The sequence below is a fragment of the Miscanthus floridulus genome, chromosome 12 (assembly GCF_019320115.1).
Source record: "Miscanthus floridulus cultivar M001 chromosome 12, ASM1932011v1, whole genome shotgun sequence".
NCBI classification, from domain to species: Eukaryota; Viridiplantae; Streptophyta; class Magnoliopsida; order Poales; family Poaceae; genus Miscanthus; species Miscanthus floridulus.
In genome coordinates this window covers 70,148,434-70,289,448 of record NC_089591.1, presented here as the reverse complement: position 1 = coordinate 70,289,448, position 141,015 = coordinate 70,148,434, and the positions used below count along the sequence as shown (strand labels likewise).

The 141,015-nt window shown below is 44.9% G+C and overlaps 10 protein-coding genes and 5 pseudogenes across 17 annotated transcripts; 8 read left to right on the top strand and 7 right to left on the bottom strand.

Annotated features, from left to right (window-relative positions):
* Positions 1-4,692: 4,692 nt before the first annotated feature.
* LOC136497317 (dual specificity protein kinase YAK1 homolog) lies at positions 4,693-12,962 on the top strand. The gene is made up of 18 exons (XM_066493110.1): positions 4,693-5,368; positions 6,185-6,384; positions 6,470-6,623; positions 6,698-6,807; positions 6,888-6,957; positions 7,038-7,120; positions 7,218-7,299; positions 7,405-7,445; positions 7,880-8,002; positions 8,212-8,356; positions 8,458-8,557; positions 8,921-9,009; positions 9,233-9,307; positions 9,699-9,773; positions 11,019-11,761; positions 11,843-12,001; positions 12,125-12,369; positions 12,530-12,962. The coding sequence occupies exons 1-18, from the start codon at positions 5,186-5,188 to the stop codon at positions 12,607-12,609; spliced, it is 2,757 nt and encodes a 918-aa protein (XP_066349207.1). The 5' UTR covers positions 4,693-5,185; the 3' UTR covers positions 12,610-12,962.
* Positions 12,963-16,436: 3,474 nt separating this feature from the next.
* LOC136497320 (APO protein 4, mitochondrial-like) lies at positions 16,437-18,849 on the bottom strand. Of its 3 annotated transcripts, XR_010769276.1 has the most exons (4): positions 18,694-18,846; positions 18,186-18,534; positions 16,817-17,773; positions 16,437-16,710 (listed from the first exon to the last, which is right to left on the bottom strand). XR_010769276.1 is itself a non-coding variant. In XM_066493112.1 (3 exons), the coding sequence occupies exons 2-3, from the start codon at positions 18,434-18,436 to the stop codon at positions 17,047-17,049; spliced, it is 978 nt and encodes a 325-aa protein (XP_066349209.1). In that variant the 5' UTR covers positions 18,437-18,457; positions 18,694-18,849; the 3' UTR covers positions 16,437-17,046. The 3 variants fall into 3 exon arrangements, 2 of the variants coding, with proteins under 2 accessions (XP_066349209.1, XP_066349208.1); XM_066493112.1 differs by having other exon boundaries at positions 16,437-17,773; positions 18,186-18,457; positions 18,694-18,849; XM_066493111.1 differs by having other exon boundaries at positions 16,437-17,773.
* Positions 18,850-18,868: 19 nt separating this feature from the next.
* Positions 18,869-21,671, top strand: LOC136497318 (alkylated DNA repair protein ALKBH8 homolog; annotated as a pseudogene).
* An 821-nt stretch (positions 21,672-22,492) lies between these two features.
* LOC136498358 (pentatricopeptide repeat-containing protein At3g22150, chloroplastic-like) lies at positions 22,493-25,345 on the bottom strand (annotated as a pseudogene).
* Positions 25,346-47,231: 21,886 nt separating this feature from the next.
* On the top strand, positions 47,232-50,494 carry LOC136497759 (maltose excess protein 1-like, chloroplastic; annotated as a pseudogene).
* Positions 50,495-51,574: 1,080 nt separating this feature from the next.
* LOC136497313 (uncharacterized) lies at positions 51,575-58,095 on the top strand (annotated as a pseudogene).
* Positions 58,096-58,820: 725 nt separating this feature from the next.
* On the bottom strand, positions 58,821-61,596 carry LOC136497311 (thylakoid lumenal 29 kDa protein, chloroplastic-like). Its single transcript, XM_066493106.1, has 11 exons — positions 61,381-61,596; positions 61,175-61,291; positions 60,862-60,946; positions 60,732-60,766; positions 60,573-60,638; positions 60,454-60,493; positions 60,162-60,287; positions 59,937-60,043; positions 59,583-59,720; positions 59,329-59,463; positions 58,821-59,233 (listed from the first exon to the last, which is right to left on the bottom strand). The coding sequence occupies exons 1-11, from the start codon at positions 61,474-61,476 to the stop codon at positions 59,123-59,125; spliced, it is 1,056 nt and encodes a 351-aa protein (XP_066349203.1). The 5' UTR covers positions 61,477-61,596; the 3' UTR covers positions 58,821-59,122.
* A 247-nt stretch (positions 61,597-61,843) lies between these two features.
* LOC136497312 (multiple organellar RNA editing factor 2, chloroplastic-like) lies at positions 61,844-64,419 on the bottom strand. The gene is made up of 4 exons (XM_066493107.1): positions 64,001-64,419; positions 63,805-63,902; positions 63,163-63,228; positions 61,844-62,224 (listed from the first exon to the last, which is right to left on the bottom strand). Exons 1-4 carry the CDS (start codon positions 64,330-64,332, stop codon positions 62,073-62,075), a joined length of 648 nt encoding a protein of 215 aa, XP_066349204.1. The 5' UTR covers positions 64,333-64,419; the 3' UTR covers positions 61,844-62,072.
* A 259-nt stretch (positions 64,420-64,678) lies between these two features.
* On the top strand, positions 64,679-65,101 carry LOC136496084 (uncharacterized). Its single transcript, XM_066491803.1, has one exon. It carries the CDS (start codon positions 64,679-64,681, stop codon positions 65,099-65,101), a length of 423 nt encoding a protein of 140 aa, XP_066347900.1.
* Positions 65,102-66,951: 1,850 nt separating this feature from the next.
* On the bottom strand, positions 66,952-67,842 carry LOC136496082 (V-type proton ATPase subunit G1-like). Its single transcript, XM_066491802.1, has 3 exons — positions 67,727-67,842; positions 67,159-67,259; positions 66,952-67,056 (listed from the first exon to the last, which is right to left on the bottom strand). The coding sequence occupies exons 1-3, from the start codon at positions 67,812-67,814 to the stop codon at positions 66,952-66,954; spliced, it is 294 nt and encodes a 97-aa protein (XP_066347899.1). The 5' UTR covers positions 67,815-67,842.
* Positions 67,843-74,938: 7,096 nt separating this feature from the next.
* On the top strand, positions 74,939-76,307 carry LOC136497294 (protein ALP1-like). The gene is made up of 2 exons (XM_066493092.1): positions 74,939-75,180; positions 75,266-76,307. Exons 1-2 carry the CDS (start codon positions 74,939-74,941, stop codon positions 76,305-76,307), a joined length of 1,284 nt encoding a protein of 427 aa, XP_066349189.1.
* Positions 76,308-76,451: 144 nt separating this feature from the next.
* Positions 76,452-77,640, bottom strand: LOC136496081 (glutathione S-transferase T3-like; annotated as a pseudogene).
* Positions 77,641-84,959: 7,319 nt separating this feature from the next.
* On the bottom strand, positions 84,960-90,855 carry LOC136497290 (uncharacterized). 5 transcript variants are annotated; one of them, XM_066493086.1, is made up of 8 exons: positions 90,608-90,855; positions 88,216-88,265; positions 88,017-88,099; positions 87,654-87,731; positions 87,456-87,561; positions 87,211-87,299; positions 86,703-86,780; positions 84,960-86,589 (listed from the first exon to the last, which is right to left on the bottom strand). In XM_066493086.1, the coding sequence occupies exons 2-8, from the start codon at positions 88,259-88,261 to the stop codon at positions 85,120-85,122; spliced, it is 1,950 nt and encodes a 649-aa protein (XP_066349183.1). In that variant the 5' UTR covers positions 88,262-88,265; positions 90,608-90,855; the 3' UTR covers positions 84,960-85,119. The 5 variants fall into 5 exon arrangements, with proteins under 5 accessions (XP_066349183.1, XP_066349185.1, XP_066349184.1 ...); XM_066493088.1 differs by having other exon boundaries at positions 87,211-87,296; XM_066493087.1 differs by having other exon boundaries at positions 88,216-88,262.
* LOC136497304 (uncharacterized) lies at positions 88,358-92,028 on the top strand. 2 transcript variants are annotated; one of them, XM_066493101.1, is made up of 4 exons: positions 88,364-89,078; positions 89,205-89,316; positions 89,406-89,478; positions 91,574-92,028. In XM_066493101.1, exons 1-4 carry the CDS (start codon positions 89,021-89,023, stop codon positions 91,844-91,846), a joined length of 516 nt encoding a protein of 171 aa, XP_066349198.1. In that variant the 5' UTR covers positions 88,364-89,020; the 3' UTR covers positions 91,847-92,028. The 2 variants fall into 2 exon arrangements, with proteins under 2 accessions (XP_066349197.1, XP_066349198.1); XM_066493100.1 differs by having other exon boundaries at positions 88,358-89,316.
* Positions 92,029-107,461: 15,433 nt separating this feature from the next.
* On the top strand, positions 107,462-108,826 carry LOC136497305 (uncharacterized). The gene is made up of 4 exons (XM_066493102.1): positions 107,462-107,617; positions 107,725-107,860; positions 107,963-108,035; positions 108,300-108,826. Exons 1-4 carry the CDS (start codon positions 107,473-107,475, stop codon positions 108,567-108,569), a joined length of 624 nt encoding a protein of 207 aa, XP_066349199.1. The 5' UTR covers positions 107,462-107,472; the 3' UTR covers positions 108,570-108,826.
* The last annotated feature ends 32,189 nt before the right edge of the window (positions 108,827-141,015 follow it).

The window sequence follows — 141,015 nt, the reverse complement described above, 5'->3', positions numbered from 1 at the left end:
AAGTATAAGTAGTTTAGTAAATGCAAAAAGTTTAAGTTCATGGGAGAGCCCCTGCGTAAATGTTCTTGTGTATTCAATGACTACAATCAGTTTCATTTTTTGTGATGGAGTCACTCTATTCGAGGAAGCTTGTCCCTTTCGTTCCTTAGTTTTACCTTAGCATTATTTTGTTTTTTATTCTTTCTTTTTCGTACTTGCCCATTCATCCCATAGGCTACAACCTTAAGAGCCCAGGCGTGGCCCACGAGGCTCAGTTGCTCATAACCGTAGGTAGAGGTGGGGTATGTTCAATTGGAATATTTTAAAGCAAAGCTACATAAGGCAATGAACAACCTTTTTGTTTGGGTAGGAAGGAGTTTCACCATATGATAGTAAATAAAAAAGAGAGGTAGTAGTGCATCCTCATGGAGCCCCTGAGCAACCTGGGCCGAAAACTATTCGGGTCAGGGCATTTTTATAGGAGCAAACGTTTAAGTAAACAATGGTAAGACTAAATTTTAAGAGAAGAAACGACATAGCTGTTCCAAGCATTGGTAGGAATGTCGTCGTTGTCATCCTTCAATTAGTAGGCGTCCAGTCAAATCACCTCAACCTTCAGTCGTCTGGATCCTTGTCCGCTATGCCCCTTTCTTGGCTGCTGCTTCTTCGCCTTTTTCTTCCTTCGGCCCGTCGGCCTATCGTAGAAGACGCTTGAGGAACTCATAGTCCTTGTAGAGGTGTTTGACGGGGTAGGCATGGTTGGTGCACGGGCTCTCCATGAGCTCGTGGAAGTGACCCAGAATGTCCTGCTAGGGCTGCTTGCCCATATGATCAGCCGTGGCGACCAACGTGGAGTTGGCCGGTCGGCAGCGATCTTTTCTGTTCTTTTTCCCCTTCTGCGTGGAGGGGCCCTCGTCCTGATCCTGGTGCTTGGCCTTGCCTTTGCCTCGGCCTCCGTTGGAGCGCAGTGGGAGTGGTGCTTGCTGGAGGCGTTGGACAAAGGTCCATGGTCTCGGTCCATCTGGGCTAGGACTCCGGTCGCTGCTGCGAGCGTCTTGGTTCGGCCCGAGCCGCTCATGTATAGGTGGTCAGTGAGGAGCGGTCGTCAAGTCAAGACGAGGCAGAGATGTGGCCTCCTATGTCGTGCTTGGTGGCTATAGCGATGAGCGCATGGAGCGATTCATCTGGTGCGTCCCTACTTCCCTGGTAGGGAGAGAGGCCGTGAGTCGATGTCGCGATGCGGATCTCTCCGCCTGTTGAACGGCGGTGGTCTCCACTAGTGCCCAGAGGTTCCGGTGGATCACCTGTTCCTAGGGGTCGTTCGTCTTGAGAAGGCCGCATAGAAGCATTGCCGCAACGCCGATGTTCTGATTGGCCCGAGTGAACTATAGGAGATCATTCCCCCTGTCCATGGCGTTGCGCTGGACCCAACGGGCACGAACCTGGACGCCGCTCGCCGGTCTATGCGCATGGGGCACAGTGTGGTGCGCCAAGCGCACTGGCACAGTCGGTGGCTGGTTCAGCCGCTGTTGTTGTAGCTCCTCACCGTGCTCCCGTGTGAGCGCGAGGGTCTCCGCATGAGGGTCTGGAGGGGTATGAGTCTGTAAGGACTCCGCTACCACCGGTGGCTTTCCTAGAGTGTCCGCCATAGCGCACTCCCAGGACGGACGGTGGCTAGGCGCCACGTCGTCGATGCTGGAGCTGTCACTCTCAATGTTGTCATCCATGAGGTTGAGGAAACAGGTGAGAGCATAGCTCGCCATCCCCATGAATTCAGACGTGAGAGGGGGCGGCGCCGGCATCCTTCAGAGCCCCTAGGCATACGCGTCCGCAGGAGACACGAGGCCATAGGGGAACTGGTCGTATGACGGTCATGGTGGGAACAACGGGGTCCCTCTGGATAATCGGCGGAAGATAGAGAATAGCAAGTAAATAACAACATGTACATTACTCACAGTGGGGTTTGAGCAGAGAGTTTGCTCGGAATGAAGTGCAGATGCCTCATCGTTGAATTCGTCGTGCGTCCTAGAGCCGATGGAGGGTGCCCCTCCGACGGGCGTTGGAACAAGTGCCTCCTCGCGGAGGTGTAGTATGCTGAGTCGGTCGGTGACGAAGTCCAAGCTTCCGAGGAGGAAGGCCTAGGATGGCTCGAAGACGGGTGGAACCCACATCCCAACAGGTGGAAGTGTAGGAAACTCTAGTGAGCCGAAGCGAATCATATCGCCTGAGCCTGCCATGGCGTAGGTGGCAAAAAAGTGAGCCATCCGATGACCAAAAAGTGTTGAACGTATAGTGTCTTCCCCACGGACATCACCAACTGTCGGTGCAGAAAGTGACCAACACGTAAATATTTGTAGTTTTGCCGTACGTTGTGATCAGAGGTGGTTTAGCACTCAATGATACAGGGTTTATACTAGTCCAGGCAACGTGCCCTACGTCTAGTTTAAGTCGGTCAGTGACTTTATTCCTGAGCTCAGGTACTCGAAGTTTACAGTGGGGTTACAAATGAGAAGAAGAAAGATTGGGGGTACAAGAGGTCTGGTCGAACTTTGGCCAGAGGGACCGAAAGTAATGGGAGCCCCGCTATGAGCTAAGTGTTAGAGCGTGTGCTCATGGTTTGAACCTGATGGTTCTGCTGTTATGTGCTAGTGAACTTGACTGATCTAATGAATCTGGAATCACTTAATAAATCTGAATGTTGGGAGAAAGCGCATCCCCTTTTATAGATGAAGGAGATGATCTTACAAGGGAGAGGGAGAGAGTACATATGCTTCTAGGCCTTGTTGCCTATGTCGGCGGGTACGGAATGATGGTAGGCGGCCACAGCACTGTTGGATGTCAGATGCACGTAAGAGGTTGCGTCGTTTTATTCAGGTATGGCAGATGTCGGGACCTGCTATATTGTTGATGCCTAGAGGCATGTGGGGAGTTTTACCATGTTCACCCGATATGGTAAATGCCGGCGCCCACAACACTGTCGATGCCCAGAGGCATGTGGGGGGGCCTTACCGTATGGGAGTTAACGGCGCCCACTATACTGTAGGGGAAAATGTCGGCGCCTACAATATTGCTTAGGTTCTGTCGTGCCAGGGAGGTCACAGAGCACTGTTCCTGCAGGTGTACAGGGTACGGTCCCCGATATTGCGGTTTTGACTTGTGCGCATTGCCTTACTTTCTCCGTTCGTTTCCTAGTTCTTACCGAGCGGGCGTCTCCGGTCGGTTGGTTCCAGTCGGCTCTAATCGCGTCAGTCGGAGAAGAACGGTATGCAGGGTCTGGTGCACCCCCGGTCGGAGACGCGGATCGGAGTCGAAAGTAGTGCCTTGGCCATGCCTTTCGGTCGGAAAGGTCGTCCGGAGGTGGGCTAGAGACCGAAGCGAGTGCTCCGGTCGGAGAGGCGGGCCGAAGTCGGAAAGCGGGCGCCGTTCCTCGTCGGCTAGGCCTCCCGGTCGGAGATTCGATCGCCCCTCTGGTCTGTCATTTAGGTACATGGGCCGGCCCATGAGTTGTGCGTTTGTCTGTTTGGGCCGAGCCTTTGTTGGAGGCGGGTTCGCGAGGGACTCCGGGTCTATGAACCCGCTTAGACCAAAGATTGATGCTTGCCATGGCAAATTATATATACGGTAATATTGTGAAAAATTCTACTGAAATGGCAAACTGATGAATTGTTCCATCCGTCATCAGAGAAAGAGAGCCATAGAACATGCACGAAGAGAAATACAGTAGTAGTATATATATATATATATAGGGCCGGACGACGACGAGCACGAGGACAAGCTTTTGAGAGACAAACGCTCTCCTCGGCTCCATTATGGGCACGTTCTAGAGTGTAGCGAGCACGAGTAACGACCAGGGTACACAGACTGACAAGAAATGCGTGCTTGCTATTCACATGTGCAACACTGCACCATCAAAAGCAAGGGCGCGTTTAGTTCGGCCACCGAATCGGCGCCGCCGAATTTGCTGCACCAGTAGCGTTTTGTTTTTATTTGGTAATAATTGTTCAATCGTTGATTAATTAGGTTCAAAACATTCGTCTCGTAAAGTACAACCAAACTGTGCAATTAGTTTTTTATTTCATCAACATATAGTACTCCATGCATATACCGTAAATTTAATGTGATGAAAAATTTTCTTTTTACGTAGTGCCAAATTCTGGAATTTAGGGCAACTAAACGTGGCCCGAGGAGAAAATAGCACAACCGCAGCAGCTTTGTCGCATGCACTACTCGGCTCGAGCACATACTGTGTCCCAGGTAGCATGTGCTGAGAGCCTGCAACAGATAGATAGACACCACCAAGAGCGCTTCTCCTACACACGTTTGCCGCCGGTGCACCTCACCTGGACGTCTTCAGGGAAGACCGCAGGTGCTCGAGGTGTACACGTCAATGGCACGCGGGCTCCACGCAACTCTACGTGGCACGCGGGCACTACCCCACCCTCCGTCCCGTGAGCTCCACGTCCCTGACACGGGGGGCCACTCATCCCGCCGTTTCCCAGCTCGCACATTGCCAACCGTTGGATTGTCCACCAGCTCGATCTCTCCCCTCTCCAGGCCGCCGGTCGCGATTCGTTTGGGCCCACTCGCAGAGATGGACACATCGGCACGGCACATGGGTTACAGGTGAGAGAAAACGGCGCGGTCAGCAGCAGGAGTAAAATAAGGCAATTTCTAGGTATTTAGGCGCAGGCTCGTATTATCTCCTCGATAATTATTTAATATAATCGGACTCGCAGCTAATTAAATCTGGAAGTATATCTTCCCCACAAGGAAAGAAGAGAAGAAAATAGAGGCGGAGAGAGACGAGGAAGGAAGAAATCGAAGAAATCGAGGAGGGGATTGGATTGGACTGCGACTGTGGTTTGATTCCCCCCATCCCCACCTCGCCGCGGTCCTCCTCCAGAGTCCTGACCCAATCCCAAATCCCTAATCCTGGAAAGGGATCCCAAATCCGGCGTCCAGTCCAGTCCAGCCTGTAGTTGATATCCCCCGCCGGCTTGGCCGTCCGTCCTTGCCCCAATTCCGATTGACCGGAGAGGAGTTGGATCAGGGAGCATTGGAATGGCCGCCGCCGCATAGGATGGAGCTGGATTCCTCCGGCCGCTGCTCGGCTGCTCCCGTGGATGCTGTGATCGTCGCGATTGGAGGTGGAGGCGAAGGCTCTCTTCAGTAAGAGCTCGAAGAGCTGCGGTGTAGCTGGTTGGGTATGGAGGAGAGTGGCAGCACCAGCGGAAGGCGGGAGGACGCGGCGCCGACGTGGAGGCCGAGCGAGGCCTCGGCGTTCAGCCGTTTTGCGGCGGCCGCTGCTTCGCCGGAGGCGTCCCCGTCGGCCTCCGCCAATGGGGCTGCTGCCCGCGTCAGCAGCCTTCATGGGGTCAAGCGGAAACCGGTATGGCTTGCTCTCAACCCCTTGCTCTGTTGCTTCCGCACCATCAAATTCATCGGAAGTATGAGGAAGTAGCTCTGTTGCTCCCACATCATCAAATTCGTTGGAATTATGAGGAAGTAGCATGCTAGTGTAGCTAAATTCCCTTTTCTTTGTATACTGGTGATCAACTGAAACCCGTAGACTGATAATTTGACTGTCGCGTCAAGTTGTTGCTTGATTGGTTGCTTGTGCATAGGTTCTATTCAACCTTTTTCTGGTCTAACTGGTTTATAAGAGTGGGACGATTTCTGGTTCGTCGATGGACTCGCGTGTTATTGTGGTTTCAAGTAAAATTGTTGCACTGCGTACAATTGCAGGGAGGTTTCAAATTGAGAATGAAAGAATTTTAACGCTTTAACATTGACTAGTGTATCTGGTAAGAATGTTCTAGGATGTAGTACTCACCTCTAGTTGTTTTAGCATATTCCCTTGCTAATGTGTTGTTAACGAGTGTTTGGCTAGCTCTTTTCAGACTTGATGAGCATCTGAGCAAGACCGAACCAGTATCATTAAGCACTTGTGTGTGATATATTGTTATGTGTTTCTTCCTTGTGTGTATGTGTATATTGATGTTCTGTTCTCTTGTATAAACCCTTCTTTCATGTGATATTATCTAAAAGCTTATCATACAACACTTGCTTGTGACATATTGTTATGGGTTTCTTCCTTGTGTGTATGTGTAATGTTCTGTTCTCATGTAGAAATGCTTCTTTCATGTGATGTTATCTTTTGTTACTTTTGATGCTCTGGTGTTCGCTGACTCTTTTTACAATGCAGTTTGTTGCACGATTAACAGCAGGCATCATTCAGACATATCTGCAATGTGATCCTGAGTTTAAGTACTCAGAGGTTCTAAATCCAAAACGCTTCCTCACCAGTCCCTCTACCCCAGCCCACAATGATGGACTTGACAATGCAAATTGGGACCTCATATTGTACGTCAACTTGGAGTTGGTTAATAAGATGTCAAACAGAAGGTTATTCTTCTTTCACTTGGTGTTCGCTGTGCCATATTTGCTTGTTTCATGATATTGAACTGTACCTTGTTATTATTGTACTTAGGTTTATTGTCAAGGAAATGCTTGGGCAGGGAACTTTTGGTCAAGTAGTTAAGTGCTGGGACACAGAAACTAACGACTATGTTGCTGTGAAGGTGATAAAAAACCAGCCTGCATTTTACCATCAAGCTATCATGGAGGTTTCACTATTAAGAACGGTATGATAGTTCATTAGAAACTTAACTTCATTTTGCTCAATAGGTGCGACTAACCATTCTGGATGTACTTGCAGTTAAATCAAAATTTTGATCCTGATGATCAGCATAACATTGTCCGAATGCTTGATTATCTGTCATTTCAGAATCATTTGTGTATAGCTTTTGAGATGCTGGGTCAAAACCTGTAAGCTGATTTCTTAAAATCTTTTTGCCTAGCAGCTTCATCCCGTGTTTTTATTTTCACACTGCAAGCTCCCATTTCAGGTACGAACTGCTCAAAAGGAACCACTTAAGAGGTCTTAAACTGAAATATGTTCAAGCCTTCTCAAAACAGGTGACATATCTGTTAGTGTATCATATGAATGCCAATTATCTACTGCTATGTTACCAAATTGTGTTTGTTTATGTTTTTAGATATTGGATGCCATGGTTGTGATGAGAGAAGCTGGAATAATTCATTGTGATCTGAAGCCAGAAAATATCCTGTTAGCTCCCAGGTGAGTTACCCTTTTGATCGTTGGAATTTTCCATTATAGTTTTTGGGATACTGCTTTAAAGAACATTGTAGCTTGACGGCGTAAGATGAATTTACAGTGTCGCAACAGCTGCAGCAGTGAAAGTTATTGATTTTGGATCAGCATGCCTGGAGGGTAAAACGGTTTACTCATACATCCAGGTTTTCTTTTTTTTTGAACTATGTAGATCAATTTTTTTTATTTCTTATCTAAGTAATGTTGGTTAACTGAAATAAGGTATTGATTCTTCCCTTATATTTTGCTAGAGCCGCTATTACAGGTCTCCAGAGGTTCTCCTTGGCTATCCGTATCCTGTATAGCTATTGGAAGTGTTTTTCATTTCACTCACTACTCCGGTCACAAAAACATGTCATTTAGGACAAGGTTTGGTGAAACCTTAAGAGTTACAAGCATCAACGGCAACTTCTAAATCTTTTAGTTTGGAGACATGTCATATGTGTAGATTTGTATTGGAAAAAGATTACAAGATCTCATAGTTTTGGAGGATTTTAAGAACACATTCTAGAAGATACTAGTGATGAAGAATATGAATAGAAGATGTATACAAAGTCATTTTGTCAATTATTTGTGATTGGAGGTAGTAAAAGCTGTTGGCATTTTTTTTATGGAACACTGTTTTCTTACTAATGTATATTTTTCAATAAAGTGCTGCCATTCTGCTGTTCTGGCATTTTCTTAGGTGAAGTTCAAGTGGCTTTCTTGAACCTTAACATTTAACAGATATACTACTGCTATCGACATGTGGTCGTTCGGCTGCATAGTTGCTGAACTGTTTCTAGGCTTGCCATTGTTTCCTGGAGCATCAGAATATGATGTGCTTCAGCGGATGATGAAAATTCTCGGGCAAGTTTTTTTTACCTCTAAACTATTCATTTTGCATGCAGCGGATGATGAAGTTTTTTTTACCTCTAAACTATTCATTTTGCATGCAATCATGCTCATGTTAATGGCTGCATGCTAATGCTTTATTGAGTCTCATGTAGTCAATCTTATATTTTTATTGTCTCCTTTACTCAGCTAAGAATTTAACACACCTGGGCATATGTTTGCAGGGGCCAACCACCAGATGAACTGCTAAGGGAAGCTAAAAACACTATAAGGTTTTTTAAACATGCTGGAAGTATATATCCTGGCAAGGAGGCACCTACTGGTCTTTCTAGTGCATACAGAATTTTAAGTGAAGAAGAGGTTGAAGTGGTAAGTTTCTTGTGATTTCACCCAAAATGACTCTGGATCCTTTGGTTTATACTCTGTCACTGTGCACTGCCTTACTATTTGTGCTAATAACACTATAACAGAGAGATTCCAAGAGGCCAAAGATGGGAAAGTGGTACTTCCCACACCTGAAGCTTGACAAACTCATATGTACCTATCCTTGGAACAATTCCGAACTGACAGGTTTGTTTAATGTCTCTTTTCAGTTTCTAAACTCATATGTATAGTATGCTTATTCTTTGTTAGTCAGGTCAATCTATTTTTATTGCTTTGCCATTTTCATGTTTGTTTTGTTATTTATTAAACATGATGTTGGTATTTTCTTAAGTTGTGTAGTTCCTCGTGTTAAAAGCATCATCTTTTGTGTTCACATCATGTTAATTTGTACAGTATAGACTACCGTTGGAACTTAGAACTACATTATTGAATTTATTATTTGTAAATTTGACATTTTTTAGCTGGTTTCCTGAATAGGCGAGTGAGAGTTCTTACAATAAAGCTTGGCAAGTTTGATATTATGTTCTCAGGTCTTGCATTTTGATTCAGAGACAGAAAAAACAGATCGTTTGGGATTAGTTGATTTCTTGAAGGGACTCCTTGAATTTGATCCAAATAAGCGATGGTCACCATTGCAGGTATGGCTGCTGCGATTGGCACAATTTCATTTCCTAACTGTTATCTACATTCTCACGTTAGGGGATTAGGGCATATCTAGATGTTTTCTCCTATTGACCTATTGGCGTTATAATTTTTTTTATCGATTTTGCATGCACTACACGTTCACGAGAAGTTGATATTCAGAATAACTTTTTTATGTCATCTAGAATTAAATTGATTGTTTTCTGAAACCTATTTCAGGCTCTATATCATCCATTCATAACAGGCGAATCGTTCACCGGTCCATATGAGCCTGTACCTGAGACTGCAAGAATTGTGAGTATGGTCTTATTTTCATATTTTATTTTGTATACGAAAAGAAATACGCTTCTCTTTGGGGGTTAATGTATATATCTAACTTGATAATAGTAGGACTTACAGATGTTGCTTTTTGAAACTATTTTGTGATGATGAATTGCGGTGTATTCCCACATGATTTGATGTTTCCTATTAATCATGTTCCTACACTATGTCACTATTCAAGAATATATTGAATATGTCGTATTTTGTCTATATAATTTGTGCACATGAATATTTGCCTGCATGATGGGCACATCTATACACTCTCTGATGTACCTTTAAAAATATCTTTTTTTGCTCATGTTCATTCAGACATTGATCCCATTCTTCTCTCCCTAACTTGTCCCATCTTTCATTTGTATTTTAGCCTGTTGCTCGTGCTGCAGCAATTGATCACAATCCTGGTGGGGGCCACTGGCTACATTCAGGTCTTTCCCCGCAGGTGATAGATGTCCTCTCATTTCCTGTTTCTGAGTTGAGTTTTATTAGAAATAATAACAAGAGTTAAATGCACCACAGGCCCCTGAACTTGTAAGCGTGTGTCACATAGGTCCTTGAACTTGGAAAATGCATTTCTGGCCCCCTAAACTTGTTAAGTGGTACACATAGGCCCCTGAACTTTGAAAATACATTTCTGGCCCCCTAAACTTGTCAAGTGGTACACCACAGGCCCCTAAACAGTAACTTTTGCTATTTTTCCAAAACTTTTTTAGAAATCCATTTGCAACGCTCCGTATACACAGTCATATATATATATACGGTACAGAGCAGCAGGGCATCCATCAGGCGATATGATGCAGCAGGGTGAGGCCGGCCGGGTCGGCGGAGCTGCTGCTGCTGCTGCGTTGGCATGAGTGGTCGGTCACTGGTACGTACAATGCATGCATGCATGTGCGGATGTGTGTGCGGTGTATTACGTGCTATGACGACATATATGTAGGTGTGCGCATGGCGACTTATATGGACATGCATGCATGTGCGTGGCTGACCTGACCCGGTCACCCGGCCGGCCGGCCTCAGCCTGGGTCGCATGCGCCATGCCATGCGCGCACTGCAGCAGCACCGGTTCTCTTCTTCCTCACGCCAACAACACCAGCAGTACCGGCCAGACGCCGGCAGCAGCAGCGGCACAGCCGCGCAGGTCTGTCTGTCTCTCTCTCTCTCTCTCTCCCTGTGTCTCTCCATCCATGGAGGGAGGCAGCAGCAGGCAGGGGCAGTCAGGCACAAGAGAGCGAGCGAGTCAGGCGCCGCTGTACCAAGGCATGCACGCCAAGCATGCAGTTACACGTTCAATGCCAAACCTACTGGCTACTGCATTCCTGTCTCACCCTGCTGCATCATATCGCCTGATGGATGTCCTGCTGCTCTGTACCGTATATATATATATGACTATGTATACGGAGCGTTGCAAATGGATTTCTAAAAAAGTTTTGGAAAAATAGCAAAAGTTACTGTTTAGGGGCCTGTGGTGTACCACTTGACAAGATTAGGGGGCCATAAATGCATTTTCAAAGTTCAGGGGCCTATGTGTACCACTTAACAAGTTTAGGGGGCCAGAAATGCATTTTCCAAGTTCAGGGACCTATGTGACACACGCTTACAAGTTCAGGGGCCTGTGGTGCATTTAACTCTAATAACAATATGGAATCTTTCTTAAACCATCATGCCCTATACTTGAAACTTGTAGGTTGGAAGTGTGAACAGATACCTACCTGTGAATAATGCCTACCCTCCAAAGGTTCCTTTTTCTTATGGGAGTAGTTATGGAAGCTATGGTAGCCATGGTAGCTATACCGGTAATCCTGGTTTTGGTAACAGCTACGGAAGCACTGGTGACGTTAATGCTATCAATATGTATTACTCACCCTTAGGTTCTTCTGGATTAGCGCAAATTGGCTCTAGTCCAGATGTTAGATTAAGGATGCGTTTCCCGCATGATAGAGGAATTCGATTGAGTCCTGGTAGTCTTGGGCCTATGTCTCTTGGAGCCAGTCCATCGCAGTTTACGCCACCAAACTACCAGATGCAAATCCCAGCTAATTCTACTGGGAAGCATGGTTCCGGTTCTCCTGCGAGTGGAGGCATTCATGGTTCTCCATTAGGAAAAGCTGCAGCAGTGGGCCCATACAACATGAGGAGGAATTTGCCAATGCCGCCACATGATTATGTATCTCAGCATGGACAAGGGCGTTTTGGAGATGGTGTCAGTTTCAGTCATTCTGATGCCTATGCTCGAGGACATACAGGCCACTCTCATAATGCAGCAGGACCTAGTTCTTGTCATTCTGGTTGGAGACCACAAATAGGTTCAAGGAGTGGTATTTCCTTGGAGGCCTCGTCTAGTCATGTGCCTTCACAGGCTCCGTCACAATCATTTGACTTTTCAGCTTCATCAGAACTTGATCCTGCTAATTGGGACCCTAATTATAGGTATGGAATACTCAAATTGATTCTTGTAAACTTGTATAAAAGGTAATATTAATCTAATCTATACCATGTTCCATTTTGTAGTGATGAGTCACTATTGCAAGAAGACAACTCACTGTCAGCTGATCTAAGTAGCAATCTCCACTTTAGAGATGCAGGTGGCCAAGGGAGCGGATCTATCAGATCAGCAAATTTCCAAGGCCATGTCTTTGCTACATCTAACCCTGTACCAACAAACCAAAGGTATTGCCACCTAACTAATTTATACTACTCATTTTCCTTAACCAGTCAGAATATTTTGAACTTCCCTGGTTATTTGCCTTTCTTTGTAAGACTGCTGATTTGTTCTACTATTTTTGGTTACAGAGCAGATCAATTATTTCATGTGTCCTCTCAAGGAGTGAGTGCCCATTCTAGTGTTCCCATCAACTACGGTGGTTACAACCCTCCAAACTATCCTCAGCAAAATCTCCGTCCCCGTCATGGACAGCCTATTCTTCATCAGCGATATAACCAGGCAACTTCCAGTCCAATGCGGCCAATGGGAAGCCATCACAGTGGGCAGCCTGCATGGCCTAGTAGTTTTGGCATCGGCAACGGAGTGCCCTGGGGTAATCTATCCACTCCTTTATCTTAAAGAAATGTTCGGTTTGAGAGGGAATGAGGGGAATTGGCAGAAAACTGAACTCATGTTCCATGCGAACCCCTCCCAATCCCTGCACAACTGAACAAAGGTGTAAAGAATATTAACCGTAACACCCAAATCTGCAGGAGGAACAGGAGGGCACTCATTTACGACAAGTGGGCTACCTTCATCTCTTCCAAGAAAGGATTATGGGAGCATCTTTTAGTGTGGAGTTGTGGACCGGAGGAATGTCATTGATTCATTGCAGGCGTAAATTATTTGTATTAGCGAAATTGGAGTGCGATGATTCTGGTTGATTGTTTTCGATGTTGTTACCCCATCCCTCCACTTGGTCCTTTGTGATCAAGACACTGGATATATACAATATATGATCGATGACAATAGCATTCCTTTGTAACTTTTTTTAGCAATCAGAAGTTTGGGTCTTCCCCTGATTGCTGACGGCACTGAGGTTGCACTGAATATCAACCCGTCGCCTGTGTAATATGAAGCGTTCTGTACGTAGGCTCAGTGTGCTACAGATTAATCCGTGAGTAAACAGGCCCGCACATTAGCAGCCCTTGGAAAGCAGGAATTGTACAGGAATGTCAGAAGAATCAATTAATTTTTACAGGAAATAGGAAACTTTCCCGATTGTTTTAGTTCATCCATTTACACAAAACACAAAAATAGGAAAATTTCCCGATTGGGCTATGCAGTGCATGGAGAAGTCTTATGGAGCCTATGTAACTATTGCTTAATTTGATTTACCTCTTCGAACTAGAAAACTCAAAACCGGATGTTTTGGTTCCTGCAATTACTGAAACCAGTTGTTTGTTTGCTTCTTGGATGGTTTGTGAAGTGATTTAGTTTGACGTGGTACCTTGTCAGCCACAAGAAGATAAATTGGACTACATCGATAGTTTAGTCAGGAGATAAATATAGTTTGTCAAAATAGTTATAAAACAAATTTCAAAAAATTATTCAAATAGTTTCTTAAAGTTTTATGGACATAAAAATCTAGAAATCTGATTTATTTGAAAAAATATCTTAGTTCAGAAAAATATGAAACTAGTTTGAGTTTTGGCTTGTTTACGCTAGACATAATATATATATCTAAGTGCATAGCAGAAACTATGTATCTAAAAAGGCCAAAACATATTATAATTTAGAATAAAGGGAGTAGTAGATACTATATTAATAACCTAGACTATATATGAGGTAAAATAATTTCAGTAACAATACAAGTGTCATATAACGATCATATTTAATATGAATACATGTGACAACTCTATACCAGAAGATGGATATGGCTATAGGTCCTACCACCTGAATATCATCACGTCGAAAAGAAGCGTCCATTTCTTGTTTACAAGCATGCAAAAAATTTATCTTTGGTTAGACTTGAATTATTAGGAAAAAATATTAATACACAAGAATGTGTGAAAATAAGTTAATAGGATCTTGCAAACTACTCTCTTTATTTTAAATTGTGAGTTGTTCTGTCTTTTTTTTAGGTTAGAGTTGAACGCACTTACGTGCACTGAGAGATTTCCGGCAGCAGGGTGGAGTACCACGCAAACATGAACCGTACAGGCGTACACATACACGGCCTGTTCGCTTGTTGGTTTCAACCAGCCCAAACCAACCAGCCAACAGTGTTTTTCTCTCACAATAAACCAGCACCAGCCAGCCCAAACCAGCCTAGAAACCAACCAGCGAACCGGCCGACAGTTGACGGCTTGCGCCAAAGCTGAGACGACGGCTAAGGAGTGTTCGGTTCCTCCTCCTAAACTTTAGTCGTTGTCTCATTGGATGTTGGACACATACATGGAGTATTAAATATAGACTAATTATAAAACTAATTGTATAGTTTACGACTAATTTACGAGACAAATCTTTTAAGCCTAATTAGTTCATGATTTGACAACGTGGTGCTATAGTAAATATGTGCTAATGACGGATTAATTAGGCTTAATAAATTCGTCTCGTGGAGTACTGACGGATTCTGTTATTTATTTTTTTATTAGTATCCAAACACCCCATGCGACACCCTCACATAATATCTCCTAAATTTTAGTCACCGGATCCAAACACCCTCTAAAACAAGCAATCTTTGTAGCACAGGAGACTGGGAGGCAGGTGCACAGTTCGCAGTGGGCAAACCTACGGGATATGCTAGGTGGGGCATGGAGCTCACTTGGCACTGAAATAGCATGTGTTCCATAATAAATATTTGATACTTAGAATAATTTGAAGCTGATAACCTAGTGGTTTGTCCATTGGCTCTTAACTTAACTAGGAGGTTGTTGGTTCGTGCTCTTTGATTTTTGTTTTTCTAAGTTGTACACTAATTTTTATTTTCTAATTAGTGTTTTATTTTACTGTTTTCTAGTCATGCATTGTAATATTGAGCTGTCGTACTTTAATTTTTATTCTTTTATTTTGTATATCTCCCTACAAAAGTACAAATTAACTGCCGTATTGCACTGCGATGTGAGAGATTTTGGGGTAAACAACAATTCTGTCACCACTCTTTGGAATTCTAGTTTTGTGTATTGAAAGATCTCGAGGAAGCAACAGTTATGTCGGAAAGCAAAAGTTGAGGATGGTAATAATCTTACGTTACAAGTCAGAATCACTGTAGAATCCTGTCAACTTCTCCATTTTCTTTTGTGACAGACAGCACAATTTACTTGTTTTTGTAGCTGGCTGTCTGCCCATTTTCTTTTGTGACAGACAGCACAATTTACTGAATTTCGTAGTTGGCTGTCTGCCCATTTTGTAGAGTCACGATTTGTTAAATGGAGAACTGTTTGTAAGGTAAGATGAGGGTAGGAATATTTTGCACAGATTTTGAGTCAGAAACTGCACGGAAAAAAGGGAAAAAAACGATTTGTTAAATGGAGAACTGTTTGTAAGGTAAGATAAGAGTAGGAATATTTTGATTCAGAAGCTGCACGGCAAAAGAGAAAAAAGCCTGTCAGACAACCTATGGGCCAAGATAAGAAAAAAAGCGAACGATCCTCTACGGCCTTAGATCAGACCATCACAGTGTAAATCCCAGCCGTTAATAACGGCTCTGGCCCACAGGTCATTTGCTCATCAACCAAGCTGAAGTGCTTGCCTCCTTATCAGTCAACATTGCCATTACTGTGAGAGCCCTGGATTAGCATTATAAGCTGGCTGATAGTTGTCTGTGATTCCGAGGTGGTATTATGTTCGTTAAAGCGTTTTGTCTGGGTTCAGCTAATCAGCTAACAGAGGCACAGAGCTAATTAAGCTTAGCATTCGGTCTTGGGCCGCGGCCCACATGGATGTTCCAAGGCGCTGCCGGCCAGCTGCTGCAAGCCACGTCTGGTTAAGCATTTGCATAAATACTTTTAGCAATCATCCATATGGGGTGCTGCAAATTTGCCAACTTAAGCTATAGATTGTAAAGGTGCCCATGGTTGCAGTAGTGGCCAAATTATATAGTACACTTTCATTTCTAGGATAATTTTAAATAACTAATAATCAAAATAGTTCTAATAAAAGCAACCTCGCTCACTAAGGTTGTTTATTGTTTTTTTCTCTCATCCATTCAAGTACAAACAAGGAAATACTTCTGCACACCTCACTATCAGAAGATCAAACAAAGTAATATAACAATATGTGATTGCAATATAATGTTGCAGACAAGTAGTTGTCATAGGAAAAATAAGAGAGAAAGTTCATTTTACAGTCCTCAACTACGAAACCTTAACTTTTCAGCTCTCAGCTATAAAATCGTTTACGTTCAATCTTAGCACCAATTTAGAGTGGTTTAATCCGGTGACACGATTCAAATTACAAAAAAGCTTCACTTCGGGAGCTCCCTTTACTCTGCAGTTGTTGATGCTGGGCTCGACCAGGATTGGTCCAGAGCACAAACACATTTTGAAAATAGATTAGAACCATTCAACTTTGGACAACAGATGTCAACCAATGTGAGTCAATCATCAGAATCCAGCACAGCAAAAAAGAACACAAGTAAAAGTCTGTGTACAAAGTTACTGCTTTAAGAAAGAATGCTTGAGCCTTTTGATAGCAGGGTATACATACAATACAGAATATTGTCAATCTCTCTTATATGTTTACATGGTTTGCACATAACAAAATCGCCCGTAAATCCAAGCGCGGGGAAAAACTTGGGTACGACATTGAGGTGCACTAGTATCAAAGGACTTGACAAAATGAAGTCACGTAAAACAATGGCAACATTGCTATTACTGTAGCTCAGCTGAGTCACTGAAGAGCAGATAGTAGGCTACTCCTAAAGCTCTACCTCCATTCTAGAGAAATGGGTCTGAACAAATGAAGAGCAATGAAGTAAGCTGTTCGAATATTTTACAATGCAAAATTTTCCCTAAGGTATGAGGGCCTTCAAAATAATAGATGTGTCTGCTACTGACCTTCTGAAAATCTTTTCTTTTCAGTCTCACCTTCTGGATTCTGATAACATTAATAATCTTCAAAATTGCGTATCTCCTCAGCTAGCCATTAAGGTTAATTGATGGTTTCTTCCAGAACAGTCTTTTGTACAGTAGAAATTTCAGTCGCAAGCAAAATTATTTTGGTGTCTGATCTATACAGTTCCTGTATCTAACCAGGCAGTCAACTTTATGAATTATGATATATGGTCTCATCGAACAGGTGGTGCTAAGCCGTGCGTCTTCATCATGCAATGGTATTTCGGGGGTACTATTGCACCCACTTGCATGCAGAGCTCAATGACAGCAGGCGCATGGCCATAATAATCCCTCCCGCCGTCCACAAGGACCGGTGGGTCATGAGGCCGCCGATGCCATACAATCTTCTGAGGAACTAGGTCATCCACTCCGGCCTTGTTCCATTTGTGCATCCCTTTCCAGCCCTCAAACTTGAATACTCCACACATTCTGGCCTTGTGCCCTGATTGCCCAATATGCACTTCAGAGCAATGCTTACAAACTTTGGATGGGTACACCAAGAGGAGTTTCGTGACACCTAATCTCAGGTTTTCCCATGCACCCAGTGTTCTCTGACCAATATATCTGAGTTCATCTGGCAAGATCGGAGCAGATTGTTTATTGTTGGTTTTGAGTGTAGTAGATATTTGTTCACTTTTGTATAGAATCTCATCAGGTATGTCTGCACCTGCATGATGGCACAGCTCAAGTACAGCTGGGACGCGAGTGTAGTCGAACCGCTGGTCATGCTTTATCTCATCCTCATACATGTTTTTTTGGTGGAAAGCCTGAACAGGGACAAGGATGTCATTCAAGTTGCCCGGTTCCCATTCATGTGGTCGGTCCTTGATCATACGCTTGAAACCATAGCATGTTTTCATCTGATGACCTGTGGCTCCAATGTGAACTTCAGGACAAAACCTTCAGTCCAAATCAATACAGAAGGTGTTGAACAGACTCATAAAATGCAGAAATATTCAGGGCAAGAATCAACAAACTGTAATCAGGCATAAATATCACAGAGAACAGTTAACTTGGCATTGCAAGAATTGGGTCATATTGATAAAAACCTAAAATGGTGAAGAGACGCAAGAAAAACACTAGCCTATGCATTCATAGTATTCCTACTTCTCCATTTCTTCAATCCTTTTGATACTTGCCTAATTCATGATGCTATATTTTTTTTAAAGCACTTCCAACAAATCATCAATAAAGTGTACTATATGTAGGACTGGGTTTATTATTGTTTTTTCAGTTAAGACAAGAAAAGACTAATTTCTTTATTTTTTGAAACTATTTTTTTCAAAACGAATAATTTCTTTATTTTCCTTACTTGCATGACTGAACAGGAACAACCTTGAGCAGTCTGGAGACGCCCTCATTGACAACCTCCCTAGCCCTGACCACCTCCTCCGCGACCGGGATCATCCGCTTGATTGGGTATTCCTTTGACCGCTTCTTAATCCTCTTCAGAATCATTGGCCGCAGCTGCTTCCAATCCACCCTCGACGTGGAGTAGTGCCTCTGGTTCAGAGCAGTGCCACACAATTTCACAATCCACACTGCTGTGCCCAGAGACGCCATTGTAGCACATATACAACAAGCCTACAAGTTCACAATTTGAATAAGCGGCTAAAACAACTTCGCCCCAGAGACGCCATTGCAGCACATAGACAGCAAGCCTACAAGTTCACAAATAAGTGAAACAAACACCGAAGAGCGTTGGCGTGAGATCAGGGGCGGATCCAGTAAAGGGGCATGTCAAATAGCTAAATAGCTTAGGTTAGGGTTTCGGTGCTCAGCTTCGCACAGCATGAAGGGAAGAAAAGGGGTCGGAGTACCTGGTGGCTGCTCGTCGCCGGCGAAGAGACCAACGAAAGCCTCAGCACCTGGCTTAGGGCGGCGGCGGCGGCCCACCAGTCGTCGGAGAGCGAGACGGGGGCGAGAGAGACAGACAGAAGGTCAGAACGCACGCGGAGGAATGCAGCGGAAGGGGTTGTTGGGCGGCGGAACGAGATGCGGCCCGGCCGGCCCAGTCGGGGTTGTTGGGCGCAGCGAGAGCGCACCCGCACGTCGCTCTTCAGTCTTCACCTCCGACCAGACGGCCGAGGCTCAGTTATTGGGTTGGGCCTCGATGAAACGAAACGGTCGGTACGCCTCGACCACGAAGCACGAGCCCAAGCAGCAGGGGCCAGCTCGCTTCACCTTCACCCCTCTCGGCGGCGGCCGGGATCGGCCGCACTAGCCCCGACGGCGCTACGCCGCTACGGCTATCGAAGTGCAGTTCGTCACGCGTTTCTCCGGTTCAGTGGTTCGGCTCCGCGCCGCAAGTTCCTAGAGATGGCGGCGAAGTCTGGATACACACGCCCGCTCCCGCTCGCCGGGGACACCGCTCCTCCGCCTCCCAGCGCCGTCCTCTATGTGGCCAACTGCGGGCCCGCGGTGGGAGTGACCGACGCCGACGTCCGCTCGGCGTTTGGCGCCTTCGGGGAGGTCGCAGGGGTCCAGGCCGCCGACGACAGCGGCGCCCGCACCATCGTCCGGTTCCACGAGCCCGGCGCCGCGGAGGCCGCCATGGCCGCGCTCCACGGGCGCCCCTGCGACCTGCTTGCGGGTCGCGTGCTGCACATACGGTATTCGGTGTCCGTGAAGCCAAAGGCTCGCCCTGGGGGCTCTGTACCGGTGGCTCTCGCGGCATCGGAGCTCGGAATCCCCGGGATTTACATGGTTCAGGAGTTCGTGACTGCCGCTGAGGAACAGGTTAGCCAATTGTGAGTCATCTCCGTTTGACCCTTTGTTCTCCAAGTTTGAGGGTATGCTAAATAGCCCTGCTTCCCTGTGCTGAGTGGTACTATATCTTTTGCTTCCTTTTCAGGAGCTACTTTCAGCTGTGGATAGCAAGACGTGGAAAAGACTGACGAAGAGACGAGTTCAGCATTATGGTTATGAGTTTCTGTACGAAGTAAGTTTGATCTTGTAAGTATCTCAGGATGATGCAATGTTCCAGTATCTTGCTTTCTCCTTACATCAATAATTGAATGGGACTACTGCCTGATTTTTTTTATTTCATTAAGAGAGCATGGCCTTTCTATATTTGTGCTGCCAAGAAACAAAAAGGGTTATACTCAAAAGTGTTAGATGCATCGGCTTCATCTTGTGACCCTTCATACTGTCTATCCCATTTTCACCAGTCTTGAACCTAATCAAGTCCTGAAGTATCACCGTGTAATAAAATGCAGTTTCATTTCACTTTTCTGCTGCACATAGAAAGTAAAGGTTTCTGTAGCATGAACAAACTTAAAGCTTGTAATTTCTACTGCACAATTTCCTTTAATCATCATATCTTTAGCTTGAGACTACCTTAGCTTTATGTTGAAAAAGATTCTTTGCTATCCACAGACAAGGAATGTTGATTCAAAGCAGTTCTTGGGTGAATTACCTACGTTTGTTTCAACCGTCCTTGAGAAGATTGCTTCTTTTCCCAGTGTGAAGGACTGTACCACCAGATTAGTTGATCAATTGACAGTAAGTGTGTATATGGCTATTGTTCTTTCTATTGTTTCCTTTGCTGAAGGTGATACCTATAATTCTTATCTTGTCTTGGTCCATTATGCAGTCTAGATTTGAGCCCTTAGCAGTGATAACAACATTAGCTTTTGAAATAAAAACAATGCATTAAATTGTTCATGTGTTTTACAGGTAAATGAATATCCTTGTGGTGTAGGTTTGTCTCCACATATAGACACACACTCAGCATTTGAGGAAATGATTTTTGGCCTTTCTTTGGCTGGACCTTGCATCATGGAGTTCAGGAAATATACTAAGGCAGTTGGTGTACTCCAAGTGTGGTCAATGGAGTTGATGAAGATAGCAGTCAAGAGCCAGAATGCATAAGGAAAGCCATTTTCCTACCTCCTCGGTCAATGTTATTGATGTCAGGAGAAGGTCGTTATGCCTGGCATCACTATATACCACATCATAAAGTATGTATTCTTCAACTCTATGCATCGCTTTGCACAGTGCACAAATTCAACCCGTAAATAACATGCTAATGTTTGTGCCCTGTTTTATTTTAGATCGATGCCGTGGGTGGTCAAGTCATCAAAAGGAATTCAAGGCGGGTTTCTTTCACTTTCCGAAAGGTCAGTTTTATTTTATTTGTTTCATGGTGCGCTGGATTGAAGAGCGGGCCTGGTACAAGCGGTAGAGTCTTACCGCCTGTGACCGGAAGGTCCCGGGTTCGAGTCGCGGTCTCCTCGCATTGCACAAGCGAGGGTAAGGCTTGCCACTAACACCTTTCCCCAGACCCCGCACAGAGCGGGAGCTCTCTGCACTGGGTACGCCCTTTTAGTTTTGGGTTTGCCACTAGTCTTATAGCTTTACTCGTAAGAGCCACAATACTCCTTGTGTTTTACTTATTTGACATTTCCTTCATTTTGGCCGTTAACTACAGGTGAGGATGGGTCCTTGTGACTGCGAATACAAGCAATTTTGCGATTCTCATAGCAAGAGATGTTAAGCTGGAAAGGCTAACATGTTCAAAACTACTTGCTGCTACAACCATTGGCAAGTCTTATAACAAACAGTATTTTGTCTCACACAATCAAAATGGTCAGGAGCTCACCGACCAAACTCATATCAAGCAATAGACGTGTGTGCAAATGAATAGATAGAGAATTGTAGGGAATTGTCAGCTGTAACTTTTGAACCTTGTATCCGTCTCATTTCGAGATTGAATTGCTTGAATGAGCCTGTAGTTTGTCATTGTTTTTCCTGATATCTCGAAACAACAAAGTTTAAATTATATCCATATGATGAAAAAGTGACACCATTGTTTTTTGCTACTGTTGAACTTTGTGGAATTGGCCTTCATACCAGGTCACTTTTCTAGATAACCTGGTTTCATCATTTGGTTACTCAGTTTAATGACCTCAAGAATTTATTGGCCTTGAGCCTTACAAGAAAAATGTCTCCTTCAGGTTTCATATATGCACATAACGAGAACACGTCGAGCACAAAGCAAAAAAAAAAAAAAAAAAAAAAAAAAAAAAACTGATGATTTTCGTCTTCATTTGAGTAATTACATGAATGCTTTCAGTGCGAGCCTGTTCGCTTGCTCGTAAACGATCGTAAATTTCCAGCCGGGAATAATGTTTTTCTCTCACATCAAACCAGCCAGCAGTGAATAATCCACGATACGATACGGCCTCCCGAACAGGCTGCAAAATTGCTGTACACTTCACCAATCACCATGCATGTCATGTGTCTTGGACTGCGACTAAAAACTGTAGGACGCTACATTTACCGAGCAACAATGCCTTTGCTGGTCATGACATGAGTATTGAGTATCTTGTAAACACTCACTGGCCACTGTTCACTGCGGCTTGCAACACGCTGCATTCAACTAATCCATATCCTTCCTGCGTGACTGCATCTAGGTCCAGGACATCATGGTCTCAACCTGCAGGGCTATTTCACCGTTCACAAGTAGTGCGGCAGTTCATCCATATCCTTTCTGCATGACTGCATCTAGGTCCAGGACATCATGGTCTCAACCTGCAGGGCTATTTCACCGTTCACAGGTAGTGCGGCAGTTCAGTTTGTGGGTTTATATGTGTAAGCCCTTGTTTAGTTGACCCCAAAATCCAAAAAGTTGCTACAGTACCTGTCACATCAAATGTTTGTGGCCCGTGCATGGAGCATTAAATGTAGACGAAAAGAAAAACTAATTGCACAGTTTGGTGGGAAATTGCGAGACGAACGTTTTAAGCCTAATTAGTCAATGTTTGGACACTATTTGCCAAATAAAAACGAAGGTGCTACAGTAGCCCCAAAATACAAATTTCGCGAACTAAACAAGGGGTAAATGTTCCTAAGTGCCCCAATTTTGTCAAAGTGTTAATGCTGCAATTAACCAAAAAGCTAATATGTCATAGCCTGAGCTGATCAGGTCACAGAACATGACCAAACACCAGATCAGCAAGCTTTCCACTGCTGCAGTACTGATACATGTCAGATGATTTCATCTCTACTGTAATCAACCCCATGCAGCAATGAGTGTTCATGGTCATTTTTAGGGGAGCTTTGTAATGCTGCATCCTGGACTTTAATCCAACTAGAACCTGCCATCTTCTGCAACCCTCTCAACCACGTCTCCTTCCTCAAGCTATCAGCACTACTCCAGTTGCCCTCAGCAGCAAAAATATGTGACAACAAAACGTTGTAACCAGCATGACCATACTTCTTCTCAATGCAGAGCAATCTCTCTGTCACCAAATTCACCAATTCCTGCTTGTCCTGTGCTTTGCAGGACGCGAGCAGTGATCCCCAGATAGAAATGAAGTTACCCTCCTCCCCCAGCTCCTGCACAAATTCATAAGCTCCCACCACTCTGCCGGCTTTAGCTAACATGTCCACAATGCAGCAACGGTGCTGAGGAGTAACTGCAACCCCAAAAGTTTCCATTGACCTGTACAGAGCAAGCCCTTCATCGACCAGCCCAGAGTAATTACATGCTGAAATTGCTGCCAAGAAGGTCACACCATCAGGTTTTAGCCCCTTCTCTTGCATTGAGTAGAAAAGGGTCAATGCTCTTTCGCCAAAACCATGCTGACCAAGACCAGAAATCATTGTTGTACAGGAGACAGTGCTCTTTTCAGTCATAACAGCAAAGACATGTTCTGCAGTAGAAATCTCGCCACACTTGGAGTACATGTCAACAAGAGCTGTACCTACGAAGACATTGGTGTCCAAACAACGGCGCAAAGCAAAACAATGGATCTGCTTCCCTGCACATAAACCTCCTCCTAGAAGATCACATGCAGGGAGCACCGAGGCAAGTGTCACTGAAGTAGGTTCAAGACTTGCCTCAAGCATTGCCCGGAATGCCAAGATTGGTTTTTCAGGCTGCCCACTCTGTGTGTACCCTGCTATCATGGCATTCCAGGTGACTTCATCTCTTTTGACATTACCATGGTCGTCAAATACTCTCTGAGCTATTTCTATGCGACCGGACTTGGCATACATGTCAATCAGATAGCTCTCCAAGCCCTCATCCTCAATGCCATGCCTTACGAGATAACCGTGGGCTTGTTAACCAATCTGAAGGTATTGGACGCAGCAGAGAGAACTGCAGTCAGTGTCACTGAATCAGCTGCAAACCCTGATTTTTGCATCTGATAAACGAGCAACAGGCCTTCCAAATCAAAATTGTTCTGCACAAAAGCAGTGACCATGGTGTTCCAAGAAACAATACCCTTCTGTGGTAAGTGGTCAAAGAGCTCAAAGGCAGTTTGGACATTGCCACATCTCGAGTACGTTACAACAAGTGCATTACCAAGTATCACTGGCAAAGTGGCGTGCATTCCTTTGATCAAGTAGCCATGCAGCTGCTGACCCAACCTGCCATCCTGGGACTGTGATGCAGCCGTGAGTGCTGACAAGAAGGTCACGACATCCATTGGAACATCTTTAGACCCCATTAACCGGATAACGAGATCCATAGCTTCAGCAAATTTCCCATTCTGCACATACCCAGTGATCAACGTGTTCCAAACCTCGGTGTTCTTCTTGGCAGTGTACTCAAACACCCTCCAAGCTGACTGCACATCCCCGAGTTCAGAGAACATCGCGATGGCCGAGCTGACAACAAAGAGATCATTGACATATTCCATCCCATGCTTCACAAGGAGGCCGTAGAGCACCAACGACCAGCTGGGATCTTCCTTGGCCGCCGCAGGGAAGACATTGACGAAGCTGACTGGCGTGGGCTTGATACCATCCTCCAGCATACGCGCGAACAGCTCCAGAGATTCCTGGGGACGTCCGGTCTTGACGTACCAACCGAACAGTGTGTTCCAGGAAACCGCGTTCCGCTTGGGCATCGCGTCGAACAGCCTGCGAACGACGTCGACGCCGCCGCCGCCTCGGTACCGCAAGCAGGAGGCGTAGAGGTTGAGGAGCGAGTTGCGGAGCACCGCGGTGTCGGGCAGCGAGCGAGCGCGGCGGAGGAGGTGCGCGTGGACGGATTTCCCGAGGCGGAGTCGGCGGGTGCGGGCACAGGCAGTGAGCGCGCAGGAGTAGGTGTAGTGGTCGGAGCGTGGCGCGGGGCGGGCGGCGTGGTTGAGGAGCGCGTAGAGCCACAGCGCGTGTTCCGGGAGGGCGCCGGCCACGTAGGCGACGAGGAGCGCGTTGTAGAGCAGCGGCGGCGGCGGGCGCGGGAGCGCGTCGAGGAGCAGCCGCCGCGCGCCGTCCAGGCGGCCCTATTTGCACAGCCGCCTCACCTGCGACGACGTCGGGTGGCGCTGCGCCTTCACCCCGCCCCCGCCGCCGCTGGTGCTGGTGGCGGAGGCATTAGTAGGAGACAGAGGGAGCGAGACGGCGCAGCGGGGAGCAGGAGACATCAGACGGTGGCGCTGGCGCGTTGCGGTGACTCCTCTGTCCTCTCCCTCTCGCAGTGGCATGGCAGCTTGGAGCTTCCGCATATCGCCTCATCGCTTCGTGCCGGGCCCGGGCTGTCACGAATAGGAGAGCACCTGGATTGCAAGTCATTTCCGTTTTCTTTTCTTTTTGAGCTGGGGAGTGGGGACATTTCGAAATGTTCGACTGCGGAACGGATTAGCTGGTGCTCCGATTCAGCTATATATATGCATTGTTTTATATATTATTCTCTTTGGGCATGTAGGGATGAAAACGGACGGGAAGGAAGAATCCCTCCCATTTCCATTTTCATATTTTCTGACAAAAACAGCATGCGGAAACAGACAAATATGGACGGAGAGCTAAAAAAATAAATTAGGTTCACACGACTTAATATGATCAAGTATGCATGTTTTAAGTCACACAATACTGAACATATATGAAGATTGATATAGTATTCACTTTCATGTCATGTGTAAAATGCATATTTGGTGATTAGATGTGTATTAACATAAAACAAGAACATGTAATTTTTACACATATGTTAAAAACGGGATAAATACCGGTCCATCCCGCATTAAAACGAGATCCCGCTAAAACGGACGGAAAACACCCTCTCCCATTTCCACAAATATGAAAACGTGATACCGTAAATACGGAAACAAACGGGACAAAAGTATAAAACGGGACGGGACAAGATTTTTGCCGTCTGTTTTCATCCTTACTCGCGGGGTCATAGGGAGACAATATATAAGGCAAGGAGAAGGAGGAGAAGAAAAGTCCTTAGGTGCAGAACGGAGAGGGAGCAATTGAACATGTCAAAGAGGTCGTGCAGAGAGTCGCATGGAGACGAACGTGAGAGCTTAGGGGGAGAACACGGCGTCGGAATAAAAGCCGCTTGACTGAATTTGGCATCTTGAGGCAGCGGTGGCAACAGGCTCAGCAGCAGCATCTCTACCTCATGTTGGACGACTAGTAGAGAGGGTATAGCATGCACAGGGTCAACAAGAGCGACTTTTATTCCGACAACACCGAATATTTGAGTGTCGCGATGAGGCCTTGTTTGTTTTGTCGCGACGGCCACCTGCACGGACAATGGCTCCGGCCGCGCCGCCTTCGCCTGCGACGTCAAGGACATGGCCGGCCGCACCGCGCCCGCCACGGGTGCCCCGGATGCGTCCTCCTTCACCTGCTCTCCCAAGGACGCAGCCATCAGCTACGCCTCCCCGGTCGATGCCATGGCCGCCCCAACGCCACTCACGCTCACCACCGCGCGCGGTGCCAGCCGGTTCCTGGCACCCTTGCCTGAGGAGGATCTTTTTCGGAGCGAGCCACAGGAGAGTCCCACGTCCTTCGACGCTGCAAGGGACATGGCGGTCAGTTCGCGGCAAAAAATCGCTAAGACAAAAGGATGAAAAAACATTGACTCACCTTGATGCCATCACACGAGGATGTTTTGGGGCCGGTTTGCCCGACCCCGGCCGCTCCTCGTCGGCACGTTGCCGCTTTGAGCCCTCCCTCGGTTCGGAGGGCTCGGATGACTCAAAACGGCCGCCTCTTGCCGACTCCGGAGGCACCGCCGAGGGCTCGGACGGAGCAGGGCGACCTATTTCCACTAGCTTTGGGGCCACCGTCAAAGGCCCAGATAAGGCGAGGTGGCTTGATTCGACCGGTTCTGAGGCCGCCGTCAAAGGTCCGGACAAGGCGGGGCGTTTTGATTCCGTCGGCTCCAGGGGCGCGTCCTCCCCCTCCTGCCCCATGGCATGCCGCAGGAAGGGCCCCTCCTACGGCGAAGGTGGGTCCTCATCCCCAGTGGCTAGATCATCGCACGGGATGGGCGACATGGAGCCGTCATCCTCCTCCTCCTCATCTTCTTCTTCCTCCTCTTCTTCTGACGAACCTTGACGCTGCTTCCCTCGCTGCAGCATTGCCCGCTGCTTCGACTGTTGTTTCTTCTCCTCATCGACCTTATTCTTCTTTCTTTGTTCGTCCGCGGCATGGTTCGTCGCCCTCACAGCCGCGTGCTCTAGCAGCAGCACGATAGAGTCCCGAAAGACTAACCCCACTGGTAGCTTGATGAAGCCCGTGTCCAACCGTATCACGGGATGCCCTGGGATCGGGAACACAATGTCAGCCTCCCCTATGGCCTCCTTGATGCACTATGCGACCTCGCTATCGTGGAGCAGCCCTTAGGTGAGCATTGTCCTGATGAGCTATGCATCGAGCATCATCCCGTACAGTGGGAGGACGCGCGCCATCAGGGGCACCACCCTCCTCACGTGATACCCCCCGATGACGCTGGCCCCACAGAGGCCGTGGGTCTTTAGGAACATGATAGCCTCGAGGAGGTCGTGCATCCTCTTCTTCTCCTTGATGGGTGGCCCCCATGGCCATGACGGCGGTACTTCTTCGACCAGGCGCCCAGAGAAGACCGGTAAGGGAGTGGTGGGGTCATCCTTCAGGTAGAACCAATGCGAGTGCCACCCCTTGTTGGATCTAGAGAGCTAGCAGGGCATATACTCGATTGCCCGCTGCCTTCGAAGGTGGATGCCCGCGCATCCCATCGGCACCGGGGTCTCCTAGACTCTCTCCTTCTTCTTGATCAAGGAGATGGAGAAGAAATATCTCCATAGCTTGAAGTGGGGCTCGATCCCTAGGTACCCCAAGGCTGCGATGTGTTGGATCCCATTGGAGTTCAAGTGTTGTAGCTCGATCTGATAGTGGTGCAGCAGCCCCTGAAAGAATGGGTGGGGAGGAACCATGAGTCCATGCTCGTGGAAGGGCACGAAGGAGACAATGTAGCCATCGGGCGGCACCAACGCATCCTCACAGTCAGGCACAAGCCACTCCACCGCATTGGTCCTCTCATGGAGAAGACCATGCTTGACGAGGCCCTCCATGTGCGCATGGGTAACATCGAAGCGGTACCACGAATCCATGGAGGATGGAGACAGCTGTGGAGAAGCAAAGGAGGTGGTGGAGAAGTGGAAGCTACAGATCTAGGGCTCCAGCGATAGATTGACAAGCATGGCAGATCAGAACGGCGGCGCGAAGAAACAAAGAAGGTACGGTTGTGGTTTTGGTGCGCAGAAACATGAAGGGGGAGGCCGCTATTTATAGGATAGAGCGGGGCGAGGAGGCGAACCATCCACTTAGATTCACGTGCTCGCTGCGCCGCATCATGTCACCTCTCTCTAAAGATCGCGTGCACGCTATCTCTAGCCGTGCCCTCAAAGGACACGCCAGATGATGGTTCGCCCGGTCGATGGGTCAAGAACCGTAGCAGGTAAGGAGGGATACAGAGCTAAAAATGCTCCTATGGCCCATTCAAGACCATGAGTTTGAAGGCTGCCCGCTGATGGGTTCATAATCGCTCTGGGACACCCTTAGAGCGAGAGGTAGAATGGGATGGGCCCACTAGTGGCCAGTTGAAAGCTTTAGTTTGATTTTGGTTAATTGATAAAACCCTAAGTGCTAACCTAGTTTATCAAAGTGATTATAAGATAGGTAGCAATACTCCAAGTGATGAAGCAATGGTGAAGATCATGATGATGGTGATGGCATAGTGATGATCAGATGCTTGAACTTGGAAAAGAAGAAAGAGAAAAACAAAAGACTCAAGGCAAAGGTATAAATAGTAGAAGCCATTTTGTTTTAGTGATCAAGATATTTAGTGAGTGTGATCACATTTAGGATCGATAGTCATACTATTAAGAGGGGTGAAACTCGTATCGAAATACAATTATCAAAGTACCACTAGATGCTCTAACTCATTGTATATGCATTTAGGATCTAGTGGAGTGCTAACACCCTTAAAAATGTTTGTGAAAATATGCTAACACATATACACAAGGTGATACACTTGGTGGTTGACACATTTGAGCAAGGGTTAGGAACTTCACCGGTGCCCTATACAGAAAAGATGGAGGTCACTGTAAGTGACCGGACGCTGGGTCACTTAGTGACCGGACGCTGAAGGGTTGCGCCTGGTCCTGCTGATGTGACAGCGCACAGGGGACACACCAAGTGACTGGACACTGGGTGAGTCCGATCGAGCATGACCAGAGATTTCTCGCTTCTGGATGCTTACTAGAAATGATCGGACGCTGAGGTCCAGCGTTCGATCACTAATTCACAGCAGCGCGTCCGGTCATCACTTGACCATTGGGATTTGGCGCTCAGTATTTGAAGAGAGGGGACACGTGGCGTGCATCGCACGACTAGACGCTGGGGTCCAGCATCTGGTCGATTTGACCGGAGCATCTGATCACCCCGTGTTGTGCCCAGTGAAGAGGTACAACGACTCTATTTTGTGGGGGCTTCTATTTAAGCCCCATGGCCGGCTCAAGCTCACTCTCTTGGCCATTTTGCATTGACATAGCAACCTTGTGAGCTTAGCAAAAGCCATCCCACTTATCTCCATCATTGATCCATCATCATTGGGAGATTGGGAGAGAATCTAAGTGTATTGCTTGAGTGATTGCATCTAGAGGCACTTGGTATTTGTGTTTCGCTACGGGATTCACTTGTTTCTCTTGGTGGTTGCCACCACATAGATGGCTTGGAGCAGCAGAGGAGGATTGGCATGAGTTGGTGATTGTTCGTGGCCATCTCCGGTGATTGTGAGGGGATTTGTATCTTCCCCAGCGAAGTGCCGAAAGGTAACTCTAGCGGATTGCTTATGCCATTGAGTTACCTCATATGTGGATAGGTTCTTGCGGTGTCCAATTGTGTGGACGGGGTTCGTGCAACACCTCTTAGCCACTGAACCACCAAGTGTTGGTCGACACAACAGGGACGTAGCGTGTGGCAAGCACGTGAACCTCGGGAAAAAATTAGTTATTTCTTGCCCTTTGGTATTCTCCCAATGATTGATAAAGTATTCATCTTGTGATTGGTTCACTCCTCTACGCAGCGGTATAATCACCTCACTTACTCATTTACATTTCCACAAACTAGTTATAATAAGCTCTTTAGTGTAGCTAGAATTGAGAGCTTACTTTATGGATTAAGCTTATCTAGTAGAGCTCTTTAGTGTAGCAATTGTGAGAGCTCTTAGTGAGTAGTGACCTTGTAAATTGTGTACCTAGTGATCATAACAACTAGAATTGTTGGATAGGTGGCTTGCAACCCATGTAGAGCTAGAGCAAGTTTACATTTCGCTATTTGTTATACTAATCAAATTGCTCTAGTCAGTTTGTAAATTTTTAAATAGGCTATTCACCCCCCCTCTCTAGTCATATTAGGACCTTTCACCAGTACCCGGGCTCACGAGGGTCGTGGGCATCCCAGCCTATGTTCAAGTCTTGGTTGGTTCCCAGTCCATGGTTTTTTCTCGAAAAAAGGCAATGAGCCCTCGGGACCAGTTGAAAGGTCCTAATATGGCTAGAGGGGGGGTGAATAGCCTATTTAAAATTCTACAAATCAACTAGAGCAATTTGATTAGTAAGACAAATAGCGTAATGCAAACTTGCTCTAGCTCTACGAGGGTTGCAAGCCACCTATCCAACAATTCTAGTTGCAATGATTGCTAGACACACAACTTGCTATGATACTACCCACTAAGAGCTCCACTAAGCAAACTTAAAAAGCAAAGCAAGCTTTCAAATCTAATTACACTAAAGAGCTTGCTACAACTAGTTTGCAAGAATATAAATGAGTGAGTAGGATGGTTATACCGCCGTGTAGAGGGTTGAGCCAATCATAAGATGAAGATTAAGCCAATCACCAGGAGAATGCAAATGACAAGAGACAACCAATTTTTCTCCCAAGGTTCACATGCTTGCCAACACGCTAGTCCCCGTTGTGTTGACCAACACTTGATGGTTCGGCGGCTAAGAGGTGTTTCACAAACCTCGTCCACACGATTGGACACCGCAAGAACCGACCCACAAGTGAGGTAACTCAATGACACGAACAATTTACTAGAGTTACCTTTTGGCACTCCGCTAGGAAAGGTACAACTCCCCTTAGAATCACCGGAGATGGCCACGAACAATCACCAACTCGTGCCAATCCTCCACTGCTACTCCAACCATCTAGGTGGTGGCAACCACCAAGAGAAACAAGTGAAATCCGCAGCGCAACATGAATGCCAAGTGCCTCTAGATGCAATCACTCAAGCAATGCACTTGGATTCTCTCCCAATCTCACAATAATGATGGATCAATGATGGAGATGAGTGGGAGTGCTTTGGCTAAGCTCACAAGGTTGCTATGTCAATGAAAATGTGCAAGAGAGTGAGCTAGAACCAGCCATGGGGCTTAAATAGAAGCCCCCATGAAATAGAGTCGTTGTACCTCTTCACTGGGTACTGATCGGGGTGACCGAATGTAGGATTTAGCGTCTAGTCGCTCGATGTAAGCCATGTGTTATTTTGAGTTAAACCTGAGCCGTCAGATCACAACGGCTATTAACTGACCGGACGCAGTAGCTTCAACTAACTGGATGCTGGACCCTCAGTGTATGGTCGTTTATAGTAAGGTACCGACCCTGACCGGACGCGTCCGGTCGAACGTGATCGGACACAGCCCTAGCATCCGATCACTCTCCAGCGACACTGCTTCGTCCGATAATAGGACCAGACACTACCACCAGCGTCCGGTCACCTTCAGAGCCAACGTCCAATCGATTGACCGATGCTGCACGCTGACTGCCACTACTGACCGGACGCTGAGCCTCAGCATCCGATCACTGCGTGACCAGAGTTCGGTCCACTCTGTGGGACCTTTCTCATCTTGGTTTCATCTCTAACTTCTTCACCCTTGCTTAAATGTGCCAAGCACCAAGTGTATCACCTTGTGCACATGTGTTAGTATATTTTTCACAAACATTTTCAAGGGTGCTAGTTCTCCACTAGATCCTAAATGCATATGCAATGAGTTAGAGCATCTAGTGGCACTTTGATAACCGCATTCCGATATGAGTTTCTCCCCTCTTAATAGTACGGCTATCAATCCTAAATGTGATCACACTCACTAAGTGTCTTGATCACCAAAATAAAATAGCTCCTATGGTTTATATCTTTGCCTTGAGCCTTTTGTTTTTCTCTTTCTTCTTTTCCAAGTTCAAGCATTTGATCATCACCAATGTCATGATCTTCGTCATTGCTTCATCACTTAGAGTAGTGCTACCTATCTCATGATCATCTTGATAAACTAGGTTAGCACTTAGGGTTTCATCAATTAACCAAAACCAAACTAGAGCTTTCAATCTCCCCTTTTTTGGTAATTGATGACAACCCTTATACAAAGATATGAATTAAAGTTCATTTGAATCCATGTTGCTTGTCCAAGCATATTTACCATGTGTAAAGGAATATGGATAAGTTTCATGAATTCCATATGGTAGCAATTGCTCCCCCTATATATATGCCAAGAGTTTAGATTATAGCTTGCACATATGCTTAGATAGGAAATATATGAGTCAATTTCTACCAAATGATGCTTAGTTATAAGAGATGGACTTTTGAAGCGTGATACCAATCGGAGTGCACCAATATACCATCCTTAGCACCATTAGTAACTGGATATACACATAAAAACTAGAATACCCCATGAGATCAACATTACATGCAAGGGTCTAGTTTCCATAAAATGAACATAAGTCTAGTTACTTTAGCCTATGCATGCTAGTTTTTCATTTCATCATTCAACCCTATAACTAGCATACACCACACAAGCATGGATATTGAAATTAAGAACTTGTACCATGCAAGCAAATATATGAAATGTTCATTCAAATGCATCATAGAAGTTTATGAGCTTGCTCCCCCTATTTGTGTGATCAAAATTTTAATTAATCCATTTCCTTTATCATATCTCTCCCCTTATGTCAAATACTCACTTCCCTATCACTCATATCTTTGTTTTCCTTTATCATATCTCTCCCCTTATGTCAAATACTCACTCCCCTATCACTTATATCTTTGTTTCTCTCCCCCTTTGTCAATAATTAGCACAAAAGGTGAGCTCAAATTATAGATAGGTTGGGGTAAAATCATGTGAAATGAGGATCATTTTCCTAATTTGGTTCAATCTAGATTACTTGCAAAAGATATTTAACTTGGTTTGATCCAAGGACAAGCTTCTTCACATCTCCAAGTAAGGGTTATCTTATACCATGTTGAGTTAAACACTTATAGCTCATTTTCTAAATCAAACACTAGGTTTGTAAGCCCACAAACATGTCATATGCTACCACTAGATCATTTCAAACATACAAGCAATAGTGGTACCATACAAGCATCAAATTCATTTGATTTTCATGAATGAGCCTTGGACATGATAGGAATGACTAGATGCACTAAACAAGTCCTTAGCAATGGATGAATAACATGTTAATCAACTTTACCTTGCTTGGCTCGAAGGAGAGGCATGTCATATAGTGAGGGAGTATCAACACATATTGGAGAAGTCAAGTATGTTCAATTCATTCCTTAGCTTGCAAAACCTCTTCTCATCAAGTGGCTTGGTGAATATGTCGGCAAGTTGATCTTCGGTGCCCACACTCTCTATGCAAATGTCCCTTTTTGTTGGTGATCTCTTATGAAGTGATGATGGACATCTATATGCTTTGTTCTTGAGTGTTGAATCAGGTTGTTGGTGAGCTTTACGGCACTTTTATTATCACATAGCAATGGCACTTGCTTGAATTTGATCCCAAAGTCACTTAAGGTAGCCTTCATCCAAAGTAATTGAGCACAACAACTACCGGTCGAAATATACTCCGCTTCGGTGGTTGAAAGTGCTATACTATTTTGCTTCTTTGATGACCAAGATATAAGTGATCTTCCCAATAGTTGACATGTGCCCGATGTTCTCTTTCTCTCAACTTTGCATCCCGTATAATCAGAGTCCGAATATCCAATCAACTCAAATCTTGCTCCTTTGGGATACCATAATCCAACATTTTGTGTATGCTTCAAGTACATCAATATTCTTTTTATTTCTTTCAAGTGACTTTCTCTTGGTGAGGCTTGAAATCTAGCACACATGCTACACTAAACATCACATCCGGTCTTGATGCGGTCACATAGAGTAGGCTTCCAATCATAGACCGATACATCTTTTGATCCACTATGTTGCCACTGGCATCACTATCTAAGCTTCCACTTGTCCCTATTGGTGTACTAATAGCTTTACTCCCCTTCATTTCAAACTTCTTGAGCATGTCCTTGATATACTTGCCTTGACTCATAAATGTGGCATTCTTTATTTGCTTGATTTGAAGACCAAGGAAGTAACTAAGCTCTTCAATCATAGACATCTCAAACTCACTTGCCATCATCTTGCCAAACTCCTCACAAAATTCTTGATTTGTTGATCCAAAGATGATATCATCAACATAGATTTGTATTACAAACAAGTCCTTTCCAAGCTTCTTGGTGAAGAGAGTGGTGTTAACCTTTCTTATCTTGAATCCCTTAGAGAGTAGGAAATCCCTCAATCTCTCATACCATGCTCTAGGTGCTTGTTTTAATCCATACAAACCCTTTCTCAACTTGTAAACATGGTTGGGTTTCTTTTCATCTTCAAAACTAGGAGGTTGCTCAACATACACAAGCTCATTAATGTACCCATTGAGAAATGCACTTTTCACATCCATTTGGTATAACTTGATGTTGTGGGCACAAGCATAAGCTAACAAGATCCTAATTGCTTCTAATCTTGCAACCGGGGCATATGTTTCTCTAAAGTTCAAGACCTTCAACTTGAGTGTAACCTTGAGCCACTAATCTTGCTGTGTTCCTTATCACTATCCCATCTTAATCTTGCTTGTTCCAAAAGACCCACTTGGTTCCAATCACATTATGACCCTTAGGCCTCTCAACTAACTCCCATACTTGATTTCTTGTGAAGTTGTTTAGCTCTTCATGCATAGCATTGACCCAATCAACATCATTTAAAGCTTCATCTATCTTCTTAGGCTCAATGGATAACACAAATGAGAAATGCTTATAAAATGAAGCCAATCTTGATCTTGTTTGCACACCTCTTGAAATGATAGTGTCCAATAGATGATCTCTTACAATATTGGTTGGTTGAAGCACTTGTACTTGATTGCTAGCATTGGATTGATCAATTGGTTGAGATGATGAACTAGCCATTTGTTGATCTTGCATATTGCCATTATTAGTGCTTGCTTGGATTTGATCATAAGAACCACTAGCTTGCACATTTGAGTTAGAGAGCACTTGATTCTTGTCATCTTCAACACCAATCACCTCTCTAGGCCTTAACTCACCAATGTCCATATTCTTCATTGCATTGACCAATTGAGTGCCTCTTATATCATCTAGATTCTCATCTTCCTCTTAGGAACCATTTGTTTCATCAAATTCTACATCATGAACCTCCTCAAGAGTACCACTAGTCAAATTACAAACTCTATAAGCCTTGCTAGTAGTGGAGTAACCAAGCAAGAAGCCTTCATCACATTTCTTTTCAAACTTGCTTAATCTAGTGCCTTTGTTCAATATGTAGCATTTACAACCAAAGACCCAAAAGTATGCTATGTTGGGCTTTTTTCTATTCAATAGCTCATAAGGTGTCTTTTCTATCATGGGGTAACAATAGAGTCGATTGCTATAGTAGCAAGCCGTATTGATTGCTTTGGCCCAAAATGAATGACTCATATTGTACTCACTCAACATTGATCTTGCTATATCAATCAAGGTTCTATTCTTTCTTTCAACTAGCCCTATTTGATTGAGGAGTATACTTGGCCGAAGAATTGATGTCTAATTCCAAATTCATTCACATAACTCATCAATTCTAGTGTTCTTGAACTCACTTCCATTGTCACTTCTAACTTTCTTGATTGTTGTTTCAAACTCATTGTGAATACCCTTTGACAAAAGATTTGAATGTTGCAAATACATCACTCTGTCACCAAGAAAGAAAACCCATGTATATCTAGTGACATCATCCACAATCATAAATCCATATTTATTTCCACCAATGCTAGTGTATGTGGTTGGTCCAAACAAGTCCATGTGCATCAACTCAAATACCTTGGATGTGCTCATCATGCTCTTCTTAGGATGTGTGTTACCAACTTGCTTTCCAGCTTGACATGCACTACATAGCTTATCCTTGTCAAATGTGACATCTTTCAAGCCTCTAACTAAGTCATGCTTAATCAATTTGTTTAATTATTTCATTCCAACATGACCAAGCCTTCTATAGTCATAACCAACCCATGCTAGACTTAGTGATCAAACATGTTGACAATTGAGCTTTCTCTAGCATTGAAATCAACCAAGTATAGATTCTCATATCTAAATCCTTTAAATATTAAGTTAGAGCCATCTACACTTATAATCTCTACATCATCCATACCAAATATGCACTTGAAACCAAGATCATATAATTGAGCTACCGGCAATAGGTTGAAGTTCAAGCTCTCTACTAATAGCACATTGAAAATGCTTAAGTCATTAGATATTGCAATTTTACCAAGCCCTTTGACCTTGCCTTTGCCATTGTCACCAAATGTGATACTATCAATCCCATTGCTCTTATTTTTATTGATTGAATTGAACATTCTTGGATCACTGGTCATATGTTGTGTGCACCCACTATCAAGCACCCAATGCCTTCCTCTAGCTTTATAATTGATCTATAAAAGAAAATCAATTCTTTTTAGGTACCTAAACTTGCTTGGGTCCTTGTAGGTTAGTTACCAAGGTCTTTGGTACCCAAATGACCTTCTTTTTTGGGCCCACAATTGGTGTACCAATGAACTTAGCCTTCACACCATTGGCACCCTTATAAAGTATGTAACAAGAATCAAATTTGATTGAGGATACATTAGGTAGCTTGTTCTTGTTAGTCTTGTAATTTTGCTCTATGTGCCCAACTTGCTTGCATCTATTGCAAAACTGACTATTGCCCTTCACAAAGCTAGCTTTGGGAGTGACAAAGGCTGTCTTGCATTTCTTAGGGTATAGCCTAATCCCTCTTTGTTGAGAGAAAATCTTTGGCTACCCAAGCACTTTAGCAAGTGGGCTTCTCCACCATAGGATTGCCTAAGGCACGAGTGAGCTCATTTACCTCCTTCTTGAGGTTCTTATTTTCCACCATAAGTGAGGCATCACAAGTGAGACCATTACTCAAAGGTGAAGTGGAAGTAGTAGTGCTACAAGAAGTGTTAGTGGAAGCAACTAAGATGGACTCATAAAAAGATTCATCAATAAGATCACATGTTAGTCCCACATCACATGTTATGATCACTTGCTCCTTCTTGGCTTCCTCCATTTTGACTTGCTCAATAAGAGAGGAGTGAGCCTTTTCAAACTTAGAGTGAGCTTTGCCAAGCTTCTCATAGGCTTACATTAGCCTCTCATGACATTGAGCTCATCAAGGGATTACTCAAGAAATTTGACTTTCTTGTTCAATTTCTTGCACTCCTTTCTTTTCATCTCAAAGTAAGTATGCACTTGCTCACACATGTCCATGAGCTCCTCCTTAGAATACTCCTCCTCCTCCTCCTCATCATCATCACTCCTACAAGCATCACTTTCACATTTATCATCATCACTCACATTATATTTTACCTTGGTAGGTTTTGCCATGAGGCATGTCGATGGAGTGTCGAAGATGGAGGGCTTGTTGTTGATGGCGATGCTTGCTAGTGCTCTCTTGATAGATTTCTTGTCATCATCACTAGAGCTATCACTATTCGAAGAGCCATCACTATCCCATGTGACTACATAGCCTCTGCTCTTCTTCTTCTTTTGGAAGGTCATTCTCTTCTCCTTCTTCTCCTTCTTTTCTTTCTTATCCTCCTTGTGCTTCTTCTTCTCATCCTCATCATTGTCACTATTATATGGATAATTTGCTACTACATAATTGGGGCTCTTGCAATTGTAGCATCTTTTCACATACTCTTTCTTCTTAGTGTGATCTCTTCTCTTTCTTGCACCATAGCCCTTCTTCTTCATGATTTTTCCCATCTTGCGCACAAAGAGAGCCATAGCTTCATCATCAATATCACTAAGATCATCATCATCACTTGATTCTTTCTTGGACTTGCCCTTGTTCTTTGATGATGATGAGCTAGCCTTGAATGCTATACTTTTCTTCTTCTTGTCTTCTTCTTCCTTCTTGTCATCCTTGTCACCCCCCTCCCTTTCCACACGGTATGTCTCTTGTGTCATGACATTACCTGGTACTTGGTTGGGGGTAATGTCATTCAATCCTCCTCTTATTATGAGCAATCTCAACATCTCAAATCTTGGAGGTAAGCACATCAAGAATCGATGAGAGACATCATCATCCTTGATCTTCTCTTCCAATACCTTCAAGTCGTTGACAATGTCTTATAATCGATGGAATATCTTTGGAATGCTTTTATCATCCTTCATCTTGAAACTTATCAACTTGTCCTTGAGGATGTACAACTTGGCACTCTTCATCGCCGGTGTGCCCTCATATGTTTCCTCTAATCTCCTCCACACCTCATTTGCTCTTTCATAATCTTTGATTTGCTCAAATACTTTGGAATCAATAGCATTGTATATGGTGTTGAGAGCCATTGTGTTACATTGCTTGTTGATCTTGTCTTGGTTGGTGGGATCATCGGGATTGATGATAGCATAGTCATTCTCGGTCACTTCCCATACTTGATCATTTATTGAACCAAGATATATTCTCATCTTTCTCTTCTAATATCCATAGGATATGCCATCAAAGAATGGTGGTTTGCCCCCCACATGGTTGAACACAACTTGAGCCATAATTTGACACTGAGGTTGTTAAGCCTTCAATCAAATGGTGACCACGGCTCTAATACCGCTTGAAAGGTCCTAATATGGCTAGAGGGGGGGGGTGAATAGCCTATTTAAAATTCTACAAATCAACTAGAGCAATTTGATTAGTAAGACAAATAGCGTAATACAAACTTGCTCTAGCTTTATGAGAGTTGCAAGCCACCTATCCAACAATTCTAGTTGCAATGATTGCTAGACACAACTTGCTATAATACTACTCACTAAGAGCACCACTAAGCAAACTTAAAAAGCAAAGCAAGCTCTCAAATCTAATTACACTAAAGAGCTTACTACAACTAGTTTGCAAGAATATAAATGAGTGAGTAGGATGGTTATACCGCCGTATAGAGGGATGAGCCAATCACAAGATGAAGATTAAGCCAATCACCAGGAGAATGCAAATGACAAGAGACAACCAATTTTTCTCTCAAGGTACAACTCCCCTTACTAGAGTTATCTTTTGGTACTCCGCCGGGAAAGGTACAACTCCCCTTATAATCACTAGAGATGGCCACGAATAAATCACCAACTCATGCCAATCCTCCACCACTGCTCCAACCGTCTAGGTGGTGGCAACCACCAAGAGAAATAAACGAAATCCATAGCGCAACACGAATGCCAAGTGCCTCTAGATGCAATCACTCAAGCAATGCACTTGAATTCTCTCCCAATCTCACAATGATGATGGATCAATGATGGAGATGAGTGGGAGTGCTTTGGCTAAGCTCACAAGGTTGCTATGTTAATGAAAATGTGCAAGATAGTGAGCTAGAACCGGTCATGAGGCTTAAATAGAAGCCCCCACAAAATAGAGCTGTTGTACCCCTTCACTGGGTACTGATTGGGGTGACCAGATGCTCTGGTCTAGTTGACCGGACGCTAGATCCAGCATTCGGTCGCCCGATGTAAGCCATGTGTCATTCTGAGTTAAACCTGAGCCGCCAGATCACAACGGCTATTAACTGACTAGACATAGCAGCTTTAACTGATCAGATGCTGGACCCTCAGTGTCTGGTCATTTACAGTAAGGTACCGACCCCGACCGGACACGTCCGGTCGAACATGATCGGACGCAGCCCTAGCGTCCGATCACTCTCCAGCGACACTACTTCGTTCGACAACAGGACCGGACACTACCACCAGCGTCTGGTCACCTTCAGAGCTAGCATTCGGTCGACTGACTGACACTACACGTTGACTGCCACTACCGGTTGAAAGGTCCTAATATGGCTAGAGGGGGGGTGAATAGCCTATTTAAAATTCTACAAATCAACTAGAGCAATTTGATTAGTAAGACAAATAGCATAATGCAAACTTGCTCTAGCTCTACGAGGGTTGCAAGCCACCTATCCAATAATTCTAGTTGCAATGATTGCTAGACACACAACTTGCTATGATACTACCCACTAAGAGCTCCACTAAGCAAGCTTTCAAATCTAATTACACTAAAGAGCTTGCTACAACTAGTTTGCAAGAATATAAATGAGTGAGTAGGATGGTTATACCGCCATGTAGAGGGATGAGCCAATCACAAGATGAAGATTAAGCCAATCACCAGGAGAATGCAAATGACAAGAGACAACCGATTTTTCTCCCAAGGTTCACATGCTTGCCAACACGCTAGTCCCCGTTGTGTCGACCAACACTTGGTGGTTCGGCGGCTAAGAGGTGTTTCACAAACCTCGTCCACATGATTGCACACCGCAAGAACCGACCCACAAGTGAGGTAACTCAATGACACGAACAATTTACTAGAGTTACCTTTTGGCACTCCGCCGGGAAAAGTACAACTCCCCTTATAATCATCGGAGATAGCCACGAACAATCACCAACTCGTGCCAATCCTCCACCGCTGCTCCAACCGTCTAGGTGGTGGCAACCACCAAGAGAAATAAGCGAAATCCACAGCGCAACACGAATGCCAAGTGCCTCTAGATGCAATCACTCAAGCAATGCACTTGAATTCTCTTCCAATCTCACAATGATAATGGATCAATGATGGAGATGAGTGGGAGTGCTTTGGCTAAGCTCACAAGGTTGCTATGTTAATGAAAATGTGCAAGATAGTGAGCTAGAACCGGCCATGGGGCTTAAATAGAAGCCCCCATTAAATAGAGTTGTTGTACCCCTTCACTGGGTATTGATTGAGGTGACCAAATGCTCCGATCTAGTTGACCGGACGCTGGATCCAGCGTCCGGTCGCTCGATGTGAGCCATGTGTCATTCTGAGTTAAACCTGAGCTGCCAGATCACAACGGCTATTAACTGACCAGACACAGCAGCTTTAACTAACCGGATGCTGGACCCTCAGTGTCTGGTCGTTTATAGTAAGGTACTGACCCCGACTGGACACGTCTGGTCGAACGTGATCGGACACAGCCCTAGCGTCCGATCACTCTCCAACGACACTACTTCGTCCGATAATAGGACCGGACACTACCACCAGCGTCCGGTCACCTTCAGAGCTAGCATTCGGTCGACTGACCGACACTGCACGCTGACTGCCACTACTGACCGGACGCTGAGCCTCAGTGTCCGATCCACTCTGTGGGACCTTTCCCATCTTGGTTTCACCTCTAACTTCTTCACCCTTGCTCAAATGTGCCAACCACCAAGTGTATCACCTTGTGCACATGTGTTAGCATATTTTTCATAAACATTTTCAAGGGTGTTAGTTCTCCACTAGATCCTAAATGCATATGCAATGAGTTAGAGCATCTAGTGGCACTTTGATAACTGTATTCCAATACGAGTTTTACCCCTCTTAATAGTACGACTATCAATCCTAAATATGATCACACTCACTAAGTGTCTTGATCACCAAAATAAAATAGCTCCTATGGTTTATATCTTTGCCTTGAGCCTTTTGTTTTTCTCTTTCTTCTTTTCCAAGTTCAAGCATTTGATCATCACCAATGTCATGATCTTCGTCATTGCTTCATCACTTGGAGTAGTGCTACCTATCTCATAATCATCTTGATAAACTAGGTTAGCACTTAGGGTTTCATCAATTAACCAAAACCAAACTAGAGCTTTTACCGGTTGAATGAACCCAAAAACTATATGGATTGACCACTGAGAATCTAGAGTCGGTCACCAGCTGACCCATGTCAGGCCCCCATAAACAGGAAGCCGGGGCCCCACTCGGACTAGCCTGTTAACAGCTCACCGCAGCACTATGTTTCATCCATCGAGGAAAAACGTGGCACGGCTTGGCCCCTTTGTTTTATCAAAAAAATGCTTGAGGGATGGCGATCACAAAGATGAACCGACCCTCGACCGGACCCTTGCTACGCGCGGGGGCTCGAGGGAAGTTGGACTCACAAGAAGACTGAACACACGATTATAGTACGGCGGTGGACCGATCGGATCCTACGAGACCGGAATCAAGAAAAATCTTTTCGACCTCCCGAATCCTATGATTAGATACCCCCAAGAAGACCGATCATAACAAAAGGGAATCGCTATCCTACTAGGACACGCCACAGGCTAAAAAAGAAGGCAAATGCCCTCAGAGTCCTCCTATCAGGAAAAGCCTCCAAAGGAGTATTCTACTCCTCCGTAGGCTCGTGGTCTACTGTCGGGTATTGTTATTAGGGATATCCAAAGCAAGGAGGTTAGCACCCACACTGACTCCCCCAGATGGCTTAAGACATATTAAAAGGTCTCACCTGATCCTAAGGCCATGGGCTCCGTCTCGTCCGACCCTAAGGCCACAAGCTCCATCTCGCCCGACCCCAAGGTCGCAGGCTTTGTCTCGCCCGACCTTAAGGCTGTGGGTATGCCTTGTCTGACCCCTTGGGTGCGGGCTCCGTCTCGCCTGACCCCAAGGTTGTGCATTCTGTCTCGCCCAACCTTAAGACTATGGGTCTGCCTTGTCCACCCCTTGGGTGTGGGCTCCATCTCGCCCGACCCTAAGGTCATGGGCTCCGTCTTGCCCAACCTTAAGGCCGTAGGCTCTGTATCATCCGACAGGGACCCATACCGCCACCAACCACTCTAGGACCAAGCATATGGCCTAGGTCAAAACTCTGATGCTAGGGAAGAGGCTGGCACACCTCGATGTAACCCATGGCTGTCACGGGCCATGCCCGGTGATTCACATCAAGAATAGTGTCGGGTGTGCCGGTACTATTCTGCCTAATCCTCGTACGGACGCTGACAGGCGTGTTAGTTCACCACGACATTCGCCGAGATGGAGTGGAACGCCGTGACTGGTAGGTGACGCCTGCGCATGGCACTAGTGACGAACAGGACCGCGACATAGAGCCGCCCCCTGTTTACGTCTATAGGATCAGTATGACCCATATGAAGGAGAAGATGGACCTGGCAACCTTGGAAGCCTTCTTTTCTCTCTTGTTCTTTTCCTTTTTCTCCTCTATAATCCACGCTTTGCCTTCACCTATAAAAGGGGAAGCAGGGCACCCCAATAAGGGGAGGGACAATCGACATGAGACAACTAAACACAAGAGCACGACACAAACACATGACTGAGCGGCAAGCGACCTCTCGGCACCCGATTCACTCCTTCCACCAGAGACTTGTGATCATTTCCCTCACTCGCCTATTTGTAACCTCTATTGTAAATCAAGTGCTGGTAACATGAGCAGTAGCGAACTAGACGTAGGGACGTTCTGCCCAAACTAGTATAAATCCTTGTGTCCTCCAAACACACCATCTGAGCCAGACACGCAAATATAAAATTACTCATTGGTGGTCCGAAAATGCATACATGGAAGAGAAGAAGGCCTTGCAGTACATGGTAGTCTCCAAGTCTAGAGTGTCTATAACTACACACATGTGGACCTCCGAGAATAAAAAAAGAGGTTACATGGCTGTTACAGCCTATTTCATTGATGACTCTTGGGCACTTAGGAATATTATCATGAGGTAATCAGAAACCCATTACTATTGCTAATGCATTGTCATTTGTGTTATTAATTTCTGATTGCATTTCTGTTATTAATTTCTGATTGCATTTTCTCATGTATATAGGTTCATATATGTGCCTGCCCCACACACTGCTGAGGTTATTTTTGAGGTGTTATATGAAGCTTTGGTTGAATGGAACCTTGATGAGAAGATCACGACTATGACTCTGGACAACTTGTAAGTGCATCTAGCCCTTTAGTGGGTTTTGGTAAATTGAATGACAATACAATTAAAGGTCTAATAAGTTTGCTAAGTGTTGAACAGGAAATTGAGTCTATTGTATATACTTATGGGTTGTGTATTAACAAGTATATACAAGGTTCAACTAGTAGGCAAACTTGATGATATGCCACATTGTGTTAAAGTGAATGCCAAACTATGTATTGTTGTATTGGAAGTTTTTGAAAGCAATCTAAATTAAGCAAAAGACAACAATGTAAATGGAATCAATGAAATGACTTCTATGTTATGGGATATCATAGCATCATGTGAAAGCAAACATACTTGGTAAATGATAATGCATAGTGGATATAAGTCGGTGTCTATATTGGTTTGCTTATATGGATGAATATATGAAAGATCAATTGGAATGTCAAGCCAAAATAAGAAGGGAATAAGGAATCATGAATTAGCTTAACTATATTGATGTTGATCCATGTATGTCTCTATGTGAGACAAACTAAAGCTTGATTGATCTCAATATTCATATCTAGAAAATATTCAAGCAAGGATCAAAATATTGAAGAAATGTTTTTCAATGGATGCTTAATATAATATGACTTAAGTATGGCTTGATAGGGTGAAGATAGCAAGGAAAGGGCTTCGAGGTACTAAGCGAAGGTGAAGGGCAAGCGACAGCTTGGCGACCGAGGTACCATGGCTAAGGTGAAGAAGAGAGTACTTGTATTGAGTCGAGGTACTAATCATGCTATGAGAAGTTATATTGTGTTGAGGATCAAATCATTAGTGTAAGTAACTTAAAGCCATGAAGGTGAACTCATATGTATGGAAATGGTTCAAGTCATATAATCAAGGTATAATGAGGATGAGGAAAACATATTTGATAATAAAAGTTTTCAATTGCCAAATGAAGTGGCAACCAGCTCAAAGGCATTTACATTCTTTTATGCTTTGAATTTGAGTTTAGGAAAAACCATACTATAAAGAGGGATTCTAGTACAGTTGGTCAACTGTGCAACCAGATGCTCAAAACTACAGATCTATATTCTCTTACCCAGCCAAAGAAGCCAGCCAAAAATCTCTAGATTCTATCTATTTTGGCTAGGGCGACAGTGCCGCCCATAAACGACCGTTGGGACCCAAGAGGTATAAATACCATTTGGGCCAGTCCATAATGGTGATCCTCATGATCCTTCTTCTCCTACGATTTAGTTTGAAACTAAATAGACCAAAGCTCACCTCTCTCTCCTCCATTATTGCTCTTTCATCCCTTAAGCAATCCTTGATTTTCACCATCAAAACTTGAGAAAAAAGGTAGCAAAACTCGATTGGAGAGCAGATCTACTGATTCCCAAAGTCTAAGAGCATTTGGTTCACGTTTGACCGGTGGTTCTAGGGTTTGTTACTCTTGGAGCTTGCTCCTAGCCGGCTAGGCATCGCCCTTATGCTTACCAACTCGTGTGGTAGCCTTGGGAGGTTTGTAACTTTATCCTGCAGCTAAGAAATCACCCCTCACTTTAAGAGTTTATTCTCTTGATTTGAGAACGAGGGCAAGGCAAGCCTTGGTGACGAGCCAATCCTTTTGTAGATGCCTCAACAACGTGGACTTAGGCAAGCCTTGGTGGTGAGCTGAATCATAGGATAAATTTTGTGTCTCGCGTGCTTCACTTTGTATTCTTACTGGTTTAGCTCTTTGCTAGCTGATTATTAGGGTTTGGTAGCTTGATCCTCTCTTGTGTGAGATTTCTGTGGTATCTAGTCTTCGAACTAGATTTTGTCTTTCTATTGTAGGATTGAGCAACTGAGAGGGTCAGGTTACTATCTGTGAAATCTCAACGCTGTCTGCTTTATTTTTGAAGAGCGACAGTGCTGCCCTATAAGGCCGGCAGTGCCGCCCTCTGTTCTAACAAAGTTTTAAGTTAAATTTTTACAGGCCTATTCACCCCCCTCTAGGCCTCCTAGACGACATCAAGGTCCTTTCACAACTGCAGCACAAATGATGCTCTAATTCCTAAACTTGTGAGGTAGATTGGCAAAGGTAAATTATTGTTAGAGGGTAAACTTTTGCATATGCGTTGTTGTGCCCATATTCAAAACTTGATTGTGAAGGATGGATTAGATGTGATACAACCTGCAATTGTAAAGATCCATGATAGTGTAGCCTTTTGGGCAGCCACACCTAAAAGAGTAGAAAAATTTGAAGAAATTACTTAGTATGTAAATGTTTTGACTGGTAACAAGTTAGCCCTAGATTGCAAAACTAGATGAAATTCTACATACAAGATGTTTAATGTTGCTTTACCTTATGAGCCAGCTTTTAACCGAGCAGCACGTGTAGAGAAGTTATATGTTTGTGCCCCTGGCACTGTGTAATTAATTTTATTTTTTATTTATATTTAATGCTTTATGCATACGTTCAAAGATTCAATGTGATGAGAAATCTTGAAAAATTCTGTAAAACGAGGTGGAAACGGTACGTAAGTAGGGACGGGTCAGCCGATGGGTAGGCGTGACGCATGCGGGTGACAGATCTGGATGAATTTAAGACCCGACACAGGTGACGGGTGCCGGTGACGGAGTGTTCTAAGGGCCAGTTTAGTTCCAAAATTTTTAGTAAGATAAGCACTGTAGTATTTTCGTTGTTATTTGGTAAATAATGTTCAATTATAGTCTAATTAGGTTTAAAAGATTCATCTCATGGATTTCGTCTAAACTAATTAGTTTTATTTTTTATTTATATTCAATACTCATGCATGCGTCTAAAGATTCGATAAATTTTACAAAATTTTTGAACTAAACTGGCCTAACACTGCGGGGGCGGGTGTTCGTTGTTATTTGGTAAATAGTGTTCAATTATAGTCTAATTAAGTTTAAAAGATTCATCTTATGAATTTCGTCTAAACTAATTCATTTTATTTTTTATTTATATTCAATACTCATGGATGCGTCTAAAGATTCAATAAATTTTGCAAAATTTTTGAACTAAACTGGCCTAACACTGCGGGGGCGGGTGTGTTCTTCTGCGCCCCCCCCCCCCCCCCCCCCCCCCCCCCCCCCCCCCCCCAGCCACCGGCCATGTCGTCGCCGTCGATGCCCAGCCTCCGCCCCGGCGTACCCGCCGCGCTCTCGCCGGAGGCTCCCCCAACGCGGCCGCGCCCCGCGCCCTCCTCCTCCTAAAACCCCTCGGGTCCAAGGCGCCCGCGTCGTACCACCAGCGGAGCCGGCATGGCCCGCCCCCAGCCGCCGCGACCACCACCTCCAAGCCTGTTCTCAAGGTACCTTCGGTCTCTATTCTCTCCCGGCATTGGCGGCGGGATGTCGCGTGATTGATTGATCGATCGATTGCCTTGCCTCGGACTGCTTGGCTTTGGTTGCCGCGCAGGACCCGAAGAAGTACCAGGAGTGGGACTCCGTGACGGCCAAGTTCGCCGGCGCGGCCAACATCCCCTTCCTCCTGCTCCAGCTCCCGCAGATCGTCCTCAACACCCGCAACCTCCTCGCCGGCAAGAAGACCGCGCTCTTCGCCGTGCCGTGGCTCGTACGGCCCCCAATTCGCGTCTCAGATTCCACCTCCTCTGTGTCTGCTGTGACGCTCGTTTTGACGGATTTGATCGCACGCTTCAGGGAATGCTCACTGGGCTGCTGGGCAACCTCTCGCTCCTCTCCTATTTCGCCAAGAAGAGGGAGACGGAGGCGGTAATCGTGCAGACTCTTGGCGTCATCTCCACCTATGCGGTCCTCGTGCAGCTCGCCATGGCGGAATCCATGCCGGTGCCGCAGTTCGTGGCCACTTCAGTTGTTGTGGCCGCAGGGCTCATCCTGAACTTCCTCAATTACGTTGGCTGGCTCCCTGGAACCCTCTGGCTGCTGTGGGAGGATTTCATCACAGTAGGCGGCCTTGCCGTGCTCCCTCAGGTGAAAATGACTGTTTTTCCTTTGCCATCTTACAAATTCAGCTCCTTCTGTTGTTTTGTACAGTGCTGATCAGCTGATGTCATTTGATTCTTTCTCTTCTGACTATCTGTGTTCGGTCATTTGAAATGCAGGTCATGTGGTCAACATTTGTTCCCTTCATCCCCAATAGCGTACTGCCTGGCATAATCTGTGGTTCTTTGGCTGTTGCAGCTGTTGCGATGGTACGACGCATTATATTATCTTGCATTAAGCAATTTCTGTTTATGAACTGTGATATCATCTGAATGCCTCAAGTAAAACTGGAAAGCTAAAAAATGTATTGTCTTTATGACTCAAAGGTGACTGAAGCAACCTTTTATCATTTGCTTGTACCAAATTAGTTGACCATGCTTGATGTCAGGTTCTAAAGCAGCCTACGTATTAGGAGAGATATTGTTCTAAGTAATCGTGTGAGCAATAATGAAGTCCGGTTATGTAATAGGATGCTATTCTTATTTTAAGTGCTTGGGGGGTTTAAGTTCATGTTTAGTTGGATTTAATTATACATAGTGTTTTTCTTTATGAACTCTCATTTAATTATGCATAGGATGTAATTTCAGTCTGTTTGTTTGATTTGCGCACATTATAAATAGCTTTGGTTGCTGGTAAGAGAACTTGTTTAATAAGACATGCAAGAGATTATCAATATGAGAACACAAAACATGGAAAGTCTACTTTATCTTTTCCATTTGTGCTGATATATTTCTATTTTAGGGCATACTTACCAACTTATCAGTCGAGCACTAAAAGTAGGTTGTATTCACATCGAATGGTTCCTTCATTTAATGCCCTCATTCCTAGCTTATGGTAGCTTTTGATTACTTTTTCCTTTTTGGTTTCAGGCAAGGATGGGCAAGCTTTCTGATGCAGGGGTTAAATTTGTTGGGTCATTATCTGGTTGGACAGCCACGCTTCTCTTCATGTGTATGCCAGTGGCACAGATGGTATTCAAGCTTTTCACACTTGTACCAGTGCAAACTTATGATCACATAATGCTGATGCACTAAAATTCAATTTGTTTGTTGGGTTCTGCAGTGGACGAATTACCTTAACCCAAGCAACATCAAAGGGTTGTCAGCTTTCAGCATGTTGCTTGCAATGCTTGGAAATGGACTTATGCTTCCTCGTGCTGTATTCATCCGTGATTTTATGTGGTATTGGATTTTTTATTCCATTTTGCCTGATTCCTTTTTGTGATTCAAGACCAACTGTTTGAGAAATCATGATGGGAAGTATCTAACTCCTACTGGAAATGCCTATTGTAGATGGGATGAGATCATAGGAAAATATCACTTCCCTAGGCATTTCCGTGCATGAAGCTTTACAGGAAACCTCCTTCTAAATCATGTTCACTAACTAATCATGAAAGGGCATGACAAACAGAATAAGATGCCCATTATTTCATAAACTGATGCTGATTGAATACCTTACTTTCATGGAAGTTTGAATTTATTTTTGTTGCATAATAAAAGATGTATTTATTCATACTCAATAATATAGTCAAACCAATGCCATTTTTATCTGCTGTATTACAATTCCTGTCATCCCTTAATCATAGTTATTTTCATGAATCTAGGTTCACTGGTTCTGCTTGGGCATGTGTCCTACAGGGTTGGGGTAACCTGACATGCATGTACTGGTAATGTATTTCTCATAGCTGTGATATCCCTTACTTTTGTATTTATCCTGTATGCTCATACAAGTCAGTTAACCCTTTATTTTTTTTTGTTCCAGCTTTAATAGCATCAGCCGAGAATTTTACTTTGCAACATCAGCTGGTCTGCTTCTATGGCTAGGTCTTCTCTCATTGCAATATCTAGTTTGTTTCTTTCCGAATATAAATGTCTTTAGCAACATTTCATTTTGGCAATTTTGTGAAGAGCACAAGCATTTCAGAGTTGCAGCATTTTTGTGAAGAGCACAGCGTTTCAGAACTAATACAGAACTGAATTTTTTTGTTGCGCTGCAAGTGTGCTAGATTGTCTTTCTGACTGTACATGCCACTTTTTTGTTGCTTGCTAGGATTTACTCTATGGGAGAGATACCATTGCCTATGGCAACAGCTTGCCCTTGACTTCTTTGAAGGAGCTATTTTTTTGGGAAGTGAGGCCATGTTTAGTTCCAAAAATTTTTCCTAAAAAGTGTTACAGTAGCCATCACATCGAATCTTGCGATACGTGCATGGAGCATTAAATGTAGACGAAAAAAAACTAATTACACAGTTTGGTTGGAAATCACGAAACGAACGTTTTGAGCCTAATTAGTCCATGATTGAACACTAATTACCAAATAAAAACGAAAATACCACCATAGCCAAATTCTCAAATTTCGTCGAACTAAACGAGGCCTGATGAGCCGTCGGCAACTTTGTTTCTCTTGCACTTGAAGCAGCTAACTGTTCCTGGGTAGGAAGCTTTCCTGCAATAATTCATGGTGACTGTCAAGAACGGTGTTTCAGTTGCTCTCATTTGGTCTGAAGAACGGTGCTTCAGTCTTGGCATTTTGAGGTGAAAACGTGGAACTTACTGGTCAGCTGAAGGCTATAAACATTGCCATGACCTTGGAGTGGAAGCTCCAACTTCCCCAGCCTGTAGAAAGCGCCATGTGCCTCTCAACAGAAGCCACCGCGTGATGACCAGCTTCATCAGGCAGGGTGGGTACGGTAGCAAGCTAGCCCTAGTCTGATGTAAGAACAAATTTATATTGTCCGTTTTTTTGAAACCGATCAAATTTCAGCCCTTGGTGTCGTGCAAAGTTGTACCCATTGTCCTTGGATGATCTTCCAACAACTGCTGATTTATACAGTTGATTGGTTGATTTGTTAGGAGAGAAAAATACTACCATGGCTAATAAGCTGGCTTATTAGAGCAGCCGAACAGAGCCCTGTGCATTAGTGCACTGGACTGCTTGTTTTGACAGGGAAGTCCATTCCAACAGCTGCTCTTGGGGCGTGATTGGTAGCTCTGATTGAGTCGTCCAAAGCGTCATCTGACACCATGTCATGCACTCTCTGTGTTTGGTTCTATGTGTCGAACGAAATCGATGTACCAGACCGTGCATTTGAGTCCCCTGGTGCAGGCTCGCAACGTACGTAAAAATCGGGCTTCCCATGCGAGTCGGGATGGTATGGTGCGACGCATGGCCCAGGACCCATGTGTCGTATATTCAAAACTCACATCCATACATGCAACCAAACAAGATGTCATCTCATACTGAGTCAACAACAAAAACAACCAAACAAGACTGATTTGAGCATGTATCTCACCATCCTGCACCTGCTCTCCATCCACACCGAAGAAAAAAAAAATCACGTCCTTGGTGAAGCAAGTCGGTAGGCTGCACAGGGCCCGGTACGGTCCAGTCCAGCTAAAAGCCCACTTGCATTAATGGACAACGTAAATTTTCCATTTTTTCTCCCTAAAAAAGAGAAGAAAAGAAATCGAAATGGATGCAGGCGCAGGGAGACAGCTAGTGTGAACGCGGCAGGCCCCGTTCTCTGAGACCGAGCAGTGTGAATGGGCAGAAAAGTAATGGCAGGCAGCGGCGAGAAGCAAGAAGAAAAGCGAGGCGAGCAAGCAAATCGAGGCAAGAAAGCGGGGTAGCCTGCAGCCTGCAGTCCCCTGCCGCTGCCTCGCCGCGGTTTACAGCCTGTCGTTAAGGGATTGCTACCGTTGGGCAAGTCGCGCTGAGGAGACGAGGGCAGGAGGGGCGGCGAGATGATGGAGGCGGGCGGCGCGGGAGCGGGAGGAAGGGATGAGAGGGTGCCGCAGTGGGGCGCGCAGGAGACGCGGGAGCTGATCGTGGCGCGCGGGGAGATGGAGAGGGAGACCGTCGCGGCGCGCCGCAGCGCCAAGACGATGTGGGAGGCCGTCGCCGCGCGGCTCCGGGAGCGGGGCTACCGACGAACCGCCGAGCAGTGCAAGTGCAAGTGGAAGAACCTAGTCAACCGCTACAAGGTAACACAACCCTTATTCCCGGTTTCTCCAGATAACTTTCTAGCCTATTCTCCGTAACTCTAGATTGACCGGTCTGTTCTGGACCACCAGGCATCGATGCTCTGCTGTACCGTACTATTGTTGATGGCAAAATGATATGCATTGCTGGCCTGTGACTTCATCTTAGGTTAGCGTCCCCAAATTGCTCCTCTATCTAGATATCTCCATTTTGGGTTGTTAGGAGTATGTCCACAACCCCCATGTTCACATTTGCTGCATTATTTGTGCAACCATTTCCATAAGTAAAGGATATTGAAGAATCTTTGTGTTGAATGAAATGATGTTCAAGGCAATGTTGTTCGCATATTCCTTCTAATTTGAATGAATGTACAAGCCCCTGCCTTTTGTTACAAAAAGAAGGGATTATTCAATCGTGAAACTCTGCTGCCTTCCGTTGTTGCTGATTAGAAATTGTTCATTTCTTCCAATTCAAGGTTGAGTGTCTTTCCTCTATATGTTCATGATAGCTATAGACAACTGATTTTGCAGACTTTATCCTTGCATTGTACATTTGTGCTACACATGATGGAACGTGATGCTTTCAATTACACATTTTGAAGTAGATGGATACCTAGTAATACTAAGATCTATAGATAATATATTTTTTTATCTTGTACTAATTAATTTACAGCACAGGGGATTTCTAAAACTTTCTTAGTACAATTGTTGTTTCTGTTTTCAAGTTTTCTTCACAAAATTCGCATAGATGCAAGGCTTGATTTTGTTACTATATTTTGTATATTTTTGGCATGAAAAAGAAGGTGTATTCCACTTCGTTTTGTTCTGAAATAAAAACATGGCACAAATGTTTTTAAGAAGCTAGGATAACTAAACAGATATCTAGGACAGTGAATTATTACTAGTAGTGATATAAAGGGGAATCCATATATCATTATCTTTGTTGACTATGAGTCTATGATGCATGAAAAGTCAATGTGGAATCTCAAGGGTATCATCCAGAATTGGTGGTTCAGTTAAAGTTTAAGATTTTCACTTTTTGAGAGCATGGAGTCATTGTGAACACTAAAGAAGGCTTTCTTCACATTTGTTAATTTGTCTGAGAAATTGCACTTGAACTGGCTCAGAATGTGACATTTTAACGATCCAAACAATTAAAGAAAAATTATAGCTGGCAAAAAGGAGGGGTGTTAAAATTATGATACTACCTGTTAGGTGCGTGAGAGCATGAATGCGCTGATTAGGTTTATTGAGAGAAAAATGCGCAAAACCTGTGCATTATTGGTGATGTTCCTGCAGACCACAGTAGTCATGTGTTATTGGTCTTCTGCTGCAATATTTATAAAGACTTTGTATTTTGTCTCAACGAGGATGTCAGGAAATAGACAATTATATTTTTTTCATCAGGAGGGGATGAAAAATTGGAAGTTCCATGTTAGGTTTAGATTGACTCTGCTGTTGGGTTGGTTGGGCGGTGGGTCCAATTTCAAGCTTTGTATTAGAAGTTTTTCTTTTATGCTTAAGAAAACCCAGTTCCTACTTACAGGGACTGGCTGATTGTTTATTGTTTGTACACATAGTTGGTCCATCTTTGTCTTGTGGTCTGTCCACCTTCTTGTTTGCTTTGTGATTTCAATGATTAGTTAGTACCTCCATTCTTTAGTTTATTATAGGCACGAGCTCATAATTTTATGCATCCTTTCATTTCATCAGGGGAAAGAAACTTCTGATCCAGAAAATGGTAGGCACTGTCCCTTCTTTGAAGAGCTGCATGCCGTCTTCACAGAGCGTGCTAGAAATATGCAGCGGCAACTCCTTGAGTCTGAATCTGGAACTTCTGTCAAAAGAAAACTGAAGCGACCTGGTGGTGACCGGTCATCTGGGGAGTCTGATGACGAGGATGATGGTGGTGAAGAAAGTGATGATGAGAAGCCGATGCACAGCAGAAAGAGGAAAGCTGACGACAAGAAACAGCAATATCAAAGAATGCCTGAGAAGTCAAGAGCAGGAATTTCAAGCATCCATGAACTGCTGCAGGACTTCCTGGTGCAGCAACAGCACATTGATGTCCGGTGGCGGGAGATGATGGAGAGACGCGCCCAGGAGCGGGTTGTTTTCGAACAACAATGGCGGCAGACAATGCACAAGCTGGAGCAGGAGAGGTTGTTGCTGGAACACTCGTGGATGAAACGGGAGGAGCAAAGAAGGATAAGAGAAGAAGCACGAGCTGAGAAAAGGGATGCGCTCCTGACCACTCTGTTGAACAAACTCCTACAGGAAGATCTATAGCAGGATAATCTTGAGGCTCTGTTCGGCAGGACTTATTGCTGTTGCGGCTGATATGTAGGGCTGATTTGTTGTGAGAGAAAAACACTATTCCATGGCTGAAAAAGTAGGGCTGATTCTGGCTTATAAGCTCAAGCGAACAGAGACGTCAGGGTATAGCTGCAGTAGTGGACATTGTTTTCTCACTTTGTTTAATCAATTCTTTGTAGCTCCTACATATGTTGACATGTGACTGTTCAAAGAAAAATGTTTCTTGCAGCATTTCTATTAGGTTCCTAGGGCTCCTTTTCCAGTTATTTGGCGGAGTAAAGCTAATTTTATGTTTAATTGTGGTTGTAACTTGTAAGTATCATACTGTCAGGTAGGTCTACAGGTCAATGCTAATATGCTTGAGAGATAATTGGGCTCTCTGTCAGCAATGGACAGAAGTTCATGTAATCTGCTTGTTCAAAAATAAGTTCATGTGGCCTCAAAGAAAAAAAAGTTCATGTAATATATTTGCTCAAAGATAAATCTGCTTGTTCAAAATAAATCCATGTGGCCTCAAAGAAAAAAGTTCATGTAATATATTCACATGTTTTAGCAAAAATGCTTTCAGCTGGCAACCGGCCTTGTGTGAGAACAAGCGAACAACCCATCGGCCGCAGAAGGGCACTGCCCGGACGGCGACTCCGAGAGGGAACGTTCCGGGGGAACCGGGCAGCGCCGCAGCGGCAATGGAGGGCCAGCCGCTCCATCTCCTCCTCGCCCAGCCCCACCACCCTCGCCTCCCTAGCCTCATCCCCAACCACCCTACCCACTACCTGCCCACCTCCCGCCTCCGACTCCGCGTACACCCTCGCAAGCCGAAGCAGCTCGCCGCAGTGCCTTCGAGGCGTCCATCGGGCAGCCAAGCCGACGCGCCAGGCCGTAGCGGCTGGGAGCGGGTGCCGAACGCGGTGGCAGCGCTGGTGTTCCAGCTGGCCGTGTGCTCGCTCCTTTTTCTCTTCCCCAACCGTGCCCGAGTCCTCGCGCTCCCGCCCCCTCCGGGGGCCGCTGCGGTGGTTGAGGCGACGCAGGAGGAGGAGGACAAGGAGTGGGAGGCTGCGCTGCAGAAGTGGAAGACTAAGACCTACGCGCTCTCGGTGCCCCTCCGGGTCGTCGCGCTCCGCGGTTCCTTCCCTCCGTCTTGGATTAAGGTCTGGTCGCCTTCATCCACATAAACAAAGCATCCCCATTTGTCAGATTAGTAGTTAAACCATAACATAACATGATTGCATAAATTTGTGTGAGCATGGAAGCATGAATGAATGGTGTATGGCCAGGGGCTCTGACCCCGGAATTTTCTTGAAAGAAAAATGAATGGTGGATGGTGTGAAATTTAGTGAGATGTTCTTTTTGTGTCTGTAGGATTTCGTTGAAGCTCAAGGGAAGAGGATCAAATTCAATGCCGAGCTCCGTGCTAATCTTGATGGGATCTTCTCTGAGATGTCACAATGTATGGACAAGGGTCAAGTTCAGCCGAAATCCGCAATGGCAGCTGATGTGGTTTCCCTTGGGGACTCTTGGCTTGGCTATGCCATTCGTAAGGGATTGCTAGAGCCTGTCAAGAATGCAGAAGAACAGGATTGGTTTCGTAGCCTGAGTGACAGATGGAAGGTGAGAAGTGAAACCTTTACTTTTCCTTGACAATGGTTATCACTTTTGTATACTTCGGCACAAGTTTGTGATCTTGCATTGCCTTGGTAAATAATTTACTTGTTGAATTTGATTAGATTGTATAAACTTGTAAGAAACGCAACCTATTATGAGACCTGTTTGAGTTTTTATTCTCTACTGGATGCTCGCATATTATTAATCTTCAATGATCCATCAATTCTGCTTGTAAGTCATTTTAGAATTGTTCTCAAGAATTAGAATCTTCTATCATTGCCTGCATAGCCTTACGCTCTTCAACTCTTTCGTGCAGTAGGCATAGCTAAATGGAGTTAGCTGTCGAGTTAGTGTGTGCAAACATTTGGAGGTAGCTAGGAGTAGGACCACACAAAGACATAGGAATAGGGAGAGGTTGGAAAAGATGGCTTATTTCTTGATGCGAATTGGGTTTCTTTTGCAAGGGGCACAGCATAGAAGAAACAAAAAATAGCAAAGTGTCTAGAGGTTGTTGAATTGCTTTTATTTAGAAAGAGAATGCAAAAGAAACATTTTCATGGAGATGGGGGGAAGTAATAAAGTAGTCTATCGCTCATTATTTGCTTCAGTCATGCACTTTTTCTAGTCTTGGGTTTTGTCAGTCAGCAGTCGCCAGCCACTACACAATATCTCTGATCTCATAAGATATTTTTTGTAGCATAACATTTATAACTTGGCTGTGAAAATGTTCCTCTGTGTACTTTGCATTTTCATTATAGTCTATCAGGTTCATTTGTGCAGGAATCAGAATGGAGAAGCAGATCCTAATGGTACAATATGGGGAGTTCCGTACAGATGGGGCACCATGGTCATTGCTTACAAGAAAAACAAGTTCAAAAGACATAATCTGAAGCCAATACAGGTGAACATTTTCATTGAGAAATATGCAATATTAGCCTAAACTTACGAGGGTATGTTTATAGGGCTTCCCTTTTCCTAGGTGAAATGAAAATGTGAAGCATAGTACTGACTACTAAGACATACTTTTTGCTTGTACTTATTGATGCTGACTATCTTTGCTGTGATAAACCTGATAGGTGTTAAGCATATTGATTTTTTTATTTGTAGGATTGGGAGGATTTGTGGAGGCCCGAGCTTGCTGGGAGGATTTCAATGGTCGATTCTCCTAGAGAGGTGATTGGTGCAGTTCTGAAGCATCTGGGATCATCATATAACACAGTTGATATGGAAATAGATGTCAATGGTGGTAGAGAAGCAGTCCTAAATAGCTTTACACAACTACAGAAGCAGGTTTGCACCAGATACGGCACATCATTTTTGCCTCTTTCTTGATATATATGGGCCATCCTAAATTCTGCTATGATTTATTGCGCTGGATTTGATATTGGCTGTCTTTGGTAGGTCCAACTATTCGACAGCATGAACTATCTGAAATCATTTAGTGTTGGAGATGTATGGGTTGCAGTGGGTTGGAGCAGCGATGTGATACCTGCTGCAAAGCGAATGTCTAATGTCACGGTGATTGTACCCAAGTCAGGCAGCAGCCTATGGGCTGATCTATGGGTATGTTATGGTTTTCTCATGTGTACTGCATCGTAGTTTCAAACTATCTTATTGATTGTTATGGTTTTATACATTGCAGGCAATACCATGCGCGACAAGATTTCAGACTGACCAAATCGGTAGCCGAACCAGAGGCCCATCTCCACTCATCCACCAGTGGTTCGACTTCTGCCTGCAGAGTGCTAGGAGCCTACCCTTCCGCCAAGACGTCATCCCCGGAGCATCTCCACTGTACCTCGAGAACCCTGTGCCAGAGGTCCCTCAAGATAAGAACAAGAGGAAGCCGAAGCTGGACACGAACCTTGTCCGGGGAGTGCCTCCGCCCGAGATCCTGGAGAGATGCGAGTTTTTGGAACCCCTGTCAGGTAAGGCGCTGGAGGATTACCAGTGGCTGATGTCTAGGATGCAGAGACCTCGGCTTGGTTTGTTTGGGAACCTGTTGCAAAAGATGTCAGCTGTACTAGACTTCAAAAGAAGATTTTAGAGCCACTGTACTGTACTTGACCAAGGGTTTTTGCTTCGTCGTGCAACTAAAGCCCTGTTTGGTTCTTTAGCTTCTCTAAAATTCCTGTCACATCGAATGTTTGGACACATGGAGTATTAAATATAGACTAATTACGAAACTAATTGCACAACTTGCTGACTAATTTGCGAGACGAATCTTTTAAGCCTAATTAGTTTCATGATTTGACAACGTAGGTGATACTAGTAAACATGTGCTAATGATAGATTAATTAGGCTTAAAAATGTTTCGCAAATTAGCCTCTTATATATAATTGGTTTATAATTATCAATTAATTTATTATACTTAATTTAGGTAAAAACCTAAACCCTATTGGTTCCGTGTGTTTCGTAAATTAGCCTCTATTTATGTAATTGGTTTTATAATTAATCTATATTTAATGCTCCTTATTAGTATCTGACTAAAGAACCAACCAACCACTCTCTAATTGTTCCGTATGTTTGACGATCATGTGGTTCTCATTCGCGACAGTGGTGCGAGACTGCGAGTGTTTGAGGCAGAAATGGCCGTGAGGACCTCAGGGCTCAGGCTGCCCCGCCGCTCCACGGCGACGCTCTGAGGCCGGTAAAGGCGCTTGTTTGTGATGGGCATCATGGCAACGATCGATCAGGAGGTCGTGCGGACCATGCATTTTACACGGTGTACATCATCCTAGACAGCCGGGCCAACGTGAAAATGCCGAGCCGGGAGCGGCAGGCGGAAGGGCGCCTGACGCCTGCTGTGTGCTGTGCTGCTTCTGATCAGAAACATGAGTTCAGTCATATCACTTTCACTTTGTTTCAATTGATTCTTCAATCATCTCACGTACGTGAAGGGATTTACACAACACCGCACTTCTCACAAGCGTTTGGCTCACACAAAACAAAATCGGAGAACCAATTTAACCATGTACAGGGACCATCCTAATTGCCGTGGGAAGAATCTCTGACAGCTTATGAGCAGCCAATACATGAACGTCAGTGCCGAATAAAATCACTCTTTAGCAGCCAGAGCCTACCATATCATGAGCTCCTGAATCCTGGATATGATTGATGCAGGTGCCCGGCAAGCATCTCTTACAGTTTCAATTTGCCCAGGTCAATCTTTTGCTTAGGGTATGTGTAGGCTTCATAGTTTATGTTCTGGCCAATGGAGCTCAGCTTTGTGAGTGTGGTTATCAGGTCAACCTGTCATAAAGAACAAATAAGCACAAGTTAGAATAAATACTGGAAGATATACCGAGCAATGCCAGCACATACGGATCAATGAATCTTAATCTTACTTCATAGTCAGTCCGGGAGACAGTCTCGCGGCTCCGCTGGTACTTCTCCACCCATGGACGGCAATCCGGATCAACTATCAGTCGTTCCTCGGTAGCAGCCTGGTCAGGTCCAAGGAATGCTGACATAACAGCAAGCTGCAAAAGGAGCCATCTTCTGTTAAACGTGAGACTGGTTCATGGTTTTTGCTCTCTCTCATGGCAATAATGAGTTAAGACAGATTATTTCAGCAATCTAATAAGGATGTGGTAGTGACCTGGCGAGGACCCAACCCAACAGCGACGAACCTATCCTTCATCTCCTGCACAGAAGCTTTGCTCCACTCAGGCACTCTTCCCTCTGGATCTGCTTCCTGTGCATCTGCTCTCCCGAATGTTCTATCGAACAGACCCCACTGTGATGGCAAATAGTCAAAACAAACAAACAAACAAACAACAACAACAACAAAGCCTTTTAGTCCCAAGCAAGTTTGGGGTAGGCTAGAAATAGCCAAAACAATCGTAGAGAGAAAAATAATTTAACACGTTAGATAAGGAGCAGCTTGTACAGAGTATATACTGAACATATGCAGCATCATGTGGCATAAGGAGCAATGTGGCACAGTGCATACCTGCCCATTTGAACCATATGCAGAGTATAGGGTTCTTCCCTTCTCTTCATTTCCACCACATTTGGCAATGGCCGCGTCAAGAAAAGATCTCTTCAGTGCTGATTGTGCTGTTTCAAGAAAAAAACAAAATTCTTAATTTAAAACTAGCCGATGTACGGAAGAGCTTGTCAGTAAAGATCAAGAAGTTTCATAATGGTAGTAAAAGTGCACTGGAAATTGTCGAACCTGCAAACTGGATCAGATCTGCAAATGAAATGGGACCTCCCTTGGAAAAGGAATCTATCTCCTTTTTGGCTTCAGTCAGCAAATCCAATGCAGCAGAGAGCCCACTGTTTTCAGGTCTGCTTGTTTCTGGGCTTTATTTGAAAAATAAGTATCAAATGGTGGAGCAACGTAACGGATTATCAAGGTCGAGAAACTTGTTACTTGTTAGATTATCTTCAGCTTAGCATTTTCTTCTCTCAAAACAAAAAACAAACTGAAGAACTGAAGAAGAGAAGGAAAAAGAAAATGCTACCTAGCCTGATAGATCCATTTGCACCTCCAGTTTTTGTGGCCTGTAGAAGAATAAACCAACTCTAAAAACCAAAAGAAGGACCCAAATGCTAATGATATAAAGCCATTCAGAGACCAGACCTTGTCATATGTGATGGCATCATTCAGTGCCAAGGTCAACAATGATGGAACGAGCTCTGGCTTAGCCTTCAAAAGATTATCAGGTTCACTGTTTCAGGCAACAGAAGCGATAGATAGGTGAAAGAAAAACACTGAGTACATCGAACTAAGGCGTCTCACCTTTATGGCTACGTAGAGGGTATCTTTGATTTTTGCTGCAAAAAACAGTCAAAAGACTTCAATTTCGATGGTGAGAATGAAGCATAGCATTCAAGGGGCCCAATGGAAGTAACAATATGAGATGACCTACATTGGAACTCCGACCGTTGTCTACGCTCAATGAGATCAGCTGCAGTAGCCACTCCAAAGAATCTCGTAGAGCCGTCGATCAATTCCTAACCCAAGACATCAATAAACGAAGTTCAGCTTATCACCTCTGAACTGAAACAAAAGGTGTCTTTCCTCTGAAAACAGTATAACCACACTAACTAGATGCAGTTGCGATCAAAAGTTCGCTGGGGCAACAACTTGGTGCTCTCCCATCATGCTACATTTGTTTACTTCTGTGGCGCTAATGCACAAGGGCATTGATCTTTTGTCAGGATGGTAGCACTACCACGTACCAAACCAATGGCTGTCCCGACGCAGGTGCCGATGAAATCTCTCCGACGGAATCGAAGACGCTCTTCATGGGCAGCGGCCTCCGAGCCTTCACCGTGAGCCCGGCAGCACACCCGAATCTGCGCAGGCAAATCAAGTATCACGCGATTCCGTCGAGGCTGAAATGGAATCTGCACAGGCGAATCAGTAAGTTCAGGGGGCGTTGTACGTGCGGGTGCCTCCGTGTCGGAGTTGAAATGGAAGAGCAGGCAGCGACGCCTCGGGCGACTAGCGGCGCGGTGGAGAGGAAGTTCGCTCCCGCCATTTCTCTGCTCGCCTCTGACGCTCGCTTGGCTGGTTGAGCGCCCTCAATGGAGGCTCGCAGGGCTGCTGGTACGGCAGTAGCACGCGAGGATAAGGCAGCGAATCCTGGATCACCTGCCTGCGCCACACGTTGCAGATCGCGGGTTGCCCCCCTCCGCGTCCCGATTGCCTGCATACCGTTATCTCTACCAGAATGTGATGGTGACGGCATGCATATGCCTGTCAGTGGCAATGTGGCATCATGTCACCTGCCACAATAACGGGCTGGAGCACTGGAACAGTTTGTGAGAGGGAAACGGTCCAACGGACGGCCCCCTTCCGAGATGATCATGCAGTATATCATCTGATAATCATCAATAATTGATTAATTTCTGACTAAAGACGACTTTAAATTATCATGCGAAGTTAAAAGGATACATCGTTCATATCAACCAAAGGTACAAGCCCAAATGCATAAGCATGTAAAGCTTAAAAAGCGCAGCAAACACAACGGATGCCATTCTCATTTGGGTAGTGGGGGGTTGCTGCTACATTTCCAGCATCACATTTAGGCACTTGTGGAAACCGTAGCATTTTCCATCTCCAGAAACGGCAACATCATCGCTGGTAAGATTGGTTCTCCCTCCGCTTCACATAGCGGGTCCGATCACTGTACCGGGGTCGATCTTGAGCTCTCTGAGGCACTGGCTCCACCCTTCTCTGCCTTTCTGGCGATCGCTGAACAATTTCACCGTCCACAAATAACTCAGCTGCAAAGAAAGTTAACTTCATGAAAACCTAAGATATGTTCATATTAAGATGATTACGAATGAGAGAAATTTAATGACAGACTGAACTTGGAAAGGATTGAAATGTAAATGACATCAGTCAACACACTTGATAAATTGGGAAGAGACAAGGCATTCGACAGAAAAGCAATGAATTGTAGTCCATGAATATAGCAAATGAAATGTGAGGCATCCAATAAAAGTGAAACTTCATGCCAAACGGCAAGCTAAACAAAAATAATAACAGCAGATGTGGAAATTTTAACTAACCGTTTAGCATTGAATGACAAAAAAAAAGCTACTGTTATTAGCAGTTTCACACTGCTTTACATCTCTTTCAAACATTTTTTCACTTATTTCAGAGGAACGTGCAACGCAGCAATAATATGATTGATAGATATAAAACTACTATAGAAGGAATCCAGTAAGTAGAACTATGGCAGACTAAAGACAAAGATTGTTGGGAAACAATAGTAGGCAACTGGGAACCATACAGCACAAAGTGAGCTTTTCTTCCAGGGCAGTGACAATTCAAGGATCTATTAATAGCTAGCATGAAATAGTCCTCAAAAAACGAAATGAACCAAACTCAACTTCACACTGCTTTACATCTCTTTCGAACAACATTTCTTCACTTATGAGTTATGCCAGAGGAACGTGCAGTGCAGCAATAATATGATTGCTAGATTAAAAACTACTATAGAAGGAATCCAGGAAGTAGAACTATGACAAACTAGCAAGACAACAGATTACTGGGAAACAATAATAGGCAACTGTGAACCATACAGCTGAAAGTGAGGTTTTCTACCAGGGCAGTGAAAATTCAAGGATCTATTAACAGCTAGCACGAAATAGTCCTCAAAAAACGAAATGAACCACACTCAACATAAAGCTACAGGACACTTAGGTAATAAACTTACCACCATAATCCTTGTTCTCAGCATCAACATAAGAGTCAGGAAGCACAAATAGAACCCCTGGAAGGCCTGTTTTATCCAAAACACAAACCGCAGTTAGTGCAACTAGTGATACATGTAGTGTACTGAAAGTTCAGAAGATTTATATCTGTTAATGCTTATAGAAACAAGCACACGCATAGCATGATATCTGCAAATGGTCACTGAAGAAAGAATAAGCACAGCGAGTTTCTAGTAGTAGATGTCAACACATCACTTTTCATGATAAAATTGCTCAATGAACACAATAACATAGCACCTAAGCTCAAACAAGTAATGTGTCACGGACACAATCACGAATAGACCACAACATTGTAATAGTTGAACATAACTAAGGCTTCAACTTCTTGAATTCTGCCCTTGCAGCTTTGTTCTCCTGTACTGTGCTTTTGTTGTTTTTTAATAAAAGTACTGTAGGGGCTCCACGGCTCCTCCAGTTTCGTCAAAAAACTAAGGCTTCAACACAAACATAAATCTTAATTTTCCATGTTATCACACTAAGCGACTATATCAACATTATAGCACAACGCAAAATACATTAATTGAAACAAAAGATGACATCACATTGCATGTCTTGACTCTTGAACAAGGAACCAAACAAGTCACCTTCGAGTTTGTTGGAGGTCTCTTCATCAATTTCACATCCGAATCCAAAATAGCGCTCGCAGGATACGTTGTATATCTTCTTCTTTGCCTCCTCCTCGCTGCAACAACATACAGCGAATTATCCAAAATTATTTCTCATCCCCACGATACATCCAAACCTAAGGACATACTTGATTGAATCAGTAGTAACAATTACCTCCCTACCACCTGGGCAAGGGTCTGGATGTAGCAATCGATCATTTGCTGCTTAGTGGCGCCCTCGCCGCCGGGCTTGTCCATGACGATGAGCCAGTGCTCGTAGTCGCAGCCAGGGAACAGAGGAGCCATCTCCGTCGGCGCACGGTCACCGCCCTGACCCGACCGCAGCGGGGAATACGAGGAATCCGGCCGCCGCGCCATGCAGCGGACGGACCCAACGCCGCCACGTTGCCGGGGGGGACGGATGGAAGAGGAGGATGGAAGGCGCCGTGACGGGAGGAGAGGCCGCGCCGGGCGTGCGGCGACGAGGGCGCGCGCTGCGGTGGCCATGGGTGGCGAGGGAAGAGGCGGTTGGCTGGCCGCGACGGGAGGGGCGGAAGCGGTGGTGAAATGGCTACAAGAGAGGTTTGGAATTGGATGGGGTTTTGATGAGGGCCCGGGACGACGAGAGATATTTGCTGCGTTTGAGCTGGGCTGCCCGTTAGCCTGCGCATCCTCGTACTGGAGGCCCAGATAAAACAGCCTAATCAGAACGTCCGGCCTGCTCGTTTCTGCTAAGGAAGAAGTCCACGTTATGTCCCCGAACTATCCTGACCCTCATCTTTTCTTTCCCACGCTCCCAGCTACAAACCCATATCAACCCCCCCCCCCCCCCCCCCCCCCCCGCCCCTCAGGCATGACGAAGATAAATGTGGATGCTACACTATCTAACAATTCTTGCATTGCGACGGTGGCAGCTATTGCAAGGGATGAGGTAGGCATCTTTTTGGGAGCGTCTGCAATTGTGATGGAAGGAGTTTCAGATCTAGAGACGGCGGAAGCGTTGGCCTGCAGAGAAGGTCTAGCTCTCTCGAGTGACCTTATGCTTCAGAAGGTCAGGATTGCTGCCAACTGCACGAACATAGTGAAGAATATGCATGGTCCGGGGATGACTCCCTATGGCCACATCATCAGGGAGATTAAGTCATGTATGGCAAGCTTCGCATTGGTGGAGGTCGTCTATGAAAGTAGGAACTCGAATGGTGATGCTCATAGATTAGCTAAAAGCTCAATTTATGAATCTGTGGGGGCGGCATGTTTGGCTGCTTTTTCCTTCTAATGGAGTTTGTACCGATTACTCTGATATATGAATAAAGTGGTACTGATCTCTCTCAAAAAAAAGCTACAAACCCATATATAGAGATAAAAAAACACTACAAACCAGAAATATAAAAACGTGCCGATCGTGAGAATTTGGTGGCCTGTAGTGAGAACAAGGTATGGCACTTGGTCACATCCTCCACTTGGGGCTCTTGTGTTAGACACGTAGTCTTATAGGTGGGATGGGGCTAGCCAACGCATGGAACACTTGGCATGAGGTCTTTGTATAGTCTAACCTTATCTGGTTGGTTTTCAACCACTGGCTTTGGTCCTACATGGCTCATCCTGGTCACGTCGTGTTTGTCTCAAGCCAGTCATGATCACGTGTTGGTCAACCCTAGGCCCAATTCAACTATAGTAGGGAGCGATTCAATCGAATGAGAACTAGACTTAAAAATGCATAATATGATGTATACTTAGCCTAAATTAGATTTTGGGTTGTTAGGAGCCAGGTCTAGGTAAAAAAAATGATGCATTGGTGGCAATGGCTAATGCTCTATTTGGTTGTCGCATTAGAACCGCCATGCACCATAAGATGCATATGTTCTTATAGAGAAGTGTATTATATTGTATAGGGGTATACAATTTGTATGAGCAGATGCAAAAATATGCCCCCCTCATCTTGACCTAGTTGATACAACCAAATTGAGCTCACTTATTGTGATAGCCGAGATATTCTGGGACTATTATATATAGGCTGAAAATTGGACACCTGTAATAGCCGAGACATCCTGGCACTATCACAGATGGACAAAAGAGTCGGAATTTCAATTCTGGAAATTCTGGTTCGTTTCACTCGTATAGGTTCCCCTCATCTTGGCCTAGTTGATACAGACAAATTGAGCTCACTCATGTAGGTTCAGTGGATGTATTTTCATCTGCTACGGGTGTTAGTCTCACGCTATCACGCGACAAGACATTGCATCTGCCCAAGCAGGCAACAAAATAGATTCACAAGGTTATTGCATCGGTAGCCCAATACAACTAGACATGACCTGAACATGTTTATACAACATCTAAAATACATAATATGACTCCGGTTGTTATCAGGCCATGGTTGCCATGAGCAACGAACCATGTTGCTGTTTAGGCCTTTAAGGTAGGCAAGTGTAGTGGTAGCCTGGTAGGAATGACTCCATCATTTCAAAAATCAGTGTTATCCTAAACGATATAAACAGTTGGACACTCGCCATTTAGTCATTAGTTGGGCTAAACTGCTACTTTAACGAGCAAAACAATCATTTAAATAGAATAAACAGTTAATTAAACGAAAATGTGCATCACCATGTTGCGTTTAAACAGCGTGTAAACAGCTAAACAGCTAAACAACCGTTTAAAGCAAACAGTGCCAAAAATAGATTAATTTATAGAAGTTGTCCTAAGTCAATCCTTTTTAAGTTTGATTGAAATTATTAAAAAGAACATCAATATTTATGACACCAAGCTTGAATAAGATAGACCAATGTTATAATTACATAGTGTATTTATTTGGTGCTATAAACTAGAGTCTAGAGGTACGACTTACAAGACTGGAAATAAAAGATCACTCTGTTCAGAATGACAGACAAAAATAACATTTCATCAAAAAGAAAAAAAGAAAGAAAAACATTTACATGTAACAACTGATGAACGAGTATTGATTTTACAGGAAAGGTTTGCTGCTCCAGTGCAACACCTTATTCTATATGATTAAGAACATAGAATTACAGCTAAAAGTGAAAATTTCATTTATTACCACTTTCTTGTACTAATAAATATATAGATAATAGAATGTTGCAACTTGTAAGCATACTTTGCGCACAACAACGTTCAGTTCTTCACAGTGGTGACATGCCTCAGAAGCATCTGAATGACTTCTGGGGATATGCTTGCAGCCTGTTGATTGAGTTGTTCAATTTTTGTTGCTGTCTCTTCCTAGACGTTTAACATTTGCACCAGAACAACAAATACATAAAACTCAGGCTCTGATGCTCTGTGATCTTGTGAACATTCGAGCATGTTGGGCTAGTGACATACCTCTGCAACCTTTCTCTGGAATTCAGCCTCCATCTGGGCACGGTATTCAGCTATTTCCCTCTCAGCCTCCTCCTTGGCTTGCCTAAGCCTTGCTGACTTAGCTGTTGAACACAGAAAACGTTACACTGCAGCCCCTCAAAACCAATCATAGTCATGGATATTATCTGCAGAAGTTGAACAGACATTTCTAGAGCAAAAGCTTTGCATTGGACCATGGTTGTCTAATCAGTGAAGGACAAGTGATATTTTTCTGACTTGGATTATGCACATTTGTACAGTCAACATGTGACTTTTCAGTGGTATGGCATGTCGTAACAAGTAAGAGCCTGTAGACTAAAGCAAATAAAAAAAAAGGCAGTACACCAAAGGCAATTCTACAAACTAGATGCTGATCTCACTATAGGCCAGAATAGAACACGTTTCTACCTAAAATGTGAATAGTGAATATCTACATGAAGATTAATCGGTAGATCAAAATACAGGATCTTATGCACAATAGCACAAGGTACTTGCTCTCGAGCACTATGCTTGATTTGTAATATTTGTGCCAAAAGTAAGATAGTATTACCAGCCCTAGCTGCATTTACAATCTGCTGAGCCTCTTGCTCTGCAGCCAACAACTGCTGAATTCCACTCTGGCGCCTGTTCGCATCCATCTTTCAGCTGCTGCGTCAAGGAATAAATTAAGAATCAACAGAACATTAGGTGAAACCAACCTGAGATCAGGGTGGACCCAGAAAAGGACATGGGCATACACATGTGCACACGATAATTTTTTGGGAAAAAAAAAGATTGAAGTTAGTAGGCACAATACATGTATGTCCGTGTAAGTACATCAGATCCAAATAGCCAGGTTTTTGTTTTTTTTAAATAAAACAAGCAGGAGAGCTACCGAATATATATATTAAAAAGGAGAAGCCTAGGCTAGGCAGTACAACATAGCAACTAAATCCCAAAGAGTCGAGCAGCAACAGCTACTAGAAAGCAACGAAGCAAAACTAACAACCATAATCAACAAAACCAACAGCCGGTTAGACCAAGACCTCAACACGTGCCACACAACACTATCGCACCACTGCTCTACACCACTATACTAGGCACTGCAGACTGCACAACCATGACCACTACAGAAGCTCCACACTACCGCCCCGCCGGTCGCCACAATGCACCACCATCATCACTGAAAGATGAAGCCATCAAATCAACATGCCATCATCACTACTTGCGCCATTGTTACTGACAACGTCCCACACCGAGCCAGCTGCTGTCATGCAGGGCTAGCCGTTGCAGACCGCTGCACGCTGTGTAATCCCCGTGCCATCGTCACCGCTTGCACTGTCAGTCGACCCTGTCCTACACCGGACCACCCCTTTCAGGCAGAGTTAGTAGCCGCAGTCCGCTGCAAGCCACCAAGGCGATACCCAAGTGCTACATCTAGCCATTACCAAGCTGACCGTGTCTTTCAAGATCCGACAACTGCAACAACAATGCACACAACCAAGGCACCATGTCATAGATATCAGCTGCGTCAAGCTTGCTGCCTCCGACTGCCCTCATAGGCCCTCCTTGGGCTAGAGCGGTCACCACAATGCGCGACCGCCCACCGCCACACCACACAAGCTGATGTGGCAATGCTCCTGCTGACCACCCCGTCCCACACCAGCCTCGAAACACTGGCGCACGGCCTCACCGTGTCGTCGCCCATCAACTGCCACAAAGGCTTTTGCACGCCATCCACTACACCTACGCCCTCCTTGCTGCTCTCCACCAATCTAACGCCCACGCCCTTGACATGGCAACCAAGCTACCGCACTGTGCAAGGTGCACCCAACAACTCCCTCGTTGCCATCCACACTTCAAAGCTCCTTCCACCACCAGTGCAGCTTCTGCTGCCACATCCCTGATGCTGAAAACACCAAGCATTGCCGCAGCCACCCACCACAGCCTCCATGCTGCCGAGCCACCACACAGCCCCCATAGTAGAGAACAGACATTTGATCCTCGGCTAAAATGGGCTCTAGTCCCGAAATTTTTTGCCCCCGGGACTAGAAATACCTTTAGTCCCGGTTGGAGGCTTCAACCGGGACTAAAGGTCCCTGCCCAACGGCTACTGCGCCAGACAGAGGTGGCAGGGACCTTTAGTCCCGGTTGGAGCCACCAACCGGGACTAAAGGTATACTTTTACTCACGGTTGGTGGATCCAACCGGGAGTAAAAGTCTACTCCCGGGCCGTGGCTGCGCCCAGGGTTGGAAAGTTACCTTTAGTCCCGGTTGGATCCACCAACCGGGACTAAATGTTCTCCCTTTATAAATTGGCCGTCTCCTTCTTCCTCCCCGAGCCCGAGCTCAGCGCATTTTGAAGCTCACTACACTAGTGTTCTTGCTTCCTCCCTCCCTTCATTGTTCCTCCATCCATTCTTCGATTCCTCCGTCGATTTCTTCGATTCCTCCGTCGATTCTTCAGTTGTAAAGGTTACCAATCTCATACTCTCATTTTTCACCATTTTCTTATGCCATTTTGTTCACTATATATATTTATGGTTCTTTATTATGGTTTTTTTTATTTGTAAGCAATTTGAGCTCAAAATCACTTCAAGCTTGCATATTTACATGAAAGAAGGTTAAAGTATATATAAATATAAACTTAGAAAATAGTTAGAAAATTATAGCAAATCCATACTAGTTGAACTTGCAGACCGTGTTCAGCTCGGCGAGCATGTTCTCTGCCGAGCGGTAACGGACGTCAAGGAGGAGCTTTGATTCTACGAGGGAGAGCGACAACGGTCGTGGAAGACCGTGTTCCCTTCCTCGTAGAATCGGAGTTCTTCCTTGACCAAGTATGGTGCCGTCCGGTGGAGAAATGCTCGCTGAGATGATCACGTAAGCAAGGTCAACTAGTATGGATGGTTATTTATTCACATGTCCCGATATCATCGCAGTAGTCTGTCAATCACCGTACCTAAACGTAGTATATATAAATAAAAACTTAGAAAATAGTTAGAAAATTATAAAAAATCCGTACTAGTTGAACTTGCGGACCGTGTTCAGCTCGGCAAGCATGTTCTCTGTCGAGCGGTAACGGACATCAAGGAGGAGCTTTGATTCTACGAGGGAGAGCGACAACGGTCGTGGGAGACCGTGTTCCCTTCCTCGTAGAATCGAAGCTCTTCCTTGACCAAGTACGGTGCCGTCCGGTGGAGAAATGCTCGCCGAGATGATCACGTAAGCAAGTTCAACTAGTACGGATGGTTATTTATTCACATGTCCCGATATCGTCGCAGTAGTCTGTCAATCACCGTACTTTTTATTTTAACTTTTTATGAAATAAAAAACTTAGAAAATAGTTAGAAAATTATAGAAAATCCGTACTAGTTGAACTAGCGGACCGTGTTCATGTTGGCGAGCATGTTCTCTGCCGAACGGTAACGAACGTCAAGGAGGAGCTTTGATTCTACGAGGGAGAGCGACAACGGTCGTGGAAGACCGTGTTCCCTTTCTCGTAGAATCAGAGCTCTTCCTTGACCAAGTACGGTGCCGTCCGGTGGAGAAATGCTCGCCGAGATGATCACGTAAGCAAGTTCAACTAGTACGGATAGTTATTTATTCACATGTCCCGATATCGTCGCAGTAGTCTGTCAATCACCGTACTTTTTATTTTAACTTTTTATGAAATGAAAAACTTAGAAAATAGTTAGAAAATTATAGAAAATCCGTACTAGTTGAACTAGCGGACCGTGTTCATTTCGGTGAGCATGTTCTCTGCGGAGCGGTAACGGACGTCAAGGAGGAGTTTTGATTCTACGAGGGAGAGCGGCAACGGTCGTGGAAGACCGTGTTCCCTTCCTCGTAGAATTGGAGCTCTTCCGTGGCCAAGTACGGTGCCGTCCGGTGGAGAATTGCTCACCGAGATGATCACGTAAGCAAGGTCAACTAGTACGGATGGTTATTTATTCACACGTCCCGATATCGTCGCAGTAGTCTGTTATGTGTGTACACTCCCATTCTTCTGTTAATTTGCGGAAATATCATGTGAATTACTTACCTGCCGCAGTAAAAGACGAGAACACAATGACCATTAAAAATATCATTATTTAGAGATCTAGATAATTTTATAGTTTCTTAATTTTATTTTTTTATAAAAGGAGAAATTTATAGTGTATTAAAAAATGAGTATAGAGAGTAGATGACAACTGTTTCCGGGTCCTCGGCCTCTCATGGGTTTCCAAAGCGACTTAGGCCAGGCCTTCCTCTCATTCCATGCGGCAAGTGTCATGATGAGACGAAGATTGTGATGGAGTACCGAGTGAAGAAGGAGGATCCCAACAAGGATCGTATCTTCTACAAGTGTCCGGATCGCAATGTGAGTTATTTTATCGTATTTAATGATTATGGTTAGTTTATACCTATTTTCATGATGGTTGTGATTAAAGTTCTAATTTTTTGTTTTAATTTCAGTGGGATGGCAGTGGACGATATTCAGGCTTCTACTGGGAGAAAGAGTATGTTGAACTCGTGCAAAAATATCTTGCACAACAGGCAGATACGGCGGCTAATGAGGCAGTGATCCAGCCGAAAAAGCCCAAATATGTTGCACAATCGGGGAAGCCTAGCAAGAGGCCATCGCCCCCGCCTACCAAGAAGCCTAGCAAGAGGCCAGCCCCTCAAACGAAGAACCAGTCCCCGCCTGCAAAGAAAGCCACCGTGAAACCAAGGGCTATTCTCAAAATAATATCTGAAGAGAAGGAAGAAGAAACTGATACATATAAAAAAGACATGTCTAGATTCTATGACAGACTTAAAATGAATCAAGAAGCAAGGAGAAATCCAGAGAAACCGTACTTCTTCGTAGCTCCAGATATTCTAAGAAAAAAGGTGACTTCTTACCAGCAACAACAGCAGGAATCTCGTAAGCCGTCCAAATCAACGTTATCGGACTATGACCGCACTCTCACCAAGTCAATTGAGGCAGCACAAAAAAAGAAGCGGGCAGGGAAATGAGTTGCCCAACTCGGACAACAAGCGCACCAATCAATCCCCCCGCTAGTTGTTGGTAATGAATATGGTTCGAATTTAGAATTAATGCATCAGGCAAACATACCTCCGGATGTCGATTTGGATCACCTTGGTGAATTTCTTGATGAGACTGGTCTCGACCTTTACCAGATGTTTGGTGATGGAAACATTGAGAGTGCGGCGGAGGTTGATATTTGGAAGAAAAAATTTGTACTAGACCAGAGTCTATACAACCCTCAAGCCTTATCTGATCTGGGGACACAAATATACCTGCTAAACAAGTGGTACATGCAGACGTCTACTAGTGAAGACTTCTGCGTTGATGTCAGAATTAGAGACGAACATTGGTTTCGTGGCGATGATGTTATGTATGTTGACTTTGCAGAATTTCATCAACTATGCCACCTGACCTCTCTGGACAAAGTTATCATTAGCTGCTATTGCCTGTAAGTAATAATTCTTTCGATCTATTATTAAACTCATCATATGTGTGTATATGCATATAAATTATCCTAACAAGTACTATATATATGCAGATTTACAATGACAGAGCTCAGAAAGGAAGGCTGCAATGAAATTGGTTTTGTTGATCCCCATATAGTATTCAAAGACCCAATTACTCCAAAGACTAATTGGAAGTCTGAGTCAGAGAGTAACCTCATGAACTTCTTAGTGAACCAACGCCATAAGAAGGATATACTCTTTCCCTATAACTTCAAGTGAGTGTTAATCATGTCGATCATATCCTTAATGGCTCATATGTTGATTCTAGTTAATTAATGAGTGTTATGCGTTATATCCTATAAACATATGCAGCAATCACTGGATATTGATAGACATCGATCTGGTGAAAAGTCACTTGATAATCTATGACTCGATGAGAAAACCACAACAAGACTACCAAGATATGATAGATATTATCCAGAGGTAATTTCGGGATCTCTAGCAACTATACATACACACAAACATGATGATTAACTATATCTGATGACGTGGCAATTTTTTTATTGGGCAGTGTTTGGAAAACCTTTATTGAGAAGCAACACATGGAAAAATGCAAAGCGCCACTGAATGTAATCTCTTTGAAAGTAAGTCCTCTGAATCGCATCATCTTTATTAATTAAACATATAGCTTTCATCGGATCACCAGATTGGATGATAAATCTTTTTCTCGTAAAGTGGTGTCTGAGGCAGGAACAGGGGAACAACTATTGTGGTTACTATGTTTGCGAGTTTATCAAGGTGCTCTCCCAAAGAACTCCTACAGAGAGACTCAAAGTATGTTAAAAATACACTATATATTCATTTAATTATTATTATTGATTGTGTTACTATGTCTTTATATATATACATGTACATATATTAATTTATTTTTCTTTAATTCAAACCTGTAGACTCGATGGTTGGAGAAAAAGGTCATATGGCAAGACCAAATCAAAGCAAGTCAAGAGTCTATAGCCGGATTTTTTAATGAGCAGGTCATCGATTCCAAGGGCGAGTTCTACTTCAACCAAACACTGCCATTGAAGCCAAGCTAGAGGATGAGAAGAAACTTGTTATGTCACAACAACTGTAATGCAATCTTTTGTAATATATGCACATGAAATAATATAATGTAAAATACACATATGCATGCATGCATGTAAATATATATATGATGTGTGTGTGTGTATATATATATATATATATATATATTTCTATGCTTGAATTGTGTGATTTAATACGTTCATTATGCTTGAACCAAAACATACTATACGTGCGTATAAATGTATAATTAGCAGCGTACAATACGACTTCGAAAACCTATTTTGAAAAGAAAACAAAAAAATGAAAAGAAAAGAAAAAAGAAAAAAACCTTTAGTCCCGGTTCGTATTACCAACCGGGACTAAAGGTGCCGGCCATCGTGGCATGTCAGGAGGCACCTTTAGTCCCGGTTGGTGTTACCCACCGGGACTAAAGGTCCTTCTTTAGTCCCGGTTCCTGACCTGGGACTAAAGGACCCCCCTTTAGTCCCGGATGCTTGCTCCCAGGTGAGGAACCGGGACTAGAGAGGGTTCCCCACCGGGAGTAAAGCTCGGTTCTCTACCATGCCACTGTGCATCCACGCGCAAACGCCACCAATGCAACACCAGCGTGCTTAGAGTATCTCCAACAACTCCTTAAAACACACTTGCCAATTCTTGGGTTATAGCAAGTTGCTAATTTGTTTGGCAAGGGGAAAAAGGATGTGTCTCCAACAAGTTGCTATTCTCACTTGGTAAAATTGAAAAAGTAGGCCTACCTTTCTCCAAAACCAGAACTGGGCCTGGACGCGACGTGACTTTTCACTTCTACCGATCGAGGCCGCGACGCTCCTCCTTCCTACGAGACGTAACTCTCGCGTGCGTGGCCGCCACCACCGCCGTTCAGCTACTCCGGCCGGCCATCCTCGACGTCATTCAGCTACTCATCGGCGACCTCCTCGACGTCATTCAGCTACTCCAGCCGGCCATCATCTCCTCCTCGACGTCGTTCAGCTACTTCGGCCGGCCATCACTTCTACCGATCGAGGCCGTCAGTTTCTGTAGCTTCTACCCGACGATCACCAAGGCAGGCATCTCCTCCTCCCTTTGAGGTCAGTAGGTCCTCTGATCGGCCATCAGTCCCTACGTTTTTTTTGATGAAAATTACTGTTGTATTCCATTGATCATTCGACAACCCTTGTGACATGGTGTTAGCCATAGACCATGCCATTGATTGTTCGCAACTCTTGTCGTTACAGGAAACATGCCTACGAAGAGATCCTGTCTTCAAAGCCAATTGGATGATTCATCATCTGATGATGATGACTCTTTCATTGCATCGGTTGCTGCAATTGTCCACACCTTTTCCAATGTCAAAAAACAACACGGTGGCTCCATCCTAGGTCATAGAGTTATTTACCATGATAGAGAAGGTGGACACGCTAGGATGTTTCAAGATTATTTGGCCGAGAATCCAACATACGGCCCGGATATATTCCGTCGAAGGTTTATGTTCTTTCACTTCAAATTGATTTGTTGTATGTTCACAAATATAATTCTAGTTGTTGAACTATTGATTTGTTTTCTTTAGGTACATGATGTCTAGGGAGCTTTTCGTACACATAATGAATGAAGTAGAAGCACATGATGATTACTTTGTGCACAAAAGGAATGGGGGCGGTGTACTTGGATTGAGTTGCTTCCAAAAGATCACTGCCGCAATGCGTATGCTCACATATGGGGTTCCAACGGATGCGACTAATGAGTACATGCGCATTGGCGAAAGTACCACACTTGAGAGCTTACGTAGGTTTGTTGCCGCAGTGGTTGAAATTTTTGGAGAAGAGTACCTCAGACATCCCAATGAGGCGGACATAGCGTGCCTACTTGCAATGGGTGAGCAAAAAGGGTTTCCCAGAATGTTAGGGTCGATTGATTGTATGCATTGGGCGTGGAAGAACTGTCCATATGACAAACAAGGTCAGTACAAGGGGCATGTGGACAAGCCCACTATCATATTGGAGGCTGTTGCTTCGGATGATCTTTGGATATGGCATGCCTTCTTCGGAATGCCTGGATCTCATAATGACATCAACGTTCTTCATAGGTCTCCTTTGTTTGATAACTTGGCGGAAGGTAGAGCTCCTGAAGTTAAGTATTCTGTTAATGGCCATGATTACACAATGGGCTACTATCTTGCAGATGGTATATACCCCTTATGGGCTACTTTGGTCAAGACAATCAATCATCCTGTGGGTAACAAGAGGCAATATTTTGCCAAAGCGCAAGAAGCAGCGAGGAAGATGGTGGAGAGAGGTTTTGGGGTTCTTCAATCTAGGTTTGACATTGTTCGAGAACCAGCTCGCATGTGGGACCCAGAGACATTGTCAATGATCATGAGGGCTTGTGTGATCATGCACAACATGATTGTGGAAGATGAAGGATTTGTCATTGATCCTAACGAGCGTTTTGAGGACGGTGGTGACAATGTCGAACCCGATCATGGCCACGCTCATCGCACACTTGAGGAATTTATTGAGGCGCACAAAAAGATCCGAGACAAGGAAACACATGTGCAGTTGAAAGAAGACCTCATCGAACACCTGTGGAACCATCATCCAGATTTATATTAGCTACATAGTACCTGGTCTTCAGAACAACAGCAGCAGGCTCATCTCTGTCCGGCAACAAACGTTTCTAGTGACTGATAAATAAGAGATGAGCTGAAACAAACAAACTTTTGTAGCTCATAATTCAACAACTCATATAATCAATAACTAAACTTCATTTTCAGCATGCCTCGCGAGAATCTTCTTCTGCATAATCTCAATCCACTCACGCTGCCTCGGGTTGAGGGAGGTTTCATCCGCTAACATAATTTCTTTTTCTTCTTTCATCAAGTCGGCTTCAGCTTTTTTTTGCTTCATTTTCGACGCGCTTCTTCTTTAGCTCTAGTGTAGCCATGAACCTGTCCTCTTTGGCCTTCTCCTTTACCTTGTCGAAAGCCTCCTTCTTTGACCACATCTTGTCCAAAGCTTCCATGCAAGCCTGACCACCTCCTCGCCTTAGATTTTCTTTTACCTGTAGACAAATTCAAGAATCAATGCTTTATTACAACAGTCCAATGCTAACCAAAAACATAAAGAAATAATATATATAATTCTTGAGCACATTAAGTCCATACCTTCTTTATCCCATCTGACCTCTTCCTTGGTGCAGTTTGTTCATCATCATCAACAGCTATGACTTGATCATTATTACTGGCTCCTTCATCCGTTGGCCTAGACACCTTTGCGGGCTTTTCTTTCTTCTTGCTTGCTGCTAGTTTCTCCTGCTCTGCAAGTTCTACCATCTTGGCTTTCCACTTGTCCTCCCCCTTCAGTATGTTCCAGCAATGATCAAGAACAAAAGTTTTCTTGTCCTTGTCTAAGTCCGTGTACATCTTTTTTGCTTCATTAAGCTGTACAGAGATATTGTCAATGTATATATATTTTAAAAAAAATGTTCAAGTAAAATGTGTATACACATATTTCATACCTTGTCTTGAATAGTTGTGCCACTTTGATTCCTACGTAGAATGGCCTCATAGCACGAACAAAACTTGTTCACTTGCAACTGGATTGTCAGCCATCTATGCATAATGGAACTCTCTGTATGAGGAACTGCAGTTTCATTGTGTTCCTCGTAGTAAGCATGAACTCTTCCCCAAAATGTGGTACGCGATTGATTGGCCCCGTTGATGGGGTCCTTGCTAACAGTCAACCATCCCAAGCAAACAACTTCATCCTCCTACCAATGAAAATTTTTGGACCTCCTTCCTCCCTTGGTACTGCGGCTTCCCTGCACTTCCTCAACACGAGTACTGTCTTGAGTGTTTGGAATGGTCATCTCGTCCAAACCAGCAATGTGAGCCCCTTCTCCATTGAGAAGAATGTTCAACAAGAAATCTCTATCTTCTCCTTCCATCCTAATCGGTCTACAAAATAATTTACAGAAAAGTATACTTCCATGAACAAGATCAGATCGAGAACAGCATACTACCAGAACAGTATACAACAATCCATGAACAGCTTGAACCCTAAACCCTAGCAACTACCAAAGCTCGGCATCAAAACCAACAGACCGGCGCCCTACCCTAGCCCTACCAGACGGCGAGAACGAATAGGTACCTGCAGGTACGACGGCCTGGCGGCTTCACGTCGTGGCGGCTTCAGGTCGAAGAGGCTTCACGTTGAAGATTTGCCGGCCTACGTTGAAGGGGATCGGTCTTTATCTTCAGCAGAGCAGCGACGGGAAGAGGAGAGGTCACCGATCTACGTTGCGGACGGAAGTGGATCGGTCTTTATCGCGCGGGAGAGGAGGGGGAAGAGTTTCGCGCGCGCGGGACGGGGGCCGGCGACGGAGAATTTTCGCGATAGCAACTCCACACTGCGCGCGTATATATCCGCGTGCGGCAACGCTGGATAGCAACTTGGGATAAATAGCAAGTTCTTTTGAGGAGTTGTTGAAGAGGGAATTTTGTGATTTTGCCAAATTTATAAGGATAGCAAGTTGTTTTAAGGAGTTGTTGGAGATGCTCTTAGTAGCACCGCGGACGCGCAACAACAGGCGCCACAACGGCCAACCATGTAGGCCGCCACGCCACCATGGTCACCAACTTGCCGCTCTCCTCAGCAATATCCTCAAGCAGTCGATGCTGCAGTGCTACGCCAACGCACGAGCCTCCTTCGTAGCTCCTGACACCCCTCACTGCCGCCCTGTCGCCGCTGGCCTCGCCATGCCTCTACCTTCGCGATTTTTTTTAATTTTAACACTTTTTAAAAACTAATTCTAAATCTAACACTCTCGGTTTTTTTTAAACTAACACTTTTGGCCACGCCTATTGCCCTAGCGACGTCAAATGCCTGTGCCGCGCCATGCATGATAGCGCGCCAATGGGCTGACGTGGTGGCGACCGGAATCGCGACCGCTGACGTAGCAGGGCCTGCCGCGCCACTGATCTTGATGTGGCAGTGCCGCGCCCTGATCCGTGGCGCGGCAGAGCCCACGATGCCTACTGTGGGACTGCAGGGCACCGCGCGGGCGATGGAGTGGGCATGCCTACTGCAGGAGCTGACACCTTTCCGCGGCGTGCACAGTGCCGCCTCAAAGAGCATCGCGTCCAACGCCAGAGGTGAGCAGTAGTGTATGGGCTAAGCCAGGGCATCGTCGGCACGTGTCTCCTGCACCGCGTGCGGCGCGCTGACGCCTGCGCAACTCCAGAAAGGGTCACGTCAGAAGGTAGTCCGTGGCAGTCCGTGGCGCGGTCAGGCGCGTGCGATGGCATGGTCAGTGCTACAGTGCACGCAGAGGCGTGGCGATGGAGTGGGCAGCAATGGGACGAGGTGGGACGGCGTGCGGGGCTAAAGCACTTGAAAGGAATAAAAAACAGTAGGCCATCGTTTCATGCTTCACGCACTGTCAATCGTGCTCGTGTCGTGCCTGTTTGATAGGAGTACTAGTAGGAGGAGTAAGTATCAGGCTATCAGCTCAGCTTGCTGTAGTCAGCGGGGCACATTTGTCAGCATAGCGGCAGGTGGCACCAGCAGCTGTGCTTTTAAGCTGCAGTTTAGCGAGCAAGCACGCCTTCTCCCGCGGCTGAGAAGACATAAATGATAAGAGAACTACTCTAATACTTTTCTTTTATAAAATTAGAGGATGTTTGGTTCTTTAGTCGCTGCTAAAATTAATGTCACATCGAATATTTAGATACTAATAAGAAGTATTAAATATAGATTAATTATAAAACTAATTACATAAATGGAGGCTAATTTCCGAGATGAATTTTTAAGGCTAATTAATCTGTCATTAGCACATATACTGTAGCACCATGTTGTTAAATCATGGGCTAATTAGGCTTAAAAGATTCGTCTCGCAAATTAGTCGCAAGTTATACAATTAGTTTCGTAATTAGTCTATATTTAATACTCTATGCATGTGTTCAAATATTCGATGTGACAGAAATTTTAGGAGGTTCTGTAGGAACCAAATAGGGCCTTATACACGTGATGCCGCAACAAATATTATGATTATATATAACATCTCAAGTTTTGCATGTATACGTAGATGTTTGCATTCTCTACCCATTTGTATTTTTGTTGCAACTTTTTGTGTAACTATGTTAGGTGCTACCTTATTTGGTGACACGGTAACACCATAGGGGCCGGTAAAGCATGATATGTTTTCGTATCCGTGCAGTGCAACGCATAGACCATTGCTCACCGTGTACTGGACAGTTGTTTTTTTACCACTCACTGGTACTAGCAAGGAGCAACAAGCAGGGAGGACGGTGGGATCAATCAACGATGGATCCCACTCTTGCCGTTCTGAGGTCTCAGTGTTCATTGTCCAGCTGCACCGCAACTAGGCTGGTGGCAGGACCTACGCGTCACAGTCAGTCAGCACTCGTACCAGGGGACTGCCTTCTGACGTGACCCTTTCTGAAGTCGCGCAGGCATCAGCGCGCCGCACGCAGTGCAGGAGACACGTGCCGACGATGCCCTGGCTCAGCCCATACGCTACTGCTCACCTCTGGCGTTGGACGCGATGCTCTCTGAGGCGGCACTGTGCATGCTGCGGAAAGGTGTCAGCTCCTGCAGAGTAGGCGTGCCCACTCCATCGCCCACGCAGTGCCCTGCAGTCTCACAGTGGGCGTCGTGGGGTCTGTCGCGCCACCGATCTTGGCACGGCACTGCCGCGCCAAGATCAGTGGCGCGGCAGGCCCTGCCACATCAGCGATCAGCTATTTCGGTCGTCGCCACGTCAGCCCGTTGCCGCGCCACCATGCATGGCGCGGCACAGGCATTTGGCCGCGCCAGGGCAATAGGCGCAGCCAAAAGTGTTAGTTTTAAAAAACGACGGTGTTAGATTTAGAATTAGTTTTCAAAAAGTGTTAAAATTAAAAAAAAATCACCTTCACAGGGGGCCCAACCGGCCGGATCCGAACGCCGGCCCACCAGATTCGCCCTCCCCTGGTGTAGATCCGGGTCGTCACGAGCCGCTGCCGCCCACACGCAGATCGCCACCACCACGCCGGACGAAGCTCCGTCACCACTGCACGACGAACCGAACACCGCGGTACCACCCAAAGCGCGCCCACACGCCGCCCCCTCCGAGTTGAGCATAGCGCGCAGGCCGTTGCGTGCGGCCGCCGTTGCCTTGCCGGTTGCCGCCCGCGAAGGTTGCCGATCTGACAAAACAAGAGGGACGGAGAAAGTGGGGATGGGATTTGCCCTGTCGCCGCTGTCATTGCAGCTGCACGGACCCCCTGCGGCGTGCTCGGGAGACGGCAAGACGGAAGAGGGGTGAGGAGCTGGAGTTGGCGGCGCCGGATCGGGAGCCGCCCGTGTCGCCTGAGAGCGTGCGACGCGGCGGCAAGAAGTAACACGAATCGAATAGGCATGGTTTGGGTGCACGGTTTCGCGCAGCGAGAAAGGGAGAGAAGGGGTGGGCATACCTAGTGGGTGCTCGTCGCTGGCGAAGGGCCCGACGATTGACGAAGACCTAGGTAGATGGCGCAGGGATGCGGCGGTGGGCGTACAGTCGTCGGGTGGTCGCCACTCGTCGGCACTAGAAAGAAACAGGAGGTTTTCACTGTGTGCCATTATAAAAGTTAATAATTACATACAAGCCACAATAAAAATTAAGATCTCACATGTGCCACGGCTCTGAACTCTTTTACCTTTCATGTCACTTCCGTTAAATTTAGCCTTAACGGTGTCAAATCGTGGGGGTGAAAAATAAAAAATACTCTTAGATCTAAATACGCAATTAATTTTTTAGCATGTTAATGACCTCAAATGAAAAAACTCAAAACTAAAAAGTCGAAGATCTCGACAATATCTATAATTTTTATAAAAAATATCTTTCATTTAATTATGTAAAAAAATAATTTAATATGATTAATATGTCTTAGAAAAATCATATTTTTTATACAGAATCAAATAAAAATAATTTTTATATAAATATTGTAGATCTCAATAAGATCTATAACTTTCTAGTTTTGAGTTTTTTCATTTGAGGTTGTTAAGATACTCAAAAAAATTAATTACTTATTTAAATCTAAGGGTATTTTTGACTTCCTACGCCCGTAGTTTGACACCGCTAATATTAAATCTGATAGAAGTGACGTGTAAGGCAAAAGAGTTTAGAGCAGTTATATCTGTGAGAACTTAATTTTTTTATGGCTTATGAGTAATTACCAACTTTTATAATGGCACTCAATTAAAAGCCTCGAGAAAGAGAGGACGTGCGGTCGCGCGCAAGCTGGGGTGAACGGGAGAAGAAAAGCCAGGCTAGGCAGTCCCGTCGAGGTTCGTTAAGGGGGTGATTGGTTGTACGCTAGGAGATCATCCTGAGCCCCATCCCAGCACCATTCGATGCATTTGGCCGTGTTTGGATGCCTGCCTCGTATTTTTTTTCTGCTCCGTCTCATTCATCTTCACTCCTCCGTTCCACATGGATCCGTCTTCTCGATTCCCATTTCCCTCGCGATGCAGGACGACGCGATGCACCCATGATACAGAGACCCATATGTTATACACTCAAAACTCTTATCCATGTATGCAACCAAACAAGATCACATCTCGTACTGGACCAACACAAAGACAACCAAACATAACTGGGTGTACGATTTGAACATGCATCTCACTATCCTGAACCGGCTCTCCATCCCGACTCTCCATCACCAAAGCAACCAATCACCCCCTAAGGTCACGTAACAGTGAATTTGCCTGCTCTGGTTGATATCCTGATGATCAGACGTTGGAAAGATCGTCCGCGACTCTGCCTGAAGCCATGAGCCCATGAACCATATCTTGGCCCCGTTCGCTTGGAGAAATTTATAAGAGGAAAAAAAAATACTATTTTGGATGAAAAAAGAAGCGGATCAAGTCAGATTTAAGGGCACGCGAACAGGCCCTTCTCTAAATAGATGCGTTCAGAGCTGTGACCTTATTTTGTTTTTGCTCTCTGATTCTTTTTTTTCTTGTCTACCAGTGAACTAAATATACGATTTGCCTTTTCATGCACAAGAAATAGCAGTCGATGCACCAATATTTTTTTTTCCATGAACCGGACTTTGTGAAGTAGCCAATTGGACCTATTCAGTACCGGTGGATGTGGATCACATAAAACTTGCTCCAACTCTATTGGCCCCGTTCGGCTTACCTTATATTCGGCTTATTCAATTTCTTTTTTAGTTGGAACAGTATTTTTCTCTTACAATAATTCAGCCAGAACAACGTTTTCAGTCAGTTTCAGCCAAAATTCTGCCGGTCGAACAGGACCATTTCCTCTACCATTCCCATTGGGAATTGCAATAAAAAATAGAAATGTAATGGATGCATCAAAAAGCATCCCGTTCTTGGTCACTCTCCGCAATTGGAAATATACAGTGAGAACTGAACGGCAAAAGAATCAGAAACTGATAGAGTAATGGTTATGACTTGGAGACGAGCAATTCATCGTACTCAGAACCAATAGAAACCATCTTATCTAGAAAATCGAACCAAATTACAACGGACCGAAATCAGAACCAATATAAACAGTTAGCCAAGTGTAACACCTCAGGCCTGGCACACGGCATAGGCCCACTCTATCGAGGGGTGGGCCCTACCTACATAGCAACTCGCTTGCGCTTTCGTCATCGCTTCACGCAAAATGGTTAACTGAAGGTTACTACGTGTCCTTGATCTGTCTATTTAAAATGGTTCAGCGAACTCAGAACTCACGATACACTACTAAACTTTGCAGCTACAGTACCATAATCCGGTCCGGCCCAACTTGGCCCAATGGGCTAGGTCTCACATCATATCGGGTTCATAAACACATGCTCCCTAATAGGCCTACTTCCCAGCAAAAGCTCGGCCCATCAGACAACGTTGCGAACGACGCGCAACTCCTGGGCCGACACAGATACCTAACAACAGGTCGGAAGAGCGATCCAGTCTCCGACCAGAAGGCCTGCCCAGGGAGGGGCGACGCTCGCTTCCGACTACGACCCGCTTCTCCGACAGGAAGGCCTGGCCAAGGAGGGGCGACGCTCGCTTCCGACTCCGACCCGCTTCTCCAATCGAAAGTACACCGAACCTCTGACTACAGCTCTTTCTCCGACCGGCACGGTTGGAGCCTGACTAGGAACGACCGAACGAGGACGCCCGCTCGGTAAGGGACCTAAGAATCAAGCGGAGCAGATAAGACGAGGCGCTCAAGTCAACCACAATACCGAGGACTATGTCCTGCACACCTGTAGGACGGTACTGTCAGACCATGTCAGAAGGGTGCTCTGCAACCTTCCAGACATGTCGGAACACGAACAATGTTGTAGACAGCCGACATTTGCCCTACAGTATGGTGGGCGTCGACATTTGCCATACCAGACGAACACGATGGAGCCTACCACATGCATCTAGACATCAACAGTATTGTGGGTGCCGATAAACCGTCTTGTACCCGACGACGTGGACAACAAGACTATGTAGCACACACTCTCTTTCTCTCTCACTTATAAGGCCATCCCCTTTATCTATAAAGGGGATGCGCCCTCTCCCAAACGGGGACAACGGACAAAAGACGAGACAGAGAAACAACAGACGGATTATTCTGACTCACTCTCTGCTAGCTTTAGACATTCTAAAGCTATATAGAGCATATGTTCCAATACTTAGCGCACGTAGGAGTTCCCGTCACTCTTGGCTCTTCAGTCCAAAGTCCGACCAGACCTCTGACACCTCACATCTTATTTTCACTCGTTTGTAACCCCACAGCAAACTTCGAGCACCTGGGCTCAGGAATAAAGTCACCGACCGACTCAAACTGGACGTAGGGCATGTTGCCTGAACCAGTATAAACCATATGTCATTGAGTGTTAGACCACATCCGATCACAACGTACGGTAAAACGACAAATATTATCTTGTTGGACACTTTTCACTTTTCACACCGACACATCACTTAAAGAGGTCGGGATAAGCTTTGCGTAGATCTTTTTTCTTTTTCCCATGTTGCTTCTCGAACTGAGTGGTTCTTCCATTGCACCTTGCAGACATGTTAAATAGACCTACACCTGCTAATTAACTCTCTTAGCATTTTTGTCCTCACTTCACGTAAAATATTCGAACCGAAGTTAATTCCCTCCAAGCCTAAGTTGGTTCAGTCTCGTTCCGGTATGGACTAAGCCGTATGCAGTGTCCCGCTGCTACAGTACCGACCAATGGGCTGGGTCTCACACCAAGAAACGGGATAACCTTTCTCATATCAGAGCTACATATACATAACAGTGAAACACCCACACGCTACTTGTCAACTTTAGGTGTCGGTGTCCTATTAACATGAAGACTGAAACTTGTTGTAAGTTCATGAAACAACCGGAAGTGAATGTGGAGCGGCAATAAGCAAGTAATAAGACCTACAGCCACCCTGCCTTTCCATGTCCTAAACGGCGTCGTGGTCTACTGCCCGCCGTCACCCCTGCCATGCCCCGCTGCCACCAATGCATCTTCTTGCCCCGCACCCGGCTGGCCTTCCTCCTCAGTTTCATGCCTGCCGGTGCCCTCCGCTTGCCCTTCAAGTGCCGCTGCACCGCGTCAAATAGCGCGTGCATGTTCCCGCCACCGCCGCGCCTCTTCTCCGGCACGCCTACCACCGTCCGGCTCCAAGCGTTCTTATCTTTCCCTTTCGCGCGGTGGAACATGCTCGTAAAGTACTGCCACGGCGAGTTGAAGTGGCCTGCGCCGCGGACGACACTCCTGGACGAGGGGCCTGACTCATGGCCGCCCCCGAGGTGGTGGTGGTGGTGGTGATGGTCGTGGCGGTGATGGAACACCGTGGCGATTTTGTCCTTGAGCATCCGCAGCCGCGCCACCCGCTTCTCCAGGATTTCCTGCCGACGTCGCCTCCTCATTGAGCGCGACACCTCAGGTGCGTACACCGGCGGCGCAATGCCCCGTGTCATCACCGGTGGCGAGTAGTAGTAGGGATTAGCAAAAGGACGCGGCGCCGGCGACGCCATCGGGCTCGTGGAGGCAGACAGGCTGGCGGCGCCCGATGAGCTTCTGCTGCCGCTGGACATGCTGCTGCTGGACATGTCCGCGCTGGAAACATCGCTGCCTTGTTGCCTCCCGCGCGAAGTCCTCCTTTCTTCTGCTGCAGATCGGTGTAGGGAGCCCTCATTGAGAAGATTGTTGCTTGGTCTGATACGGTTCTGTATGGTTGCCATCGTGTTGCTCGAGGAAGAGCGTTCCGGCGTAGCCACGCCGCGTTCGGCGTGCTCCACACCATGACGCGACGTCATGCTCAGGGACAACCCAGAGTCCATCCTCTCGAAGAGATGCACCGAGGAGGAGCTCTCGGTTTCGACGTACCGCGGGGTGGCGCGGCCATGCAGCCTTGACGACGGCCCCAGAGACAGCTCTCGTGACACGGAACGCCAGCTGCTGCGTTCCGGCGACCATTGGTCACCACGGCCGGAGCTGCGACGGATGCTGTCCCGGCAATCGGCAAGCCGAGTACCTCCAGTCACCGTGCCATGTCTCGACGTTCCAGCTGCGGGGAAACGGTGGAGGCTGAGGCTGGAGTGCCGCTGCTCTTGGCTTGGACGGTGCCGTGCCGGCAATGCGGTTCTTGACGAGTGCTTGGAGGCGAGGCGAGCAAGGGGATGCTCTTCCGCTGCATGGCGATGGCCGTCGACGTGGAGGCCAGATCGGCTTGACACTGTAGAATGTTGCAGGTTTAGCCGGCGCGGTCGCTCAATGTCCAGGAGGCTGGGTCTGGGTGATGTTACCGGCCTCACACGCGGATCGGCATGCCGTGTCCGGCAGTCTGATCGCGTGGAGAGCTTTCTCTCTAGCGCAGGGGACACTAGAGAACCTGACAGCATCTGCAGAAAGGCAAATTTTCAGATTTGATTAGCATTGGCATTTGACCAGAAAATAGGGCTCTGAAGGTGTGGCCGTCTGTAATTAATAATGGCACACAAAACAAACAGGTTACCTTTGCCTGCCTCCGGACAGCCTCCTGGGTAGCATCTTCCAGTATCTTCATCAGAAGATCCCTGGATGCCTCATCTAACTGCACAAAAGTAAGAATAAAACAAATTAAACTTGCGATTGTTTACATTAAATTTGCAAACATATTTCTCTACCACAGAAAAACTTTAGGGCCCGTTCGGTTGGAGATGAATGTGGCCAGGAATCATTCCAGTTAATAAAAGCTTGTATAAATTAACTATCAATCCTGGCTGGAATTTTTCTCGGTAGCCATTCCGTGTGGAACGAACGGGCCTTTAGACTTTGATCTCACAAAATAAACATTGAAATTGGTTCGCTTTGCTTCAATTTTGCTCCATTCTTGCAGTTAGATATATCGAAAGTAGAAATATTGCTTCGGGTTAGGGTTTACCATGCCTAAATTTAGTTTCTACTAAAAAAAGCTATCTTTGACTTTTCTTACTTCTCACAAGTGACAAGACACAACAGCGAAGCCATGAAAAAATTGTTACATTTTCATCTGCCGGACCCTTGTGAAGCAGCATGTATAGCCTCGTAAGCGCCTGCAGATCAGACAAAATTTGCTCCATCTCCGCTTCTTCTGGCAATCCCATTTCAAAATTAGAGTTAGAATATGAAATGGATAACTAAACTAATTGTCACACAGACATGTGTCTTTCTCCCCCTTTCGCCACAAGGAGAAATGCCGGGAGGGATGGAAAGACAGCGAAGAACAAAGATTGGTTCAGCAACTAACTGTTGTTAATAAATGATGAACTCGGCGACGCTGTTTGATCCGTTTTCTTTGGAGACGTCAAACCAAGAGAAAACGGAATCACCGAATCAGAAGCAGTACTAAGAGCCTGCAAAATGTTGTGCGTTAGGTTAGGTACTCCATAAAAAAATTGCTGAGAAGGTGACGCGGTTTACAAGTAATGGCACGGTAACAAATTACCTTTGCCTGTTTCAGGAGAGCCTGGCGGGTAGCACCATCAAGCAACTTCTTCAGAAGGGCCCTGGACGTCTCATCTAACTGCACAAATATTAAACGTGCCATCATACATGCTTCAAAATTGCAAACATATTTCTCTACCACCACACACAGAAAAAAGGAACTATGACATCAGAATCGCAGCTTCCCTCTTAATCAAATACACGCTCCGAGCTCGTTCGCGGGAAAAAAAAACCCATCAAAATCGCAGCGCTTCCTTTTGAGTCAATTTTGCCTAATCCTTGCAGTTAGATCTTTTGTTCTGCTGATACATCTGGACAGAGTTTTCTAATTAAAGAACGAGATTTGTTTTTTACTTGTTCTCACCCTTTGAAGCAGCCCGTATAGCTTCTTGAGCGCATTCAAATCAGACAACACTTTCTCCATCCCTGTTGCTTCTGGCACTCCATCTGAAAATTACAGTAAGAAATTGTAGATTAAGCCCATCGTCTCCCATTCCCCAAAAGGAAAAAAAAAAGTAGAGACAGCAAAGACAGTAAATAACAAGACTCGAGCGGAAACTTACCGTCGCTGTTGCAAGACGAGGATACCGACTTCGGTGTTTTATCCATCCTCCTTGTTGTAGAAACACGAAACCAAGAGAAATGGAAATAGAAATCAGATTCCGTGTGGTAAGGAACTTTGAAAAGGTTGCTGCGGTAAGAATGCAGAACAATGGCGTGCGGTTCCTCCTCCACTTTGTTAGTTTGCACGACGAAGTGACCAAGGGGAAGGGGCTTCTTTTTTTTCTTCTCTCTCTCTCTCTCTCTCTCTTTTTTTTTTGAGAAAACAGGGGAAGGGACCGTATACCCTGGGCCTTGCTTACATAGACCAAGAAGCCCAATTAGTCAACTTGGAAATATGTGTGGGCCCAAACCCACTACGATCAGAAAGAAAAAAGAAAGCTGCTTTTAAAAAAAAATGAAGAAAGCTGCTGAGGCTTGCTTGATGCTCCCCCTTCCAGCGGTGAGGACTCCCAAGTTTGATCCTGAAGCAGGTGTTTGTCAGACAAGAGGTAAGGAAGGAATCCAGGATTTATTCTAGGGGCTGAACTGCTGAAGGAGCAAGGAAAGCAGTAGCGCTAGCGCCGGCAGGAAGGGAGATAAACACAGGCTGCACAGGACAGAGACGCCATTAGCCAGTCCCCAGCAACAGCCTTCTGATTCTGCCCTTCCCTGCAAGCGAAGCGACTTCTTCGTCAGACACCAGAAAAGCTATTCCGCCACATCGATATTGCTACCACCGTAGGCGCTCCCTCTCTTATCCCACTCGTCGTGTGGTTGCCTCCGATCCTCCCAGGCCGCCATTAATCCAGATCGAGAGAGCCAACGATGTCGTCGTCCTCGTCCAAGTCTAACTTCTTCGGTCGCGCGTGGGACAGAGCACGTGGTAACCACGTTTCCCTGCCCTGCACGCGCACCTCTCGCCATCGCCATTTCTGCAACCTCGTGTTATATTGGTCTCTCTGCTCCGCTCTGCTCATGAGAAAGTTCATCCATCTGCGTTCGCTTGCAGGCAAGACTGATGTCGAAAGAATTTGCAAGAGAGTCTTCGAGGACCTGGCGGACAAGAACACGGGGCTCCTGGACATCAACTCCCTTCACGTCGCCACCCTCATGGTTTACAAGTGAGATTGCCGTTGCTTAAGTAATCGCTTCACTTCAGTGTTGGATCGCTAATCTGTCTGTGCTGACTGCGCTTCCCCGTTTTCACCAGTTCGATCAACAAGCAGTTAGTCGGCCCTCACAAGGACCCTCCCTGCCTGAACACCATCGCCGAGAAAATGAAGGTATGGTTCCAAGTTTCGCTGTGCCTATGCGACGTACCTTTCGCTGGCCGGAAAGCCTCTCCCCGGCGGGCGGCGAGGGGGGGGGGGGGGGGGGGCGGGGGGCGGGGGGCGGGGCGAGATTGCGAGGGAAAGAACGGGTTTTTTTTTTCCCTAGGGAAGGAAGAACCGGCAGTTACCTGCCGTCGCTGTGGGCGTCGGTGAGGGAGTGGCGCACACGGTCCTCGAGAGCGGGCAGCGCAGGAGAGGCGCGCGGCTCGAGAGCGGGCGGCGCAGGGGAGGCGCGCGGCCCGGCGGAGGAGCGAGAGGGCGGCGGCTCGAGAGCGAGCGGCGCAGGGAGGCGCGCGGCCTGACGGAGGAGTGAGGGGGCGGCTGCTCGCAGGGGCGTGCCCAGGATTTGGAACTGGGTATTCAAAATAGGAACAAAAAAAAATGGCAACCTACAACTAGTATTTGACATGTATAATAGTATAATACCACATAGACGTAACTGGTTAATAGATAGGAAATATATAACACATAATTGACCATGATTTCATATATTCATAGAAAGCCCTCAAATCTGTAGCACCACCCTTTGGCCCTGTTCGGCTTTGCTGAATCTTGACTAAAATTGACTAAAAAACACTTGTTTTGGACTGAAATATTGTGAGAGAAAAATACTGTTTCGGCTGAAAAAAGAAGCCGAACAAGTTGGGGTAAGCCGAACGAGTCCTTTTTCTCTTCATGTTTGAGGGAATTATAGTACTCCCTCCATACTAAAAAAATCATTTTGAATAAGATTTAGGTCAAACATTGGGAATATAAATCATGAATAACTTTTAAGTTGTTGAGTTTGGAAATATGAAAACGATATGTATAGATTTATCTTGAAAAATACTTTCACAAAAAATTTACATATAACACTTTTTGAATAAATATCTTTATAAAAATAAGTAGTCAAAGTTATACTTTGAAGACCGTATAGCTGTTTAAAACAACTTTAATTTTTAGTATGGAGGGAGTATTATACAGAGGCACTGACTTAGACAGTCAAGACTCCCCTCTTCCTAGTTTACAAGTGATTAATAAATTGCAATCCACAATGTATGAATGAGATTATGGGAAGCCAGTAGACCAAATTTTAACTTACAAATTGACTTCAGAAGCCTCAATCGGTCAATCCAAAAAGCTTCATGCCATGTGCGGCTGTGCTGTGCATCCCCATGGTGCCAATGTGCACACCGGGTCACAGCCTCACCGGCCTGCCGTCCACAAGGGCGCGAGCGCCACGCCGAAGCACCCTCGCCGACCGCTGGGGCGCTAGAGTCACGAGTTCGCCGCCCACCGCGCCAGGATTTGGAGTTGTTGGGGAAGATGAGAGACGGGAAGAGAAAAGAAACGGCGCTCGAGCGCGATTGCGCGACTGGCTGCCTGGCTGATGCCGATGCGCCTGTTCGCTCGCTAACTGGTGGGGAGGAAATTGGGCCATCAACCGCTGGGCCTTATTGGGCCGTCGGGTTGGGAGAGAGAGAAACAGGAGAGAATGCATGTTTCATCCTTGAGTTCATTTTTGGGCCTTGCTGGGCCGTCCGGGTAGTGAAAGAGATCAGCCCATCAAAAACTAACTAATCCATCGCTTGCTCTCCGCCAAAAAAACACAACTAAGACGGTATGGGCATCCAAAGCCTAGAGGTCTTGTTCGGCTGACCTCGAACCCGCTTGATCCGTTTCTTTTTTTATTTGAGATAGTATTTTTTTTCTCACAAAATTTTAACATAAACAGTGTTTTCAGCCATGAATAGCATTTTTGTGTCGACCGAACGAGGCCAAAATGTGTACCAAGAGACTTAAAATCAGTCTCCAATAGAGTACCTATACGAGAAACCTATTTTAGGTTGCCTGATAGGCACAACCCAAATATGGACATCTCTCTCCTAAAACCCTATTTGCAGAAAGGATTCTCTTTTGGGTCTTGTTATTGCAGAAGATGCCAAATAATTATTGAACCTTTTGCCTGTAACGCCTACTCAAAGGATGAATTGATCTTGTATTTTGGGTATTGTTTTTTTTTTAAGATAGGCTAATCATCGCTTGTTCACTCTGGCCGCAACTGCAGGCGTACCGCGACAAGAAAGCGATACTGTTCACGGAGTTCCAGGAGCTGATCCTCGAGTGGGTGCACAAGGACCTGCGGCTGGTGCTCGCGAACAAGGCCGCCGTCGCGATCCTGGGCGCGCCGCTGCTCGCCGTGACGGCCAAGAACGCCGCCAGGCAGGTGCCGAGGATAAGCGACGCCGTGGAGCAGGTGCCCACGCCGCTGCTCGCCACCGTCTTCTCCGTCGGGCTCATGCTCCTGCAGGACGTCCGGCTGGGCAAGCAGAGGGAGTGAACCGATCACCGGAATCGCCTCAAGGCGCTGGAGGTTTCGCTTTCACTGGCTCTCACGGATATCAGCATATGGTCCCCATTATATTGCTCTGCTGCTGTGTGGTGATAGGATCAAAGTCTGACAGAGAACGATGTATTAACTAAATTATTACAGGCGATTGGCGTCTGAATGGCACGTATACAAAAATGATTGTGATGGCGTTTGTTCCAGTGCAAAGTGTTCTCGGAAAATATGATTTGAAGCGCTGGTGCATATCTGCCCACTAGTAGTCTACTACATAGCGTGAAGCATTGGAGCTATCGTGGTAGCAATTTAAGCAATGCCATCCTGCGCGGAGAGTTGGCTCTGAGCTTCTCTTTTTTCCTCTGAAAAAAAGTAGCGCTAGCTACAGTTCTGCCGATCAATTAAGGGCGTGTTTAGATGGATGAGGACTGACAGCTAGTTCTATTTTAGCTCTTATAAGCAGACTAGTGAACTAACAACTAGTCCATGACTAATGGACTAACAATTAGTCTACATGTTTAAATATTTAGGGACTAAAAATTAGTTAACTAATTGTTAGTGCTATGGATCCAAACAGGACCTAACAACAGGAAACGGTACCACAAAATCCAACAAGGCTAGGATGGGCAAAGTACAGTTATGAATCAAAGAAAAACGATTTTGTTATATGACACCTGGGTTTTGGCTTCTAGCTAGTATCCACATGTATGTGAATTTTGTTTTCTTCACTCAAACTCTCGTCTCCAGTTCTAGCAAAGATTGACCTTCCTCTCCTCCGTAAGTTTGGTTTCAAAGAGAAGGCAGTGTTAGAATGTATATGCGATGTGCGTGTGTATATGGTAGACCCGAGCCTAATATAGCCAGTCGGCCCCTGTATTTAGTTAGAGAGATTGGTCTCTCCAATCAATCTAATATTCCTACGTAATCTCCATTGCTTTTAGGCAGGAGAAAGCCTCACTAGACAGTTGTAGCAAGCGTGATTGGTTAGGATACAAACCCGGCCAGGCCAATAGCATGCAACCTAGGTCCAATTGGTTTCGGCAGGCCAAGGCAAGTGCGTGCAAGCAGCGCTTGGCAAGAGCACATCGGGCACATGTCAATTGTTGGGAAGATCACTTGTCTCATGGTCATCAAAGAAGCAAAATAGTGTTGCATTAACAACTGCCGAAGCCGAATACATATCCGTCGGTAGTTGTTGTGCACAAGTACTTTGGATGAAGGCCACTTTCAGTGACTTTAGAATCAAGTTCAAGAAAGTGCCATTGCTATATGACAATGAGAGTGCAATCAAGTTGACCAACAATCCGGTTCAACATGCAAGAACAAAGCACATCGATGTCCGCCACCATTTCATAAGAGATCACCAACAAAAAGGGGACATTTGCATTAAGAGTGTAGGCACTGAAGAACAACTTGCCGACATATTCACTGAGCCATTGGATGAGAAAATGTTTTGCAGGCTAAGGAATGAGTTGAACATATTGGATTTCTCAAATATGGGTTGATGCACCCCCCACTCATATGACATGCCTCTTCTTCAAACGATCCAAGGTAAAAGTTGATTGGCATGACATACATCCTTGCTAAGGATATGGCTAGTGCATCTAGTCATATTTTTAATTTTTTATTAGGACCATTCAAGTGGTTCCATTTTATTAGACTCATTCATGAAAATCAAATGATTTTGATGTTTATATGGTATCACTATTGCTTCTATGCTTGACTTGATCTAGTAGTAGCATATGATATGTTTATGGGCTTGTAAACCTTGTGTTTGATCTAGAAAATAAGCTCTAAGTATTTAACTCAATATGGTACAAGATAACCCTTATTTGGAGGTGTGAAGAAGCTTGTTCTTGGATCAAACCGAGTTAAATATCTTTGGCAAATGATCTAGATTGGACCAAATTTCAGAATATGATCCTCACCCCATTGATTGACATTGATAATCTCTACCTATCTAAAATTTAAATCTTTGTGGTCATTGATGACAAAGAGGGAGAGAAACAAAGATATAAGTAATAGGGGGAGAGTTTGACATAGGGGGAGAGATATGATAAAGAAAATGGATCAATTAAAATTTTGAGCACACAAGTAGAGGGAGCAAGCTCATGAACTTGTATGGTGCATTTAAATGTGCATCTCATATGTTTGCTTGCATAGCACAAGTTTTAAATTACAAAATCCATGCTTGTGTGATGTATGCTAGTTGTAAGATTGAATGATGAAATGAAATCATTAGATTACTTTCTTTTTCAAGTAAGTTTTCACAAGCGGTATCTTTTCAAAGTATGTTTCCAAGTGGTATAGAGCTAACCATGGTGCTAAGGATGGTATAATGGTGCACTCCGATTGGTATCACACTTCAAAGGTTCATCTTTTATACCTTAGCATCATTTGGTAGACATTGTCTCCTATATTTACTATCTAAGCATATGTGCAAGCTTCAATCCAAACTCTTAGCACATATATAGGGGGAGCAATAGCTACCATTTGGGGTTCATAAAACCAGTCCGTATTCTTTTACACATGGTAAATATGCTTGGGCAAGCAACATGGATTCAATTGTATTTCAATTCATATCTTTGTGAAAGGGTTGTCATCAATTACCAAAAAGAGGGAGATTGAAAGCTCTAGTTTAGTTTTGATGAATTTATGAAACCCTAAGTGCTAACCTAGTTTATCAAGTGATCATGAGATAGGTAGCACACTCCAAGTGGTGAAGCAAATGAAGAACATAGCATGACAATAATGATGCCATGGTGATGATCAAGTGCTTGGACTTGGAAAGAAGAAAGAGAAAAACAAAAAGCTCAAGACAAAGGTATAAACCATAAGAGCTATTTTGTTTTGGTGATGAAGACACTTAGAGAGTGTGATCACATTTAGGTTTGATAGCCATACTATTAAGATGGGTGAAACTCGTATCGGAATGCGGGTATCAAAGTGCCACTAGATGCTCTAACTCATTGCATATGCATTTAGGATCTAGTGGAATACTAACACCCTTGAAAATGTTTGTGAAAATATGCTAACTCATGTGCACAAGGTGATACAATTGGTGGTTAGTACATTTGAGCAAGGGTGAAGAAGTTAGAGGTGAAGAGGAGTTAGTCTGGCTGGTCACAAGGTGACCGGACGCTGGTTCCAGTGGAACCGGCGCGTCCGGTCACTTGTACCAGCAGAGATGCTGGCGTTGGTCAAACGACCGGACGCTGGGTCTTGAACGATCGGACACTGGCGAGGTGTGTCCGGTCCTATTGTTGGGCAGCACACAGAGGCTAGGGTCTCTGACCGGACGCCGGCAGGGTTCGGTCATGAATGACCGGACGCGTCTGGTGGGCAAAAGGCGTTTCTGGAACCTTACTGGAAACGACCGGACGCTGGTGGCTCAGCGTCCGGTCAGTAATAGTGTAGTGTCTGGTCAACTCAAGTGACCGTTGTGATCGGGACATGTGGTTGTCATCGGGCGACCGGACGCTGAGTTCCAGCATTCGATCAACATGACCGGAGCGTCCGGTCAACCCGCGTTGTGCCCAGTAAAGGGGTACAACGGTTCTATTTCGTGGGGGCTTCTATTTAAGCCCCATGGCCGGTTGAAGCTCAGACTTTTGGCCATTTTCATTGACATAGCAACCTTGTGAGCTTAGCCAAAGCCCTCCCACTCATCTCCATCATTGATTCATCATCTTTATGAGATTGAGAGTGAATCCAAGTGCATTGCTTGAGTGATTGCATCTAGAGGCACTTGATGTTCGTGTTTCACTGTGGATTTCGCTTGTTACTCTTGGTGGTTGCCGCCACCTAGACGGCTTAGAGCAGCGAGGATCATCGAGCGGAGAGTGGTGATTGTCTCCGGCTCTGATTGTTGTGATTGTGAGGGTTTCTTGACCTTTCCCCTATGGAGAGCCAAAAGGTACTCTAGTGGATTGCTCGTGGCTTGTGTGATCCTCATCTTGTGTTGGTTGTGTGGCACTCTATTGAGGGTTTGGCGTGTGATGCCAATTAGCGCGTGAACCTCTAAGTGAGTGAATCGCCACAACAAGGAGTAGCTTGCCGGCAAGCAAATAAACCTCGGTAAAAATCATTGTGTTCATCATTTGATTCTGAGGTGATTGGTCTTCATTGTTATTCATCTTTGTGATTGATTGGTTCCTTCATCTATATGGCAGTATAACCTTCTTGATCACTCTCTTTACATTACTGTAAACTAGTTGTCAAGCTCTTTAGTGTAGCTAGTTGTGAGAGCTTGCTTACTTGCTTGGTATGACTCTTTAGTTAGCCTTTGAGAGCACACTAACATAGAGTAGTGTCATAGCTATTGTGTGAATAGATACTATCTAAAATAGAATTGTGGTAGCTGGTTTGCATTTTGAGTAGGCTAGCGCAACACTTACTTCGCCTCATAATTGTCTAACCATTTTATTAAGTGTTGTTGTAGAAATTTTTATTAGGCTATTCACCCCCCTCTAGCCATTAGGACCTTTCAAGTGGTATCAGAGTCGAGGTCACCGTGATTTAAGGCTTAACAACCTTCGGTGTAAAAATAGCTCAAATCAACAACACCAAGAAGCCACCCAATTTGATGGCATAAATTATCTTTATTAGAAGTCAAAGATGACCACACATATCAAGTCAATCAATAGAAAAGTGTGGAAGATAGTTGAAACCAAAATTGAGATTGGTGATCCAGAGAATCCCACCGTCGTCGAAGAAGTGCTTCTCCAAAATAATGACATTGCTCTAAGTGCTATTCATGATGCAATTGATGAAAGAACATTTAAGCAAATCAAGAATATTGAGATGGCTCATGAGGCTTGGAAGAAATTGGAAGAATCATTTGAGGGCACTCAAGCCATGAAGGTTGCAAAGGCATATATCCTTAAAGAGAAGTTTGCAAGCTTCAAGATAAAGAAGGATGAGAGTGTGCCGGAGATATTTCATAGGCTTCAAGTGCTTATCAATGATCTTAAAGCACTTGGAGAAGAGGTGAAGGACAAGGACTTCTCTCACAAGTTCTTGAGATGCTTATCTTCAAGATTTTGGCACATTGGTCACAATTCTAATGAGGAGTGGTTTGGACACCATGACACCAAACCAAGTGTTAGGAGACATCATGACCGATGATACATATAGATATGAAGATGAGAAGGAAGAAAATAAGGAGAAGAAAGATGAGAAGAAGGATGAGAAGAAGAAGAGCGTGGCATTCAAGGCCACATCATCCAAGGGCAGAGCTAAGTAAGAAACATCAAGTGGAGATGATGATCCATGGGATGATGATGGTGATGAGAAGATGGCACTCTTTGTCAAGAGATTTGATAAGTTCATGGTGAAAAGGGGCTATCATTCTAGGAGGAAGAAGTCTTCATCCAAGAATAGAGAAGAGTCAAGAAGGTGCTTCAAGTGTGGAAGCAAAGATCATCTTGTTGCTCAATGCCCATACAATAGCGACAATGATGATGACAACAAGAAGAACAATAAGAATGACAAGAAGGAAAAGAAAGAGAAGAAGGACAAGATGGCCTTCAAGAAGAAGAATGGTGGTTCATATGTAGTCACTTGGGATAGTGATGCTTCCTTAAGTGATGATGATGATGATAGTGATGATAACAAGACCACCAAAAAGAAGGTTCTTGCAAGCGTTACTATTAATGAGAAGCCTTCTCTCTTTGAATCTTCATTGTGCTTCATGGCTAAGGCCACTAAGGTATAATCTTGTGATGATGAAAGTAATAAAGAACATGATGATGAAAATAAACATGAAAATAAAAATGATAGTGATAGTGATAATGAACCTACTAAAGATGAATTATTTGACATGCTAGAGGATGCTAGAGAACACTTTGACATCAAGAGAAGGGAATGCAAAAGCTTATGTAAGGAACTAAAAGACCTTAAGCAATCCTTTGACGAGCTCAATGCATTTCATAAGAGGCTAGAGGAAGCCAATGAGAAGCTTGGCAAAGCTCATAAAAGCTTGAAAAGGCTCATTTCTCTTTGCTTGATGAGCAAAATAAGAAGAAGCAAGTTGAAACTTATAATGTAGGTTTAACTTGTGATATAATTGATGAATCACTATCTATGCCTATCATTGTTGCTCCCACTAACCCTTCTTGTAGCACTTCCACTTCTACCTCATCTAGTAGTGATGGTCTCACTTATGACACCTCACTAATGGTTGAGAATGAGAACCTCAAGAAGAAGGTCAACAAGCTCACTCACACCTTAGCTAAAGCTTATGGTGGTGAGGACCGCTTGCTTATGTGTTTGGGTAGCCAAAGAGCTTCTCTCTACAAAGAGGGATTGGGCTACACCCCCAAGAAAGGCAAGGCAGCCTTTGCTCCTCACAAAATTAGTTTTATGAAGAACAATGGTCGATTTTGCACTAGTTGCAAGCAAGTTGGTCATGTAGAGCAAAAATGCATGAACAAGAAATCACAAGCTAATATATCCTTTATAAAGCTTGATTCATGCTATATACTTACTAAGAGTACAAATGGTGTGAAGGCTTAGTTTATTGGTAAACTATGGATGGGCTCAAAGAAGAAAGCCATTTGGGTACCAAAGAGCTTAGTAACTAACCTTCAAGGACTCAAGCAAGTTTGGGTATCTAAAAGGAATTGATCTTCTTTTATAGGTTAATTATAAAGCCAGAGGAAGGCATTGGGTTCTTGATAGTGGGTGCACTCAACACATGATCGGTGATGCAAGAATGTTCAACTCAATCAACACCAATGACAATGATGGTTATAATAGAATCACATTTGGTGACAATGGCAAAGGTAAGGTCAAAGGACTTGGTAAGATTATAATATCTAATGACATGAGCATTTCCAATGTGTTGCTAGTTGAGAGCTTGAATTTCAATTTGCTATCCGTGGCTCAATTATGTGATCTAGGATTCAAATATATATTTGGAGTAGATGATGTAGAGATCATAAGTGTAGATGGCTCTAACTTGATCTTCAAAGGCTTTAGATATGAGAATCTATACTTGATTGATTTCAATACTAGTGAAGCTAAATTATCTATATGCTTGTTCACTAAGTCTAGCATGGGTTGGTTATGGCATAGAAGGCTTGGTCATGTTGGAATGAAACAATTGAATAGATTGGTTAAGTATGACTTAGTTAAAGGCTTGAAAAATGTTGTGTTTGAAAAGGATAAGCTTTGTAGCTCTTGTCAAGCCAGCAAACAAGTTGGAAACACCCATCCTAAGAAAAACATGATAAGCACTAGTAAAGCATTTGAGTTATTGCATATAGATTCGTTTTAGCCAACATAATACACTAGTATCGGTGGAAATAAATATGACTTTGTGATAGTGGATGACTACACTAGATGCATATGGGTATTCTTTCTAATGGACAAAAGTGATGTATTTGCAATATTCAAATCATTTGTCAAAGGCATTCACAATGAGTTTGAAACAACCATCAAGAGAGTTAGAAGTGACAATGGTAGTGAGTTCAAGAACACTAGAATTGATGAGTTGTGTGATGAATTTAGAATTAGACATCAATTCTCGGCCAAGTACACTCCATAATCAAACAGCCTTGTTGAGAGAAAGAATAGAACACTCATTGATATGGCAAGTTATATGCTTTGTGGTCATTGATGACAAAGGGGGAGAGAAATAAAGATATAAGTAATAGGGGGAGAGTTTGACATAGGGGGAGAGATATGACAAAGGAAAGGGATCAATTAAAATTTTGAGCACATAAGTAGGGGGAGCAAGCTCATGAACTTGTATGGTGTATTTGAATGTGCATTACATATGTTTGCTTGCATAGCACAAGTTTTAAATTACAAAATCCATGCTTATGTGGTGTATGCTAGTTGTAAGATTGAATGATGAAATGAAATCATTAGATTACTTTCTTTTTCAAGTAAGTTTTCACAAGCGGTATCTTTTCAAAGTATGTTTCCAAGTGGTATAGAGCTAACCATGGTGCTAAGGATGGTATAATGGTGCACTCTGATTGGTATCATGCTTCAAAGGTCCATCTTTTATACCTTAGCATCATTTGGTAGACATTGTCTCCTATATTTACTATCTAAGCATATGTGCAAGCTTCAATCCAAACTCTTAGCACATATGTAGGGGGAGCAATAGCTACCATTTGGGGTTCATGAAATCTATCCGTATTCTTTTACACTTGGTAAATATGCTTGGGCAAGCAACATGGATTCAATTGTATTTCAATTCATATCTTTGTGAAAGGGTTGTCATCAATTACCAAAAAGGGGGAGATTGAAAGCTCTAGTTTGGTTTTGGTGAATTGATGAAATCCTAAGTGCTAACCTAGTTTATCAAGTGATCATGAGGTAGGTAGCACACTCCAAGTGGTGAAGCAAATAAAGAACATAGCATAACAATGATGATGCCATGGTAATGATCAAGTACTTGGACTTAGAAAGAAGAAAGAGAAAAATAAAAAGCTCAAGACAAAGGTATAAATCATAGGAGCTATTTTATTTTGGTGATGAAGACACTTAGGGAGTGTGATCACATTTAGATTTGATAGCCATACTATTAAGATGGGTGAAACTCGTATCGGAATGCGGGTATCAAAGTGCCACTAGATGCTCTAACTCATTGCATATGCATTTAGGATCTAGTGGAATGCTAACACCCTTGAAAATATTCGTGAAAATATGCTAACTCATGTGCACAAGGTGATACACTTGGTGGTTGGCACATTTGAACAAGGGTGAAGAAGTTAGAGGTGAAGAGGAGTTAGTCTGGCTGGTCACAAGGTGACCGGACGCTGGTTCCAGTGGAACCGGCACGTCCGGTCACTTGTACTAGCAGAGATGCTGGCGTCGGTCAAATGACCGAACGCTGGGTCTTGAACGACCGGACACTAGCGAGGAGTGTCCGATCCTGTTGTCGGGCAGCACACAGAGGCTGGGGTCTCTAACCAGACGCTGGCAGGGTCGATCGGACAGGTCCGGTGGGCAAAAGGTGTTTCTGGAACCTTACTAGAAACGACCGGACGCTGGTGGCTCAGCGTTCGGTCAGTAATAGTGCAGTGTCTGGTTAACTCAAGTGACCGTTGTGATCGGGACATGTGGTTGTCGTCGGGCGACCGGACGCTAAGTTCCAGCGTCCGGTCAACATGACCGGAGCGTTCGGTCAGCCCGCGTTGTGCCCAGTGAAGGGGTACAATGGCTCTATTTCATGGGGTCTTCTATTTAAGCCCCACGGCCGGTTGAAGCTCAGACTTTTGGCCATTTTCATTGACATAGCAACCTTGTGAGCTTAGCCAAAGCCCTCCCACTCATCTCCATCATTGATTCATCATCTTTGTGAGATTAGGAGTGAATCCAAGTGCATTGCTTGAGTGATTGCATCTAGAGGCACTTGGTGTTCGTGTTTCACTGTGGATTTCGCTTGTTACTCTTGGTGGTTTCCACCACCTAGATGGCTTGGAGCAGCGAGGATCGTTGAGCGGAGAGTGGTGATTGTCTCTAGCTTCGATCGTGGTGATTGTGATGGGTTCTTGACCTTTCCCCTGCGTAGAGCCAAAAGGTATTCTAGTGGATTGCTTGTGGCTTGTGTGATCCTCATTTTGTGTTGGTTGTGTGGCACCCTATTGAGGGTTTGGCGTGTGATGTCAATTAGCGCGTGAACCTCCAAGTGAGTGAATCGCCACAACGAGGAGTAGCTTGCCGATAAGCAAGTGAACATCGGTAAAAATCATTGTGTTTATCATTTGATTCTGAGGTGATTGGTCTTCATTGTTATTCATCTTTGTAATTGATTGGTTCCTTCATCTATATGGCGGTATAACATTTTTGATCACTCTCTTTACATTACCACAAACTAGTTGTCAAGCTCTTTAGTGTAGCTAGTTGTGAGAGCTTGCTTGGTTGGTTGGTATGGCTCTTTAGTTAGCCTTTGAGAGCACACTAACATAGAGTAGTGTCATAGCTATTGTGTGAATAGATACTATCTAAACTAGAATTGTGGTAGGTGATTTGCATTTTAAGTAGGCTAACGCAATACTTGCTTCGCCTTATAATTATCTAACCATTTTGTTAAGTGTTGTTGTAAAAATTTTTATTAGACTATTCACCCCTTCTAGCCATTAGGACCTTTCACTTAGTCAATCGTGAGATGTGCTGGCATAGTCTTTCGGGGTTGCTCATAAGGGTAGGGTTTGCATACGTGTATTCATAGGGGTGACTGTGCATGCGTGTTGAGCGTGTGTCGACAAAATCTAATCAGTAGTCTACCGAGGGGTATACCCATGGTAGTAAATGAACGGTGGGGTGCATGTGATACGAACCAGATGGTAACAGAGACACAAGACACAAGATTTATATAGATTCAGACCGTTAGCTTACGTAACACCCTACATCCCGTGCTTTGTTATTTTTTATTGATTGTGTATCAGATTTGATATATCGTCTAGGGGACCTCTGCCCCTCCTTATATACTCTAGTGGGGGTAAGGTTACAAGAAAAATATTTTATTTGGTATTACAATATCTTCTTGTAGTCTTGCGGTGCACGTTGACCTATGTTGTGCGCCGCACGCCTTGATCTTATGGGCTGGGCCACCTTTGGTGGTACGGCCCATGTCTTATCTTGTGGGTATCGGGGGCCATACCCCCATAACTAGTCCTCGAGCGCCTTGTATCCTTTGAGCAATACTGTCTTGAACAAGTCCGAACAGTTTGACGTGAAGCCGACCCATTTAACTAGTGATCTGAGCAGTGAAAGTCGAAGCCGACCAGTTTAACTGGTGACCTAGGCGCTGAAAATAAAAGCCGACCAGTTTAACTGGTGACCTGGGCGATAAAAGTCAATGCCGACCAGTTTAACTGGTGATCTGGACGGTGAAAGTCAATGTCGGCCAGTTTAACTGGTGACCTAGGCAGAGAAAGTCAATGTCGACCAGTTTAACTGATTAGGAGATCTCGAACTTAGCCAAGTAAGGCTTGCTAGAAGGATGTAAGGGGCTCAAGATGAAATTTGAAAATTCTTTCACTTAGGAGAAGTGTAGCCATTTAGACTCTATTAATAAGGAGGGTAAATCAAGAAATAAGCACTACATTCACCGCTAGGTGAAGTGTAGCCACTTAATCCTTGAGCTTACTGGAAGATGAAGAATGAATCTTATAGCAGGGTCAAAGAAAAGAAGTGTAAAAGCTTGCCGACGTCATCTGATATGCACGTACCAAGACCCTAGACTTGCTGCCCAAGATCAGCACCCTGGTTCGAACAGCATGGAGCAACTTGATAGCATACCGATAAGCCGTAGCAAGATCCAACCACCGAGGGAGTCTCTAGTTTAGCTGGTGACTCTTGCACGAAGAATCCGAATACCGAGGAGTCCCCAACATAGCTGGTGACGCTTGCACGAAGAATCCGAACACCGAAGAGTCCCTAGCGTAGCTAGCGATGAAGCACATGTGATGAGCAGTCCAACCAACTGGTCGGCGGCGAAGTGAACGCCGAGCAGGAGTGAGTGCCGAGCAGTCCGACCAGTTGGTTGGCGGTGAAGTCCGTCCGATAGGTGGTCCGACCACCTAGACGATGATCATCTTGTCCAGTCTCTGAGCGTAAGCTCGTTGACCGAGCCGTGCCCATGCAAAACAAATGTATATAATGTGTAGTGTATGATGTAAAAATAAAATATATGAACTCCAGAAAAGAATCAGCAATGATGATTAAATAGCGTATGCAGCTCGACGATCAGTTGGTGTGAACAATTAGTGTTATTCTGAAGATGTGTTTATATTTAATATAAACCGTCCGACCAGTTAGTGTGTAGCTGAGTCTCCAGCCCTAGCTAGCCTGTTAACCATAACGCGGAGCATGGAGCCCGTGTGCGTGTAGGAAAAGCAGGGCGTCGCTAAGGAGGCGCTGCCGACCACCCCAAACGCAGAGGGCAGGCGCTCATGCATGTGTAGGGAGAAACTGGAGATAGGGCCATCTCTAGGAACATCCGAGCATCAACATGACTATTTGGGGATTTGCCTTAGACTTAGCTGTATGTCTTCTTTAAGATGGTATACATGAAAGAAAATCATTTGAAGAATAAACATGGAGAAAACAACTCGAAGAAACATTATGGCGCTATATGAAGATCGAAGAATATTTAGAAGAATATTAAAGCATGACTTAGCTATAGACAGAACAACTGGTCGGCGTCGTATGTCATTATCTGGTCGGCGTGTACAAAATTGCCCGGCCCTCAAGCTTTCTGAACTATCATCATGGCGGCGGTCACGGTTGTCATCATTGTGACGTGGCAGACGATCGGAGCGAGTAGTCTGAGCGATGTTGTCCTTGTGTTACTGGTCGACAACGCGGGCAACTCGCTTAGTGGCTCGCTTGACTGCTCGGACGGTTCGTTTGACAGCGCGGACATGTACGCTCGATAGCTCAGATGGCTCGCTTCACGACTCGCGATCGGATATGGTGTAAGAGCAGTAGGAGCAGCCTTTGTCGTTGCCGGAGCACTTGTCGCTGTCGTTGGCTTGTGTGTTGATCAAGCTTGGCTCTTGGAAATTGACGTAGAGCTACATGGCACGTGTATATGCATGCATACTTGGCCTTGCTTGCTTGCGTCGGCTTCATGGTGCTGTTGTCGTACGTCCTTGCCTGCTTTTTGTCTCGTGTTGATCTGATGTCGTAGTCCGCGGGCACGAGAGGTTGCCGAGCGTCGCCACGAGTCAGCAAGAGGCGCGGCCGAATCCTATCATCAATAATAGTCGTGAAGACATATTTCATATCTATAAATATATGTGTATCTGGAGATACACAAATACATCACAAAATTACTTAATCAAACAAATCACTTGAGTTAGCTTTTTTATGTGGAACCGGATTGGTTGATCTCGCGTTAGAGTAGGGTCCCGAGAAAGTAGATGAGCCGATACACGCAACATATATGCATGAACATGAATACATGTAGCTACTGATTGCTTGCAAGGCCGTGACGTTTGCATGCTCATCGATCGTGATCCGGATGGGATCAGTAAACTGCTCCAACCACCTTGCCGTATCTGGCTCGGCAATGGATCGCACGAGGAGTCCGATCTGAGTATGCGGAGGGAGTCAAGGAGCCGCCGTGATTGACGCTGCTCATTGCTGGTACGACTGTTCATGGCCCATGACGTAGCGGCGACCTGTCACCACGCGCGATAGCATGCCGCCGCAAATCATCGCGTGATGCCGAGGCGATCTTGCCATCTAGCGGGCCGTCGGTTGTCTATCAGTCGCTGTAGGGATAGCATCGCTTCGACTCGGCGACGTGTGCTGCTCGGAGATGCGCCGTGATCGTTGAAGGATGTTGACTTGATCAGCCGAGCTGTTGCAAAGCATGTTAATCTTGAGGTACGCCATCTGATTTGTCATGGGATCAGCACACACACCCTCTACCTAACGCACCATTGTCGACGAAATCTGGTCGATAGTCTACGAGGGGTATACCCACGGTAGTAGATGAATCGGTAGAGGTGCGCGTGATATGAACCAGATGGTAACAAAGACGTAAGACAAAAGATTTATACAGGTTCAGACCGTCAGCTTGACGTAACACCCTACATCATGTGCTCTGTTATTTTTTATTGATTGTGTATCAGATTCGATATATCGTCTAGGGGACCTCTGCCCCTTATTATATACTCTGATGGGGTAGGGTTATAAGGAAAATACCCTATTTGGTATTATAATATCTTCTTGTAGTCTTACGGTGCACGCCGACCAGTGTCGTGCGCCGCACGCCTTGATCTTATGGGCTGGACCATCTTTGGTGGTACGACCCATGTCTTATCTTGTGGGTACCGGGGGCCATACCCCCACAGCGTGGCATTGTGCTTTCAGTGATATGAGATATTCCCGTGGCGCATGTGGTGATTTCGTTAATCTAGAAATGTGCCGGCGCAGTCTTTCGGAGATACTCATAAGGGTATGGTCTACGTACGTGTATTTATAGAGGTGAGTGTGCGTGCATATTAAGCTAAAAAAATCGCTTCGAATGCAAGGTAAGAGAAACGGAGAAAAGAAAGAAAATACTAAAGCTATAGGAGGAACGGTACATACAAGAAGATAAAATTACCATCTGTTCCAGCTCGTGTATACGTGAATGTGAAAGCAAAATGAAGAACACATGTCAGTAAATACCGCAACAAAAAGAATCCCTCGAACAAGTCAGCTACATGGAAATTGGGGAACGAAAACCACATCGGTCAAACGGCCAAGTGCCTTGAAGCATGGTCGAGCCATCACGTGTCGTCCGGCAGATAGAGAAACGTTCACTTTGGGCGAACACTTGCCAAACTAAAATTAGGGACAGACCAGGCCACCAGGGCAAGGAAACTCAACTCTACTGATCGGAAGTGGAGACAGAAGGAAGAGAACAACTCCAGGTGCCAGGTGCTACTCGTATGGCATAACCATCAGAAGAAAGAATGAGAGCTCTTAAGATAACATACTCATAAAAATCCAATTTATGATGAGTAGCAGAGACCGGCACTCCAATATGTATTAGGAAGATAGAAAAAGAACTAAAAAGCAAAGATAAAGTGTCTGTTTGGTCGACGACCAAAACTTACCACGCCTAACCTTCGGCAAACTATGGCTGCTACAGAAAGTGTGACGAACGAAACCGAACCCAAACTTATGACAAGTTTTGGCACGAAAATAAATCTACGACATATGGGACAGAGTGCTAGGAAAGTTCAGCGTGCCATAGCTATGGCAGTGAACCAAATAATTGCCGAAAAAACTGTGGTATGACCAACCTTTAGTATGGCAAGCTTTAGTCTCCGATCAAACACGTCTAAAATCCACATCCACTAGTATATATAGGATTACATTTCAGATACAGGTAAGGGGATTGCTCCACCGCACGAAAAGAAAGATAAGAATATCACACTTGGTTGAGACAAGAGTACAATACCCTCTCTAGCATTTTCTTTTCTATCTTCACCGCCCCAAAAGGAAAAGAGTATGGTGCGAAGGGATGAAAACGGATCGGATATGGACGGATATCACCGATATTACATTTGTTTTTATATTTTTGTTCGGATTCAGATTCGAATACGGATAGTGTCAACTATGTCGGATAGGATACGATTGGATATCGACATCATAAATATGCGATTTGAGTATTCGGATACGGATACGGTATCGGATGTTGGATATCCGGACTCGGATACGGACAGATCTCAACCCCTCTAAACGGATTCGGTTTTAAATACGATCGGAAAATATCCGTGGCCTTGTTTAGATTGCAAGTTTTTTCACTCTCTCTCCATCACATCAAATCTTTGGACACATGCATGGAATATTAAATATAGATAAAAAAATAACTAATTACACAGTTTGATTATAAATTACGAGACGAATCTTTTGAGCCTAATTAGGCCATAATTGGACAATAATTGTCAAATACAAACGAAAGTACTACAGTGCCACATACGGATTCCTAGCCCCAATCTAAACAAGGCCCGTACCGTTTTCTTCCCTGTGCGAGTTGTGACTGTGTCTGTGATCACAACGTACGGTTTGGTGCAGCTCTGTGTACAATAAATCGGGTACCCATAGCACGCGCTCGTAAGAGACCTCCAAACTCTCACAGGAAGATGGACACAGTCCACATGATTAGGGATCCGCTAAACCAGAATCACAAACTTCAGCAAGATACCTTTATTTCCCTTTCCCTTTTGCAGAGCCCCATCCAGGTCTCCGCCGTCGGCCCGGCCATGGGGCAAGCCTGGGGCAATCTTCAAGACAAACTTCAAGGTACCCGCCCCTTAACCCCATCCATCGGTCGATTCGCATCTTATTCTCGGTCCAGTCTCGTGAGCGGTCGAGTCGGTGGAGATGAACGACGAATCGAATCGGTGCAGGGCGGCGGTGGAAGGAGCACCAGGTGAGGAAGATCACCGACAAGGTGTTCGACCGCCTCACGGAGGACGCCCAGAAGCGCGAGAAGGAGGCCCTCAGATTCGAGGAGGTCTACATCGCCGTCCTCTGCGTCTACAAGTACAACAGCGGAGCGAATCCTGTACCATGTTGGAATTTGTTGGAATACTCTGCGGTTTTTATCTATTTCTGATTGGTTATTGCTGTTCTTGCTGGTGGCAGTGACATCAACAAGTACTTGCCGGGGCCGCACCACGATCCCCCGTCCAAGGAGAAGCTCAAGGCCATGATGGATGTAATCACAGTCTTCCCCTTCGTTTCAGTTTTGTTGTTTTCAGTATGGCCAATCGAATATCGTGTTCTTCTTCCAGCTGTTCCTTGAACTGGAAGCAAAGTGTTCTTGGTTTATGTGTTAGTTAATCACAAAGTCAGTGGTTTGCTGTGGAAGGCTGGAAGTAATTATTTTTCCCATCTCGAGATCCCCGTTGCTTCAGCTGCTACAGGTAGTTCTTGAGTTGAGTGTGGTTATCATCATTGGCTTGGTTTCTGCAACGCGCAGGAGTATGACGTGAACCTGGACGGGCTCCTGGACCGCGAGGAGTTCGCGGAGTTCATCCGGAAGCTGACCGCGGACTCGCTGTGCACGATCAGCGTGAAGCTGCTGATCACGCTGGTGGCGGCGCCGGCGCTGGCGATGGCGACCAAGCGGGCGACGGAGGGCGTCCCCGGCGTGGGCAAGGTGGTGCGCAAGATGCCCAACGCGCTCTATGCCTCCGCCATCACCCTGGGCGTCGTGCTGGTGCAGAAATCCGCCGAGGGCGTCGAGTGACTCGCACGGCTGGGCTGTATAGATGGAGCAGCGTATCTAGGATACTCCTAGGTGTTGCTTCTTTTCGGCTTGTGCGGTGATATGATCAGTGATATCTCTGGGACAGATGATTTGGGACAGAATTGTGGATTGTCTTGTCAGTGAGTCATGGCTAATTTTTCTTGTTAATGAAAAAACGTGGTACGATAAGGTCGATACAAAAAGTGGGTCGCGGCCAATGTGCAATTTAGGAAGTGAATAAAGCGTAGTCTTTGTGATGCTTTGCGACTTCGTTTGTTCCCTTCTTTTGATGAGGTTCATTTTGTTCAGAGCTTTTTGTGTTGCCATCGTTTGTTTTGCTTTCCGACCTCAGTTGGGCTGGTTTTGCAATGAAAGAATCAAACTGGCCTTCCATCGATTTCGCCAGGAGGCCCAGTAATAGCAGGCCCAGGACCAACCATTCAGAGAGCGCCAGCGCCCTTCGGCAAGTACTACTGAAAGCCCCATTCAATTTGTCAATTGAAGAGTAGTGTTTTTTTAGTAGATTTTGAAGAGTACTGTAGGTGAAATGGAGTTCTCACTTCAGGCCTAACGTTCCACTCAAAAAAAAAAAAAACTTCAGGGCTAACGTTGTTGAGCCCACAATTGTGAGAGAATTCCTTATTTGACACTGGGAAAATGAGTCGTTCCTTTCTTGGCGCTGGAATTTTCTTCGTTCCCTATTTGACACTCACTTCAACTTTCGTTCCTAATTTGACACTGCCGTCAAATCCGTTAGCTAACGGTGTTAACTGGCCGTTAAAAAGACGTTTTTGCCCCTAGAAAAAAAAGCGGCGAAGCAAATTTGAGAGGAAAAAAAAACCTGCGCCTTTTTTTTTGTAGCTGGGCGCATGCATCAGAGGCGGGCGCAAGTTTTTTTTCCTCTCAAATTTGCTTCGCCGTTTTTTTTCTAAGGGCAAAAACGTCTTTTTAACGGCCAGTTAACACCGTTAGCTAACGGATTTGACGGCAGTGTCAAATTAGGAACGAAAGTTGAAGTGAGTGTCAAATAGGGAACGAAGAAAATTTCAGGGCCAAGAAAGGAACGACTCATTTTCCCAGTGTCAAATAAGGAATTCTCTCCAATTGATTCGCCGTGTCCTAATCGCATTCCCACAAGTCCACATAGTACATCTTACGAAGTTACGGTGTAGCAGTGCAGTACAGGATACACAAAGAAGCATCAGGATACAGGGGTAGTACACCATAGTCCATAATGTGTGTGTAGTGCAACCATAGCATTACCATGTGCACGTGATCACGACACGCCAGCCCGTTTTTTTTTTAGCTGGGCGCATGCATCAGAGGCGGACGCAGGTTTTTTTCCTCTCAAATTTGATTCGCCGTTTTTTTTCTAAGGGCAAAAACGTCTTTTTAACGGCCAGTTAACACCGTTAGCTAACGGATTTGACGGCAGTGTCAAATTAGGAACGAAAGTTGAAGTGAGTGTCAAATAGGGAACGAAGAAAATTTCAGGGCCAAAAAAAAGAACAACTCATTTTCCCAATGTCAAATAAGAAATTCTCTCCAATTGATTCGTCGTGTCCTAATCGCATTCCCACAAGTCCACATAGTACATCTTACGAAGTTACGGTGTAGCAGTGCAGTACAGGATACACAAAGAAGCATCAGGATACAGGGGTAGTACACCATAGTCCATAATGTGTGTGTAGTGCAACCATACCATTACCATGTGCACGTGATCACGACACGCCAGCCCGTGAGCAGCCGCAGCCATGGCATCCAGAGGACGAGGAGCGCACACTCTTCCTTGTCAAAGCAACGGCCGTATTACGGTCAAACGCAACAGGAGCAGAAGCAGCAGTTGTCGTCCTGGACTTCAGTCTGGACAGCCAAGCGATTAGCCAACCCCGCAACCGGCCGCCGTCGTCCGTCCCGACGTCCCGGCCGTCAATTGGGACTTGAGAGAGACAGACTGTCGGCGCATCGGCGGCAGCGTAACTGCCGCCGTCGCCTCCCTGCTCCCTTTCACTGCGCTGGAGTACGATGCGATTGATAGCAGCTCCGGCCTTGGTCACGTGAGTGGCCCCCGCGCTGAGCGCCTAGCCCATGATCATCATTTTGCAGGACTTGCTCAACCATCTCTGATCATATGACGCGACGTGCCGTCGGCTTGGGTTCAGAGACGAATCAAATGCAGTGAAAGGCGAGTCCAGCGTGGAAGCTTGCTTTGAGACAAAGGTTAGGATCATTTGGTTCGTGCAGGGACAAAGCTAGAAAAACATCTAGGAGAGGGCTAAACAACAGTAATTAGCAAGAAAAGATGTTCAACAAATTTTGGTCCCTCCTACCTATACATCTACAGTTGAAATTTCATACGACGACTCTACGGGGTTTCGCTTGCTCGCGAGCGGTAGGGGGGGCTGGAGCCCCCCTAGCCCCACCGCTGGCTCCGTGCCTGGGTTCGTGTATTGCCTTTGTTAGTACTGCTACTCCAGCAGCAGTTGGTGCAAGGTACTCCGTACGCAAAAAAAGACCGTAGCGACGGTTACACCAGCTCTAATTCGTCGTTGTTCATGAGCCGGCTGAAGCCAATTTGTTGCGAGAGAAAACATTATTCCACGACTGGGCTGATAAGTTCAAACGAACATGACGATATAAATCTACAAATAAATTGAAGAACGTGCAAGAATAAGTGAACAAGTAAACAACGCTCCAAGAGATGATTATGCAAACACAAATTTAAGGTTCTCGGTTAAGGATGTCAATGGAGAATTCCCATCCGGGGATAGCTCCCCATCCCCGTCCCCTGTGAACGCTCACGAGAGAGCTTTTCCTCCCATCTCTGTTCCCGAGCATCGCGTGGCAGCTGCCGGGGATGAGAGTGGCCATCCGGTGATCTACAACGACGACGGAGGTAGACAGGGCTCCCTTGCGCGTCCTTGGGCTGATGGGCCAGCTGCTGGCATGTGAGAATAGCTGGCTTCCACAGTCATGGTTGGTTCCGAATAGATGAATGAGATGTTGACTGCGGAGACAAGTCGATGTGTCCGACTTAAGAGGATCTCATTGCATAATTTGAAACATAAAGACCTAGAAAAAACAGAATTACTATCAATTTAGAATTAATGTTCCCTTATGGACATAGCCCGGAGTCCATATATTTTTATTTATTTATTTTGTCTATAGTTTGGAATCTCTTTGGATGGACTAGGACTAATAACTACTTCCTCTGTTTTTTATTAGATGTCATTTTCGCTTTGCCCTAAGTCAAATATTTGTATCTTTGACCCTTGATTGTAAAAAATATATATAGAACCATGCTATAAGATTTATGTTTTTAGATTACTATGAGAAATACTTTCTTAATATATAATTTATATGTTGTGAAACTATAAGGATTTTTTAAAATGGCCGATCAAAGATAATAATGTTTGACTTAGGGAAAAGCTAATGTGACATGTAAAAAAAGAACGGAGGGAGTAGTCGTATTAACTCCTATATATATGGACTAATAGACTAACAACTAATCCATAACTAGTGGACGAAAAATTAATCAATTACTCCCTCCGTCCCATAAAAAGTGTTATTCTCGTTTCCCGATAAGTCAAATATTTTTTAACTTTGACCAAATATATATAAGAATACATTAATATTTACGATGCATAATTAGTATTGTTAAATAGAGCACTGAATATATTTTTATAATAAACTCATTTGGAGATACAAATATTACTAATATTTTGTATAAATCTAGTTAGACTAAAGAAAGTTTGATCAACACGAGTCCTGTAATAACTCTTTCTATGGGGACTGAGGGAGTAATTGGTAGTCCTGTAGATGCAAACAATCATTTAAACTGAAAATTCGGATGGCCTCCTAAGCTCCAACAGATATTTCTGCTTGCTCGAGCCCACATCAACTGAGCTACACTTGCACAAGTGCACAAAGAGATTACTCAGATTAGCAGAGTTTCTGGTCTCATGGGGGCCAAGGCTCCTTTTGGATCCTGACCACAGCCGTACCGCATATTCGATTCTCATAAGTTGCATCAAATTACGTTTGAAAAATCATGTGCCGAACTTTTTGCAAGAAATGCTGTAAATAAGCACCGGAGGGACGCCGAACTTTTTTCAGCGCGCTATAGTTCAGGTAGTCTCCATGGCGAGGCTGCGCTCGAAGCCGAAGGAGTAGGAACGCTTGAGCAGGAAGTCCCTGGCGCCGGCGGCCGCGAGCTGCTGCTGGTCCAGGCTGGCTGACGCTAGCTGTTCCTTGTTTGGGGTTGCTTTTGGGTCCGCTGTTGGTAAAGAGATGGTTTGGGTGCGTGACATTTTTTTTTCTACGTGATCGAAACCAACAAATGCATCTCGTGTTTAGGTGGCCCGCATCCGCGACCGACGGCGGGACCTCCCGCGGCCATGGCTCCCGTTCGGTGGCGGTGGGGGTGCGGGCTTCGAGCGTAGCCTCGCCATGGAGGCGGCATCCCTGCAGGCGCGACCGACGGCATGACCTCCCACGGCCGTGGCTCCCGTTCGGCGGCGGTGGGGGTGCGGGCTTCGAGCGTAGCCTCGTTATGGAGGTGGCGTCCCCGCACGCGCGACCGACGGCGGGAGCTCCCGCGGCCATGGCTCCCGTTCGGCGGCGGTGGGGGTGCGTGCTTCGAGCGCAGCCTCGCCATGGAGGCGGCGTCCCCGCAGGCGCGACCGACGGTGGGACCTCCCACGGCCGCGGCTCCCGTTCGGCGACAGTGGGGTGCGGGCTTCGAGCGTAGCCTCGCCATGGAGGCGGCGTCCCCGCAGGCGCGACCGACGACGAGACCTTCCGCAGCCGCAGCTCCCGTTCGGCGGCGGTGGGGCCGCGTGCGGATCCGGGGCCGCCCGTGTCTTCTCCGGTCTTACCGTGGCGGCGAGCAGATCTCGCTCGGGCTCCGGTCGTCCCCTTCCCTGTGGTGGTGGACCTGGCGCATGTGTGGAGACGTAAAGAGACAGGAGGACGCTTATTTGGGTTGCGCGTCGCCCTCCACGCGAAATGGGTCCTGTGTTTGTCTCCTTTGTTGGAGCGTGTTTTTCACCCCTAAAACATTGTGAAGCACACATTTTGGGTTTGCGGTCACCTTATACCTACGCTGTTGGAGACAGCCTAATAGGGCAAAGGTGAGACGTGACAACTGACAAGCTATGGCGCGTATGGAACTAAACAAGACTCAAACCTGCTATTAACTGAAATATAGGCGTGATGCCGAATGACAGATTGGGCCCATATGTCAAAACACTTGCCAGTGACATGATTCGTCTGCAAGGGATTGAATGGGCCTGGACCGAACTGGGACGCGGGCTTTTCCCACAGCTACAAAATGTAGCGCCCCACTTATAGCTTTCCAAATACCGACACTCTGTTTTCCTCAAAAAAAAAAAAAAAACCTACACTCACACTCTGTCCAGCCCCCATGGACACGTCAGGCCTAACGACCTGTACTGTGCTCGAGATCTTTGGACACGCATCATCGAATGATGATTCAAGTTCGTACAGACACATGCTACGCTCCGAACTCGTGATGAGCCCTGAGCCTCCACTCGTGAGGACACTGTGCATACCGCTCCGCTCGCATGTGAGCTGGGAGACGGGCTCGCTTGGACGCTACTTTAACACGTATCCACGCTAGAATCATTGGCCTTGGCCATGCACCATGCCGGCGTCTCTGTCTCTGTTTCACGAGAGGTGCCCAGTCCCAGCTTTTACTACTCGTTGACCTGGAAAATTACGTCCTACCCCATTCATGTCGGGTAGCATGCCATCACCGCAGTGCACGTAGCGCGGTCGCCGTGGCTGGTGACGAACTTTTTTTTTTATTTGGTGGTCTCTGATCATCTTTCTAGTGGCAGCGGCACGTACGGGCAGAGAGGTCAGGGTAGCAGGCTGGACGATGCATCATGCATGGCGCTCTGCGTGCTCAGCCTTCCCATCGGCCTTCGGCCTGGGCGCTTGCCGCCTGGACATGCCTGTGGATCCGTGTTCGTGCTTGGAAACCTTTTTGTATTTTTCAGGTGCACGTCGCCGCGTCAGCTTGGACTCTGGCGATTTTATTTTTATTTTTAACACTTCTGGTAAACTATTTCTAAATCTGACACTAAATTTTTTTTATTTTCAAATCTAACACTTTTGGCCGCGCATATTGTCACGGTAAACAACGGTGCCGTGTCACATCCCACGGCGCGGCGAAGTCCAACACAGGACTGCGGACCGGCCTCCCTCTCCTCACTGTCTCTCTTTCACTCCAGTGAAACGGGTCGAGGGAGAGACACGCCCATTGTCGCCGCCCGCGTCCACCCGCCGGCGCCGTCGAGGCCACCGCCCGCAACCCCCCCCCCCCCCCCCCCCCCCCCCCCGACCACCCGCCTCCCTCTCTAGGCCGCTCCAGGAGCCGTGCTCGTCGCCGGCGTAGTGGCCCCTTCCCCACCGCCGGTCGGCCTCTCTCCCCATCGTCTCCTTCACCTGTGCCCTCAGTCCCTTCCTTGCCCGGCCGCCGGTGTGCCGCACCCCTCTCCTTCTCTCTCGCCACCTCGTCGCCATTGGTGGATTTGGCTAAGCCCCAATCTTTCTCTCGTTGTCAAGGTACTCCCCTTGTGTATTTGTTGACTGAATCGAAATTGTTGTTACTTAGGGTTAAGATGCAAAATTAGTTTGAATGATTAGTTAGTATAGTGAGTAAAGTTAGTATAGTTAGTAAAGTTAGTTAGTTTAGTTAGTATATGTAGTATAGTAAGTTAGTATAGTTAGTAAAGTTAGTTAGTTTAGTTAGTACAGATAGTGATTCTAGTTAGTTATTGTATTTAGTATAATTAGTTATTTTAGTTAGTCTTGTATAGGTGTTAATATTAGATTAGTTAGTATAATTATAGTTAGTATAGGTATTAATATTACTATAGACAATACGTACGACGATTAAGACGATTTGATGAAGTTTCCTCAATTGCTTTTGTAGATGGATTGTTGTGTCCGAGTTTTTTAAGGAGGAAGTATTAGGAAAGAAGATGGTATGCTTGAGGATATGAAAGAAGAATTGGAATGGTTTGATGAACCTCCTAGCTTCAATGACATTTGTGTCCATTTGAATGCAAAGTTTGGTGATAATTTCACAGTGAAGGGAAGGTTTGATAGTGGAAAGATTAGGGCACACTATGTCCTGATGCCCTTGCGCGACCCTACTCACTGGTCCCGCTACATAGGGTGCTCCAAGGTTCCAATGTGCCCATGGCTGAGGTGGTGGTGGAGAATGTGTACAAGATGCAGGGTGTCCAGGACGGGCCGTCCATTGATGGTGTTAGAGGCAATGAATAAGAATCGGGGGCGAAGGACAAGCAACTCACGGTAACATAGATTTGGACGGTTAGTTAACGCAGGAGTAGTTTCATTAAATTCCAGTAGGCTGTATAAGCAATGACTTCGATGTGAACGAGTTCAAATGGGAAGAGGAGGAGCAGGAGGAGGAGGACATGATATGTGATGTAGTTAGCAGTAACAACACAACAAAAGTTATATGGGTACAATGTTCGTTAGATCGGTACAATACATCAATAGTTCAAATGAAACACAAGACATCATAATGAAAGTTCTAATACAATACAACATTGTTCATGACTAAAGCATGGAAATCCTCAGTCAGAAACATACTGAGTAAGCAACTCATAGTCCGAGTACCAATCCTCTACCACAACCTCGTTGATGTGGCTAGGCTCACCTGCATTGCCCTAATCTGCCTGTCGCCTGTAGTAAGCGACCTCCGCTTCATCTGCGACCTAAGACAAGAACACGTTCTCCTCTGCCTTGTTCATGTGGCTAGGCTCACCTGCATTGCCCTGATCTTCCTGTCGCCTATAGTAAGCGGCCTTCGCTTCATTTGTGTCCTCATCCTCCTCCGCCTATAAGCCCACCTCTGCTAGAGCCATAAGCTCGCTCAGTCTGCCAGTGTTGTCCTCATCCTTCTCCACCCGCAAGCCTGCCTCCGCTAGAGCGATGAGATCGCTCAACCTGGCAGTGACGTCCTCATCCTCGCCCCCCTCATTGTCCAACACAATCAGAGATAGAACGTTGCGATCAGCTCGCGTTCTGTGCTCATGTAACTTCTTTTTCACATACCTTGCATGGGCCACCTCTGCGGCATGCTTCCCGCCGCATCCAATCCCTTCATGTATAAAATGCAATAAGTTAGCAACGCGATTATATTACATATAAAAACAGCCAACAAAAATAACAAGGCTTCCAATGACTCACTTGCACACAATGCAGCAACATGGTCATTTAAGACCTGCATCTATACTCTTTCCTTCTCCATTGCAGCCTTCCTTGCCCTCTCCTCCTCTAACGCCCTCCGTCTCTCCAACCCCCATTTGTCAAGCCCAACACCGATCGAGTTATGAATACCGCTCTGTCTAGCAAACTCACGCATGTCCTTCTTTCGTTGTTTAACGAACAGGTCAACATAGTCAGTTCCATATCCCCTCTTCCGTGTAATTACTTGCCTCCCCTTCAACTCATCCAAGAACCTAGCTTGACTATCATAAGATTTCCACTTGTATTTCCTAGTGCTCTGTTGAAACAAAAAATTAGATCATAAGTCTTAGCAAAAGAAAAAAAATACGATTTCATGTTTTCCACAACAATAACCAACCTCATCATAGTCAACCATCTGGCCGCAATAATGGCCTATTCCATGCTTCGAAGGGACTAGACCGTAGTTGGATTTAAGACCACATTCGCACATGATAGGTGCTGCTTTGAAAATTACCCTTTCTTTCTTCTTTTCCTTTTCCTTTTCCTTTGGCGGCTCCGACCATTGATTCTTAGGACCATAAAGCCACTCCTTGAAATGACACTTCGTAAATACAAACACCTAAAGAGGTGGCATTAGTATATGAACACCTATAGCTCAATATTTCAACAGATACACTGTCCACTTACTTCATGCTTGTTTGGACACACAAACTCCAACGTATTATCAGGGTTTATCACAGCTTAATCTCCACAATAGTACAAAGGAGGTTCCTCGAGTCGTCCAACTATGGCTAAGTGCTTCTCCTTAGCCGTCATTGGCGGAGGGTTAGGGGGAGGTGGAACCCACCGCTCGAAGTGCTCACGTGGATGTCTCCCTCTCTAACAGTCGTTAAAAGAAGATACCTTGGGTCAAACTTATCAGCACCGTCGATCCACTAAAAGAAAAAGCACATCTCATGAGCCTACACAACAAGATTTCAACAAAATATTAGTAACCTAGTAACACAAATGAAGAAAAAACAAACAAAAAGAATTACTTATATTAAAATGACTACATGTGTAGAAGCAATGAGCTGCTGCGTCCGGATGTCTCGATTGAAACCAATGTTTTCCTAAACGGTAAACGATCTTTACAAGATCGCCCTTCGTTTAGCGTTTAGGCTGTTTACACGGTGTTTAAACGAAGTTAAACGGTCTAAACAGTTTTGTACTTTAAAAAAATACATATAATTATATATGTGCATGTAAAAAATCAAGTATTCTAGCATTTATACATATTTATCCAAGCAAAAATCAATGATTTTGGTATGTATATATATTTATGCATGTGAAAAGAACCAAATATAGATATTTATGCATGTAACATATCAAGTGTACACATTTATAAATATAATAAACTTAAGTATACAAATTTATCCATACAAAACTAAACTAGATTTACCTCGTGTTCGCCTAAATAGCCGTTTAAACAGTTGTTTAGCCCGTTTAATACTATTTATCTCCATTTCGTTTAGGCTATTTAGACCGTTTTTCCCGTTTACCCCCTAACAAAACAGTTTACCACCGTTTACCGTATAGTGGTCGTTTAATCGGCCGTTTAGGTGAACATTGATTGAAACATGTCGGTCGGATGACCACAGTGTAGGATCTCTGGTTGGCCTAGAGGGGGTGAATAGGCCTATCAAAACAAATACTCAAACTTTTATCAAATTCACCCAGTGGCACTGCCGCTATGGACGGCGGCACTGTCGAGCCAGAACAACGGCATCGCCGTACCTGCAGACAACTTCGAATCACAATTCAAAATTCATGAACGAAAACTTAGATCGGAGAAATTTCCTAGCTTACTATAGGTATGAATATCACGGATCAAGAGCTAGAAGTGGTAGGAACACCACATACAAGTAGATCGACTAGAAACCCTAGTAATCACCTCAACCACAATATGTTATGCAAGTAATGTAAATCAAGCACAAGTGGCACAATGATTTGTCCCATTGTTCGGCTCGCCACCAAGGCTTGTCTACCTCCATATTGTTGAGGTTGGCCACTAAGGCTTAGGGCTTTCTAACCCTTCCTCATTCTCAGATCAAGAGACTTAACTCTTGAGATGAAGGGTGTGTTTACTAACTTCAAAATATGGTTACAAACCTTCCGGGGCAGACACACAAGTTGGCAAGCTTCAAGGGTGACACTCTAGCCGGCTAGGAGCCAAGCTCTAAGAGTAACAAAGACAACCGCCGGCCAAAACGTGAACCAAGTGCTCTTTAGAGTTGGAGAATCAATGGAGCTACTCTCTAATTGAGTTTTGGACCATTTTCCCTCAAGGATTGATGGGGAAATCAATGGATTTGCTTGGGGGCTTGAGGTCAACAATGGAGGGAGAGAGTGAGAGCTCCTACTCTGTTTTGAGCATGCTGAAGTGAGGAAGAAGAGGCTGATAGCCATTGGAGAGGAAGGGGAAAGGTATATATACCCCTAGCCCCTAACGATCACCGTACCCAAGGTGTCGGGCGAGATGGAGCCCGCAACGTTGAGGTCGGGCGAGACGGAGCCCATGACTTAGGGCGAGATAGACCCGTGTCCTTGGGGTTGGGTGAGACAAAGCCCGCATCCAAGGGGTTGGGCGAGACGGAACCTGTGTCCTTAGGGTCGAGCGAGACGGAGCCTGCACCCAAGGGTTTGGGCGAGACATTTTAATACGTTTCGAGCCATCCGGAGAAGTTAGTGTGGGCGTTAACTTCCTTGTGCCATGACTCAAGTGCGGTAGTGCCTCTCTTCAAGTGCGGTAGTGCCACACCACGCAAGACAGCAAGGATAATAGTGAAGTGTAGATTGTCTTGGCTGTGAATCTAAAGATGCATGAGGTTGTTTGAGCACTTGGTAGCATATATTAGTTTAAGCATTGTGTCTCCCTTTATAGTATGGCTTTTTCCTATACTCAAATTCAAATATAAAAGAATTTAAACCTCCTTTGAGTTTGAAGCCATCTACATTTATAATTGGGGGCTCCTCCGTTTCGTCTAGCATCCTCGAATATAAATTCCCTGCTTGTCATCCCGATAAATCTCATTAGTTTTCTAATTGTGTGGTATTTAGCACCAAAACCCATAATTAGGGTTTGATTGCACTTTCAATCTCTTCCTTTTTGGTGATTGATGACAATCCAATTAGAGCTTATAAAAGATATGAAATAAATACTGAGATTTTTGAGTTGTGGGTGTAGAGCCTCGCCCTAAGTATGTGAATAGAGAATTGAATTCTCAAATTGGCATAAGAAGCCAAGATTCACATTTTAGTGAAAGTGATGGGGCTCTCCCTACAACCATGCTCCTGTGGGGTGTTGCATACTGTGTCAGGTATGTAAAACCATGATGCAAATGATAGTTTATGCAGAACATGATTTATTGTTGCAGCTGGGTGCGGCACTGCCGCACTTGCTGTAACATCACAGATCATAATAGACACCACACAGCATGTGATATATATAAAGATATACATTCTTGCACAATTGTATCACAAGTGACAACATAGATTAATATATATCCATATCCCACACATACGCGATTGAGCATCAATGTGACAGCCACGTCCCGCCACGGCAGCGATGAGCCACGCCATGCCTGTCTCCCCTGTTCTTTGGCGTCGTGGTCGTCGGACCCATGCCCCTCAGTTCGGCCTGGTGGAGCCATCTCAATCCAATTAGCTTGGTCCATGACTCTATTGCGTAGTCCGCCAGCCACCCGACCCCATTGCGCTGTGAGCATTGCCGTGTCGTGCTACAATTTGGAGTTTTCCTCTCGCCGGGTCATTAAGACCGTCATGGCGTGCGTCGACGGCAAAGTCTCCATTCTTGTGGTGCTCAACTTCAATTAGTTGCACCGCTCGCTTTGCCTCCACCCACTCATCACCCTGCGCACCTTTACTAGATCGCTACCGCCGCCTAGTCTCCCCTGACGCAGCCTTGCCACCATCGTGCGCCACCGCACTGTCCGTGCGAACGCGGCCAGCTCGGCTCAGTCCATCTCTGGTGAATCCACCATGTCTGGTAGGATCGGGGTGAGTCATTGATGCCAGTCCTTGAGCTCGTTCGCGTTGTCTGTGCCTTGGCTCATGGGAACGTGGCTGCCTTTACAGGGAGGAGTCTGCCGTCGTGGAGGGAGCTTGGGACATCATCTTCGTTCACTGCATCACCACCCATCGCTTCGGGTTTACGCCTATGTGATCATTGGCTCGCATTTGGGGGCGGGAAGGGACCGGTCTGGCCGGCGTAACCGCCCTATGCCGGCGTCGCCACGCCGGTGCACGTGCGGGTGTCCGAGGGTATCGTCGTTGCGAAGATAGGTTATTCTAGGGATAGTTTTGTGTAATCGTAGACTGGTAGAATAGTACTCTTAGTGCTCGTGTGATTACTAGGTAGACCAAAGGCGTTTTTGCATATTGACCGGCATGCGCGGGTTCTTCCCTGTCACGGGCCGTCTGCCGCACGGACTGGGCCGCGCCCCCTCGTTGGGCCACGCCGATGGAGCGCGTGTGCGCGCACGCAGCGCAGATGTGGGCCACGTTGTGTGTTGTGGGCCTGTGCAGTAAAATTAAGTTTTTCCAATTTTTAGTAAGTTAGTAAATGCCTATTCAATTTAGTTCTGAGCTGAACTTTGATAATTTGTAGTAAATCTTGTAGATATCCAAAAATAGTGAAACCAAGTTTGTTAGGTTCACAAAAATGCCATCTATCTGTTAGTGTAGTTAGATTATAGTTAGCTGTGATAATGATGGGTTCATAAATTCAAATTAGAGAGCTTAGTATTATGTACATTAATATTTGTATGAATTTTTGTGGCAAATTGATGATAGCTTTAGCCATGAAATTTTTATAGTAAGACCATTGGATTATTATATACTCACTGTAATTTTTGTAGCCCTAGAATAGGTTGATAAATAGAGTAGCTAGTACCCCTCGTTTTATCATATATAAAATAAATCGGTATTAGGAGTAAGAATGCGTTTAGTTGCTAAGATAACATATGGCATGCTTCATACTTGTGAATGGTAACAGTAGGTAACTTAGCACCTTAGTCGATAGGACTCACTTAGTAGCTTCATAGATGTATTTTATTTTGAGAGTTGTTATTATCGTATTACTAAATGTTGCATCATCATTTCTTGCATGTAGATCACGAGTTGATAGAGTTCGTGCCCGTGGACGAACATGATTATGAAGAGGTCATTGAGGAGTACGAGGAGGAGATCCTCATGTAGGAGGGAGCCTCGAAGACTTTTGGTGATGACTTTGCTGACCCACCACCTGCCCAAGGCAAGCCCCGGTGCATAACCCTTATTTTAAATAATCACTGATTATATATGATGTGTATTTACATTACAAGCATTTTATAGAAACTACATGCATAAATATATCTATCTATGAGTCCTACTAGTATAGGTCGAGTAGCTGCTATGCTCAGGATTTCGGTAGTGTGAGTAACCTGCCGTTACTCACAATAGGTGATAATTATGATCACTCCTGATAAAATGGTGGAAATGAAAAGTGGTGACCGGGCAGGGATATGGTTTGGTTACTGGTGGGTGTAAGAGGTTGTATCCTACGGCCAACAGAGCATAGCTTGGTTACACTTTTCTCATGTCTATGTTGGTTAAGGATCCGGTCATTGCATAAGTCGTGAGGCAAGTCACAGATTTATTATCCCGAGCACATACTTGGGTATGGGCGTAGGGAAGACCTGTTGCTCTCTTGTCATGGGTTATGGCTCTTCCCGGATCGACTGATTGGAGACGGAGATGGTGGAGGTCCTTGCACCGCACTAAGTCCGGGACTTAGAAGCGGGGGCTTGCAGTCCAAGTTTAGACGGGGACCTAGACCCCATGACAGGAGGATGATGGGTTGGTTCTGCTTGTGCCTAGGGTTCAAGCGGAGCGAGTGTTTTTAGGGTACCCAGCTAGGGGCATTGATTCACGAATCGCCAGGTGATCCGGTACGACTTGTTTTGGGTCTAGCACCGTAGTAAGAACTGAAAGATAAAAGGTGAAGAAAGGGAACTGATTGCTCAACTCTTGCTTAAAAGTAGAACAGGTGCTTACATAGAATAGCTAGATAATAAATTAATACGGCTATTAATAATAACATCAATAAGGACCCACTATTAGTATCGCTTTCTATAAAAAGGAAACCAGCAAACCATAAAGTTTTGCATACCCCCTTGGAGTCGGAAAGCTATTCCCACTAGTCGGATAAGTCTTACGAGTATATTATGTACTCAGGGTTTATTTACCCCTGTTACAGGTAATGCTTGAGGAGTACTATTGTGTGAAGGATTCCTTTGGTGGGCATAGACGGATCCTTGTTCCTTATCGCTAGATGCTTATTTTTATTCCGTTGTTTAATATTCCGCACTCTGACTTTGGAAATGTAATAATGTACTTTCTACGCACTCTGGATGTATGAAATGGATTAAGTATTAGTAACTCGTTCTCATTATTGGATCCTTGGGGGAAAATGTGGATCTTTTAGGTTCTCCCTTGGGGTGTGCTCGACGGATACCGCCCGCTGTAGCTTGCTTTTAGGGTGGTTAGTGTCTGGTGGAAGACGAGCACCTCCGTAAGTGTGTTATTTCGGGCGGTTCTGCCACACTTTGCAATCAGGCGTAATCAGAATCCGAATACCCAAGTAGATCAAACCTAGAGCCCTTAGGATACCACAAGCCAAGGTTAGAAGTGTGTACTAAATATCTCAAGATTCTCTTAACGGCCACTAAGTGACACTCTTTCGGGTTAGCTTGAAATCTAGCACACTAGGCATAATATCAGGTCTAGATGCGCATAAATAAAGTAGAGAGCCGATCATGGAGTGATATACCTTAGTATCCACGGCTTTCCCTTCATCATTGAGATCTAGATGTCCATTGATCGACATGGGAGTTTTGATAGGCTTGGCATTCACCATATCAAACTTTTTGAGCATATCATGGGTGTACTTCGTTTGGCTAATAAAAGTTATATCCTTCACTTGCTTGATTTGAAATTCAAGAAAGAACTTCAATTCACCCATCATGGACATCTCAAATCTCTTGGTCATGATCATACTAAATTCCTCACAAAAAGAATGATTAGTACTACCAAATATTATGTCATCGACATATATTTGGCACACAAATATATCTTTGCCAACTTTGTGAGTGAAAAGGGTGGATCGACTTTGCCTATTTCAAAGCCTTGTTTAAGCAAGAATTCCTTAAGTCATTCATACCATACTCTTGGTGCTTGCTTAAGCCCATAAAGTGCATTTTAGAGTTTGTAGACATGGTTGGGAAACTTGTGATCTTCAAAGCCCGGTGGTTGCTCAACATAAACAAGTTCTTGAATAGGGCCATTGAGAAATGCACTCTTTACATCCATTTGATATAGCTTGAAGTTGTGATGAGCAACATAGGCTAGAAGCATTCAAATTGCTTCAAGTCTTGCCACTAGTGCATATATTTCTTCAAAGTCCAAGCCCCTATTTGAGTGAAACCTTGAGCAACCAACCTTGCCTTGTTCCTTGTCACCACTCTATTCTCATCTTGCTTGTTACGGAAGCCCCCTATTTGAGTGAAACCTTGAGCAACCAACCATATTTGTTACCCCTGATACATAGGTAGATGACCGGTCCAGAGAGATCCATATGTATTAGCTCCAATGGTTGCTTGGTGGTCATGATGCTCTTTGGTGGGTGAGGTGCTCCAATTTGCTTTTCAGCTTGCCAAGCGCTATAAATCCTATGTTTCTCAAAGTGAACATTTGTTAGTCCAAGGATGTGTTCATGTTTTAGAAGTTTGGCCAAGTTTCTCATCCCAACATGGGCTAGTCGGCGATGCCAAAGCCAACCCATGCTAGATTTTACCACTAAACAAGTCTCAAGCTTAGCTTTACTTTTATTGAAATCAACTAAGTAAAGCTTGTTCTTTAATTGACTCATAAAGACAATAGAGGAATCCTCTCTTTTAAAGACTTCCACACCCTTATCCAAAAAGAGACAATCGTAGCCTATCTCACACAATTGAGAAATGGACAAGAAGTTGTAACTTAACGAATCAACATATAATACATTGTAATTGAATGCTTAAGGGTTATAGCAACTTTATCGAGACTAATCACATCTCCCTTTGAATTGTCTCCAAAGACAATATTTTCATTTGAGTGCGTCATTGGGGAATATGATGAGAACATACTCCTTTCTCCGGCCATATGATTTGTACATCCACTATCAAGCACCCAACATAATCCACCAGGAGCAGTATGCCTACTAAAACAAGTTTAGTTGCTAGATTTAGGTCCCCAATTTAACTTGGGGCATTGCATAGTTAGTCACAAGAATCTTAGGAACCTAAATAGAAGTATTTCTATATATGTTGGTTTCCTTTCCAACATATTTTGCCACCACTTTTCCACTGCTGTTGTTCCTCAAAACAAAGCAAGAGATCAAGCTTTGTCGAGGTGCATAAGTCTTTGGTTGGTAGGCATATTTGTTCTTGGTGGCCAACACTGATTCCTTAGGCTTCTAGAAAACCTGTTTCTCCTAGTACACCTTCTTCTTGGGCTTAGTTTGATTAGGAATAGAATCGGTAGCCTTCCCATTTTTGTGGGGTGCGGCACTGTCGCCCTTCACCGTGGAACTGTCACTCAGGAACACTGCACTGTCGTGGTCGGTGCAGACTGATCTATACCAATTTTGCCCTTCTCTCAAACTGCACACACACATATCCATTCACTATCCTTCTTCCATTTGTCTTGGCTCCTTTTGTGTGACCGAGCCAATGCTTGATTCAGGGATGCCTTCCTTGCTTGGATTGTGGCCCTTTTGATTCATCAACCTTCTTGTCATTGGATTGGGTCACATTTATCCACCCTTTTCCAATAACTTCGTTGAGCCTAGAAATCTCCTTTCTCATAGCTTCCATGTTTGCAAGGTTAGTGGAATAGGCATCCAAATCAAGATTAAAACATTTTCCACAACCTTGACTAGTAGAGGGAGTAGATGTTTCCTTTGCCTTAGTGAGATGTGAGTTGCTATCCCAAAGAATGCTTATATTGCATCTCAAGTTCTTTGTGCTTTTCATCTAAGTCACAATACTTTTTCTTGAGAGCTTTATTTGCTTTCTTTGTGATAGCATGGTGCTCTTGTTCTTTGGCTAAAGTCTTGCGTAAGGACTCCACCTCACTTCTCTCTAATGCAAGAGCTTCCTTGCTAGCAATGTAGAGATCCTCTTGTTGGATAAGAGTCTCTTCTCTAGATTCTAGCTCAGCTTGGACGCTCTCTAAATTCTTCCATAAGCTTAGTGATGAATAATTTGGTCTTTCAATTCAAATTTTTAGTTATCATGTTTATTTCTTGATCACTAGATTCATCATCACTAGAGCTATCACTAATATCACTGCTAGAGATATCACTAGGAGGTGGAGGAGATTTGGCCTTCGATTTGGATTTTACCTTCTCACCCTTTGCCTTGAGACAAATGTGAGGGGAGTAGTAGTCATCATCGGACATGTCATTGAAGAGCCATGGTATAGGGGATGACTTGTGAATAGCAATAGTTGCAACCTTCTCATCCTCTTCACTTGTGCTCTTTTTAGTTGAGTCTCATTCATGCCCAATGTGAGCCTCTTCCATGTACTTCTTGCTCTTTCTACGGTCGGCCTTCTCCTCTTTCTTGTCCTTCTTGTATTTGTTGTCCTTGATCTCATATGGACACTTGGCAATGAAGTGATCGGTGCTTCCACAATTGTATCATGCCCTCTTTTTCTTGTTTGGAAAGCCATCTCTTCACTACCTTATAGTCTTCCTTCTTTAGCCCCTTGTGATATCCTCTTCATAAAGAGAGCAACATCATCAACTTTCTTATATTGATCATCATCATTTTCACTTTCACTTGAAGATGATGTGGTCTCTACTCTTTCTTGAACTTGTTTGCTTACTTTGGGCATGCTAGTTGAAGCTTGTTGGTTGATCTTGGACTTACTAGTAGAGCCTTGCTTGCTTGATTTGTTGGCCTTGTGAGCTATATCTTTGATCTTGATGCCCTCTAACTTTGCTTGCAATTCTTCAAGTTTCTTCCTCTCATTTGCTTCTTCTCTTTGCATGTCAAAGGTTAAGATCCTTCCAAGTACATCATTTGGTGTGAAGTACTCAAACTTCTTCTTGTCTATAATTAGAGTGACTACGGTCTCATTTCTAGGTGAATAAGCTTCCAACAGTAATCTTGACAACTTTATGATCATCTATCTCATCATAACCATAGCCACTAATCTTGCCCACCATTGTCATCAATCTATCAAACATCTCTTGTGGCCCCTCTCCATTCAAGATTACAAGCCGGTTGAGCTTTGATATCAACAAGTCAATTCTTGCCTTTCTCACTTTGTCAACCCCTTCATGTGCTAGGTGCAAAGTGTCCCATATTTGCTTGGCAAGATCAACTCCAATCACTCTATTGTACTCATCACCAGCTAAGGCCACTAAGCAACATACTTGTGGCTTGACCAATGAGGTGAATGATTCTCATATTTTCTAGTGTTGGGTTCTTGGAATCAATCTGTGACTCAAACCCATTGCAAACAATCTCCTAAATGTTGAGGTGAAGACCTATAAGATTAGGCTCTCATCAAGTGCTTCCACTTGGCAAAGTTAGTCCCATTGAAATGAGGTAACTTGCTCGCGGGCACATTGATGAAAGACCTCTTATCACGGTTAGTCATAGGAATAGAAGAATAGTTAAAGGATACGGCGGCATATTTATTGTTGTCAGCCTTGCCCTTCATAAGGTCGAGATGGCGACTAGAGGGGGTGAATAGTCATTTCTAAATTTAATCGTGTCGGCTAACCGAAACAAATGTGAAATTAAAATAATTTAGTCTAGCCAAGACTACACCCCTCTATCAATATTCACAAGCACCTTATAAAGACCCTAGTTAGGCAACAAAGGTGTCAGGCTCGCTAGAGCTCACCTATTTAATTCAATGAGCAAGGTCACATAAACCTATGCCACTAGTATTTTACACACCGGGGAGCTCCTACATAATTCTAGTAAGCAAAAGTACAAAGCTCCTAAGCTTACTAGCAATGCTCAATAACAAGACAACCAATGCCAAATTAGAGAGCGTAAATACTTAGCTACACAAGCTAAGCAATGTGACTAACAAGGTTACACAAACTAAATTAGCCACGCAAGGGAGCTACTTCTATGCTACACAAGCAAGAAGGTAACTAGTGAGCTACACAAGCTAACTAATTACAAGAGCAACTACACAAGCACAATATATATGAAAGCAACCACAAGCTTATGTAAGAGGATTGCAAACCAACGGAAAGAACAATGTTGACACGATGATTTTCTCCCGAGGTTCACATGCTTGCCAACACGCTACGTCCCTGTTGTGTCGACCGGTCACTTAGTGATTCAGCGGCTAATTGGCATCACCCACAAAACCTGCACATCGGGCATCGCAAGAACCTACCCCAAAAGTGAGGGTAGCTCGATGACACGCTCAACTAGAGTTGTTCTTCATGGCTCCCGTGGGGCAAGCACAATGCCCCTCACAAAGCTCTTTTCCAGAGCACCGCACAAGCTTCTTGCGGGCTTCGACGGAGACCACCACCAAGCCATCTAGGAGGTGGCAACCTCTAAGAATAACAAGCACCACCGGCTTGCAAGACAACCACCTAGCGCCACTCGATGCAACCTCATGATGCATTCACACTAGAATCGCTCTCTCACATAATCGGATGATCACTATCAAGCATATATGAGATGGAGGGCTCCCAATCACTCATAAGCATGGACACAAAGTCCCCTGAGGTGCTCAGCCCTGGCCATGGCCGAGACCACCTTCTATTTATAGCCCCACTGGCTAAAATAGCCGTTACCCCTTCACTGGGCATTTTTCTGGTTGACCGGACGCGTTGGTCAGATCGACCAGACGCATTCTGCCAGCGTCCGATCAACGGATGGCTGCCATGTCATCCCTAACTTCAAATACTGAGCGCTTGATCTCAACGGTCAAGTGATGACCGGACGCGGCACAGTGCCACGACCAGACGCAGGACCCCAGCGTCCGCTCACTTCCAGTAAGGTTCTAGCTATGACCAGACGCGTCAGTTTGATCATGACCGAACATAGGACCCCAGCGTCCGGTCATTTCCAGTAAGCCTCCACTCGCGACCGGACTCACCCAGCGTTCGATCACTCACTATCTCCTCTATGCGTTGCCACGTCAGCAGGACCAGATGCACCCATCTAGCGTCCGGTCACGAAGTGATCCAGCATTCAGTCAAAGACCAACGCCAGCGTCTTCACTGCTTCCACTGACCGAACACACCAGTCCAGTTGAGGCCAGCGTCCGGTGTACTCTGTGAAATCCTGTCTTTTCTATACAGGGCGCCGGTGGCACCATCGGACTATCCGCACTCTATGGACGGACACTCCAGTCGGTGAAGTTTCTTACCCTTACTCAAATGTGTCAACCAGCAAGTATATCACCTTGTGCATGTGTGTTATCATTTTCACAATCATTTTTCAAAGGATTAGCCACTCAACTTGCCACGCCACTTGATCCTAGCGATGATACAAAGTTAGATCACTCGAAGTGGCAGTAGATGACCGATATGCAAATAAGTTTGCCCCTCTTGATAGTACGGCCATCAATCCTAAATCCCGGTCATAAACTTCTCTACATACCTATGACCGGAGAAATGAAATACCCTAGGTTATACCTTTGCCTTGCGCATTCCATTCCATCTTCTCCAATGTCGATGCAACACATGCACCAACATGATCAACAATGATATGATCCACTTTATATCATCACGTGATCATATTGACTTATCAATCTTGACTTCACTTGCTTTTCACCATTGCCTTCGTCCATCGGTGCCAAGTCTTGCTTAAGCTTCATCGCCACGAGGTCCATCACTCCAAAGCCTCCAACTTGCCCTTCACGCTTACAACCGATCCATCAAGCCAAGTCTTGTCTTGATCTTCTCCACCTTGATCATATAACTTAATGTCATGTATCATGTGCAATGAGCTCCTTCATCATCACATGTGTGAGCTTTGCAACATCTCTGCGCCATTTTCACCTTCATGGCGTATGTTGCTCACACACATGTACATGTAGGCTAATCACCTATGTATCTCACATAAAAACAATTAGTCCACCTAGGTTGTCACTCAATTATCAAAACCACACAAGGACCTTTCAATCTCCCTCTTTTTGGTAATTAATGACAACTCTACAAAGATATGGAAATTAAGCTCTTTTGGATTCATGTTGCTTGCCTAAGTAATTTTACCTTGTGTAAATAATTTTGGACAAGTACCATAAACCTGAAATGGTAGTATTAGCCCCCCCTACATATGTGCTAGAGTATTTGATTTGAAGCTCGCACTTATGCATAGATTGAAATTATGGAAGGGTAATTACTACCGAATGATGCTAAGTTGTATAGAGTAAACATTTGAAGTGTGATACCAATCAGAGTTGCACTTTTAAGTTCATCCTTAGCACCATGGTTAGCTAGATAACACTTGGAAAAATAAAAAGCACTACATACCTCGTGAGATCAACATTAAAAGCATGGTGCTAGCATTACTCGAAAAACATACCAAGTGTCTAGCTTCATCAATCAAATTTTACAACTAGCATACATCACACAAGCATGCATATTGAATTTAAAAACTTATGCAATGCGAGCAAGCACATAAATATGCACATATCAAATGCAATTAATCAAAGTTCATGAGCTTGCTCTCCCCTACTTGTGTACTTCTCTTGTCTAAGAATTTTGATCCATCTCTTTTCTTCAACGTTGCTCCCTTTTTTGTCCATGTCCATATCCAACCTCTACTTCTTTGTCTCAATCCTCTCCCAAAGTTTTCACATCTTATCTCTCCCCCTTGTACAATCTCAATCTCAAGGCTTTCATATCTTTGTACAATCTCTCCCCCTTTGTCATCAATTTCCATAAAAGGTGTGCTTCTTATTGATGCAAAAGGTATGTATTTGGGGTAGATGGTTGAGGCTTGAATCTTGCATTTTTTATGGACATCACTTGATTATTGGAATGACATCACTTGTACATACCACTTGTAACTTGAACTACTTGTATCTTGTGTAGGGCTTCTTAAGACACCACACACAGAATCTTTGATCTTGATATCAATTTGTGTGACACCTCCCCATATGTGATAGCATGAGTCATCCATTTGATCCACTTAAGCTCTTATAGGTGAGGGATGCATTCTTTATTTGATGATCACTTAAAGTTGAGGATCACTTATGAAACCATTGTCTTGCATGATCGATACGTGTAGATGTGATACCACTTGAAAGCATTTTCTAGTATGAAACCACTTGTTAGATTTATCAATAAAAGCCATTTCTTGAACATTTGCTATCTTCATAGTACCACTTATAGGATATCACTTGTGAGTTGATCTAGACATCACTTGTGAATTTGATGAAATACTTGAGTCTAGATACTCCTTTAAGCAAACAAACTAGATATACATTTGTATTGTTGTCTTGTGTTTGTACTCTTATCATTATCATGAGCTTCTAATATTGACTTAAACTAAATCGATTTGCCTAAGCTTCCAAGTCCGGTTTAAATGAATGACAAGCTTCTTCACACCTCTTACAAGGGTTATCTTGCCAATGTTGTACTTGTCACTTGTTGACAATCCAAATTAAATCAAGTACTTGGGTTTACTTAGCTCATGAACAAATTCATATACTAACCACTAGATCAATTAATCATTCAAGCAATAGTGGTAGGCTATAAAATTAAACGCATTTGTTATGCATGATCCTATAAAGCATGTGCTATATGCACTAACTGCATACTAGAAAGGGATGAAATGATCATGCACATTACAAAGATACCTTTGCTATGTTGGAGTAGAGGATAATCACATAGATTCTAATTTATTACTCTAATAGCTATGTGAAGGCCAATTATAAGCTTGGTGAAGACCAATAGATACCATTTTGAATTCTATTCTTCACCCATATGAAACTAAATACCACTTATGATCAAGTGCACTTTCTTGTTGTGGTTGGCTTGCTTCTTCTTTTCATCTTTACTTGCATGAGAGCATCAATTTGAAAATACCACTTGAAACATCATGACTAGCTCTCTTTTGGGTGTTGCTTGCTTCTTCTCCTCTAACCGCTGCACCTTTTTATTCTCTCTTGCTTCTCTTTTTAGCTTTCTTTCTTCTCTCCTTCTTCTTCTCTCATTCTCATTGAGAGTTCATTCGGTATCGGTAGCCTTAAGATATGGTAGTGTGGTGTTGCTTGCTATCAAGACGCTCAGCTCGCTGCTGTTCGTGTCGACATCCACCCGCTTCACGCCACTAGTTCCTCTTCCGAGCTCCATACCTCACGCGGTGAAGTATATATGAGGTAACCTACTCTAATACCACTTGTAGGATCTCTAGGTTGGCCTAGAGGGGGTGAATAGGCATGTCAAAACAAACACTCAAACTTTTATCAAATTCACCCAGCGGACACTACCGCTATGGAGGGTGGCACTACCGGACTACGTGGCGCTTTCGGGCCAGAACAGCGGCGCCGCCGTACCTACAGACTACTTTCAAATCACAATTCAAAATCCGTGAACAAAAACTTAGATTAGAGAAATTTTCCTAGCTTACTATAGGTATGACAATCACAGATCAAGAGTTAGAAGTGGTAGGAACACCACACACAAGTAGATAGACTAGAAACCCTAGTAATCACCTCAACCACAATATGTCATGCAAGTAATTTAAATCAAGCATAAGTGACACAATGATTTATCCCGTGGTTCGGCTCACCGACCAAGGCTTGCCTACCTCCATGTTATTGAGGTTGGCCACTAAGGCTTAGGGCTTTCTAACCCTCCCTCGTTCTCAAATCAAGAGACTTAACTCTTGAGATGACGAGTGAGTTTACTAACTTCAAGAGATGGTTACAAGCCTCCTAGGGTTGCCATACAAGTTGGCAAGCTTCAAGGGTGACGCTCTAGCCAGCTAGGAGCCAAGCTCCAAGAGTAACAAACACAACCGCCAGTCAAAACGTGAACCAAGTGCTCTTTAGAGTTGGGGAATCAATGGAGCTGCTTTCTAATTAAGTTTTAGACCCTTTTCCCTCAAGAATTGATGGGGAAATCAATGGATTTGCTTGGGGGCTTAAGGTCAATATTAGAGGGAGAGAGAGAGAGAGCTCCTGCTCTGTTTTGGGCGTACTGAAGAGAGGAAGAAGAGGTAGATAGCCCATGGAGAGGAAGAGGAAAGGCATATATACCCCCAACCCCCAATGGTCACCGCACCCAAGGGGTCAGGTGAGACGGAGCCCGTGACCTCGAGGTCAGGCGAGACGGAACCCGCGTCCTTGGGGTCAGGCGAGACGGAACCTACGTCCTTTGGGTTGAGGCAAGACGGAGCCCGCACCCAAGGGGTCGGGCGAGACATTTTAATACGTCTCGAGCCATCCGGGAAAGTCAGCGTGAGCGCTAACTTCCTTTTGCCGCGACTCAAGTGCGACAGTGCCACACCACGCAAGACAGCAAGGGTAATAGTAAAGTGTGGATTGTCTTGGCTATTAATCTGAGGATGCTTAAGGTTGTTTGAGCACTTGGTAGCACATATTAGCTTAAGCATTGTGTCCCCCTTTATAGTACGGCTTTTTTGCTATACTCAAATTCAAAATATAAAAGAATTTAAACCTCCTTTGAGTTTGAAGCCATCTACATTTGTAATTGGGGTCTCCTCCGTTTCGTGTAGCATCCTCGAATATAAATTCCCTGCTTGTTATCTCGATAAATCTCATTAATTCTCTAATTAGTGTGGTCATTATTATCAAAACCCATAATTAGGGCTTTGATTGCACTTTCACACAGTCATAGTGAGGACAGAGAGGTCAGAAGGGATGGAGACATCTTTGCTATACGTGTCGGGTACAATTCTCTAGGACGACCCCTATTTTCGTCCACAACTGCTCTCGATACATGTCTTGCATCTAATAAAACGGTTGTAATTTAACATCAATCAAAACATCACAAATTAATGTAAAGAAGAACCATTTGCATTACAACTAAAGTAATATAACCAACACTTATATGAACAAAAATAAACCATACACTAAACATGGTAATTACAACTACAGTAATATAACCAACACTTATGGGGAAACAAATAAACCTTACACTTAACATGATAAACATACTTCTAATCCTTGAATCCACCTATTCAAACTAATATTTCCCTCCAAACCCTAGCTATCAATCCTAATCCTTAATCCACTGTTCAAACTACTAATAAGAGCATCGTTAACTTAACTGAGGCCGAGGAGGAGCTTGGGGAAGGTTGGGAGGGGGGCGGCAAGGGAGGGAAGGGTGGCTGGCCGGGCACGGGGGAGTCGGGAGGCTGCGGCGCGGGGCCCTCGAGCGCCCTCACTTCAAGTCGGGCAGACAGACAGAGGGAGGAAACCAGGGAGGGAGCCCGCGGCGTGACGGTTAAGTTCGGGCCCGGCCGCACCATTGGCCAACGCCGCTGCTGCCTGACACGCGGCTACCTCCGTTGTGCCACCATGCATGGCGCTGATAGCGTGTTTAAAAAAATTAAACAGTGTTAGATTTGAAAATAGTTTAAAAAAGTGTTAAAAATAAAAAAAAATCTCTCTGGCTGACCCGGAAGGCGTGGTCTTCTGTCTCGACGACGCACGTCCGCCCGTGGGATAGCGCCTGCCGTGGCCGCAAATACTAGAGCATGGTCAGGTCAGGGGCGTCCTGGTTAGCCCAGTGCGAAATTGAAAAGTAGGCTGGAGTATGTTAAACAAAATCGTTTCTTAAAACTTTTTTTTTTGCTAATCTAGCAGTTAAACAATTGTGCCAAACCATTACTATTTATGCTCATTGCTCAAACTGCAAAAAAAAAAAAACTAACATGTATTAAAATCTGAAGATTACGGATTTGAATTGGAAACAAAATTTGATTGATAAAATTTAAATTCAAAGATAAAGTGTGTATGCGCATGCGGAAATTAAGAGGAGATGGGAAATATAGAGAGGTGTGGGAGTTATAGACTTGTCGAATTGTGGCGTGTGGTAACTAATCATGCAAGGAGTTTTCTATTAATTAATCAAATTAATAATGCTAATTTGTAGTACCACTAATAACTGTACTAAAATCAGAGGCCGAAATAATATTTGAGTCCCTGAAGATTGCACAGAGTGAACTTGCTTCTGAGACGGGCCTGAGCATGGTTAAAAACTTAGCTAACTGCCGGTTACTCGTTCCATCCAAAAATAACACTATTTGTTGTGTGTGTGTTTTTGCAATAAACACTATTTAATGTGTCTGAGAAGTCATTTTTTATTAACTATATTTGTACAAAATATTAGCAATGCTTATATTTTTCTAATATATATTACTACGAAAATATATATGATATGAAGTTTCAGTCTAGGTTAATATTAACTCTACTGGTTTCATATGTTTAGAATAGCATTGGAAATGAAACCATTTTTTGCAGTTTTGCTAGTGTTATGTTTCCTCGTTTCTTTAATAGTCAGGGGAATTTTCGAACGCAAAGCTCACCAGAGAGAGCATTCGTAGGGACTGTATATAGACACCAAACATCATGTCACCTTTTAGGCTCTTAACACTTGCTATTAAGGCCCACACTAGCTTCTAATTTCACCAGCAAAACCAGTACAAAAATGAGCCCCTAAGGCCCTAACAAGTACAATTGCCAAAGACCCCTCACGGTATGGATTTCACTCACCTCTTCACCCGAACACCCCTCGCTGCCGGGGGAAGGGGGACGATTACCTGTTTGCCGTGTCCCCGTCACCGGTGGAGGTTTTGGATTGCCGTTCTCCTCCTCGGACCACTGCAGATTTGTTGCAGCAAGGGACTAACTACCACCCTGTTCAGCTCGGTGAATTTTGGCTGACCTTAATTTATTGTGAGAGAAAAATATTATTTCTTTGCTGAAAAGGTACTGCTGATAAGTTCAAGTGATAACTGTGAGAAAAAAGAGGTAGCCTGTGCAAGCGTGCAACCCGGTAACAATAACAAAAGTAAAAAACGAGTTAGAGCAAGTATAATAAGCAGGCTATATGCTGACGTGGATGAGAGAGAGGAGAAGCGGGTTGTAAGTTTACAGCCGGCTTAGGCACGAGAACCAATAAACTTTGTGAGAGAGATAAATGAGCCATGTATTAATACTAAATAGCTAAACTAGTATATGGGTGAGCTGAGAGATAGGCTGTAAGGATTCCTATATAGCCAGCAGGGGACTGTATTATTAGCCTTACTGTCGAGGAGTTAAAGACAGCGCCCTCCTACTAGTTTCATCTCATGACATTTGGAAAAAAATCCCTATACCGTCCCATATAAATCTCTGCCTGGTGCATGTACCTTTACTATGTTTTCCTAATCTCTACTTACACGAATTGTACTGTGATCCTGGTGCAAATGATTCATCAGATCTAACCCGGCTTCGTGTTTGTACTAAGGGCGTGTTTGGTTCTTTAGTTGCTCCTAAAATTCATGTCATATCGAATGTTTAGATATTAATAAGGAGCATTAAATATAGATTAATTGCAAAACCAATTACATAGATGGAGGCTAATTTGCGAGACAAATTTTTTAAGCCTAATTACTCCGTTATTAGCATATGTTTACTATAGTACCATGTTGTCAAATTATAGACTAATTAGGCTTAAAAGATTCATCTCATAAATTAGTCGCAAGTTATGTAATTAGTTTCGTGATTAGTCTATATTTATTCTATGCATGTATTTAAACATTCGATGTGACAGAAATTTTAGGAGGCCACGTAGAAAACAAAGAGGCCCTAAGAATTCTTATCAGTCCTTTTCATGAATTGCAGGGGTTTCTTGCCCCGCCGGTACTTGGGGAACGAGATCCTCTAACATACTTGTTTCTACGTAAGAGGGACGTACAAGCCTCCTGCACCGTTGCTGCACCATCCGACGGCAGCATCCGAAATACGTACATGACTATTCTATCCATCGGCCCACTGTCACGCACTCACGCTGGCCTTGTTCGGCTCGTTCGCACGCAGCTGCACAGAAAGAGCGCGAAGGTGGACAGAAAATTAGCGGGAGATCGTGGACGCCGCGGGAGAAAAGGTAGTTTCAGCCGGCGAGTTCGTCCGAGGAGGTCGATCCAGCGACAGTGACGGATTTTTGCACTCCCTTTTCACCTGCGTAAGTCCCGTGAACTAGATCTGCTTTGCTGTGTCATGAATGGATATTTGGATTTGATTGATCTGTGTTCATAAGATTGTTCTGAGCTTTGTTGAACTCTCTCCCTTTCTCAAGAAAGATGTAGCTTAAGTCTGCAATTAAAATAGAATCGAAAGGTCCGGAAGTGGAAGGAAATAGGTGTGTAACTCAATCTCATGGCTTTTCTTTTGTCAAAATGTGCCATAACATGTAACTGTTTATTGTGGTATGATTTTTTAACTTTCTAGTCTTTTTTTCTTGAACAAAGAGAGTTGACTATCGCTCATCATGAATATGCACTAATCTCAAAACTGCTCTTTTATGAATATGCACTGTTCTCATGTTTTTGAATGAATATGAACCAACCTCATACCTTGTGGTCTGCTTTTCTACTCTGTACAGAGAGAGCTTGATGGCTAATTTTGTACCTCATGTTGGCATGGAATTTAGAACTTCAGATGAAACTTGGGCATTTTGGCTGAGCTATGGTGGACAGAAAGGCTTTGAGGTTAGGAAAAGGTATACAAACAAAAGACCTTCTGATGGTAAGATTACATCATATAAATTTGTTTGTGCAAATGAGGGGTTGCCAGATAAAAGGGGTCATTTAACAAAGTGCTCTCGAGCTTAAACTAGAACCGATTGTAAGTCCACATGAATCTTAAAATTGTCCGAAAGAAGGAAACTCTGATAGTGTCTGACTTAGTTTTGGAACACAATCATTCACTACACCTGCCAGCAACCTTGCACCTAATGGCGTCACAAAGGAAAATTTTAGATTTATAAGCTTTTGAAATTGAAACAGCAGATGATGCGGGAATTGGACCAAAAGCTGCATGAGTTGGCTAGTCGTCAAGTTGGTGGTCCACTCAATCTTAGCTACACCCTTCGTGATCACAAGAATTGTTTGCGTACCAAGCGCCAATGAGAGATAGCATACGGTCAAGCAGGTAGCATGCTCAAGTATTTTCATGACAAAATTGCTAAGAACCCGTCGTTCCAATATGCACTGCAAATGAATTGTGAAGAACAAATAACAAACATATTCTCCTTGAGGCTGGAGCGTTCCTTCTCCCACCATGTTTTGTGCTTCCTGAACGTGGGCCGCATCAAGTATATGGGCCGACGCAAGATTTGGACGGCTGCTGTGATTATTTGCTGCGCGTAGAGTACTCCCTCCGTCCATTGAGTTTGTCGCTCAGGAACCGGGATTATGATGGAAGCACGGTTTTCAAACGACAAACTCAATGGAACAGAAGATAGTACGTTAGAGGATCTCGTTCCGTACTTGGAGCCAACCGGCCTGTCGGCGCGTGGGCAGCAGCGACGTACGCAGTACGACGTGCGCGGTCCGGCCGAGGACACGCGCACCGGCGTCCACGCGATCCCTCAAGCCGGCGGGCAGGCCCCAGCCCGTCCCGTCCGCCGGCTGGCCGCTCCTACTACCGGACGAGAAGTAACCCGGCACCAGCCAGCCAATCACCCACCCAACCCAACCCCGACCCTCCTCAGCTTTTAGCGCGCGTCACGTGATGGGGTGGCCCGCGCCGCATCGCAGCCATCCCGCACCCACCGGCAGCGCCCCGCGGGCGCGCACCACTCGCTCGCCAAAGTGACGCCGCCGCCCGCCCGCCCGTCGGGCTGGCCGTCTCGCATTATTGGCGCCCGCGGAGGCGTTGTTTTTCGCTCCGCCGCACCGCACGGGCCGGCCAACCACCGTGAAATCCGTGACGTGCTATAACCGCCGCCGCCGGGGCCGCCGCCGCTAGCTCAGCGCAGTGCCCGCCCTCGTTCGGTCTTGTCGTGCTCGTGCCATCGAGACCCAGGCTCCTGCCCGATACAGTAGACCGACGTCGACGCATGGAGGTTCGCAGCGTGTGACTCGTGAGCTGTGGACCTGGCCCCGGTTTGCTCGCAGACCGCCAGTGTGGCAGTGTGTTCGGCGGCGCGGTAAACTTGTTCCTACGTAGTACTACCACGACTTCCCATCAAGCAGCTGTCGGCCTGGAAGACCGTAAATGATCGTGGATTATTTACTGCTGACTAGTTTGATGTGAGAGAAAAACGCTGTTTTCGACTGAAAATTTACGATCGTTTACGAGTTGATGTTGTTGATCCGGTCCATGTGGATTGATCGGACCGTGAAGAGCACGAGAAGTCAAGGCGGTCAATACATCTGCACAGTTCTCGAGAAGGACGTCGTCGTTGGGCCTACGTGGGGTGTGCAGGCGCAGGGCTGTGGCCTATGGGCGCTGGCTGGCCGGCCCCCACCCCGGCGGGTGAGAACACAGCTGGACCACGACGTCAAAACGGCCTCAAATTGATGCAACGCCAAAGTTATTCCGTCTCGTCACACTGTACCCACAATTTAACGTGCCAACTGTCTATGGAAAATCGGGCCTCTACGCTGGCTCTCCCTTGTCCTAGAAGTCAATAAAAAGGAGTGTGTGTGGCTTCGATGCCCCCGAACGTAGGACTTTCACTTGCAAATTTTTTTAATCTGATGAATAATACCACTTTCGTCTTATTTGGTAAATATTGTCCAATCGTATAGATCAACTAGGCTCAAAAGATTCATCTCGTGATTTCCAACTAAACTGTATAATTAGTTATTTTTTTTACCTACATTTAATACTCCATGCAAGCAGCTAAAAATTGATGTGATGAAGAAAGAGTGAAAAAACTTTGGAATCTGGATGACATCTAAACAAGGCCGTAGAGTCGCTCTCGGCGCTCATGCAGTGAGAAAGCAACGCGGTGCGCTCCTGCAGGGTCCTACTGTTCTGTAGCTAGGTTCGACTGGGTCCTCTTCGCTTCTCTTATAATTCGTACTTTTCAGTTTTTTTAGTTAAAACAGTATTTTTCTCTCACAACAAATCAGCCAGAATAATATTTTAGCTTGTTTTTTTCAGCGAAACAAACGGGTCCAGAATAGGATCATAGGAGCATGAGAGTTGCTGTGCTTTGTGTATAGCGCAACAAGACCGATGACTTGCTTTTAGAAATCCTCACGTGATGCCATAAAGGCAATGCTAATGAAAGCGGTGAAGCCGTAAAAGACTCACACAGCTTCGCCATCGAACTTGGCAAATGTGAACACCGAAACGGAGGAAGGGATCAGCAAAAAATAAGGATCTGTCTGCTGGACATTCGGTTGTTTGGTCTCTACTATCAACTGAATTTTTCTAATACACTTATATCGTCTTTCTAACTATATTTACACTATTTTATTACTATATTTACAATAATATTTTTCAATAGTAATTTATTGGACCGAGTGATATAAGTTGAGAATAACACAAATATATACCAAAATTTTCAAAAAAATATATAAATTATTTCTATGGATTCTAGACATCAGAAAAATATATGTCAAATTATTCACAAATTCTTAAAAAAAATCTTCACAAAATTTCGAAATGCCGTAACACGCTGCCGCCACCGACGCCGACACCGAGGAAGGCGTAGCGTTCGGCCTTGATTGGTACTCCGAGATATGGTACTAGCCATATCTGTTGTTGTTGCTGCGGCGGCGGACGATATGAGTTGCTGCAGCTGCTTCATCATGATCGCCGACGAGGTCACAGGCTCACAGCTGGGAGGCCGCCGCGCAGGCCGTACCCCGGGCTGCACATGCACCGTGGCATCTGCGACTCCATTGAGAGATGAGAAACGCAATTGATCAGATCCAACCGTCGAAGGGCTTGGGCGGCGTGGCACTGTAGGCATCCGGCGGATCGAGCGGCAGCTTTTGAGCAGGAGTAAAGATCCAACCGCTGAAAAATTCGGTTGACAATTGACAGTGGCAAGTGAATCACGCGGTTGACGTACGGCGTTTCCGAAAATAATGCGAAATTACCGCGGCTACGAACGAGCGTGAGGCGAGCAGCGCGCGGGACCCTAGCGGCG

What these genes read in the sequence shown, in the direction of transcription:
- LOC136497311 (XM_066493106.1), bottom strand. Translation starts at nt 61,476, where the DNA reads ATGGCGGGAGCGAACTTCCTCTCCACCGCGCCGCTAGTCGCCCGAGGC. An exon ending in ATGCCATCACATATGACAAG is followed by an intron (nt 60,494 to 60,572) that starts GTCTGGTCTCTG and finishes ATTCTTCTACAG; the next exon opens with GCCACAAAAACTGGAGGTGC. An exon ending in CATATGGTTCAAATGGGCAG is followed by an intron (nt 59,721 to 59,936) that starts GTATGCACTGTG and finishes TTGCCATCACAG; the next exon opens with TGGGGTCTGTTCGATAGAAC.
- LOC136497317 (XM_066493110.1), top strand. Translation starts at nt 5,186, where the DNA reads ATGGAGGAGAGTGGCAGCACCAGCGGAAGGCGGGAGGACGCGGCGCCG. An exon ending in AATAAGATGTCAAACAGAAG is followed by an intron (nt 6,385 to 6,469) that starts GTTATTCTTCTT and finishes TATTGTACTTAG; the next exon opens with GTTTATTGTCAAGGAAATGC. An exon ending in TTCAAGCCTTCTCAAAACAG is followed by an intron (nt 6,958 to 7,037) that starts GTGACATATCTG and finishes TTATGTTTTTAG; the next exon opens with ATATTGGATGCCATGGTTGT.
- LOC136496084 (XM_066491803.1), top strand. Translation starts at nt 64,679, where the DNA reads ATGACGAAGATAAATGTGGATGCTACACTATCTAACAATTCTTGCATT.
- LOC136497305 (XM_066493102.1), top strand. Translation starts at nt 107,473, where the DNA reads ATGATTAGGGATCCGCTAAACCAGAATCACAAACTTCAGCAAGATACC. An exon ending in GCCGTCCTCTGCGTCTACAA is followed by an intron (nt 107,861 to 107,962) that starts GTACAACAGCGG and finishes TGCTGGTGGCAG; the next exon opens with TGACATCAACAAGTACTTGC. An exon ending in AGCTCAAGGCCATGATGGAT is followed by an intron (nt 108,036 to 108,299) that starts GTAATCACAGTC and finishes TGCAACGCGCAG; the next exon opens with GAGTATGACGTGAACCTGGA.
- LOC136497312 (XM_066493107.1), bottom strand. Translation starts at nt 64,332, where the DNA reads ATGGCCACCGCAGCGCGCGCCCTCGTCGCCGCACGCCCGGCGCGGCCT. An exon ending in GACCTCCAACAAACTCGAAG is followed by an intron (nt 63,229 to 63,804) that starts GTGACTTGTTTG and finishes TGGATAAAACAG; the next exon opens with GCCTTCCAGGGGTTCTATTT. An exon ending in TGAGAACAAGGATTATGGTG is followed by an intron (nt 62,225 to 63,162) that starts GTAAGTTTATTA and finishes CTTTCTTTGCAG; the next exon opens with CTGAGTTATTTGTGGACGGT.
- LOC136496082 (XM_066491802.1), bottom strand. Translation starts at nt 67,814, where the DNA reads ATGGATGCGAACAGGCGCCAGAGTGGAATTCAGCAGTTGTTGGCTGCA. An exon ending in TGTAAATGCAGCTAGGGCTG is followed by an intron (nt 67,260 to 67,726) that starts GTAATACTATCT and finishes TGTGTTCAACAG; the next exon opens with CTAAGTCAGCAAGGCTTAGG. An exon ending in TCCAGAGAAAGGTTGCAGAG is followed by an intron (nt 67,057 to 67,158) that starts GTATGTCACTAG and finishes TTAAACGTCTAG; the next exon opens with GAAGAGACAGCAACAAAAAT.
- LOC136497290 (XM_066493086.1), bottom strand. Translation starts at nt 88,261, where the DNA reads ATGGATAAAACACCGAAGTCGGTATCCTCGTCTTGCAACAGCGACG. An exon ending in AGGGTCCGGCAGATGAAAAT is followed by an intron (nt 86,781 to 87,210) that starts GTAACAATTTTT and finishes ACTTTTGTGCAG; the next exon opens with TTAGATGAGGCATCCAGGGA. An exon ending in CTGTCCGGAGGCAGGCAAAG is followed by an intron (nt 86,590 to 86,702) that starts GTAACCTGTTTG and finishes GCCTTTCTGCAG; the next exon opens with ATGCTGTCAGGTTCTCTAGT.
- LOC136497294 (XM_066493092.1), top strand. Translation starts at nt 74,939, where the DNA reads ATGCCTACGAAGAGATCCTGTCTTCAAAGCCAATTGGATGATTCATCA. An exon ending in CCGGATATATTCCGTCGAAG is followed by an intron (nt 75,181 to 75,265) that starts GTTTATGTTCTT and finishes TGTTTTCTTTAG; the next exon opens with GTACATGATGTCTAGGGAGC.
- LOC136497304 (XM_066493100.1), top strand. Translation starts at nt 89,021, where the DNA reads ATGTCGTCGTCCTCGTCCAAGTCTAACTTCTTCGGTCGCGCGTGGGAC. An exon ending in GCCACCCTCATGGTTTACAA is followed by an intron (nt 89,317 to 89,405) that starts GTGAGATTGCCG and finishes CGTTTTCACCAG; the next exon opens with TTCGATCAACAAGCAGTTAG. An exon ending in CCATCGCCGAGAAAATGAAG is followed by an intron (nt 89,479 to 91,573) that starts GTATGGTTCCAA and finishes CCGCAACTGCAG; the next exon opens with GCGTACCGCGACAAGAAAGC.
- LOC136497320 (XM_066493112.1), bottom strand. Translation starts at nt 18,436, where the DNA reads ATGGCGTCTCTGGGCACAGCAGTGTGGATTGTGAAATTGTGTGGCACT. An exon ending in GTTCCTGTTCAGTCATGCAA is followed by an intron (nt 17,774 to 18,185) that starts GTAAGGAAAATA and finishes TTTGGACTGAAG; the next exon opens with GTTTTGTCCTGAAGTTCACA.